The sequence below is a fragment of the Chionomys nivalis genome, chromosome 2 (assembly GCF_950005125.1).
Source record: "Chionomys nivalis chromosome 2, mChiNiv1.1, whole genome shotgun sequence".
NCBI classification, from domain to species: domain Eukaryota; kingdom Metazoa; phylum Chordata; class Mammalia; order Rodentia; family Cricetidae; genus Chionomys; species Chionomys nivalis.
In genome coordinates, this window is record NC_080087.1 from 6,423,984 (window position 1) to 6,565,559 (window position 141,576).

The 141,576-nt window shown below is 48.4% G+C and overlaps 4 protein-coding genes across 11 annotated transcripts; all 4 read left to right on the forward strand.

The window, feature by feature from the left end:
* The first annotated feature begins 18,008 nt into the window (after positions 1-18,008).
* Positions 18,009-33,648, forward strand: Sft2d1 (SFT2 domain containing 1). Of its 3 annotated transcripts, none has more exons than XM_057762409.1 (9): positions 18,026-18,168; positions 22,762-22,781; positions 24,367-24,453; positions 24,940-25,022; positions 26,201-26,282; positions 28,439-28,474; positions 29,650-29,708; positions 31,087-31,116; positions 33,208-33,648. In XM_057762409.1, the coding sequence occupies exons 3-9, from the start codon at positions 24,420-24,422 to the stop codon at positions 33,340-33,342; spliced, it is 459 nt and encodes a 152-aa protein (XP_057618392.1). In that variant the 5' UTR covers positions 18,026-18,168; positions 22,762-22,781; positions 24,367-24,419; the 3' UTR covers positions 33,343-33,648. The 3 variants fall into 3 exon arrangements, with proteins under 3 accessions (XP_057618391.1, XP_057618392.1, XP_057618393.1); XM_057762410.1 differs by having other exon boundaries at positions 22,769-22,781; XM_057762408.1 differs by lacking the exon at positions 22,762-22,781 and having other exon boundaries at positions 18,009-18,168.
* Positions 33,649-40,857: 7,209 nt separating this feature from the next.
* Positions 40,858-44,281, forward strand: Prr18 (proline rich 18). Of its 2 annotated transcripts, none has more exons than XM_057762117.1 (2): positions 40,858-40,955; positions 41,271-44,281. In XM_057762117.1, exon 2 carries the CDS (start codon positions 41,278-41,280, stop codon positions 42,199-42,201), a length of 924 nt encoding a protein of 307 aa, XP_057618100.1. In that variant the 5' UTR covers positions 40,858-40,955; positions 41,271-41,277; the 3' UTR covers positions 42,202-44,281. The 2 variants fall into 2 exon arrangements, with proteins under 2 accessions (XP_057618100.1, XP_057618099.1); XM_057762116.1 differs by lacking the exon at positions 40,858-40,955 and adding an exon at positions 40,969-41,154.
* A 1,519-nt stretch (positions 44,282-45,800) lies between these two features.
* Positions 45,801-112,701, forward strand: LOC130869514 (uncharacterized). 3 transcript variants are annotated; one of them, XM_057761743.1, is made up of 12 exons: positions 45,801-45,855; positions 54,934-55,082; positions 68,905-69,018; positions 80,410-80,484; positions 81,867-82,005; positions 84,216-84,304; positions 103,172-103,255; positions 104,144-104,250; positions 108,137-108,197; positions 108,894-109,090; positions 111,753-111,870; positions 112,242-112,701. In XM_057761743.1, exons 2-12 carry the CDS (start codon positions 54,999-55,001, stop codon positions 112,290-112,292), a joined length of 1,119 nt encoding a protein of 372 aa, XP_057617726.1. In that variant the 5' UTR covers positions 45,801-45,855; positions 54,934-54,998; the 3' UTR covers positions 112,293-112,701. The 3 variants fall into 3 exon arrangements, with proteins under 3 accessions (XP_057617726.1, XP_057617727.1, XP_057617728.1); XM_057761744.1 differs by lacking the exon at positions 45,801-45,855 and adding an exon at positions 52,995-53,118; XM_057761745.1 differs by lacking the exons at positions 45,801-45,855; positions 54,934-55,082 and adding an exon at positions 64,693-64,965.
* Positions 112,702-124,106: 11,405 nt separating this feature from the next.
* Positions 124,107-132,131, forward strand: Tbxt (T-box transcription factor T). 3 transcript variants are annotated; one of them, XM_057762678.1, is made up of 8 exons: positions 124,107-124,312; positions 124,745-125,009; positions 125,681-125,815; positions 126,393-126,454; positions 126,560-126,621; positions 127,898-128,074; positions 129,106-129,235; positions 131,449-132,131. In XM_057762678.1, the coding sequence occupies exons 1-8, from the start codon at positions 124,107-124,109 to the stop codon at positions 131,717-131,719; spliced, it is 1,308 nt and encodes a 435-aa protein (XP_057618661.1). In that variant the 3' UTR covers positions 131,720-132,131. The 3 variants fall into 3 exon arrangements, with proteins under 3 accessions (XP_057618661.1, XP_057618662.1, XP_057618663.1); XM_057762679.1 differs by having other exon boundaries at positions 127,901-128,074; XM_057762680.1 differs by lacking the exon at positions 127,898-128,074.
* Positions 132,132-141,576: the final 9,445 nt, after the last annotated feature.

Below are 141,576 nucleotides of genomic sequence, written 5' to 3' on the forward strand. Positions count from 1 at the left end.
CCTCTGGTGGCCATCACCTCCCATTGTCAAGATCGTATTGAGGCCAAATCTTCTTACTGCATAGAGAAATTAGTCACTCGGGACAGATTGTATCGGACAGTTCCAATTTCTGTAAGAGGCAGCCCAGGGGCGAAAACGGATCAGTCTGTGTCCAACTGTGTGGCTCAAGTCTATTACAGTGCATCTGCTGGAATAACTCTTGGGCCAAAACGGGGCTGCGAAAATTGAATGTCGGGCGTCCCCGGGCGAACAAAATTCACCTCAGCGAAAGTCTCAGCTTTTGCCTCATGGGTCAGGCTTTTGGTGCAGACCGCATCTTCAACAAAAGCCCAAAAATTGACAAAAGTAAACAGGAACGGGTCCCCCAAAACCCTAGTAGCATAGGCAAGAAGATTATAATTTCCAATAACGAAATATACTCAGCTGAGCGGTGGTGGCACATGCCTTTAATCCCAGCACTCAGTAGGCAGAGGCAGGCTGATTTCTGTGGATTCAAGGCCAGCCTGGGCTACAAAGTGAGTTCCAGGACAGTAGGGATACACAGAGAAACTCCATCTTGAAATAAAACAACAGCAACAACAACAACAACAACAAAAAACCCACAAAAAAGGAACTCAGTTGTGACTGACTTCTAAGTGGGCAAAACTCAAGTGCCCTGCTGGCCCCCTTCCAGTGGCAATTTTCTTATTCTAAGTTCTGGGGCACAGATGACCGTTGTGAAACTTCCTGTACAACCAAGAATCTCCAGCCCACACAGTGGGAGTCTGCCCTGGGGGGAATGACCAAGGGAGGAATCAGAAATCAATGGCCTTCTGTTTCGTAATTCTCTGACCTCAGCTGGCCTTGGGTCACACACCTCAGCTTCTTCTGTTGGCTTCTGCCCTCTCTACCCTTCCTCAGGAGGCAGCCGTCAGTCATCAGAGGCTGAAGCCGGACTTGGGCTGTTCTGACTTTCCGCCTCTGCCTGGGATTTCTTAGGTGTGGTCTCGTACAAACAGTAGTGAGAGCATGAACACAGGTTGACACAGTAGCCTCTCCAGTCACGTGCACAGCAGATGCAGACCCCTAGATTGCATCACACGTGAAGGCTGAGCAGCTGTGGCAGGCTGGGCAGGTGAGTGTCCCTGGGGACAGACCACCACAGACTCGCTGGATGTTGTCTTGGTTTGGACGACTGTAACAATGCTGGATTGACTGCTTCTGACCCTTTCATTGTGAGACCTAAGCAGCTCACAGTACCTCAGACACGTTAGCCACCTAGTCCATGGCCTACAGGCACCAAACCTCACTGTCCTTCAGTGCTCTGAGAGGTCCGTCCATCTGGGACACCACAGTCTTCAGACACCCCGAAAGTTCTTGCCTAAACTGCCAGTTCCATTAGGCAGGGAGTGCGTGCCAAGTTTCTAACATAGGGTAGCTTCAAACTCACACAGATCTGCCGGTCTCTGGCCACCCTGCGCTGGGATTAAAGTGAGTGTCCGTACACTCACCACCCCTGTGTGCTTTAATGGCACAGACTCACAAACTTGTAGATGGAATGTATTTCTGTTAACTATGATTATTACATATTTCATAGGGGACACTCAAGTGCCATCCCTTTAGCCTCTGGGAATACCTTAAAAGATAACCTTTCTCCAGGTGGTGGTGCCACAGACCTTAATCCCAGCGCCTGAGATGCAGATGCAGGCAGATCTCTGTGAATCTGAGGCTAGCTTGGTCTACAGAGTGAGTTCGAGGACAGGCTACAAAGCTACACAGGAAACCAGGAAACCCTGCCTCAAAAAAAAAAAAAAAAAAAAGATAAACTTTCACCATAAAACTTGTTCATTTCTGAAGGCTTCCATGTTTTCTGGCACAAGATTCCTCCTGGCTCCTGTCCTTTCCCTGTTCCTGTTCCTGGCATGGAGAGACTGCCAAGGAACTCTGGTTATGAAGGATGATGTTAGAAACCAACAGACTTGACACACGCATGCGAGAGGTGCACTGCTTCTTGCAATCACTAGGTGGCGCCACATTAGACTTTTGTGGGAGGTGCGCATGTGCAGGTTAGAGAGGTCAGGTGTTCCTCAGAGGGCTAGATGGCTGACTGTCTGTCTGTCTGTCTGTCTGTCTGTCTCTCTCTCTCACACACACACACACACACACAGAGAGAGAGAGACAGAGAGAGACAGAGAGAGAGAGGAATTACAAGTACATGGCACCATAGTCAGGCTTTCTTACATGGTCCTCATACTTGGAAGAAAGCCCTAACCCACTGAGCTATTCCCCTACATTTAATAACCACAGGCTCATACTGATGCTTTGTTCCGTTCTGGTATGTACTTTTGTTTACTCTGTTTCCCAATTTTTGCCTCACATGTTAACCCTCAGTTCTATAGTGGCTGTCAGGGTACTGGGATCCTAATTCCTTGGTGTCAGCTAGTGGCAGAACTCTATGATCCAGGCCATCTAAGACCGTTGCCCCTTTGAAAACTCCTTGGAATGCTCATAGCGGCCAAGGCTGCAGTTTCTTGTCTGCACTTCACAACCACCATCGCTGGGCATGCCATTCTGTAACTCAGTTGACCCATTGTCATTGCTGCCCCTGCCTCTGTTGGACCTGTGCTCTGAGGCAGCTTCTGCTGTCCTCCTCTTCTTGTCAGATCTGCCTGCTCTACCAGTGGTGAAGGCCAAAAGCAGGCAAGAAAATACCCTCAAGACAAACTTTCCACTGGGACCAGTTTTACAACATGGGGGCAGTACAGGAGAATGTCCTCAGCTGGCTCACAAAGTGAACAACTGGCCTTTGTAGTCAGAAAGGGGATGGAACACAGGGTGTTTATGCCAACCAATCATGCTGTCTTCCTGTTGAAAGATTGCACAAGCCATAGGCCTGCTGAGCACCAGGGGCCAGGATAGGATTAGCGGCAGGATCATCTGGAGTTCACTAGGGCTAGGGTTTTAGGTCTAGGGTTGGGAACTAAGATGACAGCTCAGTGGTTAAGAGCATTTGCTGCTCTTGTCAAGAACCCAGTTCAGTTTCCCAAACCCATGGAGCGAAGGAGAAGGTGGTAGCTCGTAACTGTCTGTAACTCCAGCTCCACTGTGTCCAGTGTCTTCTCCTGGCCTCTGTGAGCATGTGTGCACTCGTGTGCGCGCGCACACACACACTTCCTCTTACTCTCCCCCACAGTATCACCTGCTCAGGTGACCTAATAATACTCCAGAAGTCAGATATCTCTAAACACGAATTTCCATAAGGGAATCAGAGTTTTTCAGAAAAGGACTGAACTCAGGGCAGGGAGGGCTGCAAAATGTCCTTAGCGTTTGGTGACAGAGATTCATGAAGGAGGCAAGCGGGAAGAGAGCACTAGGGTGAGCCCAAAGAGGCCCCGCTATAGTTTGGGTCTGCAATGTCCTCCAAAGACCATGGCTGGTGACAGTGCTGGGAGGTGGTGCAGCCATCGAGGGGTAGGGCCTCGCGGAAGGAAGAAAGGTTACTGGGAGTGTACCCTTGAAAGGGGTGCTGGGCGTGACATTCTCTTCTCCCAAGCTCCTCATCAGCTGCCACGAAGCAAGCAGCTTTTGCTCCATCCTGCCCTCCCTACCTAATGTTCTACTTGCCACAAGTCCAGAGAACAAGGCCACCCAATCAGATCAGACCCTGAAATCGTGAGCCAAAAAAATCTTCCTTTTCAGTTTTTACCTTCAGTGTTTTTCTATAATCACCAAAAACTAACACAGAACTCAAAGAACCTGTGAAGACATTGTGAGCAAAAACCAGAATAGTATTGGGATAGCAATTACTACTCACCTGCTGGATAAAATAAATACCTGTGAGTGGACAATCACGCGTATGAATAAGTGAATACATGGGTTAATACAGGGAGTAGGAGGAGCAGTTCTTCATTACAGAATTCCAAAAATAAATGCATAATAAATAATATAAATAAAAGACTACCATCAGGTAAGCACTACAGAAATAGTATGGTCGAGACTCATCTATTAAAGGCAGAAATGTGAGGAACAGTAATTGTCCAGCATCCCAGGAAGCACAGGGAGATTCTGTGAAGAACTGGCCATGTCTCTACCACAGACTGGAGGGCACCAAGGAGACATGGGGACTAGGACGGTGTGGGAGTGGGTTTCTGTGGGATTTGGGGATCCAAGGTCTGTGGATCACCCAATAATGGCATGTCACTGCTGCTTCCCTGGTTTCTAGCAGCGTTATTTGCTAAGGCAAGCTGCTACCACTAGGGGAGGTTAAGGAAGGCTAGAAGCCAATGCCACTGGTTTTGCAATTCTAAAATGGTTTTGAAAGGATACCCCATAAGGGACAAAGACAAATAATCAAAAACTCATGACATCAAACTTTCTGGGAACTGGCATGCCCTAATGTTCCCCCTTTGCAGATAAAGAGCCCGAGGCTCAGGGAGGTATAATTCTGTGTCTAAGGTCCATTTTATGGTCATATGGAGTAGTCTGCTCAAACCTGAACCCAGCCCAATCTACTTTCCTTACCCCTAAGCAAGGTCATACGTTAGTCTCCAGTTTTATTTCTGTTATTTAGTTTTTGAGGCAGTCTCTTTACATATCCCTTGGCTGTCCTGGAACTTACTACATAGACCAGGTTGGCCTCAAACTCACAGAGATTCACCTGCCTCAACCTCCTGAGTGCTGGGATTAAAGGTGTGTGCCACCACATCCGGCTAGTTTCCAGTTTTAATTTCATTAAGTTTCGGGAGCAGAACACTCATCCAAGGTAAAAAAGTTCTGAGTTTCTCACAGTCACATCAGCTAAATGGTTTTTTTTTTGTTTGTTTGTTTTGTTTTTTTTTTTTTTTTTTTAACCTGGTTCTTAGCTCAAGTTGTTTAGCTGTGTAGAACTTGCATTTCCTGCCTGGCTGGAGTTTAACAAGAATCCATTCTTACAGACAGTCCAGGGGCACAGGACATCTCTCCAGGCTAGGCATGGTCCCTAATTTTCTCTTTACAGGGACACCTGTACATCAGGCTGTGAGCAGACTCACAAGATCATGGACAAAGATAGCAATGGAGATGGAGAGAGGAAGGAAGGAGAGAAGAGAGGGATGGAGGAAAGGAGGCAGGAATAAGATTAGTGGATTTCCAAAAATTGACCACATACTCGGTAACAAAACATACCTCAACAGATGCAAAAAAAATTGGAATAACCCAATGTACCTTATAAGATAACCATGCTTTAAAACTAGAAGTCAACAGCAATACTAATTCCAGAAAACCCACAAACACATGGAAATTAAAAAATGCTCACCTGAATCATCAATGGGTCAAAAAGAAATAAAGGGGGAAATTAAAGACTCCCTAAAATTCAATGAAAATGACCACACAACATACCCAAATCTATGGAACAAAATGAAAGCAGTGTTAAGAAGCAAGTTCATAGCACTAAACGCCTACATAAAGAAGCTAGAAAATTCCTACACTAGTGAATTAACAGAACATTTGAAAACTTTAGAACCAAACAAAGCAAACTCACCTAAGAGAATTAGACAACAGGAAATTATCAAATTGAGAGCTGAAATCAACAAAATAGAAACAAAGAAAACAATACAAAGAATCAATGAGACAAAGAGTTGGTTCTTCGAGAAAATCAACAAAATAGACGAACCTTTATCCAAACTAACCAAAAGGCAGAGAGAGAATATCAAAATTACAAAATCAGAAATGAAAAGGGGGACATAATAACAGACATGGAGGAAATACAGAGAATTATCAAGTCATATTTCGAAAACCTGTACTCCACAAAATTGGAAAACTTAAAGAAATGGATAACTTTCTGGATAAATATCACTTACAAAAATTAAATCAAGACCAAATAAGCAAATTAAACAGACCTATAACTGCTGGAGAAATAGAAACAGTCATCAAAAGTCTCCCAACCAAAAAAAGCCCAGGACCAGATGGTTTCAGCTCAGAATTCTACAAGACTTTCAAAGAACTAATACCAATACTCCTCAAATTATTCCACAAAATAGAAACAGAAGGAACATTTCCAAACTCTTTTTATGAGGCTACAATTACCGTGATACCCAAACCACAGAAAGACAATACTAAGAAAGAGAATTACAGACCAATCTCACTCATGAACATTGATGCAAAAAATACTAAATAAAATACTAGCAAGAACACATCAGAACCATCATCCACCATGACCAAGTCGGCTTTATCCCACAGATGCAGGGATGGTTCAACATATGAAAATCTGTCAATGTAATCCACCATATAAACAAGCTGAAAAATAAAAACCACATAATCATCTCATTAGATGCCAAAAAGTATTTGACAAAATATAACATCCCTTCATGATAAATGTCTTGGAGAAAGCAGGGATACAAGGAACATACTTGAACATAATTAAGGCAATATACAGCAAGCCAACAGCCAACATCAAACTAAATTGAGAGAAACTCCCAGCGATTGCACTGAAATCATGAACAAGACAAGGTTGTTCACTCTCTCCATATCTATTCAGTATAGTTCTTGAGGTCCTAGATAGAGCAATAAGACACCAAAGGGAGATCAAGGGGATACAAATTGGAAAAGAAAAAGTCAAACTCTCACTGTTTGCTGATGATATGGATTACATAAGCAATCCCAAAAATTCTACCAAAGAACTTCTACAACTCATAAACTCTTTCAGCAATGTAGCAGAATACAAGATTAACTCTAAAAAAATCAGTAGCCCTCCTGTGCACAGATGATAAAAGGGCTGGGGAAGAAATCAGAGAATCAACACACTTCACAATAGCCACAAATAGCATAAAATATCTCAGAGTAACTCTAACCAAACAAGTGGAAGACTTGTATGACAAGAACTTTAAATCTTTGAAGAAAGAAATTGAAGAAGACACCAGAAAGTGAAAAGGCCTCCCATGCTCTTGGGTAGGCAGAATTAATATAGTAAAAATGACAATCTTACTGAAAGCAATCTACAGATTCAATGCAATGCCCATCAAAATCCCAGCAAAATTCTTCAAAGACCTCGAAAGAATGGTACTCCATATGGGAAAGCAAAAAGCCCAGGATAGCCAACACAATCCTGTACAATAAAAGAACTTCTGGAGGCATCACAATCCCTGACTTCAAACTCTACTACAGAGCTACAGTATTGAAAACAGCCTGGTATTTGCATAAGAACAGACAGGAGGACCAATGGAACCGAATAGAAGACCTAGATATCAATCCACACATCTTCGAACACCTGATCTTTGATAATGAAGCAAAAAATATCAAATGGAAAAAAGAAAGCATATTTAACAAGTGGTGCTGGCATAACTGGATACCAACATGCAGAAAAATGAAAATAGACCCATATCTATCACCATGCACAAAACTCAAGTCCAAATGAATCAAAGACCTCAACATAAAGCCAGCCACACTGAAACTTATAGAAGAGAAAGTGGGAAGTACACTTGAACTCATTGGCACAAGAAACCACTTCCTAAATATAACCCCAGCAGCACAGACACTGAGAGAAACAATTAATAATTGGGACCTCCTGACCTGAAAAGCTTCTGTAAAGCAAAGGACATGGTCAACAAGACAAAACGATAACCTACTGATGGAGGAAGGCCATTGGTTAATAAAGACTGCCTTGGCCCATTTGATAGGCCAGCCCTTAGGTGGGTAGAATAGACAGAACAGAATGCTGGGAGGAAGTGAGGCAGACGCCATGCTGCTCCTCTCCAGGGCAGACGCGATGAAGCAAGCCGCCATGTCAGACATGCGAATCTTTCCCGCTAAGCCTCATGGCGCTACACAGATTATTAGAAATGGGTTAGTAGAGGTGTGAGAGTTAGCCAAAGAGGCAAGATATAATGAGCCAGGCAGTGTTTAAAAGAATACAATTTGTGTGTTGTTATTTCGGGGCATAAGCTAGCCAAGCGGCCGGGAGCTGGGTGGCAGGAACGTAGCCCGCAGCTCCTACAACAGCCTATAGAATGGGAAAAGATCTTCACTAACCCCACATCAGACAGGGGTCTGATCTCCAAAATATACAAAGAACTCAAGAAATTGGACACCAAAAGATCACATAATGCAATAAAAAATGGAGTACAAACCTAAACAAAGAACTCTCAACAGAGAAATCTAAAATGGCTGAAAGACACTTAAGGAAAAGTTCAACATCCTTAGTCATCAGAGAAATGCAAATCAAAACAACTCTGAGATTCCATCTTACACCTGTATGAATGGCCAAGATCATAAACACTGATGACAACTTATGCTGGAGAGGTTGTGGGGAAAAGGGAACACTTCTGCACTGGGAGTGCAAGCTGGTACAACCCCTTTTTGGCTGTCAGTGTGGTGATTTCTCAGAAAATTAGGAAACAACCTTCCTCAAGACCCAGCAATACCACTTTTGGGTATATATCCAAAGGATGCTCAATCGTGCCACAAGGACATGTGTTCAACTATGTTCATAACAGCTTTGTTTGCCATAGCCAGAACCTGGAAACAACCTAAATGCCCCTCGATCGAAGAATGGATAAGAAAAGTGTGGTACATTTACACAATGACGTACTACACAGCAGAAAAAATAACAACAGCTTGAATTTTGCAGGCAAATGGATGGAGCTAGAAAACATCATTTTGAGTGAGGTAACCCAGACCAAGAAAGATAATTATGACATATACTCACTCATAGGTAGTTTTTAAACATAAAGCAAAGAAAGCCAGTCTACACACCACAATCCAGAGAATTTAGACTATAATGTGGACACTAAGAGAGACTTACATAGATCTAATGTACTTGGGAAGTAGAAAGTATAAAAAGACAAAATCTCCTGAGTAAGTTGGGAGCATGGGGACCTTGGGGAAGGATTGACAGGGGAAGGGAAGAGGCAGGGAGGGGAGCAGAGAAAAATGTAGAGCTCAATAAATATCAATAATAAAAAGAAAAAAAAGATTAGTGGATTTCTGGCTTAGTATTCTGTGTGTGTGCCTATATGTCTGTCTGTAAGTATATCCTCATGTATGTGTCTATGAGGCTTTTATTTTTGTAGTACTTGGACTTGAGCACACCGCTTCACACATTAGGCAAATACTCTTCCAGCATCCTCAGTCCTCAAAATTTTCAAGACTTTTAGAGTTCTCGGGATGGAAACCAGGACTTTGCTCATGCTTGATAGGGATCTACCACTGAGCACCCAAATCAATTAAATAGTTTAAGTTTGCCATAAAACTCGTACATCAATAAAGCTTGCACTTATTTTTGCAATTGTGCCACTTTGTGGTATCACAAAATTTGAACTCTGATGTGACCAACAATAGATCATTGTTTACTCTGATAGTTGTGGTAAAGAGCATAAAATCTTCTTTTAAGATTCATAAAATCTTATGATCCTTTTAAGAATCATAAAAACACAATCTTTTTCTACAGTGTCTCGTCTACGTGACAGCCTGGGACAAAAGCCTCACCTTTGTCATTGTCCACTTTAGATTCAAGAAAATAAGATAAGAGCAAAGGTGGACAAGCAGGAGACTTTTATTTTTGCTTCCAGTCAGTTCTTCAGCAAGTGATTAACAAGTGTGGGGGCCCAGAAATGTGAGCCTATTTCCACGGTGACCAACGGTCAGAGAATTGGAACTCACCTCTAGTTCCTTCAGGGTTATCCTGCTTCTACCTCAAAGGTCCCACATAGATTTATTCAGAGAGTTCTGCTCTCTCAAGGATATTGTCAACAGGTGTGGCTAATAGCCAGACCTTGTACTCCAGAAATAGATTGTTCCTACCTCAGACAAGAGTCTAAGGATCCAACTAAGTTCCAGCTCCCTTTATGGAGATAACTTGGGGTTCCGCCCTGAGAATGGTTTGCCTACAGAATGTTTTGATCTACTGTGTGAGCATGACTTGTTTCGTTGTAGCAACTATGGATGTTTAACTATGTTTAACTGTGGATTTTGTAGCCTGCGACCTTCAACTGGTCTGTTCATTTCCTTGCATCATGTTAATGCAGTCTTTTGTTTTATTACTACCTTTTGGGGTCAGGGATATTTTAAGCAGTTGGAAATTAAATGCTGGCGAATTCTCAGTACTCACTAGAATTCCTTCCCAATACTATTCTATGTTTCTCTGTTTTATTATTTTCATTCACGTCTTCATATTCTTTACTATATTTCTAATTCCCTAGGCCTCTGCCCTGGTGAGAGGTACTTTTGTTGAGGCTGGTCTCTGACAAACAAATGGCCTCAAATGTTTTTTGTTTTTTTTTTTTGGTTTTTCAAGACAGGGTTTCTCTGTAGCTTTGGTGCCTGTCCCGGAACTAGCTCTTGTAGACCAGGCTGGCCTCGAACTCCCAGAGATCCGCCTGCCTCTGCCTCCCGAGTGCTGGAATTAAAGGCGTGCGCCACCACCACCCGGCACCTCAAATGTTCTTAATGCTTAAGGGAGGGCTGCTCCTGGCCCTCTGTCTCGGTTGGTATTTGTAGTGAGATCTGTGAGTAGTGGGCAGAGACCTTGTATCTTATCCTCAGCTCCCACCCAAGGCTCTGTTTTACAAAGGGATGGTGCTGGCCTCTGAAACAGTTGTACAATCTGGAGAACTTCATTAGCTTGGGCCTTTAGCTTGTTCATGGAAGACAAGGTAATTTTAGTGAACCTTGGGATTATAATTCTTTACTTGTTCATTCACATAAAAAAACATTTGTGGAACATCTACATATGGCTGTGCTAGAGTGTTGTAGGCGGAGGCTGCTTGTTCATTTCCCGGTTGCCCAGATCTGAAATAATCACACAGAAACTATATTAATTACAACAGTGCTTGGCCAGTGGCTCAAGCATATTTCTAGTTAGCTCTTACATCTTAAATTAGCCCATTCCTATTAATCTGCATAGGGCCACAATCTTGTGGCTTACCAGGTAAAGTTCAGAGCATCTGTCTCCTTCAGCAGCTACATGGCATCTCCTTGACTCCACCTACTTTCCCCCAGCATTTAGTTTAGTTTTCCCACCTAGCTTTATTCTGCCCTGCTACAGGCTCGAAGCAGCTTCCTTATTGACCAATGGTAATAAAACATATTCACAGCATACAGAGGGGAATCCCACATCAGGGTGTAGGAAGATACTTGGGCAAGATGCTATCTGAACCAAAGGGGCTTGTTCTGCAGAAGTATGTCCCTCTCCAGGGAAAAGCACCAGGCAAAGCTTCACGACTTTAGCTCACTGCCCAAGCAAAAAAATCTTTGGGTGCAATTAGTTATATTTTAGTTAAAAATAAGATAAAAATTTAAAAATGGCATCTAAGAATTATGAGCAAATAAAAGCACTATGAAAACAGACCTGGCCACAGTGAACACAACTCAGCAAACTCCTGAAAAATCATGTCCTTGAGAAACTAGAGACTGTAAAAACCATGTACCATCAAATGCCATTGGAAATATGGCTGTTAGAATGTTACAAAGACAAATTAAACTAGGTTAAAAATATTAATATCAAATATTACAAAATGAAATAAATATTAATAATACCAAATGAATAAGGAGTGCCAATCTTTTATTAATAAATCAAATTATTGAACATATGGAGAATTATTGCCTCATATCTTTCAATTTAAAAGCACTGCTATTTTAGATCATGCTAATTATATTTTATTCATAGAACTGTGGAAAGCATGCTCAAGTAAAAATTATATCCACGCTTACATTCTAGAAAATAATACACAAAGGGTGTCCAATGACATTGTAGACAGTGGGACAACCAGGTAGGCCCTGGGAAGATGACGTCTGTGTCCACGCTGCGATTTCCTTGAGAAAAACTTAGAAAACAGGCCAGTCATATTCAGAAGCTGTAGAGGGTCACTGGGCAGGCAGTCTGGGAAACTACACACAGCCCTGGCTTCCTCCTGGCTTTCAGTTACCACAAACTACCCTGTATTAAAGGTGACATTCATGTGCCCCGAGTTCATGGCTTCCTTTAAACTTTAAAAACAAGTATGTATGTCTGTGTGTTTATGAGGGTGTGGGCACACACATGCAACTGTGCGTGTGTGCGTGTTGGATATCATCTTCCACCTTGTGTGAGAAGTGTCTCTTAGTGTTCACTACTGACTGCCTAAGTCATGCCAGTAAGCCTGTAACATTCCAAGGGTTCTCCTGTCCACACCTCCCATTTTGCCATAGGAGTGAAGCTACTGTGCCTTCTTGGTTTTATGGAGGTCCTGTCTTAGCTTCTTCTGCTTAAAATAAGGGTCTTCTCAGTGAAAGACGCTTGCGGAGGGGAGGGAAGATCAGAAGGCATAGGTGAGTCTCTGAAACTTGGCAGTCATGCCCTACTTCTTGCTAATGTGCCCCGAGATTACCTGGAATAAAAAGAGGTTCTTTCACCTTCTTCTATCTCTCTGTGAACACCCTGAAACTTCAGCTGGGACCTCTGGTCCTTTGTTGAGATTACGACCCAGTGGGTTAGCAGGACCTGTGGCTGCATGGCTAGCTAGGCTCCAGGGAGGTTGGTGGTCTGCAGGCCGCTGTCAAGAGTGGGGTGTTGTATGCAGAAGCAGGCTGGCTTTTATTCATCTTTCATCAGGTCTTCAAAGTCAATCAATAAACTCTTGAAGAGCCTGACATCTTTTTCTTTTCTTGGTGTGGGAAGTCCTTTGTCTATGTATTGCATTTATTGGTTAATGATTAAAGCTGCCTTCAGCCAATGGCTTAACAGAGTAAAGTCAGGCAGGAAATTTGAACAGAAGTATATATAGAGAGTAGGCAGAGTCAGGGAGATGCCATGTAGCTGCCAGAGGAGAAAGACGGTGAGCTGCCAGCTGGAACTTTGCCAGTAGGCCATGAGCCTCATGGTAAAATATAAAATAATAGAAATGGATTAAGATGTAAGAGCTAGCTGGAAATATGCATAAGTTAATAGACAAAGCAGTGTTTTAATTAGTACAGTTTCTGTGTGGTTATTTTGTGTCTGGGCAGCCAGGAACAAATGAGCAGCCCACGGATATTTTCTGGATTCAGTGCTGAATATGCAAGTACATGTCAATCAATTATCTCTGAAAGACAAGACCCTGTTATTCTTTTACACATATGTGAGGATGCCAGGTCCCTGGAACTGGAGTTGCAGGCAGTTGTAAACTGCCATGTGGGCTGGAAAGTGAACCTAGGTCCTTGGGAAGAGCTGTCAGTGCTCTTAACCCCTGAGCTATCTCTCCAGCCCCCACCCCGTTATTCGTTTTATTGTTGTTTGTGTGTGTGATCCTAGATCTCAAGCTGGTCTTGAACTCACTATATTTAAAGCCAAGGGATGACCTCAAACGCCCAATCCTCCTGCCTCTGTGTTCTGAGTACTGGGATCATAAGCGTGCGTCGCTGTGCTTGGGCTAGCTATGCAGTGCTAGAGTCTGAGCCCAGGGTCCAGTGCACACTAGGCAAGCCCTCTATTAACTGTGATACACCCGGCGTGAGATTCTGTTACTTTTAATTGGATCAAATTCAGTTGCTCTGACACACTGGCTGTTACCATTTCCCTAGGAATCTGTGGTTGTTGAAAGCCCGCATGAGGGCGTTTTTATTCATCTGTGCAATGTTGGCCACATCTCCATGAACTGATTACAATGTGACTATAACCACAGGATCCAGGAAATCACAGAAATAAATTTACCTTTGCTCTTAAGCAAGCCACACCCAAAAACTTGGTAGTTGGCTTAAGAGTTTAAAGTATCAATTAATGAAGATTAATTTGTCTTCAAGGACTAGAAAATGAGTTTCACACAGGCCTCAGTTGGACATTCATAGAGGGGCATCAGCTTCAGGGCACAGCATGGCTGTGATTGCCACAGCTGCCACCACTTGCTGCCATCAGAACGGAAAAGGAAGAAAGTTTGTCATGAAGGCACTGGTGCGTCCCGCTGGCTTTTCAGAGATGGTTTAGGGAAGGCATTTTCTCTTATGGTGGGTTTTGAGATGTGGAAATTGTAAAGGTCACAGGCACGCCTACAAATCACCCTGAGCCTTATTTGGGTGGCTGTGCATCGGTACAGTGCCTGAGCTGATATTTTCTCTAAGAGCCAATCCCACTTTTCTTCAGCAGTTCATGTGCTCAGAAATCATGAGGGGAAGTTCATCTCGGGCATGCAGCACCACACACAGCCAGCTGCCAGGGCTTCCGGCGGCATAGCGACGAGCCGCAGGCAGGCACCGTTAAACACCTGCTGTCTTTGAGCCCTGTCAAAATTCAGCTGTACTTTTTGAGGTCTCCCTGGCCTTTGGGAAGCAGACCCACCTGAGAGAGACAAGATCAGGGTCACTCAGGCCACAGGGTCACCGGCCACATCCCTCTTTCTCCTCTCTCACCCCTGTTCCCATTTTTATGTCAGAACACTAAAGTCCCCTTCTCTGCACTCACAGCCTCTTGGGAATTCCTTCACTTCCAGGCCTCTCGCCAGATTGCTTTTCAAGTTTCCGTCACACGGTCTGTGTGTGGATGCTGCATGCAACGGCAAACCCCATGACTCATTGCAACAAAAGCCCTACCCTTCCCTCTGTGCCCTCATCACCACCACCCCCACAGGGCCGAAGTGCCCAATCCCATGTGCAGAATCTGCTGGTTTCTTCTGCAGGCTAATCCCATTGGAGCTTCTGTGGCCTCCTCTGGTCTCCCACCAGCACCTCTGATAGGCCACAGTACGACCATTTCTGGGCCTAGGACCTACCTTCCCATGCCCAAGCTGAAGTGAGCTTCCCAGAATGCAAATTCACTTCTATCCTAAGGCATAGCTCAGTGGTCCCCTGTGCCTTCTAGAGGACACGGTTCAGAACCTGAAACAGGTCCCCACGGCTCCCCCAGCCACCTGACTCTTCCCGCGCTCCTCCTCACTCACCCTTGTTCTCTTAGTGCCAACAAAAGCCATGCACTTTGTCCTTCCACTCCAGTGCCCACTCCTCTCTTTCGGCCCTCTTCCACAGCTGCTCTCTCCTGGAGTGCCCTCCCCAGCTCTCCTGTCCCAGGGCCCTGAGGCTCGACTGTTGGCTTTCCCGTAGTGGGGTTCCCAAGTGAGATGGACACACCCATAAGCAATCATATTTCATATCCACAGCTCCACTTCTTGAGAAGTTTGAAGCCTAAAAAGGCAGAAGACAGAAGGGCCCCTCATACGTCCCCTCCCCCCTGCCTCCCCTCTATAACCTCACCCTAACTCTGATGGTGGTGTTCCACTCCTGATAGCCGACTGTTTTTCTGTTTCTGTTATAGTCTGTCATCTACTATAGGAGTCACATTGGATGCTGTGCACGAGGGCGGGGATAAGCACATATTGCCACGTGCCCATCATTATCATACCCAGAAGCTCTTCCATTGCCCAGGGGTCCTCTGTGTTCCTTTGATTCATCCACACACAGCCCACTCCAATCTTAGAAACCAGTGCCTCATTTTACCTTTTTGGAATGTCGCATCATGCAGTGTGGAGTCTTTAAAGAGGGTGCCACTGCCTTGTCTATGTGCAGGGTCCCGTCCTTTTCATGCCTAGATAGCTCCTCCCTTCCTAGGATTGACGCTGAAGTCACAGACCCGTATCCCCCCTCCAAAGTGCTGGGAATGAAACCATAAAGCTGGCTTAATCGACAGGAGCTCATTTAAGAGCCTAGACAGGGCTTGTTTCCCGGTGGTCAGGCCTCTCTGCATGTTGAACTTAATTCTGCACCTGGGCATCTCGGGCTTGGAAAGCAAGGACTTCACTGCTACTGGAAAACCCTGTGTCTGGGAGCAGAAGGGAAATCCAGTCAAACAGGAGGAGAGCGTCTGCGATGAACCGGTGCCATGACGATCAACCCCGGCATGAGTGCAGCAGCTAGTGAGTGCCAGCCCTGTTCTGTTTCCAGACACAGTTCCTGCGGTTTGGGTCCCTCATGTTCAAGAAAGTCAGCACAAACACTGAATTAGGAAATCCCGAGCTTTTGCTCTCGAGCAGAACCAGTTTGAGAAACTCTGGTCTCATTTTGTCAGCTGATCACGATGTAATCGATTGTTAAGGCTGAACGCACAGCTACAGCAATCATGCCTGTGTCAGTTCTCTCTCTGTCTTCCAGCACGTACCAGAGCCTGTGCATAGGAGGCCTAGATCGGACAGATGGTCCTTGGCTCATCAAATAGTGAAATCACCAACAGCAACCATACCTGAAAACCGGGGCACTGAATAGGCTTAGAAGGGAAGGTCTGTTTGCAGTCTGAACAAACAGCCTCGTCCTACTGGATCTCAGCCAGCATACTGAGGTATTCTAAACTTTTCACCACTCTGACCCTGTCCTTGAATGATCTGCAGGGTGCAGCAAAGACCGATGGGTGTAGAACATTAGCAAACCCAGACCCCATAAGTAATGGGGTGATTTTGGGGTTTCCCCCTCAGTCCCACTAACAGCCCTGCAAGGCAGGAATAAACATTACTTTTACCTATTAAGTTTTATTTTTATTTATTTGGCAAGCCAGGGTCTCACTATATGGCTCTGGCTGTCCTGGAACTCACTCTGTAGACCAGGCTGGCCTCGAACTCCTGGAGATCCGCCTGCCTCTGCCTCCCAAGCGCTGCGATTAAAGGCGTGCGCCACTAGGCCTGGCCTTTAGTTTCACTTTTGAAGCCAATGTTTACGGTGGCATGTCACAAACTCTACAGCTACAGAAGGGGTGGGGGGCAAGATTCTAACTCGGCAGCTTCTCTCCAGAGTCTAGGTTCTTACTCATTTTATTGCACCCCTTGGTGGTCTAATAAATTTTGTGTAGTAGAGGACAAGTTGTCTTCTGGGTACCAGAAGCAACAAAGCCTCCAACCAGTCTTGGGTTTTCAATCGTTACCTTTTATTCCACATCATTAAATTTGCCAGGCCATATACACTTAAATACACGCGTCTGGTCTATTCTACATAAGCTCTCGTGCGTAAGTGAACTTCTCAGTCTTATGAATGACAGAGGGGCTGGAGAGACGGCGCAGGAGTTAAGAACACTGGCTACTTTTCCAGAGGATTTCCAGTTTCCCAGCATCCACTTGGCAGCTCACAACCTTCCCTAACTCTAGTTCCAGGGGATTCTGATGCTTCCTTCTGGCCTCTAAAGGCAGTGCATGAATGTGGCGCACAGCAAGATAGACAAGTAAGACAAACATAAACTTTAAAAAAGACAGAAAAGGGGACACACATGCATTAAACCAGAACTTTAGGGTACGTTTTCAGGTAAAACTGGGTTGTTAGGTGGCTCTCTCACTTCTGTGACACATCCCAGGACCCAGCTGCTTATTCTTATTATAATTAACACCTATCATTTGTACAAACTGATGGGTTTCACTGTGACAGTTCCACACATCTACGTCACCAAGGTTCTTGAACCGCCACCAATTATTTCAAGTACAGACTGACTCCTTGAAATCGGGGTTTCAGGTACATTTTGGGTGCTGGCAACTCCACCTATCTTGGAAAGCAGACTTTCCCTCACTACATTATCAGTTTCGTTTTTTAAACATGAAAATGTTACTAAACTTCTAAAGGAAAACGTACAGACACATTCAGGGACGATTCTGTTGTACATTCGTTATCATTGTTATGGCCTTTCAAAGGGCAGAAGGATGGGGTTTTGCACTTTAGTTAGTACGGGTCCGACTCCTTAAAAAATGCTGGCGCGGTTTCATACGTCCATGACTTCCTTTTCTAGAGTTCCTGTAATGACTGCATTTTGAAAGGCAGTACGATAGACAATTAACCCTTTTTTCCTGGTCCTATTTTAGGGAGGAAGCTGTTCGTGAAGTAGTTAAACAAAAGACATTTCATTACCAAATCTTAACCAAAACAATCGGGACGGGAGGCATGCAACCGGACACTACGTGTTTCTCGGCACCTCGCTGCACAGACAGCCCTGACGAAGGATTCCAGATCAGAGAGACGAAACCCCCGCGAGCGAACACCCGCCCTCCGCGGTGCCCGGGGTTCGCGCGGAAGTGACGCGCAGGTCCCCACGACCCCTCCCCCACCCCTCCCCCAGCCGCTCAAGGGCGAGGAGGTGCGCATGCCTGAAGGAAGCGGAAGCCCGGATTTCCGGTTAGCACTTGAAAAGTGCGGGTTCCTGGCTTCCGGGTGGGCGTGCGAGGCAGGCTGCCCGAGGAGCGGGCCATGGAGAAGCTGCGGCGCGTCCTGAGCGGCCAGGACGACGAGGAGCAGGGCCTGACGGCGCAGGTACCGTCCCCGACCGCGGGGACGGCGGGAGGGGGGCGGGTTGCGACCCGTCTAGGGGTTGCCACCGAGCGCCCGGGGCTGTCGGTCCCTGCAGCGAGTGCTGAGGCCTCGGGGGCCCGGCTGCCTGTGGCCAACCCAGGGATTCCTGGTGTCAGTTTCCCCTCTTTTGTCTCTGAAGTTGTGGTGAATGAAATCAGGGCTGGAACCTAGGCTAGAGAATGGGAAGTCGAGCACAGACGTGAAGCTACACCGGGCTAAACGTTGCCTTTGGAGACCGCCCGCCTTAGCGATGCGTGGTTTTTATAAACGGAACCCTTGTGTTTACATGTGATCCAGACATAAGACTTGATAAAAGGCTTACTTCCTCCCTAAGAGTTTAAAATAGGCAAACAGGAACTGCTTCGTGTTTTGTATGCTAGCACATTTTGGTGTGCCCTGGCACAGAGACGGAGGTCTTGAATTGTACTGCATGAAGATCTTTTGCTTGTTCCTTTTTCGTTTCCCACTTCCTTCCTTGTTGGTAGGACTGTGAACTAGTCTGTTAAGACAAGTGAAATCTATGTTGTGGTGGTGTGCTTTTTTGAGCCGGGAACTACAGAGCCGCCCCTCCCCCCCCCGAACTGAAATCTGTATTGTAATTGCAATACAAGAGCTTATACCTAGTCACTTCAGAAATGGCTGTATATATGACTTCTCCAAGTTGCTTGGTAGTAAGAACTGCCTCATGTTTCGCTCCTTGCTCTAAATCTGATAAAGCGATGGCCGCAGGAAGCCATTTAAATTGGAACAGATTAAAAGTGAAAATGTATTTCCTTAGATGCACAGCCCACCTTTAGAGGTTGAGTAGCATGTGGTCAGTGGCTTCTGTTCAAGCATAGTCCAGAAGGTTTCCACTGCAGAAATGGACAGTGTTGAACAGTGCTCTTTTGTGGGCCCAAGGACGTGATCTTGTTCCTTGAAGCTGTTTCTGGAGGAGAAAAAAAGGGTGTAGAGAAATTGGGCAAAGGTCAAAGGGACTGGAGGTGATCGGCGGTAAGTTTGGTTATTCACTCCAGCAAATCCTCAGGTTCCCAAGAAGTTGGCACTCTCTGTGTGACCAATAGAGGCCTCCAGCGTACAGAATTCACATCTCAAACAAGGGAGCCGTAGCAAACAAGCATTCAGTGCAGACGTCTCCTGTGCTGGAAGGGGAGCGTGTGGGAGACAAAGGCTGCAGGCAGGAAGGGGCATCCTGGATCCCATTGCGTCTCCTGAGCCGTGGAGCCATGAGATGCTGTCACCACAGGGCCTGACAGAAACTGCTCAGGGAAGGTACGGTGTGGCTCGCATTTTCAGAGGTTTCGGTCCGTCAGGATGGGGAAGGTGTGGTGGACGTTCAGTTCTTGGTAGCAGGGATGTATGGTGGAGGACATTCACGTCACAGCTCCGGGAAGGAGAGGCAGAAGTCCCTCAAAGGGACCGTGCCTTAGTGAGTGACTTCTGCCAACTAGGCCTTACCATCTCAAGTTTCCAGACACTTCCAAAATAGCGCCACCGCCTGAGAACAGGATGAAAGCATGGGCCTGTTCACGAGGGAGATCTCAGCTATGCTGATTCAGTTCTGCGTTTTTTTTTTTTCCTTTTCCAGTACACATATAAATGCTTTGCTCTGGAAGAGCAACCGGGATGGTCTACCTAAGAGAGAGGCTTGGGTCATTGGAGAAGAGTTCAGAATTTGGAAGGGTTGTTTGCTCCAGTAGTGAAGCCATTAGGTCAAGACTTGGGGTGAGAAGGCAACCATGACTCTCTAAGGAGGAGAAGTGTAACAAAGTGATGATGGACAGGGGTGCCGGGTCCTGGTGGTCTCCAGGGAGGAGCGTGGGCCCGGAGGGAAGAGTGCATACCCCACTGCTTGTCCTGCAGGATGTGTGCGGAGAACACAGGCCCCTGGGAGGGTGTAGCGGAAGGTGGGGGAGCTTACGAGACGGTGAGGACCAGGAGGTTTGTGTGTCGCGTTCAGGTAGTCTCAGATTGTCGGTGTCCATGACGGGTGTCCTGGGTCGTGGTGAACTCCTAGTGCTGTGGATGGAACGCGCCTCTAAGTAGATGCTTCTCTGCCTGTGTGGGGGCTGAGCTGCTCTATCCTGCTGTTGATGGATGTGAGGCCCAGGGTTGACTAGAAGCTAGGGTTCTGGACCCTCCTTAGGAGGTGCCTGGAAGAGCTAGTGAAAGGCTGGAACCAGGCCTCAGAGCAACCCCATCCTGCTCTATAACCACTGTGGCTCCCAGAGTTAAACTCAGATTAGCTTCTCAGACCTGCACTGACCTGGTCCACCTCCTCATCCCCCACCTGTCAGGACTCACTGTGCTTCCGGTGGGCATTGCTCTGGAGCAGTAGCTGAGAGCCCACACCTTGAGACACAACCACAAGGCAGAGAGAGCCAACTGGGAATGCCTGGACTTTTGAAACCTCAGAGCCATCCCCAGTGACCCTTCTAGCAAGGCCGTACCTCCTGATCCCGTCAACAGTTCTCTTGAGTATTCAGAACCCCTGAGCCTCTGGGGCTGTTCTGCTGGATGAGAACACCATGGCAGTTGTGAGGAGCTCCCTCTGCCACCTTTAGTTTTCTCTCTTGTCAGTAGGTGGAGTTGTCTGCTCAGAGGGAAGGGTTGAGGCTTGAGATAGTCAGCTGTAATAGGAAGAAAGCAGGTTGAGAGAGGGTGTGGGAAGAAGAGAGACGAGAGAGCCATTAGAGGCCAAGCAGCCTTCTGGCAGCCAGGAAAGTTGGTGACACACTGGTGTACCTCTGTGCTCGCCTATGTTCAACCCAGGGAGCTCAGGAGAGCAGGCTGGGTGCAGAGTAGGCGTTCCAAAGTGGAACTGTGGGGCAGCAAGGTAGCTGCTAGGAGGATATGTTTTGTTGTTGTTAAGATTGATTTGTTTTTTTCCTACATACATGTAAGCTCATCGTGTGCAACTCTGATGACCACTGAGGCCAGAGAGTGCATCAAATACCCTGGAACTTGAGCTAGGAATGGTGGCTACATGTGGGTGCGGGGTGGGGGTGAACCCGGGTCCAGTGCAAGAGCATCTGAGAGTGCTCCTGGCTGCTGAGCCTTTGCTCCAGCCCCAGGATTGGGGTTTCTGAGCAGGAATTCCAGAGATGGCATGATGGCAAGGAGGAAGAGGGTCCTGTCAGTGGTGGAATGACAGAAGAACCCCTGGAGATAGGTTAAGAACAGAAAGGATTAGCTGCCCTGTTGAATATGGAGATCATGCAAGACCCACCATGTGGCCTGGGGTTGGCCCTGTGAACAGGAGTCCTGAAGAAGAGGACAGATTATGGGGCAGAGTGCTCTGTGTCCCATGACCCCAGCCGGCCTCCAGCTTCTGCTGACTGCTGTCTTTATGTGCCAGTTACTTGGGGAGGGGAACGGAAGGGAATGCAGAAACGGAAGCTCGTGCAATTGAAAGTTTCAGCATATGTTCTCCTCCCGAGGACTGGCCTGGCCTTGTCCTCTGCAGCTCTTCCTGCAGCGCAGGTGCTGTGGCCCTAAGCCTGTGCATCTGGTCCAGGTGCAGAGGTGGCTTCGGCTGGGTGGTGGGCATGTTCGTTTTCAGTGCCTGTACTGCTAGGAGTCAGCCTCCGTGGTTCATCTTTTGGTCCTGATTCCTTCCTGTGTCTTATTAGTGGGCACCTGGTCAGAGGAGTTGAGTGGGTGGCGAGAAATCCTCAGAGAACGTGGCTCTTGCTTCACGGGGACGTTTTTTGTTCCTTCGGATGACAAGTAAAACAGTTGGCTGTTGTGATGTGCGAGTGTTCCTGAGACTGAGAGAGCTGACAGATGGTGGGTCGCTCCCTTTGGCTGTAAGGAAGTTTGTGGGCACAGATACTGCAGGGGTGCAAGGTTGGGTCTGAGGCTCCCTGCAAACCTGGGTCGTGTTGCCTGTGAGGTTTCTGTCCCTGCTACACATTGCTGGCTTGTGGACCCCATGTTTCTAACGGCACTAGTTGGTCCTTACGTTGCATTTCTGAGGTCACCACGTGGAGATGTAGTAAGAGAGGGACGCATACTACTGCACAAATAATTCCACGTGCCTGTTGATGGCTCTTGAGGGGGAGCTAGTATTTGAGCTTAGAAACAATGGAATGACTTAAACACCTAGAGAAAAATAAAAACGTGTATTTTTCTTTTCTCCATAAATTCTAATATCCCTGCCAGATCACACCAACTTTTAGAAGTCATGACTAGCGACCGTTACCACGCTTAACTGATAGTGAGACTTGGATGCACGTATGACAGAGCATGTTATTCTAGTGTATGTGACAGCAGAATCTAAAGAACGTACCATTAGGGTATTAGTTAAGTAACATTTGGGGGTTTTTATTCTGCGGTCAACACGCACAGTGTATGCGTCCCTGGTAAGGAGGGCTTTGGGTGTCTGTAGGCTTTCTTCTCTGTTTGCAGCCACGCGTCCGGTTGGGCTGGGAATGAGTGGGGTTGCTTAGACGAGCGTGCCTGAGCTACAGTGCATCGCAGGGACGCTAAGGTGGGTGCGGTGTGTTGTGTGACAGACTCTTACTGTCCTACCTGCTTTTCATGCTGCGTGAGGATGCAGATGGTCTGCTGAGGTAAGGAGTGGTAACCGGGGAGTTGTAAGATGGTGCACACGATCGAGTTCCTGTTCCACCACTAAAAACATCCCGACTGGAGTGTAGATGGTAGTGCCGTCTAGAAACTTAAATTTTGGAGTAGAAATTCCTGTGAATTTCTAGTTTTCTAGCTTTGAACTGCCATACATTTGATTTTGGCTTTGAACACCTGGCCCTCCTGTGTCTTCTTCCCAAGTACTAGGATTATAATGTGCAGTACCATGCCTGGCCAGGTCTCTGGTTTCTTAAAACACCTACTGACGGCTCACTGGGAAGGTAAGCTTTAATAGTGGGCTGGGCAGTCTCGAAGTAGTCATTTAATCATGACTATGTGCTAGATTGTCATATTGTCCAAAGAATATATAGTTCTCGTTTTGTTTTGTTGTTACTTCCTACAAAATTGGAGTAGAGGGACTGGGAGATGGTTCAGTGGTTAAAGCACTGGCTGCTCTTCCAGAGGTCCTGGATTCAATTCCCAGCATCCACATGGTGGCTCACAGCCATCTGTAATGAGATCTGCTGCCCTCTTCTGGCCTAACGTTGCACATGCAGATAGAGCACTCATACATAAAACAAGTAAATAAATCTTTTTTAAAAATTGGAATAGAATTTGCGTGACATATAGAAATATTGGCCTATAATAAAATTTCATTTAAAAAATTTGTCTGCAAAGTTGAGGAGCTGTGCAGCGTTTGCTCTCAGAAGTTGGCTTTCAGTGAGCCTGTTTGTAGTGGGGGTCGCCAGGTGTGCGCATGTTGTGGGTCCGTGCGGCTGTTGTCCAGGATCCTTCCTCACGTCTCCAGCCCAGAGTTCATCGCTGTTTCTCTGCAAGTTGTCCACAGTTACCTCTACTGTACCCCTAGCCTACACACAGTCCGGCATCACCTGAGGCAAAGGCCCCAGGAGCCAGCCCCCTCCTTAGTGTGGACATCATTGCAGCGCAGCTCTGGGTGAACACACCCTTGCTGGGCGCCTTCCTTGTTCCTTTCCAGCTTCCCCCATTTCCTTAAAGGTTTCTGCTGAGAGCATCCCTATCTCACTTCCCAGGATGGGTAGAAGGTGAGAGGTATAGGAAGAAACTGTGCCAAGCTCAGCCCAGCATTTTCCAACATGCTGCTCACCTGGGATAACCTGGCGTGAAGATGCATATTCTGCATTGTGTTGTTCTGCCTGGGCAAGCATGCATGCACTGCCCAGCAGGGAAGGACTTTGAGACAGACAGTGCTGTGATTGTACCTGCGGGTTGTTTCCCAGCATCATGCGGTTAGTGTCCTTAGAACACGGAGGTGACTGCATTACTTAGAGTGACGCAGAGTCAGGTCCATGTTCAAATGAATTTGCTGCCAGGCATGGTAGCACACTCTTTAATCTCAGCACCCGGGAGGCAGATCTCTCTGAATTCAAGGCCAGCCTGGTGTTCAGAGAGACTTCAGGACAACCAGAGCTATATAGAGAGATCCTGTCTCAAAAACAAAACAAAACAGAAAGAAAAAAGCTTGCTTGGTGTATATAGTGTAGATCAGAGTCCTGCATGCTGATCTAACGTTGTCTCCTCTTTCCTCAGGTCTTGGATGCCTCATCCCTCAGTTTCAACACCAGACTGAAGTGGTTTGTCATATGCTTTGTGGCTGGCATTGTCTGTTCAATCCTCGTGAGTTAAAGCTGTGTGTTGTTTAGTAGTCTTATATTGTGCTAAATGAATAATTTAATTTAGAACCAACAAAGGTAGCCGCTTTAACTAAATGCTTCTTAGATTATTTTGATGGAACACAGTGACCTTAAATAAATATGTAGGGATTGATTAAAAATATACAGAAATTAATGTTCTGGTGATTTGAGGAAAATGTTAAAATTGTATTTATGATACCAATTTGTATTGAAAACTGGACACTCAGTAATTTGGATGTGTTTTACTAAGCCTGTTTTAACTTGATATTCAAGTGAATAGTTCATTTCAGACCATTTACTGACGTGTGGAGGCAGTTCTGCTCCAGCACATTTATCTACCCTGACTCGAGACCGCACAGCCTCACTGTGTTTAAGCGTGCATTGTATAGTACTTAGTATCAACTGCGGTAGAAGCACTTTCAAGTTTTAAGATCACATTGTAAGTAACTAACTGTAATTTCTACCTTAGGGAACTGGTTTGCTGTGGCTTCCCAATGGCATAAAACTCTTTGCGGTGTTTTACACGCTTGGAAACCTTGCTGCACTGGCCAGGTGTGTGTGCTTTGGCTTCTCAAAATGCCTGGTTTGTGGTCGGTACCAGATTTCCTTTCTAATAAGTTCTTTGTAAGTAGCATGTTTCTGTTGACCCCCTCCCCCCAGACAGGGTTTCTTTGTGTAGCCTTGGCTGACCCAGAACTTGTTTTATAAAGCAGAATGGCCTTGAACTCACAGAGATCCGCCTGCCTTGTTTATAAATGTCTGTTCATCCTGTAATTCTGCTGTGGGATAACTGAGTACCAGGGGTACCAAGTGGCCAGTGGTGCACTGGGGAGCACAGAGGGCGGCCCTCACACGTTGTTCTCCAGAGCTGCCCTCCGGTGCTGGCTCTTATAGAGCGGAGGGTCTGGGGAGTAGCGCTCACGCAGGAAGCTGTTGGTGCATTGCAGAGACCCGAAGGTGGTGGACTGTTGGGGCGGGCTCTGGCTTCCCTGAGACCATTGCTGTGTTGGGATGAGTGGAATGTCATGGTCCAGTCCATCTGTGCTGCTTTAACAATACCACAGATGTGAACAGATGTGGGTCTCTGTACAGGCTGCAAAGTCCAAGACCGGGGCCTGAGTTGTCCTCTGAGGGGTGTTCCCTATGTCCCTGAGGGTTGCCTGCATCCCTGTGTTTAAAGGGTCGCCTCAGGGCCTTGCTTCCACCCAAGTGGGGAGGGAGGCAGTCCATGGTCTCTTCACTCTTCACACTGTCAGATTAAGATTACATTAAGGCCATTGTGTGTCGTGACGTGACCTTTCAAAGTTAAGGGGAACACCATACATGTGAACATGCAGTAACGCCCATACTCTGGAGGGGAAAGCGGAACAGTCCCAAGTCAGCCACCCTGGGCTATGTGCTAGACCTTGTCTCAAAGTGAAAATAAATACCCAGCACTCGGAAGACTGAGGCAGGAGAATTGTGAGTTTATGGCCAGCTTGGGCTACATAGAAAGACCCTGTCTCCAGATAACAACAGAAATGAAGTTAGGACGGAAAGTCCCCAGCATAGGAGGCTGAGGCAGGAGTGTGAGGTGGTTAAGGCCAGCCTAGTTCTTGTCCCAAACAGCAACAAAAGCAGCAAACCCACGGAAAAGTAAGGAAGAAATAAAACAGCTCATACAGTTCATTTTATAGCAATTTTGTGTTTGCGCAGCCAGACTAGACCCTCTCTTACTCTGTCTCCAACAGTACGTGCTTCCTGATGGGGCCTGTGAAGCAGCTGAAGAAAATGTTCGAGACAACAAGATTGCTTGCCACAGTTATCATGCTTGTAAGTGAATAATGTTCATTTTATAAACTTTCTGAAGTATTTTCTGCATTGTTGCTGTGAGTGAGTACGTGTGTGTGTGTATGTATGTGTGTACGAGTGTTTCTCTTAAGTAGTGTTCTTGAGGCTGTGAGATTAGAGTTTGACTTACACAGTGTTATCTGATATGATTGGCTGGGTGGCACCTGCTTCCTGTTGCATATGTGCTATGTAGGTGGAGAAGTTAGGAAATCAGAGCTGGTTATTTTCATTTTTAAGCCTACACCTGTGGGATGTCTGCTCTTTAGAGGGAGAAGAGAAGGAGGGATTCTCAGTCCATTGGGTCTTCTCAGGAAGAATTGGAATTATAATTGCTGCCTTGCCTCCTCCTGTTTGCTGAGTTGCCTGTTGTAACGGTGTAGCACTGACCGTGACTATTGCTCAGTGCCCTTAGTGTTCACTTTAGCTTGAGTTTAGGGGCGAACAGAAAGCTTACACTGCACTCATGGCGAGAGTCTTGGGATGTACTGTAGGAGGAGGCCACTTGTTCGTCCTGGCCAACCAGAACCGAACTAACGACACAGAAACTAACTGTATTATTTAAATCACTGCTTGGCCCATTAGCTCTAGCTTTTTATTAGCTAACTCTTACATATTAGTTTAACCCATCTCCATTAATCTTGTATCACCACGAGGTCATGGCCTACCAGTGGCAGCTCCATGGCTTCCCCTGACTCCACCTCCTTTCTCCCAGCATTCAGCTTAGTTTTCCCCGCCTAGCTCTGTTCCCCCATAGCTCTGCTATAGGCCCAAAGCAGTTCCTTTATCAATGGTATTCAAGCATACAGTTTGTGTAGAATGGTTAGGGAACCCAGGCTCTCATCTTTCCTTCCTTGTCCACTTGTTCTGATGTGGAATTCTCTTTTTTTTTTTTTTTTTTTTGATTTTTCAAGATAGGGTTTCTCCGTAGCTTTTGGTTCCTGTCCTGGAACTAGCTCTTGTAGACCGGCTGGCCTCAAACTCACAGAGATCCGCCTGCCTCTGCCTCCCGAGTGCTGGGATTAAAGGCGTGCACCACCACCACCCGGCTTGATGTGGAATTCTTAAAACATTTATGATGCTTACAGAAATTAAGAGTTCCAGCCTTCGTTTGTCCCTTTTCCTCTCCTTTAAGAGTAGCTTTTCAACACAAGCAGCCTCTGTAAGTTTCTAGACAGAGAATGTTTAACTGTAGTTTGTCATTCTTTCAACTCAAACTCAATTTGGGTTACTTTTATTTTCTGTGTCTTTATTCAACTCGAGTTTGATTTTCATCTTTATAGCTTAGGTGATTGAGTGTCGTAGGTTCACCTGTGTCAGCTCGTGTCTGTACATTTAACTTCACCCCCTCTAGGAAATACCTCACTCTTCTTACTTGTCTTTCTCGTACTGTGTTTAGGGATGTTTTATTGGTGATATCTTCTCAGTTAGGATTAACCTTCTTAGTAGTGCACCGTGCACACGTGTGTTCAGCTGGTAATGTTAGAATGCTGGCATCATAAAGCATCTCTTTGGGGACGCTCGCTGTTTACATGGCCACCCTGGTGGAGCTGTTTCCGGGTGTTGAATCTGAGCTGAGATTCTGCCTCACAGTAACGGTGAAGACAGCCCGCTGCCCCAGTGCAGACCAACGGCCACCCTTGCAGCCCCCTATCTTGTTAGAGGAAAGCTGAGCCCAAGACAGGCCGCTTGTACGAGCTCTGGCCTCTGAGCTGACGGGGCAGCCTGGGATCCCATCAGGCCTTCCTGACGTGGACTCCCATGTCTGTGCTCCCTAGCCTCGGTGACATGGCAGGTTGTGTGTGCAGTCTCCTGTGTGAGGAAGCGGTGTCCATCACTGTAAAGTGAGCGTGTGGAGCATGCTGAAGCAGCTGACACTGCCAGTTCCTGCTGTTGGCACTGTTGTGGGCATCAACGCAAGAGTCAAAGGAACGACCTCTTTGCTCTAAACTTTACTCTCCAGAGTACTTCCCTTTGCTGGAGCAGGGGATACCGCTGCGACAGGCTTTAAGGTGACAGCAGAGTCCCCATCTCATTTGTTCTCTAATACGATGCCCAGGCAAACAGATGCTGAGAGTTTGTGCATTTTTGTTGGCCCTGCAGAACCTCAGGTTTCTCACTAACTCTTTCCTTCCTTGTAGCTGTGCTTCGTGTTCACCCTGTGTGCTGCGCTGTGGGTAAGTGACGTCAGCCGTGCTGGCTTTGCCGACAGTCCCGGCTCCACCATTCTCTTACACTCCAGTGTCATAAGCCTTCCAGAGTAGTCGGTGTCCCTGAAACAAGGCCAGAGACATCCTGCTGGCTAGATGTGAGGTGGTCTGCTGTCTGCAGCCCACAGAGGTTATGTTATGTGTAGGTCCCTGTGAGAACACCCGAGCTCTGACAGCAGCCAGACGGGGAACTCAGTCCCAGTGTCAGTCCTCAGCTTTGCCTGCTGCAGACTCTGATCTGCGAGCCTCGAGGTGAAGCAGCCACGGTGCTGTAGGCCAGACCATCAGGGCCGGGTGTGCTGGTGATGTCTTTAGTCACACCTAGGAGGCAGAAGCAGACAGACCTGAGTTTGAGGCCAGCTAAGGGTTCCATATGTGTATAGGTGTGCCACAACACACAGACGGAAGTTGGAGGACAACTTGCAAGAGTCAGTTTCTCTCTCCAAAGTGTGGGTGCCAGAGGTTAAACTCAGGTTGTCAGGCTTGGCAACAAGTGCCTTTACCCACTGATTGATCTTGCTGCCCCTCCCCCTGTAAAGGGCAGGGCATAGGCATGTTTAGCTCAGGGCAGAGCACAGGCCCAGCTGGAGGCAGGTCCTGGATTTGATCCTTACTGCCCACCCTCTTCCCCCAAAGACTAGGAGTTCTCAAGTCAATTACATAGAGCATTGTAGGGACTTCAGATAGCCCGGGAAACTGCAGTAGTGCATTTGTCCTTTAAAAACACCGCGGGAAGCCAGGCATGGTGCTGCATGCCTTGTTCCCAGTACGTGTGAGGCTGAGGCAGGAGGATTGCTGAAGGTTCAAGGTCAGCCTTGGCTGTGTAGCAAAAACATCTGCAAAAACCAAAAAATCTTGAGAAGGAGCAGGGAGGCATAAGTAAATTTTATTTGGGATTTTAAATGTTTTCCCAAAGGTTCTGTCAGTTTATGGTAGAGTTCTTATTTCCAGCCTCTGCGTTTGATGCTGTGTCTCTCATAGCATTTAAGATAATAGAGATGGCATTGGAAAGGAAACACACTTTCATGGATGATGTTTAAGGTTCTTAAATACATAGGGATAAAGTTTAATAAATAGGGCTATCCATTTTAAAGGGAATACTTGCCTGATCATAACTATTCCCGTGTGTTGTTTGTTGCTAGTGGCGGAAGAAGGGGCTGGCCTTACTCTTTTGCATACTGCAGTTCCTGTCGATGACCTGGTAAGTCCTCTATACCAGCTCCCAATGAAAGGGGTCTCTAGGACATTAGAAGCGTTGTTTGGGTCCTGGCGAGGCCTAGAAAAGGGGGCCAAAGACCCATTCTGGACAGTGTGTCACTGGTACTTTTGGGTGCACTAGCTGTGGGGCGGGCTACTGTGGGAAGAGAACTGGTCAGTTCTCATAAGAGGAAAAGTGCAGGGTGAGCCCAGGGCTGTCAGGTGCCCCGGGCATTCTGCTCTCTGTTGCTGTGTGACTCCTTCCAGTCCGACATCCTCTTCACAGCCGTGTGTCTTACTCTGCCTCTGCCTGCCTGCCTGGAAAGCCGCTCCTCATCCCACTTGATGTCAGTGCATGCCCCCCTTGCCTGCCTCCTTCCCAGTTGTGTTGTTTTGAGTTTCCCATTGTCTGTCCCCAGCTGGGCTCAGCTCTTCTGGCTCTGTTCCTGCCTTTCCACTGTATTCCTGACTCACCATGGAATGTCACTTGACTCTTTGATTGACATGTGAAGAACCTAAGCTAAGAGCACTGGCTACTCTCTAAGATTTTGGCTTTTGTTTAATGTGTGCTTGGTTTGCTTTTCTCCAGGAAGTTGTCACCCTTTCTTAGAAGTGTCTGCATCTGCAGGAAGACAGGAGTGTAGTTAATTCTTAGAGGTGTTAGCGTCTGCTGGGAGCACAGAAAGACAGTTCTTAGAGATGTTATCATCCATGGGAGGACAGGAGGGTAACTTCTGCAGAAAACTTTGGCATCAGCATCACTGCATTTTAAAACATTATCTGTTGAGGGTGAGGGTGAAGCTCAGTGGGAGAGTATAGTAGGAGGCCACTTGGTTACCGGCTGCTCAGCCCCAAAATAACCACACAGAAACTGTATTAATTAAATCACTGCTTGGCCCATTAGCTCTAGCTTCTTATTGGCTAACTCTTACATCTTAATTTAACACATGTCCCTATTAATCTATTAATGTGTATTGCCATGAGGCTGTGGCTTACTGGGTAAAGTTCCAACATCTGTTTTCCAGCTGGGCTACATGGCTTCTCACTGACTCCATCTTCTTTCTCCCAGAATTCAGTTTAGTTTCACCCACCTAGCTCTGCTCTGCCCTATCACAGGCCCAAAACAGCTTCTTTATTAACCAGTGGTATTCACAGCATGCAGAGGGGAATCCCACGTCAGGAGAGGACCTGGGTTCCATCCCCAGCACAGCAAAGCAGAACCCTACAATTAATGGTTGACTCTGTTGCCTGAGACTGGAGTCACAGTTTGAAAACCACTGTCCTATATTCTGCTGCTGAGCGGGCTGTGTGGTAGATGTGGCCAGCGGGAATAGGGGCTGCGGTGTAGAAGGAGTGTCACCGTGCTTGGCTCTCTCTTGCAGGTACAGCCTGTCCTACATCCCGTACGCAAGGTGAGCATCTCTGCATTTCATCTTACTCCTGGTCAAGAGTTGAAATGAACTTCCACACTGAGGTGTTTATGGCTGGGCATAGTGGCTCATACCTTAATCCCACTTTGTGAGTTCAAGGCCCATCTGGTCTACATAGTGAGCACCAGGCCAGTGAGGACTACATGCTGAGACCCTGTCACAACAGCAAAATATGTAGGAGGCTTTTAAATTGACTTTGACTTTGTTTCTTTAAGAAAGCTAGTTTAAGCAAGACTTCTAAAAGCTTGACATATGAACTACTTCATATGAGCATCCTGATACATGTCACAGGTGGAGCGGTGCTTGCTCCTGCCTTGGTATGTGAACACCGACAGGCTTTGGAATCTGGATCTTTCTGTTAAGGAACTAAGAGGCAGAGACTACAGCAAGGCCAATTCTACTTTGGAAAATCATGGGGAGTCAAGGCGCAGTGTGTTAATGTTCTCAGCGAGCAGGACGCTCACTCTTCTACGGGTTGTGGTCAGGTGTGATAGCAAAAGCCTTTGGATTCTACTGTCGGGGTCCAGCCCAGACATGAAACGTTTCTCGTGGGGCCGAATTATGCAGGCCCATATTCCTACATCCTTCCTTGCTGGCTCCAAGTGCTCTTCTAGAAGAGCCTAGTGATTAGTTGGGGAAGAAAAGCATGACTTAATTCCAGCCTTAAACCTGATAGATTTTGAAAAAATGATTCTAGTGTGGTAAGGCTGTCTCTGGAATTTGAAGACACCTTATATATTTAAAAAACAGTAGAATTAGATTCCTAGTATGAACAGTTACATACTTAGGAAGAAAATCTGTCTTTATTCTATTTCTCATTATGATTATTTTTGATAAACACTTAAAAGGAAGAAAAACCAAGCAGTGTGAATTGCAGGAAGGAGGCTCAGGGGCAGCAGCGGAGGTGACGGCTGAGCTGGAGTCACAGGGGCTGGCTGAGGAGAATTGGAGTGTTTTCAGTGTGGAGGAAACAGTGTCAGTGAGATGCATGCTCTCTCGTGTCCAGGTCACGGCTCTTCAGGTGGCATAGCTGCTAGAAAGTGACCGTGTTCCCCAGAATTTAAGGCTCCTGAATGGAGAGCTGCAGGCAGCATGAAGAATACATTTCAAATTATATTAGTGGCCCTTTTTTAACAGGAAGATTTTTTTTTAAAGCACGTTGTGTAATGGCGCAGACACTGGGAGAAGATGTGAAAGCTGAAGTTTATCGCATTCTTTCGGGGTTGCTTAGAATGCAGGGGTAAACATTTTCCCGTAAAAATGTCTGCTTTCTGTACTCTGTAGCAAATAACGTTGCTCAACCTTTCCCCACTATGATGCCCTGCTGCTATCTGGCCAGATCCGAACCTGGGAAGGTCCAGAGAAAGAATCTGTGTAATCTGGTAAATAACCAGAGCAAAGACTGAAAAGCCAGATTGCACATAGAAGAGGGGACAGGGACTCTGGCTGTCCTTAACAGTGTATACACTGTAAAAACACCAGCGAAAGCAGCCTAGGAAGGAAAGACTCATTTGGCTTCCATGTCCAGGTCTCAGCTCATCATAGAAGTCAGAGCAGGCACTCAGGCAGCAGGGATGGTGGAGGATTCCTGATTGCTGTCTTGCTCGGGGACTTAGGTTTAGCCAGCTTTCTTAGAAGACTCAGGACTGCTTCCCAGGGATCGGAACTGTCCACAGTGGACTGAGCCCTCTTCTCTCAATTAATAATCAAAACAGTCTCCCCAGAGACTTACCCACAGGCCGGTCTGATGGGAGCACCCCTCAGCTAAGAGTTCCTAGATGATTCTAGAATGTGTTGATTTACAGTTAAGCTGAATAGGACAGTGAATCTCTCCAGTTCAACCCAGCTTGTTTTCCAACAAGCGGCAGGATTCTTCTGTGCTTCTCTATGGCTGAATAAAACCACATTGTGAGGGCGGGGAGATGGTTCAGGGGTGCTAGTACAAACCCCTGTGGTAAATACGTTTTCCAAGATTAGCAAGAATACTCTCAAAGCCCTGGCAGATATTTCAAGTGATTCCCGCAGAGCTTTGGTTCCTCGGGATGTGCACATCACTGCTGCCTCTCTCCTCAGGGACGCGGTGCTCAAGTGCTGCTCCTCGCTCTTCAGCTGAACGGCCGATCTGCTGTCACGTGCGCCTTCACAGCCATCACTCCGGAGACGGCAGCAGCCTCAGACCCTGCGTGTGCTGGTGCGCTGCACCTCTAGCCTCCCTTTGCTGCCATTAACCTCCTCTTCCAGGGACAAGGAGATCGTGACCCTCGCCACTTGTAAATAATTTTACTCAGATGTTAATCTTTCCAGACAGCTTTTGAAATGTGAATATTTAAGGTGTAAACCTGTGTTGTAAGATATATCCAACTTATTTGGCTTTTAAATATTCTACAATTTTAAAAAACTTTTTTAACTTTAAAAATGTGAAGCTTTATATACTTTAAGCTTAAAATTACTTATTACATGTAATGAAAAGTAATATATGAATCTTACAGTTTTGAAATAAACCTCCTGGAAATACACTGTTTTCTGGATCAACTTTATAATACTTTAAGTAGCTTAGTTCATTGAAGTTCAGCTTCCAGTGGTGGGATTGGGACTAACCCAGCCTCAAAACCTTCATCCTGCCTGCAGGATGTGCTGGAGCAGCGGAGGTGCAGAACTTATGGGAGTGGCCGGCCAGTGACTGGTCTAATTTGAGGTCCGTGCCACAAGAGGGAGCCCATGTAGGACAGTGTCTGGATAGCCCAGAGACCTAGGATTTAAAAAAAAAAAATCAATGAAATGATTGTTAATGATATTCTGCAATACTCATAGATCGGTGCCTACCCCAGTTGTCATCAGAAAAACCTACAGCCGCACACAAGGCGGAGTTCTGCATCAGGTCCTTCCCCTTGTCACCCTTGTCGCCCTTGGGGCATCCAGTGTAGCATAGCTGTCAGGACCTGGGGACTGGTGCTATGGCAGCTTCGGTTTCCAGCAGTCAGCAGAGCTGGACTGGCAGGATGCTACAGAGAGACCAGGCCCAGGCTAAGCCGTTTGCAAGCTGCTTTGTCTTCACGCACACTGGTGTGGCCTAAGAAAGCACAGGCTTGGGGTGGAGAGATGGCTCAGTGGTTAAGAGCACTGCTTGCTCTTCCAAAGGTCCTGAGTTCAATTCCCAGCAACCACATGGTGGTTCACAACCATCTGTAATAAGATCTGGTGCCCTCTTATGTCTTGCAGACATACATGTAGACCGAATACTGAGAATACTGTGTACATAATTAATAAATAAATTTTTAAAAAAAAAGAAGAAAAAGAAAGCACAGGCTTGGCTCTGCTCTTCCCTGAAAGCTGCCCTCGCCAACTCCTGAGGGATAAGACTGTCAGGAAGGTTGTGAGCCATTTGGAGGAGTAGTGCTTGCATAAAGCACCAAGGCTGGTGCTCCTTTTCCTGGCTCCACGAAGGGAGACGGCTTAAAGAGACTGCCGTCTATAATGAGATCTGGGCCCTCCTCTGGCATGTGTATACATAATAAATAAATTTAAATAAAAAAACTGGGGTTAAGGAGGCAGGTTAAACTCCCAACCTGTGAGGAAAATATTAGCATTGAATTTTATACAACACAATGAGTGAAAATTGCCTGAGAGTGGTGCAGTTGAATGCGTTTTACCTGTCTTAAAGTTCAGTGCTGGTTTAGGTGAGATTTTTGACTGCTTACCGCTACAATGAGTTTGATGATTTAAATTAAAATACAGAAATGGGGCTGGAGAGATGGCTCAGTGGGTAGAGGAGCCTGTGCTGTGCAAGGACTGGAGTTTGACCCCCGGCACCCACATAGCCAGTGCTCCCAGAGGCAGGCTCGCTGGGGCAAGCTAGCCAGTAGACTAGCCAATAGACTAACTCAAGGTTCTCTACTAGATTCTGCCTCAGTGAAGAGAGCAATCGAGGACGATGCCCGATGCCAATCTCTGGCCTACACGTGCACACGGAAGTGTGCCACACACATGCAAGCATGCATGCACACATACATGGGAAAAGTGAAGTCTGAAGAAGACAATTGAAGTGTAGTGTCTGGGATAGCTAGGAAACCCATAGGATGTTCTGAACTTTTCCAGACATCCGTTCAAGTGCAATGTGCCTTGGTAAAGCCAAGAAATTGTGAGAGTGATGAAATGCTTAGAATCATGGTGTTGCTTCCTGGTGTTGCCATCTGATTACTGCCCAGCTTTTCCCCCTGCTGACTCTGTGGAGGTGTGGCCTGGCAGGTGTGTGCACATCTGTGGCTCATCTGGGGGTTGGTCTGTTACCGCAGCTGGGGTGCCTTTCTTCAGGCAGTGTTGGAGGACCCACTTGTTCGCCCCAGCTGCCCAGAACCTAAATAATCACACAAACCATATTATTTAAATCACTGCTTGGCCCATTAGCCCCAGCTTATTGGCTAACTCCTACATCTTAATTTAACCCATTTCTATTAATCTGTATATCACCACGAGGTCGTGGCCTACCAGTAAAGAATCAGCATGTCTACCTCTGGCCACGGATCCATGGCATCTCTCTGACTCTGCCTTCTTCCTCCCGCCTAGCTCTGTCTCCCTATAGCTCTGCTATAGACCCAAAGCAGTTCCTTTATCAACACATGACAGAAGGACCTCCCACACCAAGGCAGTTCATGGTTGTAGATTATTTTAAGACGTGTTACATTTGTTTGTGCTGTGGAACATTGGTTTAATGATGCAAAGATGTGTTGCATTCCTTTATGTTGCATTTGTGTAACTCCGAAGCAGTGTTGCTTTGCATGTCTAAAACACTTGATTGGTCTATAAAGAGCTGAACAGCCAATAGCAAGGCAGGAGAAAGGATAGATGGGACTGGCAGGCAGAGAGAATAGGAGGAGAAAAAGAGAATCAAGGAATGAGATGGGGGAGGAAAATGCTAGGAGCCAGCCACCCAGCCTCCCGCCCATCTACAGAGTAAGTGGAAAAACCCAGAGGTAAAAGGTAGACAGGATAATTTAAGAAAAGCTGACTGGGAACAAGCCAAGCTAAGGCTGAGCATTTATAAAAAACAAAAACAAAAACAACATAATATCTGTGTGTTTGATTATTTGACAGCTGGGTGGCGGGCTCCCTTAAAGAGCCAGAAGATAACTAAATAATAATAAACAGTAAAATAACTACAGTTCTCGCCTTTGAGAGCCTCCTGCTATGTCAGTGTTCTGAAAGTATCTTTAAGGCTGTGGTGATTGTTGTGTATATTTGGGCTTGCATGCTTGAGCTGTTTCGTCATCTTATTGATTCAGGACAGTAAGTTCAGTGGCTACTGTGTGGGTCACTTTCCATGACTGAAGCAACTTATAAACGAAAGCCTGTGGTTCCAGAAAGTTCCATAGCGTGGCAGCAGGAACAGCTGAGAGCTCACATCTCAAACCATAGCACGGGGCAGAGGGCACTAACTCAGAAATGATGTGAGCCTTTTGAAATCTCAAAGTTCCCACCTAGTGACATCATCCAACAAGACCACACCTCCAGACCCTCCCCAGACTGGCTGGGGGACAAGTAGTCAAAAATATGAGCCTATGGGCTCATTTTCATTCAGACCACCACGTGTGGGGAGCATTGTCAGCCCTTTCTCCTCTGTGTGCTGTGTGTGTGTGTACGCGCGTGTGCGCATGTGTGTGATATGGGGAGGTGGGGTGTCTTCCTCCCCACATTGTATGAAATTCCAGGCAAATCTGAATGTTTATCGAAGGAAGGCGACAGAAGCCGTAGACTCTCTCAGGAAATCCAAATGACTTCGGAACAGGAAGTAGACGGGAATGTGACTGTAGCTCCCGGGAAGATGTCTGTGGCCGGGAGTTTAAGCTGCTCTTCCTGTCAGGATACTGGAGCATCATGGCGTCCCTTCGGCTTCCAGGCCATCAGAACACAACCTGCACTTGGCTCTTGTGGTTGTGTCCCTTCTCTCGCTTCTCTGGTGGAGCTGATGCAGAGAACCTCTTACTTTGCGACCAGACCCATGCTGTCATATTGGGAGCTAACGTTTTTCCTGTGCAGATGCTGTCTTAAGTTTGTTTCAGCACATATGCACATTACATACGGATTTTAACAAGCCATTCTTGACAGACTCAAAGCTAAGTTTAATACATAAAATGTCCTGTTCACTTAAAAGAAAAAAAAAGTCTGCTTTTTAAATGGACACTATTTTTTTTTTTAAATGGTTGACTTTTTTGTTTGTTATAAGTGACCTTTGTCTGGAATGTCTGAGTAGTTAATACTGTGCTGTTGCAGTGGTGGGTCAGGAAGGCCCGCAGAGTGTTGCTGTAGAAGGGCTCTACAGTACTGACTATTTTTATAAGCTACTGGCGAGGGATGTTTCCAGTTACTTGATACATGCTTTCAGTTCTCTTTGGGGCCATGGCCTACATCTGCATGGATGGATGCATGCATTGCCTAGTCAGCTCCTGCACTGGTGTCCATCTTGACCTCTGCACCACTTGTAGAGCTGCGCCTTTGCTTACTGTCTTCTTCTGCAGCGGCTTGCCTGGAGGGGGATAATTGTCAGTCCATTTGTCCTCCGGTTTCGCAGGCACAAGAGACTGTAGAGTCCATTGATGTAGGGTTCAGGTACACTGGCCAAGACAGAACCCCAAATCCAAGTCAGACTTCTGGTAAGCAGTCATGAGGCTGACTTGTCAGGAAAGTCCATTGAAGAAAATGTGCCCTGAAAGCCGTTTGATCATTTCTGGGGGCTGAGCCGAGCCAAGCCTTTGAATTCCACTTTTGAGCTCCCGTGATAACTGACAGAAGCTTTAGTTTCGAGCTCCCGCAGTAACTCTGAACAGAAACTTTAGATTTGTTTGCACTCTGTTTCGAGCTTGTAACTGGAAGTGTCTTGCACTGTCCAACCTTCTGCGTGGTCACCTTCACACTCTCCAAATTGTGTAACGTGGTTCTCTCCTCTGCTGTACATTTTTGAAACATTCAACAATCACCGTCCTATTTCTATCTTAATGTACTGGATTATGTAGTTTTGTTCTTTTACCCATCTGTTGCTTTGGGCTCCGGTTATTTATAGTAATTTAGGTGTGAGATCGTGAGAACTATCCCCTTCCAGGTGAAAGTTGACACCTGTGGAAAGCTAAGGTTTGGTAATCCCACAGTGGGAGGAGAGCACAGGGTTGACATCCGTCCAACACGATGTGTTGTGCGGCCTTTAGGTTACTTTTACCAAGTGACACTTCCTACCCATTCTTAGTGTTGTCCCTTGGGTTTTGTTCATGTCTGTCAGGCTTTGAAGGTCCGTTTACGACGTGGTGTGTTTTAATGAGAAACTGTAACATGGCCTCCAAGAGTCTTGTGGTTTGTTGGGAAGGTAATTTTAAAGTTTCCTAAAAAGAAAAAAAATTCAATGTTTATAAAATTGTGTAAAAAATAAACTTGTTAACTAATCAATGCATATGCACCCCCCCCCCGTTTTAACTACTTTAGGTTGCTTTTGAGTTTATTTCCTTTTGTAAGTGTTTGCCTGTGCCCCACCTACAGTGCCTGTGGAGAGCTCAAAGAACAACTTACCGGAGTCTTCCTCCATCGTGTGGGTCTCAGGGATCGAACCCAGGTCATCAAATGGCAGCAAGGGCCTCTATCAGCTGAGCCACCTTGCCAACTCCTGCATCTCCACTTTGAAAGTCAAGTTTGATCCCCTTCGCTGTGGGTGATCTCCCTTGCTCCAACTGCCACCCATTCCCACCAAATGGAATGTGTAACGGATTCTGCAACAGTCAGTGTGGCTGACTGAGTCAGCTGTAGACACCCCCAGGCCTTAGGTGCCCTCCTCTTCCTGACTTCTAAGAGTCAGAGGGAGGCGGGCAGGTGGACAAGTCTGTTCGTGTGTAGATGCTGTTCTCGGTGCCAGAAGATTCGGAGGATCCTGTCAGAAGTGAACAAGCTCCTGCTAGGGCAGCCCACATGAGGTACAGGAGTATATATAGTCCCTTCCCTGAGGTCAGGGCTGCACTGGGGCTTCCTGCTTCCTCTCCTCCTGGACCTGGGGGACAGGCATGCTTGCAGCTTCCCAGGTTGCAGGCTGCTGAGATGACATGGAACATGCCACCCAGTTCCTGGTTTGGGCCACTTTGGCTGTCACCCTGGCAACCGCTCACCTGCTTCCCTGGGCTCTTACATGCTAGTCTCTACCATTGGAGGTGGGGTTCTCTTCTGCTACCTCCCCAGCCAACAGACTCTTCCTTGTCTTCTGTGTGATAGCTCCTTCTGACTTCAGACTCTCATCTGGGGCTGAGCCTTGTTTTGTCTCCCGTTGCATTTTGGAGCTTCTAGAAGCTCCACTTTCCCAGTAGATTGGACGAGCAGTGCTTGGCACAGACTTATGTTAGTGTATGTCAGCTCTTAAAATTATGAGACTGCCCTGTCACCCCCACCTCTGACCTCCAACTCAAATTACTTCTGACACTCTGAAGCCTCAGGGAGCAATCTGAGCACACAGGAAGCAGCTGATTCCAGATGCTGCACGTTCTCACTAGCATCCAGGACATCTGGGCATCCAGCTGTTCTTTGGGTTTCTTCTAAAGCTGACCTCCCCAGTTGTCCCTACAGAAATAGCTGCTGACCCTTACCCCTAGCTTCAATCTGTGGCCACCGCTCGCATATCTATCCCCACAACTACCTAAAAAAAACTAGAGTCTGGAATAACACAAGCATGCCTTCAATATCTTGGGGGCTAAGCTGCCCCGTGTCCTAGTGGCCTGAACTCAGAGACAGAGGCCTTGGGTTCCCTGGCAGGGGCAGGAGGCTCTTGGGAGTAGAAGAGCTCTCTGGAAGCTAGCTGCTGTTATAGAGGGAACACGGTGTGTTGGAGATGCCTATGGTGGTTGTGGGACCCACGCCAGCTCCCCCACCACTAATGAGAAATGCTTCCGCCACCCAAGTTTCCTTGGCTACCCTGGGCTCTGAGTTACTGCTGCAGGACAAACAGAAGAGGAGGGGTGGGGTGTCTGCTGGCACAGAGCACACAGGCTTACTCACTTTCCCATGTGCTGCGCGATCTTGCCTGGGTCAGCTATTCACTGTGATGGGGACTAGTTTTGAACTCTAGATGTTTGATGCTCACCTGTAAGTGAAATGGGTCCTGGGGCTGCCCTGTGAAACCCTTGACTTTGGGGTACATTGCTTTAAAGGTTGGATTGCCGACTTATGGTCCTTTCAGTATTGTGGGTATGCTTCCAAGTACTAACAACCAGAATATGAGTTGAGGTAAAGATTGGCTGTGGTTTTGAATCCTTCCACGGTGGTAACACATCACCTTGCCTGCAGTCACTCCTTAAAACAAAACAATGTCTAATATTTCCTATGTTGCTATTGTATAACAACTCACCTTGCCTACGCATAGATAACAACTGGTTTTAATGTGCAAACAACTCCTAAGGAGTGGCATCAACAATGTCAGTGAAACCTAGGTAGCGTTGAAACGCCCCACCCGGTTCCGGGTACTTCCCTGCGATTCCAGATTTCTCTCCCTTATCATCTGAAAGGGTTTTCTGTCTAACATGCAGGGCTCCAGCAGTGACTTGGTGGTGTCACCGGCTCCCTTGAGACCTAGCTCCCAGCTTCTGATGGACTAAGCCTTCGCTTCGCAGGCCATGGAAGAACGGGAGAGCTTGGGTCTCCGGGTGCCAGCTCCCGCCCCTGCTGCTCTTGGGCACTTTGTCTCCAGTATTCATCAGTCGGCGGCGACAGCAGCCCCGCGCAGCCCAGCCCGGGACTTGGCAAGCCCATGCTAGCGCGCGCTCCTCCTCCCGCGGCCCGACCCAACCCTGCGCGTCTCGGAGGTGCGAGCCGGGCGACATCGAGATTCGCCTGCAGTTGGGCGGCTGTGGCGGTGCCCGCAGGACCCAGCCCGAAGCACCCAGTTAGAGGGAGCTCCCGGGAGTTGCCGTAGCGAGGAAGGGGCGGGAGGAGCTTTCTTTTGAAGCCGCGGAGCATAGGCCGGGGCTGGGAGGGAGCGGGAGATGCTGCGGCTGCTCGCAGGTGGGTGTGGGGGGAGCGCGCGCGGCGATCTGCAACAGATGGGGAGACGCAGAGGGTCGCTGGGCCTGTGGGGCGGCTCCGCGCGCGGTGACTGAGACCCGCCCCTCTCCTTCCAGGACACTGATGATCCGCTTGCTCGGCGGCGTCATGTCATTCCCGCCTATGCCTCCGCCGCCTCCGCCGCCGCCCGCCCGGACCCCGGGGGGGCCCGCCGCGCGCCAGCTCTCCCGGAGGCCCTGTGCGCCGCCGGTACCCTCGCCGCCTGCCGCCGCCGCCGCCGCCGCCGCCGGGGAGAAGAAGAAGAGGCCGCCCGAGATGCTGCTCTCCAGCTCTTGGCCCTCCGCCACCTTGAAGAGGCCGCCGGGCCGCCGCGGCCCCGGCCTGGGTCCTGGCACCCCGCAGCCGCCGACCTCAGCACGCGTTCCGCCCCAGCCCTCTCCGGGCCGTGCGGGAACCTCTACCACGTGCTCCGCGCCCCGGCGGGTCGCCTGCAGTCACAGCCCAGCGGGAGCCACTGCCTCGGGGACTTCTGTGGGGGCGGGGGCAGGGCCAGACGACGCCACGCGCTTCTCCTTGAGCCTCACGCCCGAAGCCATCCTGGTCATCCAGAGGCGCCACCTGGAGAAGCAGTTGATGGCTCGGTCCCGCAGGCCCTTCCCCACGCCCTCGGCCGACCCTCGGCGCCCACTGGTCCCCTGTCCCCGGACCAGGACCTCGACCCTAAGGAGGGGCGGACCCACCAGTGTCCCCGACGCGCCTCTGGCCGTGGCTGTCAGCAGCCGCTCTCCCAGTGCCTCGTTAATGCCAGGAGGTCTGCAGGCCACTATGCCCAGCTCGCGCCCCTCCAGCCTGCGCCCGGTGCTCAAGGTGTCGCTGCTCAATGAGAAGCACAAGTACGACGATGAGGAGTACGAGGAGGAGGTGGAGGTGGTGGACGAGGGCCTGGTGCGCAAATGCACCGAGTGGCTGCGTGGGGTGGAGTCGGCAGCCGCCGCGAGGGGCCGTACAGGGCCTCTGGACGCTCTGCCTCACCTGAGCACACTGTGAGCCAGGTGAGCCTGGTGTGACTCACCACTGCCTCCTCCGCCCCTTGCCCACCTGGGCTCTTGTGAACCAGGTAGGCCAGCAAGGGACAGGACCACAGCCTGGAACTTTTCTCTGGTGCACTTAGTCATGGGTGACCCACAGCCCCCTCTAATGCCCACCGCCCACCTGTGCACCGTGCACCGGGAGCCCAGTAGGTCAGCGTGGGACACAGCAGACTTGCCTGACTCCGATGGCTGTCCTCTGCTCTTCCTGCTCCCCCGTGGGGAGGAAGGATCTGTGAAATGCCTTCTAACCTCTCATCCTAAGGAGTGGCCCCAGTGTCCCTCTGCCCCAGGTGGTATCCCACCTCATGGGGACTCTGCAAGCCTGTGACCACCGAGGGTCGGGGGGTCTCCTTTTGTGGAGCCGGAACGTGGTGCTACATTTTATGATTTGTTTCCTTCCAAAATCAGAAAGATGTTGGGTGTTGGAAAAGCCTAGAAAGTCTGGTTAACTTGTAACTTGTACGCCCTGTGAGTGAGCTCTTGTTGCCACAGGATGACCCTGGTGGATTTGTGCTCTGTCTGCCAGCCGTGTAGTCAGCCACCCCACACCCCTGCACTTTCACACACATGCACACGAGAACACTTCCCTCCAGTAGGCACAGGCACACTCATGCCCATAGGCTACACATGCACGGCCCCGCTAGCAGTCATGTGTGCACGCACACATACACAATCACCCGCACATGCCCACGGTAACACATACATCGCCACTCTCACATATATGTGCATTCACGTACATACACCAGTCTCACTCATGGTCACACACGTGTCCCCAGGAGCACAGAACTGTTTTCAAGAGCTGCATCCAGGAAGGAAAACAGGGGTCACAGTTGGCATTTGCTAAGAATGCAGCCTTTATTTGAGGGCACAGCAATGTCTCCCACACTGGCTGAGGAAGGGGTACCGGGGAGGGGAGGTGCATGTGTGAAAGCAAGGCAGGGCAAGTCTGCCCACTGTGGCAGTTAGTCGAGGGGGAAGGAGGAAGTACCTGTGGATGGGGGCAGCTGGCTTTCATCACTGTGAAGACAGGCGGCACAGGGTCTGTAAGCTGTAAATAGCGACTTTTTAAATTTTATTTATTATTTGAATGAAGGGTAAAACTCCTGTCTCTTGGTAGCCACGCCCTCCCCACTAACTAGAGGGTGATTCTTTCTTATTTCTTCTGTGCCTGCGTGGATTTAACCCCAAGGATAAGAAGGAAGTGTTTGTTCTAATCAGATAAGGTTGGTTGTGGGATGCAGTACCTCAGTTTGCTTGTCTGTTACTTATCTTATGCAAGTCAATAACTGGTTTAATGTTTTCGTTAGATTTAATGTGTCGACTCTTAATTGTATTTTAAATCGAAGCCTTACATTTTTAAGAACCAACAACATATTTTCCTTGTGGAGATCCTTGCTCTCTCCGTCTCTGTCTTGTTTCTCTTTCCTTGGCACAAACTTTGTCTAACATGAAGCCTTAGTTTAGCGGGAGCTACGCCAGCCACCAGATGAGTTTAAAAACAAGCCACTTATTAATTCGTCTTTCCTGACCCGAGGTTGAAATCTGAGAAGTAGATTTTCATTGATTTTAAATGATTAGTGCCAAAGGGACAAAATAAGCAATCCTGGCATGAGCAGAAGGGCTCTTGCTCTAGGTAGGACAGCGGAGAGGGTACTGCCTCTGCACCCTAGCCTGGCACAGCGTGGCTTCGTCTCATCGGCACCCAGGGCAGACAACAGTACTGCCCTCGTTCTCTGTCCATCTTCTGGTCTTCGTACCACGCTGTCCATCCCTGCCTGTGTCTGCTCTGACTTCTTTCCTCACCGTCGTCTCCAGACGCCCCTCCCTGATTCCCTTTCCAACCGGCCTCAGTGCAGTGCTAAGCACATTTTCCCTGATTGGTTACTCATAGGGCCTTGTGCGCCTGGTCCTCCACTTTAGAGATGGGGGAGTGTTTGTGTTGGACAGCCGATGACTCTCCCCGTAAGGAAAGGAAGGTCTGTGCTCGCGGGGTCTCTTCATCATTGCTGACGTTCTGAGGACATTTCTATCACTGTGCTACGATTTCATGTTTAAATAAAAGAGTGATTGGATGTGTGTTCTGCTTCTTGGAGAATATAACTGATAACCGTCCACAAAGGAACCTGTGAACACTTGTTAGTCCTCTAAGGTGGTTTCTTCACTGCCTGCCCTCCTTAGGCCCAGGGACTTCTGGGGTCACCAAAGGTCACTACTAGAAATTGCCTGGATTTCTAAGAATTTTAAAAACAAATGCTTTCTAAGCTATTGAACGATGGCAAACTTGTGACAGATCACAAATTCCCACGAGAGCTTATACACTCCTAAAGCTGTTACACAGAACAAGAATGGTCTGCAGGCAGTGAACGTATATTCCAGGAAGACTGTGAAGTCTGGACAGACACCTCCCCTATACATTCAGCAAAACGTTTGCTTCTGCCTATCTGACTTGTAGGCTTTCCCAGCTAGATGTAAGTGGTCCATTTGAGTAATGGCCAGGGTTGCTACCATATCACATAATAAGTGCGGTGTGATATTAGTTCTTGAGTCCATGTGGAAAAGAATAGTGACAGTAAGCTTAAGAGCCGTTCCCTCTTTCTGTCTTATATGTACATGGGAGAGGTTGATGTTCATCCTAGAGGGTAACCGTGTGTGTGGAATGAGAGCGACAATTGTGCGCCAGGCCTGTGGTGTGTACCTGTGAGTTCCAGGGTCGGACTCGATGTGACTTCATCTCCACACCTCGTGTGACACTTAGGGGGTACCTGGCACTTTCACATGGGTTTTGTAAACTAGCAACGGATGCCACAATGCCAGGACCTTTAGTTTTCTGGTTTCCTCTGAAATGATCCCGTTCAGCGTAGGGTGGTTGATCTGTGGGGTCCAAGCATGTTAAGCCTACCATTTGGACCCTTTGCTTTTTGCATGAGAACTTTGTAGTATGCCGTTCAAAGAAAGTGCTGAAGTCAGTCTTCCATCAACGCAAGCAGCACACCGCGTTGGCCTCCGTGCATAGGCTGTTGTGGCTGTGAGAAATCCATCTGCTGGTTACTTAGTCCCTCCCTGTGACAAGGATCTGGCTCTGATAAAGGGGCTTAGAGAAGAACGGGTTCGTTTTAGCTCACAGTCTGAGGGGATGAGGTCCCTCGTGGAAAGAAAGGCACATGTCAATCAAGAGAACAATGCAACCAGTCACACTGCATCTGCCCTCAGGAAGCAGCGAGAGGTAAACACGGCCTGATTTCTCCTTTATTATTATTATTATTATTATTATTATTATTATTATTACATTTTACTTCACCTGAAGTGCCATCCTATGGGATAACACTGCCTGTGTTCCCAGAAGGTGTCCCTTCTCAGCTGAACCTCTCTGGAACCACCTTCACAGACATGCCTCTTAGGTGTCTCCTAGGTGATTCCAAGTTGACAGCTAAACCATCACAACTCCACCCCTTAGCAACCTGACATGGAGATACACACTTCTAAAGGGAACATTCCACCCCTTCCCATAAAGGCTCATTCCATCTAGTAAAATACATATCATGCAAAATCTCCATAGCATCTTCCAGTCCCTACATTGCTCAAAAGTCCAAAGTCTCTTCTGTGACTCAAGGTAAGTCTTAATTTTGAACCTCTATAAAAGACAGTAAAAAAAAGAAAAAAAAAGACAGTAAACAAGTTACATGATTTGATATACAGTGGCACAGAATAAATCTTGTTATTCCAAATGGGAGGGACGGGAGCAAGGCAAAGAAGGATTGGGCCAGAGCAAGACCAAAATCCAGGTGGGCAGACGCTGAGCCCTGCAGTGACGTGCCTGGGATCTGGGCTCAGCTGCCTTGGGTAGTCCTTTCCTCCGGCTCTTCCCACCTGCACTCGGCCCCTCTCTTGCTCTGTCTCCACTCTGTGTGAAGCTTTCCATGGGCATCTCCTATATCCCAGGGTCTCCACTGCAATTTAGACTTCCTCCTCCCTGTGTCACTCAGTGGCTTCTCTGGGCCTCCCTTTAGAGACTCCAATCCTCTTGCACCTTGCCAAGTCTTGGCAGCTTTCTGGAGCCTGGGAGTGAGCGTCTATGGTCCTGTAACTCTTGTGTTTTCCAGGTAGCTGCTGCTAAGATCCATTGCCAGCTAACACGCTGTTATCTTCCTATCACAGCTGGATTGGCCTCTATGCACCTTAGCAAATGACCTGGGAAAACATTTCCTTGGATAGATGTTTTTGAGTCAGAAGACCTTCCAGCAATGACATCAGCTCAGTCTCTCTGTTTAAATAAGCTCGCATTTACACAGCTGGAGTCTACAGGAGTGAGGGCTTTGCCCTCGCTTTCCCTATGGTCCCAGTAGCAGAGCTCCCATCACTCTGGTTTTAATGTTTACTTTTGTGTTTTATTTAATATTTATTTTTACATGTTTTTCTGGCATATGCACCTGTACACTGTGTGTCTGGTGCCTGTGGAGGCTGGAAGAGGGCGTTGGATTTTCTAGACCTGGAGTTACAGTGTGAGCCATCACGTGAGTTCTGGGACTTGAACCTGGGTCCTCTGGAAGAGCAGCCAGTCTTCTTCTTAAGCACTGAGCCATCTCTCCAGTGCTTCCAGTTTCTCTTCAGCACCTGTTTTGTCCATACCCTTCTTGCCAGCATCTTCAAGCTCACCCACTCTTTATTTTCCAAACAGCACATTTTATTAAATCTTTCTGCTGTCTCTCACCAGAGATCTAAGAGTAGTGAGCAATAAGCATTCCACAGCTTGAATGTTATTCTGTCTTAGGAGTCCCCTCCCCACCGAATAACTAAGTCCATTACTTTTTCTCACACCCCCTCTCCAGATAAGATTTCTCTATGTAGCTCTGGCTGTCCTGGAACTCACTTTGTAGACCAGGCTGGCCTTGAACTCCCAGTGCTGGGATTAAAGGCTGTGCCATCCCTTGACGCCCAGCTTCATTACTTTCGAATTCAGCCTCACTCAGTTTTTTTTCAGGTTCAAGGAAAACTACAGTCGGATTCTCTGCCAGAATATAATGTAAATGTCCTCTAATATATTTGAAAAGAATGTTATTATTCTCCTGAAGCCTTATAAACTGGGCCTGCACAGTCTGCATTTCTCTCAGTGCCCTGATCACTGGGCCTCTCACCCAAATGGTTCATTAAACTTTGCCTACAGCAACTGAGGGCTTCTCCAGCCCTTGGCTTCAAACTTACCTTTTCCATTTTCTGTTCTGAAAAAGACAGCATCAGGAAGGGAGGATTTAAGATCACAGTTCAGGGGGCTGGAGAGATGGCTCAGAGGTTAAGAGCATTGCCTGCTCTTCCAAAGGTCCTGAGTTCAATTCCCAGCAACCACATGGTGGCTCACAACCATCTGTAATGGGGTCTAGTGCCCTCTTCTGGCCTGCATGTATTACACACAGACAGAATATTGTATACATAATAAATAAATATTTTTTTTTAAAAAAAGATCACAGTTCAGGTGACAGCAGAAATGGCTTCAGCTGTGGCAGCAGCAGGAATGTGAGTGGCTGGCCAGTCGGGAAGTGGCCGGTCACGTCCCACCAGTCGGGAAGTGGCAGGTCAGTCGGGAAGTGGCCGGTCACGTCCCGCCAGTCGGGAAGTGGCCGGTCAGTCGGGAAGTGGCCGGTCACGTCCCGCCAGTCGGGAAGTGGCCGGTAGTCGGGAAGTGGCCGGTCACGTCCTACCAGTCGGGAAGTGGCCGGTAGTCGGGAAGTGGCCGGTCACGTCCCGCCAGTCGGGAAGTGGCCGGTCACGTCCCGCCAGTCGGGAAGTGGCCGGTCACGTCCCGCCAGTCGGGAAGTGGCCGGTAGTCGGGAAGTGGCCGGTCACGTCCCGCCAGTCGGGAAGTGGCCGGTCACATTGCATCGGTTGGGAAGCAAGTAAGAGAAGGGAGCTGATTCCTGCTCACGGGATAGTGCCACCCACATCCGGGAAGGGCTTTCCCTCAGTTAATCCTCTCTGGAAGTGAGTCTCCTGTGTGTAGCCCACTCCAGCCAGTGACACATATCCCCAGACTTTAGGACGATGTCCACAGATGACTTACCTTCATCAGGACAGCCCCCAGCAGGGCAGAACCCTCCAGCGAGTCCTTTGAAAAGAATGTTATTTCTGCGGGATCCTGTTCCCTACAAACCTAAGGGCTTGGCCTGCCATGGAAATTAACTAATCGACCCCTTACCAAAGCCATTGCTCAGTGTCAGCCGTAGCCAAGTACAAAGACCCGGGAGCTCAGAGGACAAGGCTTCACCAGTGGGGAACATTCACACCCTTAAGCCCAAAGCTCAGGAGGCAGAGGCAGCAAGGTTTCTATGAGTTTGGGCTAGCCTGGGCAACAAAGTGAGATGCTGTCCAGGACCCTGTCTGACAGTTCCAGCAGTCAGCAGAGGGTCATGTGTGGCATCCCTGGGCATCCGCTGTCTGCCTTCTCCCACCCTATGTTGGAGTCCATCCACATGGAGTTAGATTTGGGTCTTGGTGAATCTTTCCACCCCAGAACCCAATACCAAGGGACAGGTCACCACAACCTCCTCATGACACAGCCAAGGGACAAGGCTCAATTTCCGAGCTATGACCTTTGCCCTCAATTTGCAGGCAATTCCTTGGCCCAACTAATAGCTCAGGGGAATGCTATGGGCAAGGTGGCCATTCAGTCATGGCCTCCTTCTGCAACCGTCCTGTCCCTTCTATAAAGCACATGCCCAGAGGGACGCTGAAGTCGTCCCACGAATGCACCCTCAGCAAGCTCCCCACATGTCCTTGTCACCCCATCACTTTACAGCAGAGGGCCAGTCTCATCCGAATTCAGACAGTACAGCCAATGACGACTTCCTTACCTATTGTCGTAAGAGAGCACAGTGAGGGAGCCACTTAGCTATGATCACAAAGGCATGAGCCCCTTACTCCCAGGAACTGCTAACAGATACACCTGGATGAAACCAGCCATCTGAGGAAAAGACACGCAATGCAGGAGGACGCTGGGCAACCATGGTGGAGGTAGTATCCCCAGGTGGACTTCACTCTGTAAGGCAGTGCCTGGGCCCCCACCTGGCTCATTGCTTGGTGCCTTCCAGTCAGGCACATAACCTCCCGCAGTGCCCGCTGCCTCCCAGCTGTGGCGGCCAGGCCGGGCTGGCTCACAATAGGATGATCCTTGCCATGCCCAGTCCTCTGGCACTGCCCCAGGTCGCGGGCCTCGCTGACCACAGCATGTGCAGCTCTGCGACAATGAAGCTAAAGAGCTCTGAGACAATCGCCCCTGTCTGAGTTCTCTTACAGAGCGGTCACACTCGGGAACAATACACACCCGAGGCGCTGAAGGGACAGGGACTTCAGACAAAGATCTTTATCATCAGGGCCGCTTCTGTGTCAGCCCGGGGTCTGTGGAGAAGCAGCCAGAGCAGAAGTGTCATCTAAAGAGACCCCTAGATGTGGTCTCCTCATCCGAGTTCACACGTACGAATGCCGGCTGCCACAGGAAGGTGGGTCCTGAGGACGACGGCATCCACCACACTGTTCTCAGATTTCCTGACCTGGAGGCTCCTAGCGAGTGTCTTCTCTGCAGGGAGAACCCTGTTGACCTTTTAGGGTCTAGGCTGAGGCATCAGCAGCCTCTTAGCTGCATCATGTTTCTGCCCCACAAATGATGGGAACCCTCTCGGGATTTGAGAAAACAGCATCTAGCACATTCTAATTGATGACGGGGACATGGGCTCTCACACCATCGGGGAAGAATACACGCACGGGTGCCCAGGGGAGGCAGATGTCACCCTGTCTGTCACACTTTGTTGTGTGTAGATATCTGGACCAACAAGTGAGGAGCTGAGGGAAGACAAAGGTGTGAACCGCAAGACGACAGGCAGAAAGCCACAGTGCGGGCCAGTTTTCTGTCCGCTTGACGCAAGCTAGAATCATCGGAGAGAAGGGAGCCTCTGAGAATTGAGAAAATGCCTCCGTGAGATTGGGCTAGAAGGCACTTTCTTAATTAGTGTTGGATATAGGAGGGCCCAGCCCACGGTGGGAGGAGCCCCCCTCCATGCGCTCTGCATCAGCTCCGGTTCCAGGTTCCTGCCCAGTTTGAGTTCCTGTCCTGACTTTAATGATGAACAGCGATGTGGAAGAATAAGCCAAGTAAACACTGTCCTCCCCAGCTTGCTTTTTGGTCATGGTGTTTTATCAAAGCAATGGTAACCCTAACTAAGAGGAGCTGGTACCAGGACAGCGGGGTGCTGCTGTGACAGATCTGGCCATGTTGTTTTTGGGAGGCCTATGCAAGGACTTTGGGACTTTGGACTAGAAAAGCCATGGAGCGTTGAGAGCTCAGAGAGCTCTGCTCTGTAAGAGCCTGGAAGATGAGTGTGTTGAAAACTCTGCAGATGATGGAGCCTACACTACTCCAGGTGTGGAGGGTCACATCTGTAATCACAGCACTACTCCAGGTGTGGAGGCACACACCTGTGATCACAGCACTAGGCCAGGTGTGGAGGTGCAGGGCAGGAATCTGGAGGCAGGAGCTGATGCAGACAGAGACCATGGAGGGGGAGGGGCTGCTTACTGACTTGCTCCGCCTGCTTTAAAAAAAAGATTTGTTTGTTTGTTTATGTATTTATCTGATGTATGCGAGTGCTCTATCTACATGTTTGACTCTATACCAGAAGAGGGCATCAGATCCCACTATAGATGGTTATGAGCCACCATGTGGTTGCTGGTAATCAAACTCAGGATCTCTGGAAGAGCAGCCAGTGCTCCTAACCACGGAGCCATCTCTCCAGCCTGTTCAGCCTGCTTTTTATAGAACCCAGGACCACCAGCCCAGAAATGGCCTCACCCAGAATGGGCTGGGCTTTCTCCCTTCCATCAACAACTAAGAAAATGCCCGACAGGATTGTCTATTTATGGTCTGATCTGTGGAGACATTTTCTCCACTGAGGTTCCTTCCTCTTCAAGTGACTCTAGCTAGTGCCAAATGGACACAAAGCTAGCCTGCACAGCAGCTTCTCCAGATCTGGTCTGACGGCGCTCACAGAGATTCTCAGGGGTATGTAGCAAGCCTCCGCAGGCAGTCTCTGTGCTCTGTGGTGAGTGGCTGGTGCTTTGAGGGCAGAGGGAAGGGATGGGGAGGAACTGGGTAGCAGCACAAGGTAACAGAAGGAGCAGTGGGGTAACTGTTTTCCTACCCAATGACTGTCAGTCAGGCGTAAAGGGGGCCCTGGTTGGAGAGCTGGACATCTCCCTGCTGCAGGAGCCCTTCAGGGCTTATGTGCCTGTGGAGAAGGCGGCAAATAGTAAACAATGTGGAAAAATGGTTTAAGATTAGAAGACGTGGGCAGTGGGGGGAGAAAAAGCAGATCAAGTTCCCTTAGGGCCAGGGGAGGGCGGGGCAGGATTAAATTAGGAGCTCCAAGTATTGAGTCACTGGGAAGGTGACCGAGCAAAGATGTTTAACCAGTAACCAACCAAACACCAGGGGAGAGTGGCCAGGCAGAGGACAAGGGGTCAGAGGGCCTGAGCCACAAGCCAGTCTGTAAGAGAGCCTGGGAGGTAAGAGGAGGCAAATCAGAGTCCTGCAGGACCCCACCTGCTAGAAGACAAAGAAGAAAGTCAGGGGGTCACTTGTCCTTGCTGGGGTGTACACCTTGTTAGGAGGCAGAGCCAGAGGGTCAGGGTGCGACTCAGTGGTGAGCACCAAACCAGCACAGGTCTGCCCAGCAGAGTAGCTTGAGATGACCCTGGGGCCCTCACCAGGCAGCAGAGTGTGTGAGTGTGTATTTTAATATTTATTTATTTTATATGCATGGATGTTTTGCCTATGTGTATGCATGTACACCATGTGCATGCCTGGTACCTGGAGGGACACAAGGAGGCACTGGAACTGGAGTTTCAGGCAGTTGTGAGACACCCCTACAGGGGCAACAAGTGCTTGGCTGAGCCATCTCTTCAGCCCCACCCCCCCCCCCGCAACACACACACACATACAGGGTTTCTCTGTATAGTCTGCCCTGGAACTCACTCTGTAGACCAGGCTGGCCTTAATCTCCCAGAGATCCGCCTGCCTCTTCCTCCCGAGTGAGTGTGCCACCACAGCCCATCCCCGGGAGTGTTCTTAATGGCATGGACCAGCTGGAGTGTCTGGGGGACCCCGAGGGGCCATCTTCTCAGCACTTGGCTGGGACAATGCTGGAGTGAGAAGAGGCTCTTCAGAGGCTGAGGGAGCTGGGGTCACGGCAAGCACAGCTCACTGAAGACGTCCTGGAAGGGTAGGGCCCAGGAACATGGCTGTGACCCTCTGCCTGCCACAGGGCTGAGCTCAAAAGTGGTTGCTTCCTCTGTGTTTCCAGATAGAAGAGTAGATACCGCATCACTCGTATTCCACGGTTAGTCTAACCAGGGGAGGAAGGGTTGCTAGCGCAGGCAGTGTGGCGGCTTTCCATGGTTCGCCTGGGTTAGCTTAATGCAATGGATAGCCAGAGCCCAGTGCCAATACCGGGAGGCACTTAGGAGGAAAGATTCCCCCAAAGAGCAAGAGACCTGTAGCTGGGACAACTCAAGTCTCTCTCCAGCCAGACAGCCTGTCCACAGGCCCAGAGGGCGAGCAGGACACACGGAGTTTCCTGCACTCGTTACCAGGGCCACCTTGTTGTGACAACAGAGTGGCCTGGAGATCGTGGAAAGTCTGCCTGGACCTGACTGTGGAAACCTGAAAGGTCCCATCCTGATTGGGTGGGCACAGCTGGTGCCCTGGAGGGGAGATGGTGGAGGGCAGTGGAGGAAGGAGAGGAAGAAGGAGCTGGGCACAGGCCTGCTCTCTCAGGGCACCTGGACACCAGTTGTGTGGACCCAGAAAGGACCTCTGGCCTGAGGACGGCAGGTGAGGGCAGATACAGTGTAGCCCTGACTTAGTGAGATGTGAGTAGTTGGGTACCTGATGGGAGAGGCATCTCTTGCAAAGTTAAATCTAGCTGCTCATGGCAGATTACTGTTCCCCTTTAAATTTCATGAAGATTTGATTAAAGAAAAGTCAGGGGCTGGGGTTGTAGCCCTGTTGACAGAGTAGCGTCCTTAACAGGCACGAAGTCCTTGATTTGATCCCGGGACAGCATAAACTCTGTGATGTCCCACACGTCCTCCCAGCACTGGGAAGGTGAGGCAGGAGAATCAGGAGTTTAAGGTCATTCTAGGCTATAAGACAAATTAGAGGCCAGCCTGGGCTATATAAAACTCTATCAGAAATATTTCTATTACATTTCCTAAGTACTCTTGGTAATTATGTGAACTCCCACCCCCACTATAATGACAATAAAGAGCAACAATGTCAAACCACTTCCCTTTCTTCCCATCAGTGTTCTCTGTGAGGCATTGATATCCACACTCAGTCCTGGCTGGTTAGAAACCAACCAACCAGGGCTGCAGGCAGTGCACCTGGTTCTGAAAGAACAGCCAGGGCTGCAGGCTGCACACCTGGCTCAGGGAGGATGGACTGAGGCAGTGCACCTGGCTCAGGGAGGACAGCCAGGACTGCAGGCAGTGTACCTGGCTTTGGGAGGACAGCCAGGACTGCAGGCAGTGCACCTGGCTCTGTGAGGACGGCCAGGGCTGCAGGCAGTGCACCTGGCTCCAGAAGGACAGACTGCAGGCAGTGCACCTGACTCTGGGAGGACAGCCAGGGCTGCAGGCAGTGCACCTGACTCTGGGAGGACAGCCAGGGCTGCAGGCAGTGCACTTGGCTCTGGGAGGACAGCCAGGGCTGCAGGCAGTGCACCTGACTCCAGGAGGACAGCCAGGGCTGCAGGCGGTGCACCTGGCTCCAGAAGGACAGCCAGGGCTGCAGGCAGTGCACCTGACTCTGGGAGGACAGCCAGGGCTGCAGGCAGTGCACCTGATTCCGGGAGGACAGTCAGGGCTGCAGGCAGTGCACCTGGCTCTGGGAGGACGGCCAGAGCTGCAGGCAGTGCACCTGACTCCAGGAGGACAGCCAGGGCTGCAGGCAGTGCACCTGGCTCTGGGAGGACAGCCAGGGCTGCAGGCGGTGCACCTGGCTCTGGGAGGACAGCCAGGGCTGCAGGCGGTGCACCTGGCTCTGGGAGGACAGCCAGGGCTGCAGGCGGTGCACCTGGCTCTGGGAGGACAGCCAGGGCCTGTCACCAGCTCCTCGGAGTCCTAGTCCATGTACTTTCTCCCTCTTCCTCCTCCTCCCCATCCTATCATGACGATGTTGGAGGAGAACGATGTTGGAGTATAAGGGAGGGGTCAGAGAGTTCCAGAGAAAATTCAGTTCCCAATAAATCCAAAGAAAGCTGCCTTCTGCCTTTCTCATAGCTGAAGCGTCCCTAAGCAGTGCTGAGAGTCAGGTACCTGAGGCTCACGTGGGGTCTGCACAGGATCCACCCCTTCCTATTCTAGATTGGGGGCCCTAGGACGACAGAGCCTTCAACTATTGACTCAAGGAGGCTCCTTTCAATTTCATTGGCTAATGAGGCTGGTGGAATCTACAGGGAGAGAGTGACCCTAAGACGCTGTGTTCATCTGGGAAGAACTTTGTAGTCAGGAGGCCTTGGGGATCAGAAACTAAAAGCCACAAGGCCATGGTTGGGGTGCTTGAGAGCCGGGGCTGTTGCTCTGAGAGTCCTCCCCTTCGCCTGTGGATCTCTCTCTTCAGCCTGCTGACTTCATTCCCTCCCCACAGCCACAGGCCTGTCTCCAGGCCTGCCCTGAGCTGAGTGCGTCCTCTGTCTTCAAAGACCTCAGAACATGGCCACGGACCCCCACGCTTACCACAGGGCCTTGGATCTGCCTCTCCTGAGCAGCCACCGAGCACAAGGCCCTCACCAGCAGGTAATGGCTTTGGGGAGAGGCCATGGAGGATTTCAGAAACTGCATTAAGCTGGAAGGGACAGGTTGCCCGTGACTGAAGCTTGCATGGAGCACATTCTACATACATGTTGCTTTTGGTCATAGAGGTGAATTGCGCACATCAATGTCAAAACAGCTAAAACTCCTTACAGTTGAACATTTCATGTGTGTGTGTAAAATACCAAACCCAACTCCATGGCACCTACAAAGGTCCCAGCAAAACTGAGAAATCCAGTTCTGTTCTGGTCATGATCAGGGTGTGGCTGAACTGGAAGGGGCTTGCTGGCTCCCCTAGAGGAAAGCCCATGTGGCGCCTGCCTCTTGAGTCTCTCGTTCTTAGGGCTCTGTCCAAGGTTCCTTGTTAGGTGACTGCTGAGCCCCTGGGGCCCAGAACACCCATCACTGGGTCATGTGACCGCTTTCTCCCTCTCTTCTGGAGTATTCTTATCTGAGAGTACACAGACCCAGAGACTGTGGCACCTGTGGCCCTGTAGCAGGAGCTGTAACCTGAACTCAGTCCCGGCGAATCAGTCTTCACGGAGACACCCAGACTCAGGAAAGGGGTCTTTAAGACCGAGGGATAAGCTTGGCCAGTTGCGTGTTTGGAGGCATTTGGGGTTCTGTGAATCCTGGGTGGGGTGGAGTTGACATTTCCCTCTCATCCCAGTTTCTAGTAAAGTCCCAGAGGGGTGTGTCTTGGTTCCCTTGTCAGTCTGGTTCCTACACAGACACCCAGTAGGTGAGATACTGAGGCCGTCTTCCCTAGGTGGTAGATGGAAGCTCAGGAGATATGCTATGGCTGAGGATGTGTGTTGTGTGTATCACGTGTGGTTTGTATGTGTTCAGAGCATTCTCTGGAAGGGTGCTGCCTGCCACTGCCCCCACCCCAGGCCTTGATGTGTGAGGCTGGGAACAGGGTACAGAGAACAATCAGGATACAGGGACACAGAACACTCACACCACACTACAGCGCATCCTTGCAAGGGAGTCACCCTAGGAGCCGTAAAGTCCCCTCAGGGAAGAGCCTGTCTGTGCTATTCAAGGGAATCTAAGAGGACTGGAGAGCAGGCTCAGCAGCTAAAAGCACTGGCCACTCTTCCAGAGGACCTGGGTTTGATCCTGTCGCCTACATGGTGGCTCACAACCATCTATCATTCCAGTCTTTCTCGTCTGGTCTCAGGTACCGGGCATGCAGGTCATATACAGACATATACGACAGACAAACGCTCATACACAAACAATAATCAAGTTTAAGAAGAAGAGACCCAAGGAGGTGGCAAAAGGGCAACTGGCATATGCTCATGGTTGCTGATGTCTGTCACCGAAGGAACCTCACCGAAAGGCACCCAGGAGAGCAGCCCGCACTGGCTTTTGCAGCACCTTCCGTGGTGCAGGAGTCCGAGCCTAAGAGGCATGGTGGAACACATATTCTCAGAGGCAATGAAGAAGCAAATGGTGTCTGTCCAGGAAGCTTGTTCTCTGACCTCCGTGTGGCCTCAAGGCTAACTGGACAGAAAGACAGCCTTGGATTTCCCAGGCAGAGTAGGCAGGAGACTTTAATGGCAATCTAAACCCATAGCCTAACTGTGGACAGGTGGGAGACTCAGACATTCCTCAGATTTGGGAGGTGTGTTGGTCTGGTTTTTCAGTCTGGTTCCAAGAGCCCCATAGTTCTTGGTCCCCGTAGAGGCCACTATGCCAGCTACCTCATGGTTCCACGGTCACAGCACCAAGGATGGACCATTGTTCCCAGCAGATGCTGCTCTTGTCCGCCCTTACTCTGTCTTTCCCTGGGGCTCTACCAGGTAAACCCAGCACCAGGGTCCCGGTCTCCAGGGCTGTTGTGACTGGCCAACTTGTTCGCACATTTCTGAAGACAGAAATAGAAAGGAGACAGAAGATAGGGGCTTCCAGTGAATACGGTATACGGTAACAACCCTAAGTCAAGCATCCTGTTGTCTGGTCTTTGAGTAGCAAGACATCCAGTAGCCACACCTCTGCCCAAACGTCCTGTTATTGGTTCTCCAAGAGGTCAAGGACTGGAGAGAACCAGGCTGAGATGTTAAAGGAGCCCAGAGCAAATCTGATTCCTATACCCAGATATCCGTGGGTATTGATGTTATCGCTTGCGTTTGTTTTATTTCTGTTGTGTTTTCAATTTTTTTACTTATTTGTGTGTGGTGTGTGTGTGAGATCACGAGCCTAGGGGTCCTAGACAATCCCTGCACCCCGTCAAATGGAACACATTCTGTGTCTTTGTGGCCTGCCTGTCAAATTTACCATCTTCACTGCCATTGCCCCACTGCCCCATTTTAGCTCCCTCAACAGTTCTTATCTTGCTACTATATTATTTTCTCAGTCTTCCAGCCCTCATCCGGGGACCTCCATCTTGCCCACTGGGGTCTCTTGGAGAGCTCTCAGGAAATGCCCACAATGGGGACCTTACTTTAGACTTAAGTCAGAATATCTAGGAATGGTGCCTTGGGCTTCAGTGCTTTTAACTGTTTCTCAAATACTAATTGGTATTAATAATAAAGAATCGCAGTCAGCTATCAGGGATGAATGCTGAAGGCCAGAGAAGCAGAGCAGCCAGTCACTGGAGCGTTCTTACCTCTACAAAGCTCCCTCTGCTATTGACCGAGCAGCTCCAACCATCATGCGTGGCTGCCACGACGGGCCCCTCTGAATCCTGAGCCAAAAGAATGTGCTTCAGTCGGGTACCTGGTCACGGCAAGGAGAAGAGTTGTGCTGCGTTTGGTCCCGCGTGCTTCCCAGACTCGTTAACCTGGCATGTGACTGGCCACTCACGCTTCCTTCCCAGTCTGTGTCCATGATGGCAACTCTGATGCTGGCACCCTTGTCATGGGCTTGTGGGTCATCTTCAGGAGCTGCTATGAAGACTCATTGCTGAGTGTCCCCTGTCTCCTCCTTCCTGTCTCAAGCTGCAGACTCCCAGAATCCCTCTGTTGGGAAGCCTCTCTGGCCCACGGACAGCCCCACCTCTGTACGACCTCAAATGTCTGATTGCTACTGGCTTTTAAACCCAACCATGGATTCTTGAGCAGGGGATCACCCCCTTTCCTCCCACTTGCAGTGTCTCATGAGCTGAGGTGGCCAGCATGCTGCTGTCCATGCCTCCAGGTATCCAGTTCTCATCCTGCACAGACAGCCCAGCCCCTAGGTAGGTTGTGCCTTCTGCTTCAGGAGAGGCCCTGGGCTGTGTTTGGAGGGCACTGGCAGTTGAATGCAGGACTGTATGCAGGCTCTTCCACTGAGTTTATCCCCAGCCCTGCTAAGTCTTTTATATGCTATTTCACATAGTATTTATATGACAAAAATACTTTTATTTTAAACCACATTTTAAATTTAGGTGGAACAAGAGACTTCTCAAACACATGTATTCAGTTTTCCCTAGTATTAGCTGTAGCAGACAGTTTCTCTATTCAGTTTTCTATGAACATTCCCAGCAGCCACATTTGTTGAGACACACAGAACAGAATAGCATCTAAGTGAAGCTAGGTCAGTCTTTCAGTGTGAGTGAGTGAGTGTGTGTGTGTATGTGTGTGTGATCCTGATTCTTTCACTTTCTTACCTTTAAGAACAGGAAAACCAGCTTCTCTGTTTGATTTTTAGGTTTAACTGTGTGTCAGTGTGTGGATTGGTGCACATGAGTGCAGTGCCTGAGGAGGCCAGACGAGGGCATCGGATCCCCTGGAGGTGGAGTTACAAGGGAATGGGAACAGAACTTGGATCCTTTTTGCAAGAGTATGACGCACTCTTAACTGCCGAGCCCTCTCTCCAGCCCCGAACCCTGCTTCTGATAAATGGAAATTTAATTTAATTACTTAAAGACGTCTACTCTAAAGACCAGGTGTTTCGGGAAGTCCGTATTTAGAAACCAGTCACTGGGAAGCCATCAGACCAGGAGGGATCTTCCTGAGAGCAGGGCCCAGATCCTTGTAAGAGGAGGCTTCATCAGTGTCCTCTGCTCCCTGTTCTCCATTCAAGGATGTGGCTGTGACCATCACCACACACCTGTTGCTCAGAACTGTAAGGAGGCAGACTTCTGTCCTTTGAGGACTAGCCAGAGCGTGTGACTCTGTTGTTGCCATCATCCTGAGACTTCATCTTCCTTTCAGCATTTAACCCCACCCGTCTTGTTTTTCCTTTGTAATTTTCCCGTTGAAATGATTAGTTTTCAAGCTGGATGTGGTAGCATACACCTTTAATCCCAGTGCTCGAGGCAGAGGCAGTTGATTGTCTGAGATTGAGGCCAGCCTGGTGTTCAGAGTGAGTTCCAGGACAGCCAGGGCTACACAGAGAAACTCTGTTTTGAAAATCAAAACAAAACAAAAATTTGTTTTCAACAGTGCCCCTTTGTTCCCTCCGGACCACAAACACTGAGGCTAACATGTGCAAGTGTAGGCTTGCCTGCTTTGGTTCCTGTTGCACGACCCAGGCTTCAGTGAGGCTCCCTGCTTCCATGCAGTCTCTGATCTGTTTGGGAACACACTCCGCTTGCTTAGGAAGAGATTACCACACCGTCCTTGCTGCCCCACCCATGACCCGGCAGCACCTCTGAACATTCACATTTGCCTGGTGTGTACACTTGGATCCTTCTGTTTTCCTTCTTGATAAATTTATTCAGCAAACTGTGTTCTTTCCAGTGCCGACCACGTGAAGCAATCCAGGCTATGCCAGTTCCACCGTTTGTCTATAAATGTAGTGATAACTTCTGGATAAAACTTAAAGCAAAAAATACCCACCAGTCAATTAGAAGGCTATTCTAATTGAAGGCTGCTGGGTGTGGAGAAATGGCCAGAGTCATACAAATCCCACACTGTACCACTGTGCACTGGGGATGGGTTGAAGATGATAGTGGCCAAGATAAAGGACAGTGGTGGACCTGGAGAGGAAGTGGTTTTGAAACTACCCACTGGGCAGCATGCATAAGCACTGGAGGACTGGTCAGGCTGGTGGTGGTGCACCTGTTTCACCCCAGCTCTCAGGAGGCAGAGGCATGTGGAGCTCTGAGTTTGAGGCCAGCCTGGTCTACAGAGTAAGTTCCCCGACATCCAGAGCTACACAGTGAACCCTGTCTCGGGAAAACAGACAAGCAGCCCTGGAAACAGGGATAGAAGGGTCAGATGGCCCTCAATTTCTATCATGGTGAAGGGGAGGCATTTGGGGAAGATCCTGAGTTCAGACTTGATTGGACTTCGGGAGGGGACAGAACCCCCCCGCGCCCCCCCCCCCCCCGGTGCTTATAAGTCTGAGTGAGATGGTATTTGGGGATTGACATGGGTGTGGAATTGTGAGCACCCTGGAGAACAGAAGAGAAGGAGCACCAAGACCCAAGGGAGAGGGAGCTAGGGTTGGTAAAGCCTGAGATAACTTGCAGGAAGCAGACTGAGGATGACACAGAGGAAGAGACGGAAAAGGCGGGACTCACTGGGGCAGGAGGATTATCCCTGTGTGAGCAAAGATGACATAAAATGAAAGGGAGGAAGCGATGCCCCAGTGTGGCACAAGAGAGCCAGTGGACTTGGCATGCTGTGTCAACCGTGATATGGCAGGAGTCGGTCCCATGGGTCGTTCGGTAGAAACCGGAGCACAGTGGGGCTCAGAGGGAATGGGAGATATCGAGAGAGTGAGGGAGAGGGCAGTTGACAGCGGTGTGGAGCCTGCATAAGCAAAGAGGGACTTTTGTTGATTTTAATAGTCTTTCTAGACTGCCACATCATACAAAAATTGTGCACCCCAGGCCTGGAGTGTGACACATTTTAACAGGGGGGTGCCCCCATGCTGAAACGGTGAGCACACCTCCACCCGCATCCCCAGGTCCCTCTAGGTCCCTTCCTGCTTCTTTCAGTCCCACCCTAGAGCAACCTCCACGTGACTTTTTTCTCACTGTAGATTAATTTGCATTGTCTCGAGTTCTCTATATGAAAAACCCTCCCATTTGGATGCCCTGTCACCTTGGTCTTGGAGAGCTGATGTCGTCGGAGCGTGTGGTGTCCGGCTTCATCTCTGAGCAGTCTGTGTGGATGGAAGTTTCAGTTCCGTCCAGTCCCTCAGAGCTGAGGTTTGGTTGTCAGGTCACACCATGACAGATGTGTGGATGTTTCCAGTCAGGGCTGTTCAAATGGAGTGAGTGTGCTCACTGGTCCAGGCGCTGTGCACGTGGGATACCACTTGGACAAGTCCCTTGAGTGAAAGAGGGATCTCACCATAAGCCAACTATTAAGGAGACTGTGGTGTGGTCACATGGATGAGTGGTCACACCCATGGCATTCCCGTTAGCAAGTGAAAGGTAGACCATGGCCGCCCAGCTGCCACTAGTGCCACAGTTTGGTCCTTGCTGTTTCTTTTTAAGATGGGGTCTCACTATGAAGCCTAGCTGCCTGGAACTTATTATGTAGAGCAAGCTGCCCTTGAACACACAAAGATCTGCCTGTCTGTTTCCTGAGTGCTGGCATTAAAGGTGTGTGCCACCACACCCAGCAGTCTTAGCTCTGTGTGTGTGTGTGTGTGTGTGTGTGTGTATGAGTGGCTTCCCTGCATGTATGTGCACCATGTGCATGCAATGCGTTTGAAGACCAGAAGAGGGTGCCTAAACCCATGAAACTGGAGTTGCAGACTGCTGAGTGCAGCCATGTAGGTGCCGAAATTGAATGTAGGTCCTTTGCAAGAGCAGCAGGTGCGCTCCACTGCTGAACCCCATTCTTCCAGCCCCGTTTTAGCTCTTCTTAAAGGTCTGCAGTAGAATCTTGCTGTTATTTTCCTTTTCAGTTTATGAATACAAACTGCTGGCTACCGTTTTTATCTTCTCAATAACAGCTTATTTTGCCGTGTGTGTGTGTGTGTGTGTGTGTGTGTGTACGCATGCATCGCCATATGTATATGGGTATATGTGGCTGTCAGATGACAATCTCCAACACTGTTCATTCAACTTGTTTTTGCTGTTATTTTGAAAGTCTCCTTCTCATTGGCCTGATGCTTGCTGAGGAGAGCAGGTTGGCTGAACACTGCTGTTCTGGGATCTGCCTATCCCTGCCTTCCCAGTTGTGGGATTATAGTCCATACCTCTGCATCCAGTCGTTGTAACGTGGGTTCTGGGGCTCGAACTCAGGTCCTGGCGCTTGTGCTGTGAGCCCTTTGCCCTCTGTGCTATCTCCCGGCCCCTTTTCTGATTGCTAGTCTGACGCCTGTCGTGAAGAGTCCCTGGCCTCCAGGGATCCACAGAAGGCAGCCTTGCTTTCTGGCAGTCACATACGGGTAAGAGGACCCCAGCAAGGAAAACCCATGTGAGCTGGCAGAGCAGTCTCTTGGTGAGTTCCACGCAGAAGCCTTGAGCTTATCCCAGGGGAAGACACTGCAAACTGGGAGCCACTTTCCCAGTGAGCTCCACACAGACAGGGAGTACAAGAGCTATATCCCAAACACTGTGTAATTAGCTCAGAAGCCGTACACTTCACTTAGAAACCCTTCTCCTGCACAGGAGAACTGGACTAGGCCTTGAGGGCACAGAGTCTGGGTGAGTACATTCTCTGTAATTTTAGCGCATGTGGATTTTGTTGTTGTTGTTTGTTTTCCAAGATAGGGTTTCTCTGTTTCTGCCCTGGCTGTCTTGGAGCTCACTCTGTAGACCAGGCTGGCCTCACACTCAGAGGTCTGCCTGCCTCTGCCTCCTGAGTGCTGGGAATAAAGCTGTGTGCCACCACCACCTGACTTAGCTCAGATTTTTTTTTTTTTTTTTTTTTTGTGCCTGTCCCGGAACTAGCTCTTGTAGACCAGGCTGGCCTGGAACTCCTCGAGATCCGCCTGCCTCTGCCTCCCGAGTGCTGGGATTAAAGGCGTGTGCCACCACGCCCGGCTTTAGCTCAGATTTTTTAAAAGGCCCAGATTCACCCAGATAGCGCTGACCCGGCCTCAGCCTGTCAGCCCGCACTCTCCTCACGTCCTGACTCCTCCTCCCTCTCGAAACTTCTTGGTAGGACTTTCCTGAGCCCTGGGTGCTCCTACTTCATCATTCTCCTATCCAGACACGTGCACAGGGCAGTTCATTTCTCCAGCCTCCTCCCTTGTAGGGACCTGCTGCTCTGCCTCAGAACACTTCTGCTGGATCTTCTACTATTCTTGCTCATCGAACTGGCCTTGAACTCACAGAGACCTGCCTGCTTTGTCGCCCGAGTTTTGGGGTTAAAAGCCACCACATCCAGCAGTCTTAGGTATTCTTTTTTTGAAAAAAAATATTTTTATGCGTATCAGTATTTTCCCTGCATGTATGTGTGCCATTCAGTGCACATCATGAGGTGACCACCCTGGATCAGCGTGACTTGGGCAGCCATCGCCTTTCCAGGGCCCTAGTTCCTTGCGTTCAGCCCACCTGAGCCGAGAAACAAGCTGCCACACTCAAAGACCCTGCAACAGAAGGGTCAGTATTCAGTGGGAGGAAGGTGTAATGGATGCAGCACCCACGCACGGGCCTGGCGCCTGGCGCAGCGCGGCTGCGGCCCTTGCTTTCCTTAGACATTTTCATTTGCTGCTTTTGCTTTAAGAGTATAAGTTTCTCTCCCCGGCGACTGGACGCATCAGCATGCACGTTCGTCATGGAGATGAAGCAGGGAACGGATGAAAGCCAGACCCGGCTCCGAAAGCCAGACCTGGCTCCAAGAGCCAGACCCTTTCGCTGTTCTAGTGTCCCCAGCTGAATCCGGGGTGCTGGGTGGCCTTTGTTCTTTTTGCTGCCCTTAAGTCAAAGAAGAGCGGTCCTCTTCCTTTGTCTCGTTTCCCCATCACTGAGTCGCGGAGATCTGGTTTGAATCTACTGCTGGGCCCCGATCCAAGTTCCTGCTGTCCCTGAGGAAGCAGGATTGTGTCTGCCTTGCCTCCTCCTGGGTCTCTGGACCACTCTCTTTGATACAAGGGGAAAGAAGACCTACAGGTCGTTAGGCCCTTGTAGCCATGCCCGGATCCTTTCTGCCCTGTGGAGGCGGTGGTGACAACTGAAGGTTTGCAGGGGCCCTGCCTGGCAACCAGTTTTCACAGCCAAAGGAAGCGGCATGATGAGATAATAGTGACAGGGCCATGGCAGGGAAGATGTTGCTATGGCAACACAGCAGCAGGCCTCTCCTGGGAGGCTGCATCCTAGTACAGCACACTACAGATGACGTTGATACTGCCTTGGCCTCTGCAGGGCTGGCACTTCCCCTCCTGCTCAGGGTCGCCAGAGACACTGGATTCAAGAGAAAATGGGGCCAGACGTCTGGGGCCTGCCCCTTCCTTGGTATGGCTGTCTCCTCATCAGCTCACCCTCATGGTGTCACCTGACACAGCCTCTGCTCAGCCCTGCAGGCTCTTTCTGCTCCCCGCCCCTGTGCTTGCTTTGTTTCCAAAGCTAATTAACACCAGGCTACACTAATGCGCTGTGAAGTTGGGGGTCCCCCACCACCTGCTCATCCATGCTTCCACTTCTCTTCCTGGTTTTCTTCCTTTCCCCCTAGCAGGATGCCGATCTGATCTTGTCGGTGACCACCCAACCCCCAGGACAAAATGTATGTACATGGTGATCCTGTGTGTGTGTGTGAGTGTGAGTGTGTGTGTGTGTGTGTGTGCACGCACGCACGCGCATCTAAAGCAAAAGCTCAACGAGACAATGCTTACTCTCACTATGTAAATGCGACCTTTCCATATTATACAGAACATAGCACATTATTTTCTCTTCGATTATATAAAATATTCTGCTGGCCGTGCCCGCTTGATCACATGACCCCAGTGGTTTCACAGTTTGGGATGGCCATTCATGTTCCTGTACCTGACAAGGGATGGCTCAGCCCCTCTCCCCTCCTTCCCAACCCCAAAGGTGAGGAAGTGTTAGCTGGTGTCATGCTTCTAGGAGCACCAAAATGAGGCAGGTGTGATGTCCTTCCTTCAGTCCCACAGCCACAGGCTCACAGCTGCTTGCCTTCCTCAGTGATGGGCCGACACCCCAAGGAGGAGCATTTTGTAGATCTTAATAACATTGAAAAGAGAACAACCAAGCTCCAGTTGGCTAACACAGATCCATCACGTTCCCTTCCTCCCTTCCCGTCAGGGTCCAACATTCCAGGGCAGGGGCGTGGGGGTTAGAAATGTTAGTCAGGAAAAAACAAAACAAAACAGGCACAAAAGAAATAGACAGACGTTGGAAGCTGCAGATCCCTGGCCCCTTGACTTTTTTTGCCTGCAGCTGCTCTGAGCATGAGACCCTGATGGCGGGCTGAGGAGACCTACAGCTGAAAGATCCCGAGAGCTGGACGTGGTTAAGGATCCCTATATAAGCTTCCCCTGAGCACAATAAACTGGGCATTGGCGTTCTTGTATCAAGGATGACCCTTGTCTGTGTCTCTGTCTCTCTGTCTGTCTCTGTCCACGTGTTTTTAAGTCTCAAGCCTGGCTCCCGGCTCGCGTACCATCTTGTAGCAGCATGGGTGCTACAGACAGTAACAAGACCTTTCGGGGTTTGCAGACAGAGACACAGGGTAGCTTTAGGAGGGGCTCCAGGCAATACTGAAGGAAGCCTCGAGTTTATTTTTCCACCGTCCTTTTATACCCCAACCAGGAGGGGAGGGCGAAAGAGGTCTTTACCAATGATACAAGAACAAGCAAGCGTGACTTCCTCCCAACATCACAAAGACACCTGGTAACCACCTAAGTAAGGACTCCTGCAGAGCCACACCTTTGATGGAGGCATCTTTTTGTTTGGGCAAGACGTCCTGTTAGCCACGCCCTAGGTCAAGCACCCTGTTGTATTAGCCTAGCGCAACGGTGAGCTAGAACCCTCTGACCTTTAGTCAGGATAAAAGTGGAATCACTTCCGTGGGTCACCACACACACACATACCCCTCCCGCTCCTCCTTTTCTCTCCTCGCCTCTTTGTTAGAGGAGAAATGGGTGCCCAGAAATGGGCTCGTGCCTGCAAAGCAGGGGCACTACCACAGCCTGGCATGAAGTCTTGGAAGAGATTAAGGATAAAGAGTGTGGGGAAAGAATTGGGACGTAGTTACTTCTGACTCTTAAGTTAAATCCTGTTTGAGGCCAGGACACTAAGTCAACCCGTTTTCCTGAGTCCCACTAAGACATCAGACTTTATGGACAAGATTGAGAGAGAGCTGCATACAGCAGTGCACACTTAGAATCCTGGCATTCAGTTCAGGAGACTTGTTTAAGTTCAAGGACGACATAGTAAAACCCTGTCCCAAACAAACAAAGGACAAAGATTTAGGGGTGACCGAAGCGAATCAAGAAGTTCACATAAAAGTTAGAGAAAGTTAAAGAAACTACACTCTAGAGAGAATCACAAAATTTGATTTTGAGTTTGACTGTGAACTTGTCATTGGCGTGAGTTAGGAGTTAGGAGTGAGGGCACAGTTGGCATGGCTACAGTCTTGACTCTGCTGTGAGACACACAGATAGTCTACCGTCGGGCACATGCAGTGCACAGACGTGTGCAGACAAACACTCACACGCATAAAGTAAATCTAGTATTTTTGGTTGTGAGCCTAATCTTTAGTGACTGAGCTATCTCTCCAGTCCCAAATAAATGAACCTAAGGAAAGAAACTTTAGTTGAGTGTTTCTGCTATTGTTTACTTAGGGTTTCTATTGCTGCAATGAAACACCGTGGCCAAAAAGCAATTTGGGGAAGGAAGGGTTTTCTCGGCTTATCCTTCCATATTGTGGTTCATCGTTGAAGGAAGTCAGGGAGGAACCCGAACAGGGCAGGAGCTGGAGGTCTGTTTTCTAATAGAACGCAGGCCCACCAGCCCAGGGATGGTACCACCCACAATGCACCGGGTCTTCCTGCATCCATCATTAATTAAGAAAATGCTTTATAGCCGGATCTTATGGAGGCATGTTCTCAATTAAAGTTCCCTCCTTCTAGATAACTCCAACTGTGTCAGGCTGACAGAAGACACGCCAACGCACTTCCCCTTCCGTGTGCAATACCTCAGCCTTTGTCGCTCATCTTGCAGGTGCCCATCTTCCGTGTGGCATTTTGGAGTTACAGAAGAGTTCTGACTTTGCTTATCTTAGTCTCCCAGTGATTCCGAGAGACAGGTAGTGCCTTAAGGTTTCACTGCTACGACAAAGTACCCAAGGAGATAAGACAGCACAGATTTATTTGGGTGAAGCTCAGTTTATGGTCAGCTGCACCCCTGCTGAGTGAGAGAGAGCAGAAGGGCACGGAGGATGGAGGCCTCTCCCTTCATCTGATACCATGCTGCCCGTTGCTCCCCGGCCGCTCCCTTTGCCGTTGGCCCATGCCCCATGGCATCCTCACCTGATCATCCTCACACGTTACCTTGTGAAGCCCGGTTTCCTCTCACGAGGGCATAGGGTTAGATCAGGGCTCACTCTGTGAACTCGCTTAGCTCAGTCACTTCTTCCAAGGCCTCCAAATGTAGTCATATTCTGAGGTGCTGAGGAAGGTGGGGGCTTTAACTTGTGACTATTGGGGATCATGACTGAACTTGGAACTCTAGAGCCTGAGAGTGGATGAGGCTGCAGGTGTTGGAGAAGGGGGGCGGTGTGACTGCTGACGAACACGGTTCTTCCTGGGGCGATGAAAACCTTCAGAACTCGACTACAGTGACCACTGCACAGCTCTGCAGAGCCCCCACTGAGGCCCAGTGAATCATAGGCTTTAAAGGGGTGCGCTTTGAGTATAGGAAGTAAATGCCTCAACTTAAAAACTATTTTCAACTTATTTTATGTGCACTGGTGTTTTGCCTGAATATAAGTCTGTGTGAGGGTGTCAGATCCTGGAGTTACAGACAGTTGTAAGCTGCTATGTGCGTGCTGGTAATTGAACCCAAGTCCTCTGGAAGAGCAGTCAGTTCTTAACCACTGAACCATCTCTCCAGCCCCTAAAAACTATTTTTAAATATGTGTATACGTGTAACTCTGTGTGTGGTATATTCATGTGCACGTAGACAGAGGTCAAAAGTCATCGGATAACTCTGGAGCTGGAGTTACAGGTGGTTGTCAGCTGCCCTCCATGGGTGCTGGGTCCTCTGAATGAGCATACCCGCTCTTAACCTCTGAGCCTTCTAACCAGCTCCTACTCCAGCTTGTTCATCAGAGAACATCCTTCAAGACCATGTGATATAGGTGGTTGTGGAGAAAGAGAGGAGGGGTAAGGATGAATCATCAAGACTGTCTTTCTGGGGCCCTGTGATAGCTGTCTGTGATGGTTGCTGGTCTCCTACAGAAGCCCCAACTCAGAATGCTCTGCCTCCATCGCCAGGGTCTTTGACAAACCACCTGCCAGGACTTCCTCCCACCATCCGGCACCCCTTAGTCCCGTTGCTGGGCTACAAAAATCAGAGCATCGCTTGCTGCTAGGACCACAAAGCCAAGAAACAGAAGGAGCATGCTTAGAAGGAGGGGGCTGGGCTGGAGGCATCAGCCAGAGCCAGGCCGCTTCTGTTGCTGTTGTGCTTAGAAAAGCAATTCCCTTTCCAGCGGCACTCAGGAAGCTCGGAGTTGTCTTGCCCACTTCCTCACCTTCTTTAACAGCTCCTGTTGTGTGCCCATCCTGTGCCTGAGCCAGCACGGGAAGACGGCCAGTTTGCAGCATCAAGGAGCTGCTGTTCCCATGTTCCTAACTGCTTCCAGAATTGTTCCTGCATCTTTTTCTCTGGGGGCGCATGTAGGCACGGGCAAGCTAAGTGTCCAGAACGCCACAGTATAAAACAATGTCTAGCTGTATGAAAAGAAGTTCTAATCCAAAATTTAATACGAATTCTTTTGTGACTCAGAGCGTCCCAGATCTTGAGAGACCATTCAAAAAAGCCAAAGGAAAGAAAAGCAGAGACAATCGCGCCCAAATTGAGGACACAGGGAAGGCAGCGCAGCAGATCTTGCCGGAACAGGTAACCACTGTTTGTGTTATTGTGAACAAAGAGAGTCAGTGTCGTCACTGATCTTCCTCTGTTTAATGTCTCGGTTCATATTCCGGTTCTGTAACCACGAGCGGCAGGACAGAGCGCTGTGCGATCGGAACACCAGCGAGAAGCTCTAGAGGATTAGAACTGCGAGAACATAAAACTGTAACAAAGTTTTGTTTTGTTTTAAGTCACTCCCATTCCGTCATCCAGGGTCGCATGGTGAATTAAAATGCACCCAACGGAATTATATGGCAAGTCCATGAACAAAGGCTCCTTGTTCTAGGCGCCCTCTGGTGGAGCACAGAGGAAGTAGCGTATCTGAAGGGAGAGAAAACACTTGACTCCAACCAGGACCCAAAAGCTTCCCTCACCTCCACTCCAGCAACCTCGACACCAAGGAAAAAACGACGAAAATCTTCCTGTGTACTGTGAATTCACCCTCGAGTTCCAAAATGCAGAAACTTGAGATGTGTAGGAGAGAGATTTTGTCTACCTCAGGTGCACACCGAGGCCGGGGTTCTGAGTAGGAGGACCCTTCCCACACCTCAGGATCCCCGCTAATGAGGGAGAGCTGGCCAGGCAGGCAGTTTGGGAAGACTTTGTAGAAGGAAGTTAATTTCTTTGAAGGAGGCTGGCGGCCACTGAGGCGAGGATACAGTGTAACATTAGTAGAGGCTGCTGGAGATGTCGGGCAGCACCCCAGCTGGAGGACACAGGGATACTGATAGGCATGCGGGGTTGCGGGGTTGGGGAGTCTCTCCATTAGGCCCGGGAAGTACTGCTTCCCTCCTCTGCTGGGCTGGTGATACACCCGTGAAGCAGTACTTCCTGGGTGCCCGCTCTGAGCTCCCTTAGTCGAAACACTTGGGGACCCAGGCGCCGGTGTAGCCAGAAGAATGAGGCTGGGAAAGACAGAAAGAAATGGAAACATTAATTTCAGCACTCGGGAGGCAGAGGCAGGCAGATCTCTGTGAGTTCGAGACCAGCCTGGTCTACAGAGCTAGTTCCAGGACAGGCTCCAAAGCCACAGAGAAACCCTGTCTCGAAAAACCAAAAAAAAAAAAAAAAAAAAAAAGAAAGAACGAAAGAAAGAAAGAAATGGAAACATTGAGCCATCCCAGGAGCCTTAGGAACTGCACTGGTGTTACTGGCAGGGAAAGATATCACACAGGAAGGAAGGAAACCATTTGATCCTCTTGGTACCTGAAACATTTGGAACCTCTGGGCACAGTCACCGGAGGTTCCAGTTTTCTGTATTTCACAGCTAACTAGATTTCTAATTAAGTATAATGAAGAAAATGCCCACTTTGTTTTTTATTCACAGATTAAAGAATTCTAAAGAGAGATTTAAAAACAAACCATAAAGCCTCCTAGTGTTGGTACTATAAAGATTATAGATTTGGTCTCCAGCACTACATGCCCAACTCACAGCTCCTGGAAGCCCCACACATGAGCACACACACAAAGACCAAGAAGACATTTTTAAAAATTGCCAGACAGAAGCCAAGCTTCCATAGTGGATATGGTGAACTATGCATGTGAGCTTTAAAATAAAGTAGCCCTCTATTTTAAAAATTTACTCTTTAGGCTGTGGGGATAGCTCGGGGTAGAGCATGGTCTTCGCAAGTGTAAGAATGTGGGGTCTGGGGGCTAGAGAGATGGCCCAGCAGTTAAGAGCACTGGCTGCTCTTCCAGAGAACCCAAGTTCAATTCCAAGCACCCACATGGCAGCTTACAACTGTCTATACACTCATTCTACCTCTGGCCCCCACATATATGCATGCATACCATTGAATTGCATGCACACAAACATGAACACATGCATTTAATATTTAATAAAGAGAAGCAGGGCTAGAGCGATGGCTCAGCAGTTAAGAGGACTTGCTGCTCTTCCAGAGGACTTGGGCTTGAGTCCCAGCACCCACATGGTGCCTCACAACCATCTTTAACTCCAGTTCCAGGGGCTCTGGCACCCTCTCTTTTTGTCTCTGCTACCTCCAGCAATGCAGGTGGGCACACAGATATATATGCAGGCAAAACACCTTTTCAGGGGGTTCTTATTGCTGTGGCCCAAACATCTCGGGGAGGAACGGGGTTCATTTCATCTTGCACTCCATCATGTAGGGAAGTCGCCGCAGGAAATCAAAGCCGGAACCTAGATGCAGAAACTAGAGCAAATGTCACAGAGCGGTGCTGCTTAGGGCCTCGAGTCCCACGACTTGTTCACCCTTTCTTATAGCGCCCGGGACCACCAGCCCAGCGGTGGCACTGCCTCCATCAGTCATCAATCAAGAAAACGCACTCGAGTCTTGCCCACAGGCCAATCTGATGGGGACGTTTTCTCGGTTAAGATTTCTTCCCAAAACGAGCCTAGTTTGTGTCAAATTGACGTAAAAGTCAGAATGACACTCATATGCATAACATTTTTAAAAATGAAAATACAGGAGGAACAATTTAAAGACCTGGCCCAGGGTGGAAAACTGTACAGCTTGCCCCATCTCACCCAGGAGGTCCCTCTGAGGGATGCTCAGGCTGGGGACAGGACTGCAGTCTAATGAGCCACAGGAATAAAACAACAGCCACCATAGCCTCCAGCCCAGCAACCTCACTGCTACAGTTGCTGTTGGCACAGGGACAAAATGACCTCGAGACAGGGTTGCTAATGATGGCATTCTCTGTAAGGGCACAGGATGGACGGTCACTAAAGTGTCATCCCTTGCAGGCTGGATGGTGAAACCGCGAGCAGACATGAGGGCTTCTCTAGAGCCTGGGGTTGCCACTCTAGGTGGCAGTGTGAGCCTGGGAGAGTGGGGCCTAGAAATGAGGCGGACTAAAGTCTCATGCAATAGCCTTTATTCAGAGCATCAGTCAGTTTATCCTCCAAGGGAGAAGAAGAGTCCCCCGAGCAAAGGGGACAATCACGAGGACAGGCTGCATGCGGAAAAACACGTTCTTCCGTGGTGACATCTGAACAGATGAGAATAGCCAGTTGTCATGAACTCACTCCCGTCTGCTACACCTGGGAGGGGCATGAAAGCACATTCTGAGAATAAGCTTGTGTTTTGAAGAAAATGAGGTCACAAGACTCTTGTCTTCTCAGAGCTTACACCTAAGCACTCATAATCCTCCTCATAATTCTCTCCATTCTTGGACTGTGCTCAGCCAGCCTTGTGTCCGGGGAGAGCAGGGTACAGCAGCCCGGACAATATCCGTGGAGAAACAGGAATATACTCACGTGTATTTGAGAGAGGACTCTGACTGGGGTGATCTGAGTGGGAAACCGTGTGTTTGAAGGTGTGGAGCCCAGGTGGTGGTGGCGTCTGAGGAGGCTATGAGGGGCGCAGCCTTGCTGGAGAAAGCACATCATCCCGAAGATAAAATTTGAGAGTACATACCTTTGCCCTACTTCTGGTTTTCTCTCTGTCTCATGTTGTGAAGATGTGACCTCTCAGTTTCTAGCTCTGACCATGATGCCTGCCGCTGTTGCTGTGCCTCCCCACCATGCTGGACTCTCCCTCTGGAACTGTCGGCCCAAATGAACCCTTCATGATGTGTGCTCATGGCCACAGAAAAAGAAGCAACAAAGAAAGAAACCGGGAACTCATGAAAACAGGAACCTGCAGGAAGCATGGTGGAGGAGAAGGGGCTCGGCTAAAGGAAGACACAGTATTTCCCAAGTATGGAAAGGAAAGAACTCTATAGCCAGATTCCCGAACCCCGTGGGAATGCCCTCTGGAAAGGAGTGGGAAATTAAGACAGAAGGGAGGTCATAATCTCCTTTTTATAAGATTTATTTTTATTTTCTGTTTCTGGGTGTTGTGTCTATGTGCATGTCTGTACACCACCTGCATGTCTGGTGCCCAAAGAGGAGGCAGGGGGATTTCTGTGAGTTCGAGGCCAGCCTGGTCTACACAGTAAGTTCCAAGACAGCCTATCTTTCTTTTTTTAAAATTTATTTATTATGTATATAGTGTTCTGTCATTATAGATGGTTGTGAGCCATCATGTGGTTGCTGGAATTGAACTCAGGACCTCTGGAACAGCAGTCGGTTCTCTTAATCTCTGAGCCATCTCTCCATCCCGACAACCTATCTTTCAACCTCTTATGAAGACCCTGTCTCAACACCCTCCTCCCCCAAAAAAGAATTTTACATTGATGGTCAAGGCCTAAGTGTGTTTCCTCAAATGTTGCGAACGGAGCACAAATGCCCATTCTCATCATTCTTATTCAGTGGATCACTAGCTCAATCAATAAAGCACAGAACCAAAAGCCACAGAGACTGAAGAATAAAAATGTTTCATCTGCAACTTACAAACAAAATCCTTAGTTACAAACCCAGAAAAAGTGCACAGGATCCTGTGTGCTGAAAGCTACAGGAGGCGAATGGGAGAAACCAAAGTCCGAGCAAAAGGGAAGAGATGCCGCAGTAATCAGAAGGATAGCCAAGTTCATCGGCGGAAGCTTACTTGCTGGGTCAGAGTATTCAGTAAGAGTCGGGCATGTAAGAAGTTGCTTAATTGACAGCTCTGGCCTGGAAAATGAGATTGACAACTTTATAAAGGGCTTGAGGGGGTGAGGGTGCTCTTCCCCCCCTGTTACCATGGACACAGCTCCTGAGAGGGCATAACACCAAGAAACCATCTTGGAAGCAGAGGGCAGTTTTCCTTAGGTTCACACCTTGACTTTGGGCCAAGGTGTAAGCAATACAAATAAGTTTGTGTCTGGTCTGTGGAGATTCATCACAGCAGCACCACCAGGCCGACACCAAAGCTAAGGTAGAGAAGATGTCTGCTCTGCCTAGACAGGCGCGATGCCAGCCAGCCATTCTGTAGGTGGAATTAGAGAGTATTCCAAAATGTACAGGGCTAACGAGACCAAGCCCGTTTTGAAGAGGAAGTCTGAGGCAGCAGGAGGTGGTCTGCCTGCTTTCAACACGGAAATTATTATAAAGCTTCACAGTGAAGACTGCACAGCGCTGAGGGAGAGGAGAACACAGACAGGGGCAGGAAGAAAGGACTTGGCAGTGAGCTAGCGTGGGCAGCGTTGAAAGCGAACCTGGAAAAAATGTATTCTAGGTTAGCGCTCTACCACCACTGAGCCACACTCCCAGATCTGCCCAATCAACTGTTCCCACAGTTATAGACAGTTGTGAGCTGCCACATGGGTTCTGGGAATTGAACCCAGGTCCTCTCGGAGGAGCAGCCAGTGTTCTTAACCTCCGAGCCATCTCTCCAGCCCCAGATTGCTAATGAGATGTTGAGTCCTATGTTCTGGAAATTAGCCCTTGATCACGTGGAAGGTGTACAGCTGTCTGCTGATTCCTTGTGTGGGACCAAGGGCCCCAGTAGCAGCTCCAGTCTGGGCTCCCTGTTAGGAACAATGAAGACCCTGCACGTCTGAGAGAACAGTAGGCTTGGGCACCCCGTCTCCACTGTGGCTCTTTCCTAGCAGGGACCCCTGCTGCTGCCGGGTCCCAGGCTGAATCCCTCAAGCTCACCCTTAGGAGCACACTCGAGTTTGTGAACCCCTACTGGGGCAGGGTGGGCAAGTAAATACAGTTCCCCGGAGGCTTCAGAAAGTTTACACCTTCCCAAAAGGCCATTGATGTGGATAGCATCCCTCAGAACCCCTGGCTCTGGAGGCCGGAGGCAGTCCCCAGACTCCAACTCCTTTCCCTCCTCTGGGCTCTCCCAGCTGCCTCCCACCCCTGCCACCGCCCCCACCTTGATGGGATTAAAATACCCCCATACCTTTCTGTTGAGAAGACTCGGTGTCAAATGCCACCATCCTTGCAGGAGGCTGATTAACATTTGATTAATATGCACATAAAATGTTGTCTGAGCCCAAATACACAAGTTGAGAAATCAAAGAGTACCCTTCACACCCCTTTCTGGCTTCATCCTGAACGTTTATTTTGTTTGAAACAACTTCCTTGATTTCCTTCCTAAAAGAAAGGGAGATCTCCATTTTAAAGTGAAGCCCCCCCAACACACACACACACACACACACACACACACACACACACACCTCCAGCCGGTTCCGCCCCCATAAGCTTGGAGGCTCAATCAGCCTCCACAGCTCTGGGTGAGAGCTGTATATCTTATCCAGGAAATTTAGAAGCTAGGAAGAGCTTGTGTTTGACTGGGAGCTACAGTAAAACCTAAGTGATGCTTATGGGTTTGGGCTGTGTTATGTGTGTGAAATAATTACTAAAATACAGTATGCTTCCAATTATGTTCCCTTAAGTAAATGTTAAAGATCTTTAACAAAACGCTTGTGGCTATTAAAGCGTAGGTCGCCTACTGGGAGCTCCATCTATGACTGTTTGAAAACGCCAGCCACAGAGAGTATGGGGAAAGAGGGGCTCGAGGGGCTCCTGTTTCCAGAGCTTGATCACACTAGCAGACCCCATTGACAGATAGCCGGCGAATGCTTCCAAGGCGGCAGAACGATTTGTTTGGGTGACAGGTTGCTTCTGAGACAGCCCTATTGGAGACTTAAAGTTAGAACAACTTGTTGAGGGATTTGATTTTTCTCCACTCCTGACCAAAACAGTGAAAATAGTAAAGACAAAGTAAAGCAAAAACAAAACACTTTTGAAACCCAACAAACTTTGAAAATATTTCCCCTCCACTTCTTACTATCCAACAAAGCCAGGGAGAGTCTAGGAGTGGCTGTGGGCTGAGGAGGTGAGAGCCCAGCCCAGATATTCTGCGTGGTAGGCTTCAGAGATGAGGACTTTCTGGAAGAGTGCTTAATTCTTTCACTAAATCCATCTGTTGTTTTGCAAATGAGCGGTGAGTGGAAGGCACTTTCACGGGGTGTGTTTACCCCAATCTGGTGGAGACTTCTCATCCCTCGCTGGTCTAATTAGGCCCTGCTGGAATTTGTTCGTTTGTCTTTGAGACGGGGTCTGGCTGTGCAGCCCTGGCTAGCCTGGAACTCTTCATTCTCCTGCTTCCTGCCTTCTGTGCCGGGACCACAGGCATTAGCCACCTAGTCTATGTCAGTGACATTCTCAATCTTTCTCCCTCTTCATTTTCCTCATTGAGATGCATCATGTAAGGAGGAGGTGTGCTGGGGTACTAGGGGAGATGTGGACCATGGAGTCTATGGGGCTCTCTCTCTCACTCCACACTTTAGCAATGGGACCAGAAGGTCAGCTTTTCCTGGCTCTTCCCAGATACTAAGGAGTGATGGTGGGCGCTGCCCCCAAAGACATCCTTAAACTTGACTTTTGAGCGACAGACTTCAGGCCGTCATTTCACAGGGGACACAATTAGTGGGAAAGTCCCAGTTGAGTTGACAGATGAACAGGGTTTGAGGGCCCTGGTGTCCCGCCTGGCTGGAGAAGGAAGGACAGAAGTAGATCCCAGAGCTGTATACGGATGCAAGAAGAAGGAGGGTTTGTGTTTTGTTTTGCTTTCCACTCTAATATTTCAAATTTGGTTTTAATTTTCGGAGAGATGATACTAGGAGTAAAACTATAAGACCTTCTGCACAGGCTCACATGCTCTGCTGAGCTCAGTCCTTGGCTTGGGGCTTTCATCTTAGACAGGAGAGCTAAGTCTAATAAAGATTTATTTTTATATGTGCATGAGTGTTTTGCCTGTATACACACACACATATATGTACACACACATTCTCTCTCTCTCTCTCTCTCTCTCTCTCTCTCTCTCACAGTGGAGGTCAGAGGAAAATTTAGGGGATTGGGCTGTCTCTTTTCACCATGTGTATCCCAGGAGTTAAATTCAGTCAGACTCGACAGCAAACACTTACTGAGCCATCTTGCAAGCTCCCCCAAAGTACATGTTTTTGTGTGTGTGTGTGTTGTTTTGTTTTGCTTTTGAGACAGGATTTCTCTGCCCTGGCTGTCCTGGAACTCGCTCTGTAGACCAGGCTGGCCTGGAACTCACAAAGATCTGCCTGCCTCTGCCTCCCAAGTGCTGGGATTAAAGGTATGCACCACCACAGCACAGGTAATTTGCTCATTTAAATGATGGAAGGGATGTTAATTTTTGCCTGTTTGAGGAACACGGTTTCAGGCTTCCCCAAAGACCATTAGAAAGATTTTGGCCTATAATGAAAACAACTTTCCTACTTTTAGGAAAGCCAGTGAAATGTAAAAGCGGTAAATGTGAAAAATTTCTTGCAACTGAATTGATACTAGTGTACAGACAGAACTATTCCAGTTTGTTCTCAGCAATAGCACCATATACATTGTTACACAGCAGCAGGCTATGATAAGCTTCGGAGCCTGGGCGGCAGAGGGCAGGTGTCAATCTGCTTTCTCCAGAGCCACCAGCTTCAGAAAACCCTGGAGCGAGAAAGTGGAACTGGCAAACAGAGGCATGAAAACTCTGCAGTCCCAGGACCTCTAATTGACACTACTCACAAAGCTGAAAACAGTTCCCACACAAATAAAAAATAAACATGGCAGGGCCTGGAGAGGCGGCTCAGAGGTGAAGAGCACATGCTGCTCTCGCCGAGGACCTGGCTTTGGTTCCCAGCATTTGTATGGTGGCTCACAACCGTCTGTAACCGAAGTTCTAGGAGATCCAAGAGACATACACGTGGTACATACATACATGCATGCAAGCAAAACAAAGTAAAATAAATAACTCTAAAAACTCTATACATGGCAAAGATTTAATAACTCAAATTGGTTCTTGGACCCACAAACACTACAGGCTATGCCAGTGTTCTTGTACCCACAGATTATGGGCCATGCTAGTGATCTCGGACCCACAAACACTTCGGGCTATGCCAGTACCGTAGAAGGAGCTGCGGGCTGTGTTCCTGCCGCCCGGCTCCTGGCCGCCTGGCTAGCTTATGCCCCAAAATAACAACACACAAACTGTATTCATATAAACACTGCTTGGCCCATTTCTGTTAATGTATGTAGCACCATGAGGTGTGCTTACCAGGAAGATTCTAGCCTACGTCCATCCTAGGTCAGAGCTTCATCGTGTCTGCCCTGGAGAGCAGTGGCCTGGCATCTGTCTGAGGCATCTTTACCTTACTTCCTCTTCCTCCCAGCATTCTGTTCTGTTTACTCCACCCACCTATGTTCTAACCTATCAGGGCCAAGCAGTTCCTTTATTAATTAACCAATGACCTTCCTCTATCACAGTACTCTCCGTCATCTTCCAGATTGAGACAGTAAGACCCTATTCTTAAGACACCAACCACATACTGAGTTATAGAACATAGAGAGAGGCTGGAGAAACAGGTCCATGGTTAAGAGCACCCCATTTGGGGGGCTGAAGAGATGGTTCAGCGGTTAAGAGCACTGACTGTTCTTCCAGAGGTCCTGAGTTCAATTACCAGTAACCACATGGTGGCTCATAACTGTCTATGAGATTTGATGCCCTCTTCTGGCCTACAGACAATACAAGCAGGCAGAACACTGTATACATAATAAACAAATCTTTAAGAAAAAAAAACTTTTTTAAAAAAATTTTTTTAAAGATTTATTATTTATTATGTATACAACTTTCTGCCTCCATTTATACCCACACGCCAGAGGAGGGCGCCAGAACTCTTTACAGATGGTTTGGAGCCACCATGTGGTTGCTGGGAATTGAACTCAGGACCTCTGGAAGAGCAGACAGTGCTCTTAACCACAGAGCCATCTCTCCAGCCCCAAAACTTTTTTTAAAAAATAAAAAGTACCCCGCTCTTCCAGTTAGCACTCACACCACTGTAACTCCAGCTTCAGGGAATGAGGCAGTCTCTCTGACATCCACAGGTCTGCACACATGTGGTCACTGCACACATGTGGTCCACAGACATACATGCAAGCAAAAACTCATAAAATACATCTTAAAAAACCATGGAGAAATCATGCTGGTACTAACTTGGAAGGTTCATCCCTCCTGGCTGTCACGGAGGGGAGGTGCTATTCATACCGACAGGAGAAAAGCAACCACTCATCTCAGGCAGCTGAGAACCCTGTGGGCTATAGTAAGGACTGCCCTGGCAAGACAAGACCACGGGCGCAATCTTGGAACAGATGTGATGTTCGGGAGTGACCAACCATTTTCTGATTGGATTTAAGGTCTACTCCACCAACTGAAACCCGTATCTTGGAGCCATTGTTAAATTCCTGTGTTTTAGGTTTGAGTTCAGTTAGAGTCAGTGTATCAGGAATTCCGTTACAAATTGGTAGTAATGTTGAGTGAACGGCACATGAAATATGCAAATGAAAATATACTCGAATTTGTTTTTATTGAGCAAAATGAGCTGCCAGGACCATGAAAGTGGAGGCAAGTGTGCACACACTCACCCTGGGACCCCAGGGGGCAACAGACTTGATTAGCAGGAAGAAACACCCTTTACCACAGGTCCTACTGGAGTTGTTTAAAGGGATTTGTGGTCTTCAAATTTGACTAAAGTATTTATGACGATCTCTCTACTTAGATGACACCTCCTCCTAACAAGTTCCAGGTAGTGCTAAGAGAACATCTGCACAAACATCTAAGAGCGGCCTGAAACGTATCCTCAGCTGGCTCTCCCACGTACTTTCGGAGCTATCTAGGAAAGGGGAATTAATTCCTAAGCCCCCCTCTGTGTGTGGTCTGGGGAAATGACTTGGAGAACGACCTGTAAGGTTGCGCTGGGTACCAGGGATGGCCACTGGGTGTCGCTGCTGCGGGGATCAGAAGGTACGAGGACCAGCAGCTCTCAGGATGCTTGGAACGTGGGCAGGTGCCCCCCCCCCCCCCCCCCCCCCGGCACGTCCTCGCCCCAGAACCTGCAGGAAGCCGGGACGCACCCCTGCCGTAGAACGCCAGCCCAACGCCCAGGAGTAGATGATATGAAATTTCAGACAAGCCAGTGGTCCTTTGAGCAGCTTGGAAGCACGTTTTACAACTTGCGGAACATTTGGGAAGTCAAATGACTTCCTTTAAAACGAGAAACAATTTCAGCAGACTCTGGAAGGTGGGCCCAACACCCCTGGTCTCCCACCGTGGCCAGCCAAGGTTGAGGGTGGGAGGCAGGCCGGTAGCCCTTTACCTTGAAGTTGGGAGCCCATCTGCCCCCAGCAACTGCGGGTCCCGAGAATAGATCACAGCATCCCAGGGCCCTTCTTGTCATCCCTAGCGACACAAACTTGAAGGCGGAATCTAAAGGGGGAACCGGTGGAGACTACAAACGGGTTTATGGCCTGCCAGCAGGGCTCTGGGATCCAAATTGCCGGGAGAGGCAGTCCCTGGTGGTTTTGGCCGGGCGGGTGCGCAGGGCCCTGCGGTGCGCTCATTAGCGCCCACTCTGCTTAATGGCTTCCTGTGGCTGCTTGTTTACTTCTGTGCCCGCGGCTTTGTTCCTGGACCTTGCTTGCCCTGCTCACCACTTTTCTTCGCTTGTTTGCAGGCACAGCCCGAAGCCCCTCCAGCATTCCCGCCCAAGGCCTCAACCCGGTTCCCTCCAAGGTCCAACACCTACCTGGTAAGACAGGACCCCCGGTGTGCGCTTCTCTGAGCAGGAGCAACACACCGTGCATCCCAAAGGCCCAGGAGAGCGGTACCAGGTCCCCTGCCGCTCCAGGTGGACCTTTGCCACAAGGCTCTCCAGCAGAGACAACCGCCTGTCACCTACCTGCTCAGGAGCGGGGCGGGGGGGGGGGGGGGGGAGGACGACGACGACAGGAAACCCGAACCCTATACATTCCTCTGAGCCTGGCTCTAAGACTTGAGTTGGCAGGGATTCCCTTAGCCCTGGGTCTTTAAGTATTTTCTGCAGAGGGGTAAGAGGTCTTCCCTTAAAGAGTCACTGCCTGAATCTGAGATTGTCCAGTCTCCACAGAAAACCAGATTAGCTGACCTCCTATTTCTGCATCAGAAGTGAGACCCGGGTGGGGACGGTGTCCGTGGAACAAGCTGCATTTTGATGAACCAGAACAATCCCCTAGCTAGAGGGCAATGAGTGGCCGATTTTATTTTACTCTTGGGTTTGTGAAATCCCAGGACACATTGTTTTGCACGAGGGCCTGCGCTGGTCCCCTGCAGGGCATCTCTTATGCAGGTATCATGAACTCAGGCTAAACTCTGTGTCTGCCAGGTACCAGGAGAGACTCACTTACTTAAGGCTACTCAGGAAGTGCAGGGCTTAATCTCTGGGTGCAGAGAGACTTCGGAGGAATGACCTTTCCCTCAGGATCACATACAAAAACCTCTTACAACTAAGTGCACGAGTGCTTTCGCCTATCCCAAACTGGGTCTCTGAGACCCTGGGAGGCCTCTCCTCAGCCAAGTGTTAGAGGCAGCTGTTCCTCTATATGTCAGATCTGGCCAGAGACAGATCCTTGTATCTATGTAGCAAAATTATATTTGAGAGAGGGTGAGTCCTGAGGCCGCCTTTCTGCTAAATTGGCAAGTGTATTGTGCCTTACGGCAAACAGCGTATTCCTGTGTGGCAATTAGGATAGAGGATGGTGGTCACACAGGACAGCAATGACCTTCCTCCCGATGCCCAGACCGGCCCTCCTCCCACGCAAGAATCTGCTAGGGTCAACTTCTGGCTACTACTAATTAACCTTTAAAAAAAAGAAAGAAATTGGACCGCCTGCCTTCTGATTGTTCCCTTTAACTGTGGAAATGCAAATGAATGCACAGAGTTTTCGGACAGAAAACTTCAAACATGGGATGGGTGGTATTAATTCTGTGTCAGTCGTGACAGGGACTCTGAGCTCCGAGGTAAGCCAAAGTCACCCAGAAGGTACTCTGGTGTTTAGAAATGGGATGCCATTTTCACTCATCCTAGGGTTTGCCTTTAGAAACATCAGTGTGCAGTACGTGTTTATTTATATACCCATTCTCTTTGAAAATAAGATTACAGGGTTGCAAAATGAGCTGAGCAAAAGTGGGATTCTGAAGAACATGAGTGACCATGAGGATTTCTGGAAGCTGGTTCAGGAGGAAGCTCTTGGCGTGGGAATTAAAGAAAAACTCCAGAAGATAAGATTTAAGTGTTTGTATATTTCTTTTCTCTCCACACTGGGAATGTTTGTTACCTTTAGCAGATGGCTCTAGGAAGTGACTTGTGGTCTAGGTTTCAGCTGTGATCAAAGATTTAAAAGCTGTATTGATTTCTAATAACGTTAGTAACAAGACAAAGGTTTTGGTGATAAAATAAGCACCAGGAAGGAAAAGTGGTTAAGGTGGGTAATGTTTTCCTTTCTGTCGAGTCAGCAGAGCTGGCACTGCCTGGAACCCGGCCCCGGGGAAGGAGAATTACTGAGTTTTTTCCCCTGGATCTTGCCAGGGCTTCCCACCTCTCTCACCAAAGTGAAGAAATTCGTTTTGATAACTATTCACTGTTTACGTCTTGCTAAGAACCGAGTGTGCGGTTATGTGACAGACGGGTGGAGTGCCGGAGGGGAGGATGCTTTGCCCGTGTCTGTGTGCGCAGTGCCTGGGAGGGAGAGACTTGCTGAGGGTGGACCAACTGACGCAGGGTGGTACAGCTTTCAATAGTGAGCTGTCTGTCCGTCTGTCATCAGGACTGAGGTCTGGTGAAACCCATAGGCTGTAAGTCTTTCTGGATGAGCACAGAAAGCCATGTGGCTTGGGCAAGCAGTTTAAACAGTTCACAGGAGTTAGAGTTCACAAACGGTTTTCACTGTTGAAAATGCCTTTGGGTGAAGGTAAAAAATGCATTTCCAAGGTCAATTTAGAAGTGTGACTGCTGTCAAAGCTGTTCCTGGCCCTTAATGATTTCCATATTTCATAAATCCATATTTTATAAAAGAGATGTGTGGGGCTGGGGGCTGGGAAGTTGACTCAGCTGTACAAGCAAGGGGGCCTGATTCAGCCTCCAGACTAGGTCATGTAAAAGCCAAGGGTGGAAATAGCACAGAATCCCAGCCCCAAGGAGATGGAGACCAACGGTCCACAGGGATCAATGCCCAGTCAGGCTGGCTGAGCTGGTGAGCTCCCGGGCACTGAGAGACCTATCTTAAAAATAAGGTGTGTGTGGGGGGGGTGGTAGAGAGAGCACTAATTGTTCTTCCAGAGAACGGGATTTCAATTCCCAGCACCCACATGGCAGCTCACAACTGTCTGTAACTCCAGTTCCAGTGGATCTGATACCATGGAGGACAGAAATGCTTATGAACAAAACAAAGCAAGGTGGGGAATGTTTGAGGCAGATCTGCGGCCTTCACATTGCCTGTACACATGCATGCACTCACACACACATGCACGTATGGGTGCACGTACACACACACACACGCATGCGCGCACACACACACATACAGAGAGAGAGAGAGAGAGAGAGAGAGAGAGAGAGAGCGCACACTGGCATCTTTTCAATGCATCTGGAGCTTTCTGTTGAGCTCAGGTCTGCAAGCCTGCTGGGCAAGCCTACCACTGAACGACAGCCTCAGCTCTCTATTTAAAACAACGACAAAATGAAACAACAGCAATAAAAACCATTTTGAGGCCGAGTCTCGTTAGGTTGTCTTGACGCACCCCCAGCTCGGAGTCTGTACCACCCCGGCACTAGACTTCAAGCAGTTTTCAAAGGCAAGGTCTCTCTGTGGAACGAAGGCCCTTCCTAAGTTTCCCGAGTGCCAGGGATTCTACTAGGTGTAGAGTGCCACCCCGAGTTCAATAAATAAAGATACCTATTATCACTTACATACACTGACTCTATAAATGAATGCTGAAATTCAAAGATGAGTCTTACATAGATGAAAAGTCTGTAAATTTTAGTTTTATACCCAAAGGAACAGTCTGTTCCAACACTGAGCTGGATCTTTTCTTTCTTTCTTTCTTTCTTTCTTTCTTTCTTTCTTTCTTTCTTTCTTTCTTTCTTCCTTCCTTCCTTCCTTCCTTCCTTCCTTCCTTCCTTCCTTCATTTCCTTTTTTCCTTTTTCTTTGTTTTTTGTTTTTTTGGTAAGGAGAGATTTGAGACAGAGTTTCTCTGTGTAGCTTTGGAGCCTGTCATAGAATTCACTCTGTAGAACAGACTGGCCTCAAATTCACAGAAATCTACTTGCCTCTGCCTCCCGAGTGCTGGGATTAAAGGTTTGCACCACCATTGCCCGGCAGAGCTGTATTTTCAACATTAAGCAGCCAATCTCAACATGAAGTCATACTTTTCCTGCATATAGGGTAATGAACATTTATACAATTACAAATTTGACTTGTTGATAACGCTCCAATCTCTCTCTGCAGTGATGAACCCCAGGCCCTGGCCACCAGATGCAGAAACCAGGAGGCTAGCCAGCACTGATCAAGACCGTGGGGGCCGCCAGGGGGCTCAGGTAAGAGTCCCTCTGGGGATGGAAAATGCGTCTTCTGATGCAATGGGTTTTTGGGTTTTTAATTTTTTTTCATATTCAAAAATGTTTCACATCTACATTTCAACATATTTTTGTTATTTAGCAGTAAAATACCCATTTGAACAAGTAGTTGGCGTGGCATGCAATTTTAGATTCTTATTACATGAAAAGTAGTGTTTTTATATCCCTATCTAACTTCATTGAAGAAGGTACAACAAAATAGCATACTTGATTCCCACATTCCTGGTGATCTCAGGAGAAGAACCAGGGGACTGAACAACTTGGGGAGAGGGCTGGGTTACCAAGACAACCAGTTACTGCTTGCATCACTGTGACCAAAGCAATGAACACAATGGAACAGAAGGTGTGTTTTCTGTGACTCAGTCCACTGTGGCAGTGAGGGCATGGCACTCATGCCTGTGGGAGCATGTTCTGAGATGGCTCCATCATGGCAGAACAGGAAGACCACATCAGCTGGACCCGTCATGCCTAGGGGACCGTACTTCCAATAGCCAGATATCACTTTCCCAAATGGTCCAAAGCCTCCCCAGCGATGCCACCAGCCAGGGAATGAGTACCTAAGATGCGAGACTCTATTCAAACTGCAACCACTGGAAGCAATGTTTTGGCGAGAAAGAAAATGACTCATTTTTTTATTCTATAAAGTCACAGTGTAATCAATTCAGGAAGGCTTCCTATCAGAGCATGGTTGTTGGGGTTGGAGGAACACTCAGTGGTTAAGAGAACTTGCTGTTCTTCCTGAGGCTCACAACTGCCTGTAACTCCCACTTCAGGGGATCTGATAACCTCTGGCCTCCATGGGTACTGCACACACACACGCACATGTGCACACACATACATGCACACACGCGCGCACATGCGCACACACACGTGCAAATGCACACACATGTGCACGCACACCCATGCACCCATGAACACACACACATGCACACATATACATGCACACATTCACACATATACATGCACGCGTTCACACACACAAATCTTAAAGGAAACTGAAAGTAGGCTTTTTGTGATCTCACAGGGTCTGTGTTTTGATGAGGAAGGGCTGTTCTTTGGAGTTCAGGCTGCTCACATGAGCTGGACTGAGTCCTTGCCTTAGTGAGACATTTGGCTCTGTGATGTGGGATTCTCCTCTGAATGCTATGAACACCATTGGTTAATAAAGAATCTGCTTTGGGCCTATAGCAGGGCAGCATATGGCAAGGGAAATTCGAACAGAGATAGAGAGTAGGCAGAGTCAAGGAGATGCCATGTAGCTGCCAAAGGAGAAAGCCTCCAGTTGCCAGCCAGAACCTTACCTATAGGCCACAACCTTGTGGTGATACACAGATTAATAGAAATGGATTAATTTAAGATCTAAGATTACCCAGGAATATGCCTAAGCTATTGGCTAAACAGTGTTAGAAGGAATATAGCTTCTGTGTGATTATTTGGGTCTGTCCAGTCCTCAGCTCCACGGCAGGACACGAGGCTGCCAATCTGATCCACCACAGCCTTCCAGTCCCCCACCCCCCTGCTATTCTGTGTATCTCCATCCCTTCCAGCTAGGTGATTCCGTGATAAGGAGTCTCCCCATCCAGGCAGAGGGCCATAGCTTGGAAATTAAAGCCTGAAGGCTCTCAGGAATCAGTGCGGACCATGTATGCATGTCCAGGCTGTGCTGTTTTTTTTTTGTTTGTTTGTTTGTTTTGTTTTGTTTTTTGAGACAGGGTTTCTCTGTATAGCTTTGGAGCCTGTCCTAAAACTTGCTCTGTAGACCAGGCTGGCCTCAAACTCACATGGATCTACCTGCCTCTGTCTCCTGAGTGCTGGGATTAAAGGTGTGCGCCACCACTGCCTGGGTTTTAATTTATACACTTATCATGGTGATGACAGAGAAGCCCAGTCCTGGGGAAGGAAACCTGAGTTTGACTTTTGACCTTGCTCCCTAACAGGTAGTTTGGGCAGGCTTCAACCTCTTTCAGCTTCTTCCTCTAGAGAGGCACACTGTCTATGTCTATTTTAGAGGTCCTCATAAGTGGGCCCACAGGGAAAGGTCCAAGTACTGATTGCTCCGAGGGTAAACTTGAAGCCTGAGTGCTGCTGAGAACATTTTTTTCCACCACAGATAGTTGTGTCAACTTCTATTTTTCTTTCTGAGATAGAGGCTTGGTGCACAGCCTAAATTGACCTCAAACTTGCAATCCTTCCATCCCAGGCACTCAAACGCTGGGACTATAGATGTGTGCCACCATGCTCAGCATGAAGAGTCTTACAAACTCTACGTGTTGTGTTTTGAGCTTCTCTACTGGGAAGCTACTTCTGCCCGAGTGGGAGCCAACATACTTAGAGACATTCTTTCCCCGGTGCCCAGCCTGCAGGCGGTGCTGAACCACGCTCTTGTGGGAAGACTGCCTCACACACAGGTGCAAGGAGCACCTCATTTTCGGTTTGCTACACAGACCATCTCTGGCAGGGAGGACAGTCCGTCAGATGGCTGAACTTGGCTGAGAGTTTAATTTACAGTCAACGGTTTAATTTACTTACTGACTGCATTCACCAGGGAGGACAGAGGGCCCTTCACTGTAGATTCCAGATCTGTCCAGCAGTTTTGAAACAAATTAAGCCTTATACACAGTTCAGGAAAGGCACTTTTCTTGATTGGGGGTAGAAATGGGCAGCTGTCGAAGGCAATCTTCATCTTTATTGTCTTTGTAGAAATGTCAATATGATGGGGTTTGGGTAGGTGTGGGGGAGGGGACTGGGTTTAGGTGAGATCAGGATTAATGTCCTCATAAAAGGGTCTGGGGGGTGCTGTCCCTCCTACATGTGAGCACTTACTAGGGGAGGTGACTGTCTCCATTCCTAGGACCTGCTATGCTGGCTCTGAGTATCTCACTTCCTCCTTTTGGATCATGAGAAAAGAGATTCTTGTTATTTCAACAACCCAAACTGTGATATTCTGTGATAGCAACCCGAGCTAGCCCGAACTAAAACAATATTCCAGTATATACATTGCACGGTTTCTTCTTTATCTTGGGTAGCTTCAGAGACCAGAGCGAGGATCCATGGGAAGACATCAGAAAAGTAAAGTTCAGATCAATGTGAGTGATGTTGGTCTGACCCACAAATATGGGTCAAACAACCAATATGACCCAGGAAGAGTCACAATGCTTCCGCTAACTGAAAATGTGTAAGAACTAAGAGCAACTAGAAAAGTGAACCTATAATGAGAAATAGAAGTGGCCTACATCCCTCTCTTGACAGCTATCAGTCACCTTTAGCTGTAGGAGCGGGGCCTCCCGAGATGGCATGTCAACTGGTGTCATTGTGCAGGTCTTGAATGGGTACCATATTGTTGAGATGTCATGGGTGTAGCCTCCCTGTCGTATACAGAAGACAGACTTGCAGCAGACACCCTAGGCTTCTGCCTCTTCCAAGCTTCCCACGTCCCCTCCTGCCATGTTCCCTGAACCTCCAGTGTAGGGCTTGTGTTGTAGATATACCAGCTGGTGCTGGCCAGTTATTATTTCAGCCAGTTGTGGGTTTCTGGGTTGGTCTTCATCTGATGCAAAAAGAAGCTTCATTTTTTAATAAGATATATTTTTAAATGCTATATAATTAATGAATCAGTTTTTTAGATTTTTAAAAGTAATTTACATGTGTGAGTGTTTTACCTGCATGTATGTCTCTGCACCAGGCGTTTGCCTGCTGCTCACAAAGGCCAGAAGATGTGTTGGGTCCCTTGGAACTGAAGTAGGATGCGGGTTGTTAGCTGCCATGCGGGTGCTGGGAATCAAACCCCATGTCCACTGGAAGAGCAGTTAGAGGGTTTTTTTTTTAAATTTAATTTGTTTATTTTACATCCTGACCACAGTTTTTCCTCGCTTCTCTCCTCCTAGTCCCTCTCCTGAGCTCCCCTCTGCCCCAACCCCACCCATCCACTCCTTCTCTGTTTCTGTTCAGAAAGGGAAGGCCTCCCATGGATATCTACAGACTGTGACCTGTCAAGTTGCAATAAGACTAAGCACCTTCCCTCTGTATCAAGGCTGAGCAAGGCAACCCAGTATGAGGGATAGGTTCCCAAAAGCCAGCCAAAGTGTTCGGGGCAGCCTCTGCTTCCATTGTTGGGAGTCCCACACGTAGATGATGCTACACAGTGTCACACATATGTAGAGGGTCTAGGTCAGTTCCTTGAGGGCTCCCTGGCTGTCAGCTCAGACTCTGTGAGCTCCTATGAGCCCAGGTTAGTTGATTCTGTGGATTTTCTTACAATGTTCTTGACCCCTCTGGTTCCTCAGTTTGACCTAATGTTTGGCTGTGGGTATCTGCATCTGTTTCCCTCAGTTACTGGATGAAGACTTTCGATGACAATTGGGGTAGGCACCAATCTATGAGTATAGCAGGATGTTATTAGGCATTGTTCCTTGGGCTTTCTTTTTCTCTGATCATGTGTGGTGCTGTCCTAGGTCTCCGGGTCGTCCAGCCTCTAGGTCCTGGCCCTCCAGGCAGTGTCAGGGATGAGCTTCCTCTTACAGTATGGGTCTCAGACTGGACCAGTCACTGGCTGGCCACTCCCTCAATCTCTGTGCCACCCTTACCCACAACATATCCCACAGGCAGGACAGATATGTAGGTAGAAGGTTATATGGCTGGGCTGGTTTCCCATCCCCTCCCTTGGAAATCTTGCCTGATCACAGGAGACAGCCAGTTCAGGCTACGTATCCCATATTGCTAGGCGTCTTAGCTGGGTCATCTTGTAGATTTCTGGGAGTTTTTCTTGCACCAGGTTTCTACTTGACCCCCAAATGCCCCCCTTTTCCAGTCATCTCTTTTAGTACTCTCCCCGCCACCCTCCCAGGGAGACCTAAGCATCCACCCTTGAGCCTTCCTTGTGACCTAGCCTTTCTGAATCTGTGGGCTGTGCCTGGTTATCCTTTCCATATAATATCCACTTATAAGTGAGTACATACCGTGCTTGTCTTTCTGAATAGGGTTACCTCACTCAGTATGATTTTTTTCCTAGTTCCATCCATTTGCCTTCAAATTTCATGATGTCATTGTTTTTAAGACCTGAGTAATATTCCATTGTGTAAATGTACCACACTTTTTTTTTTAATCCATTCTTCAGTTGAGGGTAGGTTGTTTCTGTGTTGTGTCTATTACAAATAAAGCTGCTATGGACATAGCTGAGTAAGTGTCCTTGTGATATGTTTGAGCATCCTTTGGGTCTATTGACTTTCAATTTTCTAAGAAACTACCATATTGATTTCCAGTGTTCTCCCCTTGCTCCACATCCTCTCCAGGATAGGCTGTCACTTGAATTTTAGATCTGATAGGTGTAAGAGGGACTCTCAGAGTTCTTAATTTCTAAGCCATCTTCTTAATGATTTATTTATCTTTATGTTATGTGCATTGGTGTGTTTTTTTGCCTGCCTGCATGTCTGTGTGAAGGTAGCAGATCCCCTGGAACTGGAACTGCAGATAGTTGTGGACTACCATGTAGGTGCTGGGAATTGAACCCTGGTCCTCTGGAAGAGCAGCCAGTGCTCTTAACCACTAAGCCATTTCTCCAGCCCTCTGGCCCCAGAGAATTTTTTAAATGAGTGTTTTGCGTGCATGTATGTAAGAACACCAGTTACATGCAGTGCCTGCTGAAGCCAGAAGAGGGTGTGAGGTCCTCTGGAAATGGATGCCCAGATATTTCTGAACCTGCGAGTGGGTTCTGGGAACCAAACTCAACCCTGGAGTCGGCTAACTCTTGATCCTCCTGTCTTAGTAACATGTGATAACTAAAGGGCGGTGGGAGAAGACTCTGGAGAATAAACCACAAGGAATTAGTGTCCTGGGTAAGTGGTTGACACGAGGAAGCCTGGTCCCCATGGGAGGCGGTGAGATTAGGCCTGGCGGGTGACCAACAACCGCACTTGACACCATCTTGGTTAATCCGAGCCCTCAGTCTGGGCAGGGTGTGCCTGAAACTTTTAGCAGACTCACTCTAGAGGTGAGGAAAGGGTTCACGGAAAAAGATACCAGATAACCACTGGTACAGAGCTGGCCCTAGATCCAAACCCATCCTATCCCTAAAACCCATAGGCCTGCCTGGCTCTGTGCCATCCCCCTGAGCTGGGGATTACAAGGTTCACAGGGCAGTGCATGCAGGAAATGTCCCATGAACAACAACTGTGAGTTTATGGATTCCAACAATTTACTGTTTATTTTTAAGGGTACATTTTATTATTTTAAGTGTATGTTCAGAAACAGGTGGGTGCGGAGGAGGATGTCAGCTCTGCTGGAGCTAGAGTCACTGTGACTCTGGTCCTCTGTGAGAGTAGCAAGCACTCCTAGCCTCTGAGCCATCTCTCCAACCTCCAATGTCAAAATCCAGGAGTAAATCAGACAGTGGCTTCTAAGCCTGGCTGGCTCTCCTTCCATTGCCTTTGCTCTGTGACTCCTTGTCTCCCTGCCTGAGGAAAGTCAGGTGAATTTGAAATTAGTTTCAATACAGAGGCTGATGCAGCTCACACCAAACTGTGAGAAAGCCTCGGCCTTTAATCTGGCCTGGCCCACAGGGAGGCCAAGCTCCTGTTTGGTCTGAAGGAGCAAGGCACACACACATCTGGGCTCCTGGTGGTGACTCAGGAGCTGTCGGGAGGAGGGGACGGTTCACAGCAAGGCGAGAAAAAATAAAACCCGAAATGAGTTAAGACTCTTTCAAACATGAAAAGGGGGAGAGGTGCCACTGAAATTAAATTCAAAATGAATCTGAGGTAATGGCCCTAGCATTGTCAACAAGCATAGACACTGGCAGCTGTGGAGGATGGCCCAGATAAGGGGAGAGAAAGACAGGGCTGCACCAGCCTGACTCCGGTCCACACGCCGTGCACTTCCACGGCTTCTGTGTGTGTGTGGGCTCATGGGTTGTCTAACCGCCTGGCATGAGATACAGCATCCGTTAGAGACGAGATTCAGGTTGGTGTGTGTGTCATGAAGTTGGTACCGGATGAGGCGTAACCACTTTTGAATCAGGGTTACCGCGGTACCGCTGATAGGATATGTTCAGGCCTGACTGTGTGGCCAGGAGCAACTCCTTGTAGGCTTTGTCTCATGGGGATGCCGTGTCTCCTCCCACCCACAGAGATGTAGGCAAGATGCCAACGGTGCTGTCAAAGAGAGCCCAACCGGATCCCACCTTCCTCCTGTGCCTGCCTGCTCCACTGGGAGGGCACCTCCCATTGCTCCCTGGATGATCACAGCCACCTCCTTGGTATTGTTTTGCTTTCAAACAGTGTGCACCCAAGGATGGAAGCTACGCTTTGCCCATTGAGGCATCTGTCTGATGGTGTAAGAGAAGAAGGCTGGTAATGTTGCAGCCACCTGAGATTGCTATCAGCGTGGTTGATGATCAGATTCAGGCCAACTCCTGGGCTTCCTCTTTATTTCCCTGTCCTGGAGCAGGTGACCTTGTTGCAGGAAAATGGCTCAGGGGTTACTGTTTACACACATGGAGCAGTAGCCCCAAACCCGTCAATCCTGTAAGGCATACCAGATCTATGGCTGAGTGATTCTGCGTCAATGACCTCGGGATACGTTAGAATGTAAGTCTCCAGGCCTTCTTCACTTCCAGAATCTGAAACTCTGGGCTTGGGCCAATCCTCCAGGGACTTCCTGCGTAGAGACCAGTCTGAGATCCAGGTGCTAGACACCAGTTCAGCTCAGGTGTTCATGTATCCATGCCGAGTTGGCTGCACTGGATCTGTGAGTGACAGGCTGCCTGAGTGTGGGTCTCCAGTGGAAAGCTGGCTTTTCAGTGTTGCTTCTGTGCCTTGGCCCAGTCCTGTGTGGTGCCTCTCAGGCTCGCCACACTTCCCCAGCCTTGCCGTAGACATGATGGCAGAATACCTACATCTGAGATACGTGTTCACTAGTGGATTTGCCCTGGCCTGGAACCTAGGGATAACGCAGCATACTTGGGAATGGTTCATCCATTGTTGCTTTGGGTTTGGAGACAGAGGTCTCACTAAACAGTCTCTCCCAGACTGGCCTTGGTGTCTCAGCCTCCTAAGTAGCTGGGAATGTGGGGTGCTCACCACAGCCAACTCTGCTAAGGACTCTGCAAGGCTGGTTGGTAGTTGGGATTTTCAACGCTGGGACTGGAACATAGGCCCCCACCTTTACTAACCAGATGCTCAGGGACTGAGCAAATACAACAGATACCAGCCCCTAAGTAACTAAATACACCTTCCCCCCAAATTCCCTGGGAGACCAAGTTGCTCTATAGTGCTGACGCTAAGTCTGTGGGATCATATGGAATGCGTGAGAGCCTGCGACCACAAGGTGACATGCCGGAGGCCCTGATGGCCTACTGTGGAAAGCTGAGGGGGACCGAGCTCTGTGTGTGTGAGATCGCTCACTCTCAGTCTACTTGGTGCTGCGTAAGGGAATGTCTGAGGCCCATCTCTTACTTCTAACCTTAACTAAATATCACCCTCCCACCTATCCACACACTTAGCCACCCTCATAACCATCTACCCACTGACTCACCTGTACCCGTATATCTATCTATCTTATCTATCTATCATCTATCTATTATCTATCTATCTATCTATCTATCTATCTATCTATCTATCTATCTATCATCTATCTATCAATCATCTATCTATTATCTATCTCTCTGTCTATCTTTCTATCTTCCTATCTATCATCTATCTATCTATCTATCTATCTATCTATCTATCATCTATCTATCTATCTATCTATCTATCTATCATCTATCTATATCTATCTATCATCTATATCTATCTCTCATCTATCTATCTCTCATCTATCTATCTGTTGTCCATCTACCCTTCTAGCCATCTGTACACCTATTCTTCTCTTCTCCATTCACGCACACACTATTTACCTACCTGTCCATCAGTTTGCCCATACACTCATCCATTCATTAAAAGTCTTTCAATTAAGGCCAGGGAAATTGCTCAGTGGTTTGAAAAACAAATGCTGGTCTTGTAACCCTGGCAGGATCTGATGTGGGATACCCCTCTGTATGTTGTGAATGTTTTATTACCATTAGTTAATAAAGGAGGTGATTTGGCCTATAGCCAGGCAGAACAAAGTCAGGCTAGAAATCAAAACAGAGAGACAGGGAGAAAGAAGGCAGAGCCAGGGAGATGCCGGCAGCTGCCCGAGAAGCAAAATGTGAAGTTGTAAGAGCTAGTTAATAACAGCCTGAGCTAATATGCCAAACAATATGCAATTAATATTAAGCCTCTGAGTGTTTATTTGGTAATTGGCAGGCAGGAGAGAAACCCCCAGTTAAGATGATCAGAGATCAAACACTGGAACTCACATCAAAAGCAATATTCGATGACACACATCTGCAATCCCAGCGCTCTGGAAGCGGAGACAGAATTGCATGCATGTGGTATGTATACACACATGCATGCACACACACACATACGTACACACTCAATGCATAAATACACACTAAACATTTTAAAAACAGTATTTTTAGATCTGCCATTTAAAACAGATGTGGTATTGTATACTTGTAATCCTAGCACTGGGGAAGTAGAGGCAAGAGGGCAAGGGGGCTAGGATTCAAGGTCATCCTAGTAACATGAATTTGACATCAGTGTGGACAATCTAAATCCCTGTCTCAAAAGCCAAAAACCCCAAACAACCCCAAACAAACAAATTCCTCATTTGATTTGGCTTCAGAATAGACTGTGAGAAGCAGGTAGATGAACCAGCTTGGTCAGGACTAATGTTTTAATCGTTTTTAAAGCACCTGTGTGCCAGGTGGTGGTGGTGCACGGCTTTAATCCCAGCACTCAGCAGGCAGATGCAGGCGGGTCTCTGAGTTCTGGGCCAGCCTGGTCTACAGAGTGAGTTCCGGGACAGCTGGAGCTACACTGGAAAACTCTGACTTGAAAAACCAAACCCTTGTGTTGCAATGTGGTGACTTTAGAAGGGACTGAAGGATCTAAAGGAGTCAGAGTAAGTGCTAATGGGAAAATTTCGCAGAAATGTCTCTCTTTTGTTTTCTTCCGAGTTCCTGTTAGCAGGAACTCGAAATTCTGTTTTCTTTTCCCTTTCCTATAAGCATGCTTCTGGGGTGAGGACTGAGTACGAGCACCTTCACAAACTGTGGAGAAAGCGGCTAGAAGGACAGCTGAGCAAAGGCATTCCTGAGAGATAGGGGATGTCTAACTATTCTCTGGGGACTCCAGTGACTGGGCTTAAAAGGACTTGTGGACCCATCCCCGCCTTCCCACCGTACCCTTCCTGGGACTGGTGGCCTGCAACCAGGGAAGAGCATGCAGTGGTTGCTCCTCTTGGGGTCTCTGCCCTGCACGTTCACATACTCGCACATGCAACCCCAAGCACACCTACACTAACAAGTAAATAAAACATGCATACACATACTCAACACCACACAAGAAGTTCCCCAATACAAAACAGTTAAGAATCTGTCCCAAAGGTAGAGTTCTTGTCTAGCATGGTTGAGGCCCTGGGGTCAATCCCTAGTAACAAAAGAGGCATTAATAGTTTAATATGCATTTTAACTTAAAGAGTAGTTCTATTATACTTTGAATTATTGCTAATCATTTTACATGAGGCACTAAATGTGTTGTCCAGATTTCTGGCCTTGTGACAAAATGCACGTGATAATTAAGTTCTAAGGAAGAAAGCTGAATTTGAGTCTTGGTGGCAGAGGTTTGGTTCCTTCCACCCTGATGCGGACCTTCACATTGGAGCAGTATGGGTGCCTGGGAGGGAAACAGAGAAGAGGAGGGGCTAAGGGTTCAATATTGACTTTAAGGCTTTACCACAAAAGACCTAACTTTCTCTTACCAAGCTCCAGATTTTAAAGGATCGAGAGCCCTCCAACGGTAGGACAAACTACTATTGAAACACCCAGTGAACACACACAACATTAACTTCTGAAGGTGTCGCAATTGCGTGTCCCATCTTGAGACATGAACTTAAACTGAGGCTCCTCAGAGATAAGCATTTCTACATGAATGTACATAGACCTGCCACTCTGGGGGATGGAGTCCCCTTGTTGCTTTAGTTTTCTTTTCAGCATGTATCACTATCTAATATCACTTATATTTTATTATATTTTCATCATTTTTCTTTTTATTGCTGTATTACCAGCATGTGGAAAAGTGGCTGGCCTCCAGCATTTGATACATTGCTGGGTAGATTGGCGAGAGTGTACGAAACTTTCCTTGATGATGCTTTTCATTTTACATACACACCACGTCGGCACGTGTACGGAAGATAAATGAATACCGTTTAAGGACACAGACGAGCTCAGCATTCGGGCAAGGCCTTCTGCCACCTGCCACCTCAGCAGTTGTCCCCTGCCCTCTGCTCCCTGCCTGCCGCTGCCCCTCCTCCGTCCCTGCAGATGTCCTCCGGTCATGTCCACGCTTTATCACTTCTGCAAACCTCACATTGGCTCCAGCCCAAGGACACTCTGTCTCCCATTAAGGTTTTTTTGGTCCCTTTGCTGGTGTGTTCCCCTTGGTTTCAAGTGGGTCTTCTGCTGCATTGCCCTGGAGTAGCCAGAGCAGGGCCCAAACACACTTCTTGGTTGGGGCTCGTGCCTGGACTTCTGCTGTAGAACACCCATGCTCCTGACGCCTGACCCTGGTTCTCCTGAATTCAGGCTGGTTTTTCTGCTTCTTTTCTGTCCCTTGTCGCCTGTGCAGGGTCTTCCTTTCTACCCACATGACTATTCATTGTCAACCCATATCACCTGATTTAGACTTAAAATGTCTCCAGGGCAGAAGGTTCTTCATACTGGGACACCACTAAGTGTGTCTCAGGAGTGATTATTGAGAAGTGGGTGACCAAGGCCAATGACACTGACTCTTCCTTTCCCTGGCCTTGGCAAGCTTCCCCCACCCAGTCACATTCGCCCATGGTGAGCTCAGAAGGGACTAAGGACACGCTGGCTTAAGTCTTTGTCAAATGGACAGTGTCCCTCACAGATGCACTCTGATGCTGATGTACTCACAGATGCAGTGTCCCTCACAGACGCACTGCTGATGCTGATATACTCACAGATGCTCAAAGTGGCCTCCATTGCTTTAGCTCTTCTGTTCTTCATTGGGGATGTGTCTTCCTTTGCCGTGACGGCAGTGACTTAACCCTGGCTTCTACCAAGCACAGGCCACAGACCGGTAACACGTTAACCCACAGTGTCTATGGTTGTGAAGCACAGAGGAAAGGGAAGTCCAGGAAGGGAAGCCAACTGCTTTATCCGCTGACCCTTGCTCTTCCACTTATTTCCCTCAGACCTTGGGCAAACTCCATGTCTCCGTATTTCACTTTTCTTATTTCTAACTCAGGAACTACTGGCCCTTGGAGGGTCTCAGCTTTGTGGACTGAAGTTTCTGTCCCACCGGGCCCTGCAGCTGTTCAGTTCCAAAGAAACACACAGAGGCCCGTCCAGCAATGTTGTGAGCAAACAGTCCCTGAGTCTGGAAGCATATCTCCTCCCAAATCCTGCAACCCAACAGTCCCACTGGGACTGTAAAGATTTGTCCCAGTAAGTTCTGTGCCAAGGGACAGGAAACATCAGCCTTGCGGAGACGCAGGGCAGTTGTCGCCTTAAGATCTGCTCACAGTGACTCCAACTTGTAGCCAGCTGTCTGCCCTCCCTCCCTCCCTTCCAGCTGCAGTGGGGTTTTACAGGCAATCACCTAATTGTAGCAAAGTGCCCAGACTCAGACCCTGTATTGTGCATCTCCATGCTGGTCCCTGTTGGGTCCCAGGATGCGGAGATGCCCCCTAGCTCTCCATAGTACAAATGGCACTAATGACCCCAAAAGACAGAGCCAAATGGGACTGTGGTTTTTAGGCACCGTCGGTTGTTCTGTTTACAGCCAGGACCGTGCTTCATCTGGTCTCAGGGAACTATGTTTTTGTTATGTTTGTATTCAGTGATGACACGATCCATAAAACCCGGAAGAGCAGGGGCTGGGGAGATGACTCAGTGGTTAAGAGCATTGGCTGCTCTTCCAGAGGTCCTGAGTTCAACTGGTGGCTGACAGCCGTCTAGTGGCTGATGCCCTCTTCTGGTGTGGAGGTGTACATGCAGATAGAGCACTCACACACATGAAACAAATCTAAAAAAGAAACAGAAACAACAACAGCAAAAGCAGGATGTGCCCCAAATAAATTCCTTCTTGTTTGGTTTTCTTTCCTTTTAGATTCTCTGCTTTTCCATACAGAAATAGAGACTTAATTTCACAAAAATGTGTGACTTTCCAGCCACTCCCTAGGTGCTTCAAGTTAAGGTAAAACGTACAAACGGAAAATTCTCAGAGCCAATGGCCATTCGTCCCCAAATGATGAAAGGCTGAAAGCCTGGAGCGCAGGTGTCTCAGCTGAAATCACTGCTCCTGGCAGGTGATGATGGAATTTGAAATTCTGCGCCGGGGGCTGGAGAGATGGCTCAGTGGTTAAGAGCATTGCCTGCTCTTCCAAAGGTCCTGACTTCAATTCCCGGCAGCCACATGGTGGCTCACAACCATCTGTAATGAGGTGCCCTCTTCTGGCCTGCAGACATACACACAGACAGAATATTGTATACATAATAAATAAATAAATAAATAAATATTTTTAAAAAAAGAAGAAATTCTACGTAAGCCGTGCAGGTGTGATGAATAAGCCATGCCCAAGTTCTAGTGTCAAATGGACATGTCTTCAGTTATTGCTAGAAAGTGGCTTGTCCCCAAGGAAAACTGGCCTTGTGGCTCCCTGCAGTTAGAAACCATGGGCCTTAAGAATTCAGATGATTAGGGTTGGAGAGATGGCTCAATGTTTAAGAGCGCTGGCTGTTCTTTCAGAGGACCAGAGTTCAATTCCCAGCACCCACATGGCAGCTCACAACTGTCTGTAGCTCCCAGATCAGACACCCTCACATAGGCATGCATGTAGGCAAAACACCAATGCACATAAAATAAATATAAATTAATTAAAATAAAAAATTCAGATGACTCACAAGCATGGTGGCACATGCCTTTAATCCCAGCACTCAAGAGGCAGAGATAGGCAGATCTCTGAGTTCAAGACCAGCCTGGTCTACAGAGCAGGGGTGTGAGGGGATGGGAGGTGGGGTGGGATTCAGATGATCGGGAGTGTGTTTGTTCTGACTATGTGAGGTGTCTGGGTAAGAATTAGAACCCTGGCAGAGTAGTCAACAGACTGTTTTTTTCATTAAAAAAAAGTCATGTGTCTGACAAAATGACGCTGCACGTCAAGGAGCTGGGCAGCAGCTCACGTCATAAAGCATTTGCTGTGGGATAAAGTATGTGGCCATAACTCAGAGCTCCAGAACCCACACAGAAGTGTGTACGTGCGCATGCGTAACAAAAGTTAATTATAAAATAAGAGGCCATCAGGCAACCGAGCGGGAGAGAACAGTTAGGGGAGGGAGAGAGCAGGGTGGAAATAATGCACACTGCATTCTTGTGAAATTTGCAAAGAAATGAAAAATTAATAAAAAAGTAAGCATGTTTGTTTCTTGACCCGCCTAATAAAACCAATGTGAATCCTTTACGGTTGCGTTAAATAAATCTGTTTCCCCTCCCCCACCCCCTTTGCTTCAAGACATTGGAACAAATGAGTAAGACGTAGCAGTCAGGAATTCAGACAGGTTTCCTATCAGCAGCCTGCTGGGCATTCCGTAATTACCAGTTTCTCTTTACTGGGAAAAAAAAAAAAGAAACGGCAAAGTGTTTTATGTTTTTACGTGACTGGCAAAAAAATCCTGATGTCTTGGGAAAACGAACATTTGATTTTTAACAGCCCCTCCCCCATGCCATCTCTGTCACTATGTAGCCCAGGCTGTCTTGGAACCCGCGGTCTTCTTTTTGGCCTCCCAAGTGCTGGGCTTCCTGACATGTATCATGGCCCTCAGCTCCCTTCTCTTTGGTGAGGAATGCAAGCAACACATTTGTACCCATGCTCGCTCTGCATGACACCCTGAACTGGGTCGTGAAGCATCCAAGGCATGCTCTGGCGGCTGCTCTGCTTCCAGTGGTCTTTGGCTCAGAGGGCTTGCACACACAGGGTTTCTACTGGGAGGCACACACAGGGCCTGCTGTGCTGGGGTGTGTGTGTGTGTGTGTGTGTCAGGGGGTGGAAAACCCTTCACCTCATTCCAGCTGTGGCACAAGGTGTGCAGTGTGTGCCTGGCACCTCTCCAGCCTCCCTTGTCCTGGCCCTTTGCCTCGAGCAGCTTCCAGAGGTGTTGGGGACATCGCTAGGACACGCCCTTCCTTCCACACCTGTACCCACTTCCCTGCTGTAGTTTTATGGGCCCAGGAGGAGGCAGGTTTGACACAGGGACCCAGTCTCTGCCGACAGCTGCAGACGAGTCAGCTCCCCAGACAGTAAAATGTAAAGAGGGGGGAGGGGCAACCTTTGAAGTTTGCAAAAAAGCATGACTTTGACACTTCCTTTTCCTCTTCACTGGGTGTCCCAGGTATTATGCTGAGAGCAACTGCTGGCTAACTTTACAAGGAAGGATGCATTTCCGTCCCCAGGGTCTGTGTCCTTAGAGTTTAATATGGCTCTGAATGGCTGTGCACGTCACAGGAGGCCCAGGCTGAGCATATGGGAAGAGTTGGCTGGACGTTCTAGAGCAAGGACCCAGGGACATCCATGCACTATGAATGTACATACATGTGTGTAGAGAACCCTCTGGGTTCAAAGTTTAAACTCAGATGACATCTCTAGACTTTTTTCCTGTGTGTTTCTCTGTGTTTGGCCTCTTCCCTAAACTCAGAGCGATGACATCATGAGGTGAACAGACACTATGTTGCTGGATCTCTCCTCTTAATATCACAGCTGAGTTTCTTCGGTTGATGCCTTTTCCTATTGCTCTGTTAGCAGATTTCCTGTTTATAGAAGAATTCCAGGAGTTTAGTTTTCTGAAAGTTTACTATAAGATGTCCCAGAAGAGAGAGAGAGGGAGATAGAGACAGATAGACAGACAGACAGATAGATGAGAGAGAGATAGATATAGATAGATGAGAGGTAGATGAGAGATAGATATATAGATATTTGATAGATGATAGATAGATAAGATAGATGATAGATAGACAGATGATAGATAGATGACAGATAGACGAGACAAATATAGATAAATAATAGATAAATAGATGAGAGATAGATATATAGCTAGATAATAGATATAGACAGATGATAGATGATAGATAGATAGAGAGATAGACAGACAGGTAGCTGGAGGGAGGGATAGGGAGAGAGAGAACGCGCCTGATCAAACAACTTACTTCTGGCGAAACCGCTAACGTCAAGGACCTGTGGGTTAAACCCGTGTACCTGGCAGGTTATGTGGCATTAGGAGGTGCTGAGCCCCTCATTGTCTGTCTCACCCTGTGCCAAATAAGGCCAAGGGATGGGATGCTGAGCATTACATATGGAAACATAAGGGGAATGATCTGCAAGCCCAAAGCCTGGGGTGCCCCCTCTATTAGCCTCTCCCTCACCCCCCAGTCTGCCTCCACACCCCCTTGGTGACACCCGCAGTGTAGGTCACCTCCCTGTCACTGGGGCACAATACCCTGGCTAGAGCAACTGAAGAGAAGACTTACCTTGGCTTGTGGCGTGAGGATTTGGTTCATTATGGTGGACGACATGAGAACAGGAGCTGTTAGGATTGGCTGTGACCTGGGGATCCTGCTCACCTCTGGGCAGTCTTCTAGTGTGCTCAGGACTTTTGCTTGTTTGTTTCTGTTCATCTCAACCGTTGGGGTGGATGCTCACTTTGCTCAAGCCCAGTTAGTGGGGAAGGATGTTGCTTTTGTGCCTTTGTTAGCACTTGGGCGTATCACACAGGTGCATTCTGGGTGCTCTAGCGTCTTCTGCTGTTTTTCCTGCGTGCATCTCCGCTGCCAGTGTCACACAGACTTCATTAGCGTAAGCCGTTCTGTCGGGAAGGGTCATGCCTGTCATGCCTGTCATTTTTACTCTCTTCCAACCTCCCTCCCCTTTTCTGACTTTTACTTTTCCATATAGATGTTAGAGTACATCGGACTACATTTATAAAGATTTGGCAGAATCTTTAACAATTATTTGTGTATTTATTGTATGTGTGTGCAAACATGTGTGCACGTGCCCCAGAATGCATGTGAAGCTAACAGGACAACCGTCAGGAGTTGCCCTGATTTGAGACTGCATCTCCCTTGTCTTTCTTTCTGCTGCTGGGCTGTGTATTCCAAGCTCCTGGGCTCACACCTCTGTCTTCCTGTCTCCGCTTCCTATTTTCCTGAGGAGTGACCCGCTGACATGGGCACTGCTGACATGTGACCCGCTGACATGTGACCTGCTGACATGTGACCCGCTGACATGTGACCCCCTGACATGTGACCCGCTGGCATGAGACCTGCTGACATGTGCACCTCTGACATGTGACCCGCTGACATGTGACCCGCTGGCATGAGACCTGCTGACATGTGTACTGCTGATGTGTGCACTGCTGACATGTGACCCGCTGACATGGACACTGCTGACATGGGCACCGCTGACATGTGACCCGCTGACATGTGACCCGCTGACATGGGCACTGCTGACATGAGACCTGCTGACATGTGCACCTCTGACATGTGACCCGCTGACATGTGATCCGCTGACATGGGCACTGCTGGCATGACCTCCTTGTCTTGGTTTTGGTCCTAACGGAAAGTCTCGTGTAGTTCAGTTACGTGTGATGTTGGCTGTGGACTTCCTGGGACGACCCTTGTGAAGTTGAGAAGGTTCCCTCCTATTCTCAGTCATGAGTGCGTGTAGAATTTTCCAAATGATTTTTGGGTATCAGTTCACGTCCGTGTCTATTGAGACAGTGGAGTCCGCTGACTGACACTTGGATATTGGGCCACCTTTGTCTTCTTGGGAAAACTGCTCATTGTTGGCTTGGGTGTGTGTGTGTGTGTGTGTGTGCGTGTGTTCACACCTTTGAGTGTAGTAGTGAAGTTATTTCCTTGAAGTCTGACGTGGCTTATCATGATGCCGAGTTCCTGTGACAGCCTGCAGAGGCCCTTGGTCTGGGACACACGTCAGATACACACAGGACGTTCCTGACACCTGCATTTGCAGTGGTGGAGATGGGGCTCAAGGATGTGGGGAGGAGTCTCTCCTCTTCCATCTTCTGCAGTGTGTAACATCCTGTGTCAAAATTTCCTTAAGGCCTGGGCACAGTTGTTCCATGACACCACCCGTATTGGAGGCTTCCACTTGTTCGTCTCTTTAATTATGCCTGTGTTCCTCATCTTGGGTGAATTGTGAAAGCTGTGGACGCTGAGGAATCGGCCATTTCCCCCAGGTCACCACATTCGTTCAAGCTGGGCTCTGCTCCTGTTGCTTTAGGTTTTTCTGTGCTTTTCGTCCCCAGCCCCAGCCCCAGTGTGCCAGCGGTGTTCATGTGTGTCTTGGTGTGGTCCACGGAGCCTAAGATGCTCTTCCCTCCTCCATCCCTCATCCCTCACTCACTGCATCCTGCTTTCCTTCGGATGTTCCTGGAGGCTGTACCTCAGCCTGTACGACTGGTTCCGGCCATGTCACCGACTTTCACTGAGTGAGGTGACAGACACCATGTTCACAGTGGGAACAGTTAGCACAAAGGTTCCTGGCCATGTGAGGCTGCCATACCCAGAGGGCGGAACCCCAGCCCGGAGTCCTGCACTGAGGACAGGGCTGTCATGAGGTGACAGAGGTGGAGGGGCCAGGGCATGGCTTCAAGGTTTGACGAAAAGGATCCATTGGAGAACATTTGCAACAAGATCTTCTTTGTTTTCTTCCAAGAGCCTTCTCTCTCGACTTACGGAATGGAGGAAACGGTGCCAACAGCGTGCAGTGGCTCCGAGACTGCCCCATGAACAGGGGGAGGTGAGTGTGTGGAAATCAGCCTCACCTTTGGTGACCTCTGTCCTGTTGGCCCTTCCAAACAACTTTAGCCCTGGCCAAGGGTCCAGGTTTCAGTGAGGAATCACAGTGGGTAGATAAATGGTTTCCTATCTCAGGCCTGGGGGCTGGCATATTCCCTCCAGCTTGGGCAGTCCCCCTTCCCATCCTTCCTTCCTCTTTGGCTTCAGGCTTTACCATTTCTAGATCTATTTTCTTCTTTTTGGATCACCTTTCTCCCATCTAGCAGTCTATGCTTTGGGATGGAATTGTATATAGTTTTTGTTACTGTTAATTGTTTCTTAAGCAATTTCTGGCATGGGGTGTAGCCCACTGTTTGTATATGGGTTTAGCATGCTTGAAGTCCTGGGTTTGACTCCCAGCACTGAAGGGGGGAACTATTTAGATAAATATAAATATTTCCCACACTGTTTAAAGAGTGGTGCAATTCATAACAGTATTTTGGGGTTTTTAAAATACTACACAGCATACTGGATGCTCCTTTTAGCTGTTATTAAAATGACATGTTTAGTCTTTAAATGTCAGGCTGGTGCAGGGCTCTTGGTGTTGTCGTTTGAGAGGAAGGCTGAACAGCCTAAGTAGTGATATCACACCTACAGGAATGTGGCCCAGGAAAGGCCAGGGTGGGATGTCCACCCATCACAGGCATGAGAGAGTAGGTGTTACTACTTAACCGTCATGGAACATAGGACAGTGCTCAGCTCCTGCACGTGGCATCCTTGCCCGTCTGTACCAGAGTGGTACAAAGGGGTTTGTATCTCCATGCTTGAGAAACTCAAACGCTAGCTAGCTACAAGATGCGTAGCTAAAGTGAGCAGAAGAGATGTGTTGATGGCGAAATGCATCTTACAGAGCAAGATTGTGTCTAAGACAAGGACAGATTCCCAGAGCAAGAGATATCTCAGTCAGTTGGATCAAATGCATTCCGCCTCCCTGGCTAACATGGAATTTTCCAGAAGGTAAGCCCCGCCCCGTGCAGGCACCGTCTTGGGGGCTCACTCTGAGTCCAAACTCAAAATCACTCTGCCTTGACTTCCCAAAGGCTGGGTTTATGGTGTGAACCACCATACTCATGGGTTATTTTCCTCTTCCCTTTCCTTCCCTTCCCTTCCCTCCCCGCCCTTCTCTCAGGGACTTCCCTCCCTCCCAATCTCCCTCCTTCCCCCCTTCTTTTCTGACCCTCCCCACAGCCTGGCTAAGCTAGGCCCACTGAGCTAGGGCCAGCCCTGGCTCTCTGCTTCTACATCTGATGCCCGCCGCCATCACCTTATTTCTCTTCACGCAGACACGGAGGAATCGTGGCTACCAGTTGTCTGCAGGCTGCCTCCTAGACAGGGGAGAGCATAGAACCCAGTCATGAGGGGAGAACCCGGTGTAGTATCAGATGGGAATGATGGCTCTGCCACCCTGTGAGGCCATGAAGGAGCCCCCACCCAGGACTGGGGCCACTGAAGCTCCTTGGTGTGAGCTTGAGTCTCGTTCCCACTCCCGCAATGAGTAGGATGTTAGCAGACTTCCCTGGGTGCCACCATGGTCTCAGTGTGTGCCATTCCCTAGTGACCATGCTGCTTAGTGGAGTGGGGATATGTGAGATCAAAATGGACATAGGTTGTAAGCTGACAGACAAGGCAGGAATAAGTGTATGTGTGTGTGTACGTGTGTGTATGTGTGTTTAAGTATGTATACCATTGTAATGATGGCAAAACAGTTTCTGCATGTGTTGTATGTACTTTTCTGAAACAGCATGGAGATGTGGGCATTGCCCTCATTCCTCCTCACCCCCAAAACTGACGAAGGACACAGTGACCCCCAGTGTATGGGTCCAGGACCTGGCCTGAGGTTGCCACCTAGGAGTTGAACTTGGGCCATCTGACTGTGGCCTGCCCTGTGAGCTCAAGGTGGATAGAGAGGGTCCAGGCTGTGCTGGTGTCCTAACAGATAGGGAGTTGGGTCCTAGAGAGCCGAGAAACCAGTCAGGCCCTCCACTCAGAGTCCACCCATGAGTGGGCTTCCAGAAACTGGGATTGAGGGAGACAGTGGTAGTTCTCAAGGTATTCAAAAGATGCATCCAGTCTGTCAAAACATCCCAAAGTCACAACATGGGAGGAGGTTCTACAGGAGACCAAGTTCTTTTCCAGCAGAGGCTTGTGTGAGTGGAGGCATCCTCCTGCCCCCACCTCTGGGAACTCTATTCTCTCACCACTAGGGTGTTTCCCATGACATTTAACAGAACATACACCTGGGAGAATTCTGGCGGCAAAGAAGCCGCTTGTTGGTCATTTGCCGGGTGGTGGGTGGTGTCAGGGGAGTGTTTCCCTCATTTAGGAACCAATTCTGGCCCCGCTGTTAGCATCTGAATCGGGCAGCCCAGTTGTTTTGATTGAATAGAGAGGACAAGCCTTTGTTGTTGCAATTTAAGGAGTAAGTTGTTCTCTGGTCCCCTTTAATCAGCTGGAAGGGGGGAAATGGCAATGGCTGCCTGTCTGGGCTGGGGATGCAACAAGGCCCACCTCTAAAGCTCCTTCCGTGGGAGCCCCAGCCCCGCAGCACTGGGCATCACGGCCCTGCCCACTGCTGTCCTTTCCCGCAGAATTTCTTTCAGCCCCTTCAGAACATTCTCTTTGTCTGGATGAAGCCAATTCATGTAATGATAGAAACACAGCAGGTCCAGGTGGTAGAGCCGACCACATACAAGAACCAAGGACAGGCGGTCACTTCGGGGACCACTGCGCAGTGGGTGAAAGGCCCCTTCAAGGCCGCTGAACTGTATGTACAGCCTTTGGCAGTATTTAATTTACACGACCTGGAAGGGTAAATTATTTTTATTTCTCTAGTAAGTAGCAAAAGCTTCAAGTTTTAGGGTAAAAAGACAGAAGGCTAAGCTTTCAAAAATCCTCCATTTTCTTCCTTTTATCCGAAACGTTTCTGAGACAGGGTTTCTCTGTGGATTCCTGGAACTCACTCTGTAGACCAGGCTGTCCCGGAACTCAGAGACCCGCCTGCCTCTGCCTCCAGAGTGCTGGGATCAAAGGCGTGCACCATCACTGAACACACAGTGGCATAAAGACCGGTGGTTCCCAAAAATGGAGGTGACTCGGGGTATCCCGCTGAGGGAAAACCTTGTAGGAAGCTGCTGTCTGTGGCGCGCACAGCTTACTTTGCAGAAGATCTGTTCTGTCCCTGGGCCTGCCTTCAGGAAATCACTCTGCTCTTCCTCCTTGGCCTGCTCCCCCGGAAACGGGAGATGGCCACCCTCCGAGACTGGCTTCAGCCACACCTCTCTGGGAGGCCTTGTGTGAGAAGGGAGCACGCAACCCTTCCTGGAGTAGCGTTCTCCAGCTGTTGGGGTTCCCTCAGAGACTCAAAGCAACCACCCAGGGTCCTAATTAGTGAACATCCTCCCACGTGCGGGCTTCTCTAGGGAAAGCAATTTGTCAAACAGCTGTTTGGGCCGATAAAAGACTGTTTGCTGTGTCCTGCCTACAAAGACAAAGGTCACCTGCCCTGTCGTAGTGCAGCAGAATCCAGCCCAGACTGGCTTGCCTTTGCTCCCTGGTGACCCCCAGCTGTTGTGTGAACTCAGCTGAGTCCCTTGGGCGTGGGTGGCCCACTCCTTTGCCTCAGACATTCTGGGCACGCCAGGAGTAGCACAGGAGGCAATGAAATCATCCACAGGGCCTTATTTATCACCTTACTCCTCACTCAAGGCACACAGTGTGATTCTTTATTGATTCTAGAGCCTATGACCTCAAACACAGCCCCAGGGCCTGGCAGAGGGACAGACAGGCCATTAAACTCAGCACTCTAGAGGCAGAAACAGGCAGAACTCTGTGAGTTTGAGGCCAGCCTGGTCTATATAGCTAGTGCCAGGCCGGTTTATAAGACCTGTTGTGAGAACCAGTAAGAGCCCCCAGGGAGACTGTTAATTGAAGGGTGATCCCGAGGCTACGCAATGATGTCATTTATACTTTAACCTGGGACAGGGCCACAGTTTATTCACAGTCTACTGTTTTGGGGGGCTAACTGAAGATATTAAGGAAATTTCCTACCATGCATATGTGTACACACATGTATACACACATATGTGTGCTCTTCACGCATGTGTTTACACTCACACACCTACATATACACACATGCATACACTCATGCACACATACATACACACAGGCATATACATGCACACACTCATACACACATATATACACACATGCACACACACTCATACATGCACACATATACACACACGCACACACACTCATACACACATGCATACACATGCACACACGCACGTGCACACAGACACACAGTGTCCCAAGCACCTGTGCTCAGCACACAGGTGAGGTCCATCGAGTGCCGGGTGCACCTTCATGATGAGAAGTGTGTACAGGGCACACGTAAGTGTGTGAGCATCTTCATGAGGGCCGGTAGCCCTCACAACTAGCTGCAGAGCCAAAACGAGGCTCAGAGAAGCTAGTAGGGTTCACTAAAGAATACAGTGAACCAGCCTTCAGTGGGCACTGTCCCACAAGCCTGTTCCAGGAGGCTTCCCTCCAGCATAGTGCGCTCCTTCAGCTGCAGGCTCTCTGGGAGCAGGCCCATTTCTAGGCCAAGCTTTATTTTGTACACATGGTAAGAGTCTCCTCTGAAAGTCATACCACTTGTCTGGCCTAACCATACTGTGTGAGAGCTGTCCCGTCCCTGTGGCCTCCTGCAGGATGACCCAGCCGAAGGTGTCCAGCGTGAGGACACGGAGGGCCTGTGGCTGCAGCCTTGTGTACTCAAAGGGTGCCAGGCCTGACAGCTTCTTCTGTGTTTGCTTTTCTCTGTTTGGTGCCATCCGGGCAGACTGCTGGAGAGAGACAGCCGCTTTGCAGACCTGCTCGCTGAGCACAGAGCTAGAAGCCTGGTCAGTGTCTTGTGGGCCCAGAGACAGCACCAAAGGCATTTTGTCTTGCTGGGACATAGACTTGGGAGGTGCAGAAGGACCTGGGAAGGGATGTGCACCGTCTCCTGGCTGCAAGATCCAGTCCATTCTCATTTAACTGGGGTTCAAATTGGGACCTTAGGTGGTGGTGGCCAGGGACAAAAAGGTGAAGTAAAGTCTTCAGTCTGGGCTGGAGAGATAGCTGAGTTAGCCAAGTGTTTGCCTAGCCTGCAGGAAGCCTTGGGCTCAAAGCCCTGCATCACATACACAGGCCATGGTGGCGCATACCTGTAATCTTAGCACTTGAGAGGTAGGGGCAGGAAAACTGAGTTTCGAGTTTGAGGCCAGCCTGGGCTATCTGAGGACTCTGTCTCAAAAGAAAGCTACCATCCAACTTAAAAACAGGACAAAGCCCAAACCACCCCACCTTCCTTTGCTCCTTCCCTCCTGGGTGTGAGGCAGTGACCGGAGGAACGGTGACAGGGTGACAGAGCAGGCCTGCAGGGGGACCCCAGCAGTAGTTCCGGGTAACAAGAGAGGATTTTCTAAGGTGGCACAGTTTGGGCAGTGGCATTTAAATTTAAAATATGAGTAGATACCTTCATGCTCATTGTTCTCTGTCCCCAATTCTGATCTATAACCTGTTTCACAAAATGACAATGTTCTTTCTTTCTCAAGCTGGATTACATGGTCCCACGCAGGCACACGCAGGCAGATGCTCCACCCAGAGAAATGGGGGTGGAGGACCCCCCGGTCCCTGGCCAGCAACTTCAAGCACCACCTGCCCTCCGATTCCTCAAGTCCCACAGCCCAGAAAGTCTGCAGAGAAGTTCCCACTTGAAGACAGGAAGACAGCAAGTGACCCTGTGTGGCATGTGAGTTATCAAAGCCCTGAGGACAGGGCCAGTGAGATGGCTCAGCGGGCAGAGAGGGGCTGGTTGCCAAGCTTGACCACCTGAGATCTCTGGGGCCTACACAGTGGAAGAAGAGAACCAGGTCCTACACGTTTCCCCCTGACTTCCACATGTATGGGTGCACACACGCGCGCGCGCGCACACACACACACACACAATGTGAGAAAATGATAGGTTAGAAGCAACTCGCCTAAAGCAAACAAGGAAACAGCAGAACTATACCACGGCCTTAGAAGACTTTGGCGGTAGAAGGGTGAAAACAGAGAAGTAATTGGAATTTCACCCCCAGGATCCCCCTGTGGGTCTCAGCCAATCCCAGACCACTTTCTTCACAGTCCTTCTTAAGGCCCCTGGGTGGAGCAGGTGTCTGCCTCTGCTCCCTTCAAACTCCATCATCCCCGGAGTCAGAGGTGCGAGCTTCCGTCTTCTGCCCGCCACCCTCTGCTCCCGTGGGACACGCCTGTGGTGTTCTTTTAGTTAGTTTTATTTTATTTAAAATATTTTTAAATGCTGGAGGTTGAACCTAGGCTCTTGTGCATGTCAGACAAATGCTGTACCATGGGGGCTCTACCCCCAGCCTACAGTTTATCTTCTGTACGGGCTCCTTACTCCCTGCTCTCCACTGTGAGACTTGGTGGCAGGGCGGGTACTGCATATTGACACAGGTGGGCCCAGCTAAGCTCCCTTCCCTGACCTCAGTGGAGCTCAGAGTGTTTCGTCATCTCGTTCCCTGTACACGATGGCACCTGCTTCTTGGGCTGCTGCTGGACTCAGCCGAGTGACGTGAGCAGGGTACTCTCCGTCACATTTCTCTGGGGCACCAGCTCTTGGGATGTCCTGTCCATTTGTGATCATCTAGCCCATACCCACTGTCTCATTCCCCTGACAGTAATTTCATAAGAGGGAAATGGAAGGCTGCTGTTGACCGGTCCTCGATGGTCACGCTGGGTTAGATCTTCCTAGGTGTGGACACTTGTGTAAGGCAGCAGATCACAGGGAGCTTCAGGCTTAGGGCTATTCATTGAGTGAACGCTGTCTGACCAATGCATCTTGTGTTGGTGAGCCTGCCTCTAATAAGAAGTCCAGTCTCCGCCCAGCCCCCGATGCCCTCTGATGCCCTCTGACGCCTGTGATGCTGTGGACAGCCACTTTTGATTGCACTCCAGCTTGGTGAGGCTTGGTAAGGCCTTCCATCAGCGCATTCCCTTCAGGCGTCTGTCTCTTTGGTAATAAATGTCCATTTTTCTGTTTGGAATTCTTCTAGATTGAGTGCAATGAAGTGAGTTGACATTTTCAGCAAAGCACCTTGTCTTCTAGAATGAAGCTGTCATTCACCCTCCCATCCTTACGAAGCAGCCTGCTAGGGCTGGAGAGATGGTTCACTGGTTAAGAGCACTTATTGCGGATGAACCAAGTTTAACTCCCAGCACTCACAGTTATCCATAACCCCTGTTTCAGAGTATCAGACGCCAGCCGTGTTCTGACCTCTGAGGACACTAAGCACACACGGTAGACAAAACATTCATATACATATAATAAGTCTAAAAAAAAAATCAATGCAGCTTCCTGGCTTTATGATTTCAGACAGCCCAGGAGAGCATTGGATGCTGCCAAGACCCTGGTACAATGTAAGTGCTGATGGGTGAGGCCAGTGCTCCTGTCCAGTCTGGAGCCACCCTGATTCCTGTCCTCCAAAGTGATGCAGATACCGCTCTCGTGGGCTCCTTTGCAGCACTATGGCTGAAGAAAGGCAGGAGCAGAGTCACCTGACTCAGCTGCCTGGATTTGCTAATGAGTCATCCTCAAGTAACAGGCTCTAGAAGATCCCGGGATGCCACCTGTACAAAGTGACATTAAGTTTAAGCCAACATAGATGGCAGGGAAAATTCTTCTCTAATTTCTATGCATTTTCATGCAAGTTCCAGGACACTTGATATTTTCACACACACACACACACACACACACACACACACACACACACACAGACATTCACATAGATACATATACAGTCATGAAGAGACCCAGACACAGACATATAAGACACACACAGACACACATGCACACACACAAACACAATACACACACGCACAGACGTTCACACAGACACACACATGCAGACACAACACAGTCACAAGAGACCCAGACACAAACACATGAGACAAACATAAACACATATGCAGACATATATACAGATACACACACACACATCAACAAACATTTATCAGACACATACATACACAGACCTGCACTGACTGCTCTTTCAGAGGACCTGGGTTCAATCCCCAGCAACCACATGGTGGCTCATATCCAGCTATAGTTGGATCTGGTGCCCTCTTCTGGCCTGCAGGTATACATGCAGGCAGAACACACCTAAAATAACAAACAAATAAATAAATGTTACATAGAGAAACACTGTCTTGGAAAACAACAAAAACATTTTAAATTACATTGAGGAAGTCTATGATCCAAAAAAGGTTAATGTCATGGAGATGAATGAAATGGAAAAGCTGTACTTGCAGGAAAAAGTCCTGTCCTGGGGTCAAGACCGTAGGAGCTCACGCAGAGAAGCAGTCTGAAGCAGTCTGAATGCCGTCTGTAAGAGAGTCTCCTCTCTGTCCTTTAGGAGCAAGCTTTCAGATCATGTGAGGGGCAAGCTTGCTCCTGCCGGGATAACCACAACAGACCCCAGGCCGACAGCACCCCTGACCCTGGAACACGTGATCCAGACCCATCCTGTGGTGGTAGGGTGATCCAGACCCATCCTTGCTCCTGTTTGCTCTCTGCCTGTGCGGGGTGGAGGCTGTGGCTCTCCAGGAGATCAAAGGAGGAGGACTGGGAGGTGGGGCAGAGCAGGAGGCCGGCAAGTGTGAGATTTCTGAGATTTCCGGGCTGGAGACTAGATGGGCCTGCAGCCCAGAGACGAAGTGTGGGAGACGGCAGGGTAATGGCGGGCACTGGAGGGGGTGAAGAGTTTTCTAGCTCCCTGGAGTTGGAGCTATAACTGTGGGCTAAGACAGTCAGTGCCTGGTAGAGCACTCAGCGTGTATCTATTTTGTGAACAGTGAACGAGGCCATGCCAGTATGTGTTATTTTGTTCTTTCATTCATTGTAGGAGGCTAAGACCGCACGTCGATACTGGGTGAACTATGTGGACGAAGAATAAGATTTTATACGGTTACTAGATGTAAAGAAAATCCAAACAGGAAATGATATCTTTCTTTTCCTTTGGTTCAGCATGATGATAAGCAACGAGGCTGACATCCAGTAAAGATGTAAATCCCTGACATGAGACACCTGGCACAGATTGTTCTTTCCTTATAAAGGTGACGTCACCATGCAGAGCCCAGAGCCATGAATTCAGATGATAGGAATGGCCAACACGGACAGGACAGTAGTCCTTGCCAGTCTGCTGAGCAGACTTAGGAATGGGACTTAAACTGGGGGCTCTTCCGTTCCGCTGGCTCAGCGTCCTTCTGCCTGCTACTGTGTTCGCAGTGCCTTAAGGAAAATATGCCTCTTTTCTTTCTTAAAAAATAAGTCTTTTTAAAAAACTTTTAAATTATGAGTGAGCATAAAAAGGCAGGAAAACTGTGAGTTCGAGGCCAACCTGGTCTACAAGAGCTAGTTCCAGGACAGGAACCAAAAGCTACGGAGAAACCCTGTCTCAAAAAAAAAAAAAAAGCAGGAAAATGGATCAAAGGCATTTGGTGAGATGAAATTAGCTTCATAAGGTAGAAAAATATAATTAATGGAGGTAGTATCCAACACATGGTTGGATTAGGCACACCTGAAGACAGCATGCAGGAACTGGATAAGCCAAAGACTTGGTCTAATGCTTAGCACTGACCAACAGCTGGCCTTCCTAGGCCAATGGGGTTTAATCTCAGGTCCAGCAGCAATGATGGAGAGGCACAGGAAGGTACAGCACCAGAAAAGAAAGGTATTTCTAGAATTGGGGAAAAATATCAACCTTTAGATTTAAGGAGTCCAAAGAATAATAAACAATAGTGAAAAAACAAAAAATGGTGCCAGCTGGGGATGTGGCTCAGTGGGAGAGGGCTTGACTTGCATTCTCAAGTTCCTGGGTTCAATCCCCAGCACTTCAGAATAAGATATAGTAATAATAATAATAATAATAATAAGACTAACAAAATAAAAACAAATTAATAATAATAATCATAGGGGATGTAGAGATGGCTTAGTGTTTAGTGTTTAAGAGCATGTCTGCTCTAGCAGAAGATTTGGGCTCAATTCCCAGAACTTACACGGTGGTTCACAGTTGTCGGTGACTGGCAGTGTCAGGGGACCCGAGGCCCACTTCTGGCTTCTGCAGACACATACAGCACATGGTGCACAGACGTACATGCAGGCAAAACACTCACACATGTAAAAATATGAAAAGAAGATTTTAAAAAGACTAGCTAAAAAAAAAAATAAAGTTCAGCCAGGCATAGGATGCACACCTTTAATCCCTGCACTCAGACTCGGGAGGCAGAGGCAGGAGGATCTCTGTGAGTTTGGGATGAGCCTGGTCTACATTCAGAATGGCAGTGGAGATCCTTAAAGGAGCCAAAGAAAGAGGCTGATCTCACCGAGGAATAGCATCCAAAGGCAAGCAGCTCCCTTGTGGGGATGGCAGGTAGAATCTTAGAGAATCTTTTTTTTAAACTCACTTTTTATTGATTTTTATTGAGCTCTACATTTTTCTCTGCTCCCTTCCCTGCCTCTCCCCTCCTCTTCAACCTTCTCCAAAGGTCCCCATGCTCCCAATTTACTCAGGAGATCTTGTCTTTTTCTACTTCCCATGTAGATTAGATCCACGTATGTCTCTCTTAGGGTCCTCATTGTTGTTTAGATTCTCTGGGATTGTGATTTATAGGCTGGTTTTCTTTGATTTATTTCTAAAAGTCACTTATGAACGACTACATATGATATTTGTCTTTCTGGGTCTGGATTACCTCACTCAAAATGATGTTTTCTAGATCCATCCATTTGCCTGAAAATTTCAAGATGTCATCATTTTTTTCTGCAGTGTAGTACTCCATTGTGTAAATGTACCACATTTTCCTTATCCATTCTTTGGTCGAAGGGCATTTAGGTTGTTTCCAGGTTCTGGCTATGACAAACAATGCTGCTATGAACATAGTTGAGCACATGTCCTTGTGGCACGATTGAGCATCCTTTGGATATATACCTAAAACTCGTATTGCTGGGTCTTGAGGAAGGTTGTTTCCTAATTTTCTGAGAAATTGCCACATAAGGGCCTGTACCAGCTTGCACTCCCACCAGTAATGCAGGAGTGTTCCATTTATCCCACATTCTTTCCAGCATAAGTTGTCATCAGTGTTTTTGATCTTGGCCATTCTTACAGGTGTAAGATGGAATCTCAAGGTTGTTTTGATTTGCATTTCTCTGATGGCTAAGGATGTTGAGCATTTCCTTAAATGTCTTTCAGCCACTTTAGATTCCTCTGTTGAGAATTTTCTGTTTAGGTCTGTACTCTGTTTTTTTAAAATTGGATTATGTGATCATTTGATGACCAATTTCTTGAGTTCTTTGTATATTTTGGAGATCAGACCTCTGTCTGATGTGGGGGTAGGTGAAGATCTTTTTCCATTCTGTAGGCTGTCTTGTTGACCATGTCCTTTGCTTTACAGAAGCTTTTCAGTTTCAGGAGGTCCCATTTATTAATTGTTTTTTAGAGAATCTTTTTAACAAGAAGTAGAACCAGGTGGTGGTAGCGCACACCTTCAATCCCAGCACTTGGGAGGCAGAGGCAGGCTGATCTCTGTGAGTTCAAGGCCAGCCTGTCCTACAAAGTGTTTCAGGACAGCTTGGGGTACACAGAAACCCTGTCTCAAAAAACAAAACAACAAGTAATTAACAGTTAGCTAAGGCAAGTCCACCACCTATAAGCCTCCCCCAAAGTAAGAAAACGTCAGGCACATTGGTTCTGCTGGCGAATTCTGTGGGTGTGTCAGGAGGAATCAGCATAGAATGAAACCCGCATGTTCTTCTCGGTAACTACTTCTCCCAATAAAAACAATAGCAAATCACAAAAAGGAGGAGGATCCTCGAGCTAATCAAATGTTTAACTACACATGTGTGCAGTGGTGTGTGTAACAATGAGGTAGCGCAGCCTCATCTTTGAGGTGGGAACAGCACAAGGGCCCTATCATTTCTACTCCGGTGTGAAACTATACCAGAAGCTTGACCCACACAAGGGTGAAAAATGTATAATGCTATCATCTTTTGTAAGTTTTTGCTTTCATTTTATTTCATGTGTATATATGTTTGTGTACACGTGCACACAGTGCCCCAGGAGGCCAGAAGGGAGTGCTGGATCCCCTGGAACTGTAGTTGCAGAGACTTGTGAGCTGGCCGTGTAGGGCAGAGAGTTGAACCTGGGTCCTCTGGAAGAGCAACCAGTGTTCTTACCCTCTGAGCCATTTCTCCAGCCCCATCTTATATGGTTTAAATGCTACAAGAAAATTTAGCTGTTTTATTTTATTTTATTTTATTTTGTTTATTTGGTTTTTGTTTCAGATTTTCGAGATTCCACTGCCTCTGCCTCCTGAGTGCTGGGATTAAAGGTGTGTGCTACACACCCAGCTGATTTAGCTGTGTTTAATTATGCAAACATTTCTCCTCTGAGTAAACAGAATTTTAAAAGAAGATCTAACTTTTTTTTTTTTTGTGTGTGTGTGTGAGAGAGAGAGAGAGAGAGAGAGAGAGAGGGAGGGAGGGAGGGAGGGAGGGAGGGAGGGAGGGAGAGAGAGAGAGAGAGAGAGAGAGAGAGAGAGAGAGAGAGAGAGAGAGAGGAGAATATATCTCAGCTTTTAGGGTAGTTGAGATGGGAGAATCTTTTGAGCCCATGAGTTCAAGACCAGCCTCATCAGCGTAGTGATACTGAGGGAAAGAAAGACGGAAGGAAGGGACCGTGGCAGAACAGCAGGAGGAAGGAGAAATGGAGGGGTGGAAGGAAAGGAAGGCAGGCTGCCACTTTCCTTCCTCATCCACAGAGAGCAAGAAAAAGAAGTGGTCTAAGTAAGCGCTGTCCGCTAGCAGCTAGCACTATATCCTAAACCCCGAGATCTGTGTGCACAGGAGGGTCTCAGAAGGCTGAAGACAAGCTGGACCTCCTTATGCACGCCAAGGATCCCTTAGCTGAAATGTTTGTGACCAGGAGTGTTTAAGACTTGAGAGTCTTTCAGATTTTGGAATATTTGTACAGACTTTAAACATCTCTCAAGCCCCAACATCTGTCTTTTAAATACCTCGTAACTGGGGCTGGAGCCAGGTAGTAAGACTGTCTCAGTGACTAAGAGCATTTATTTCTGTTGTCAAGGACCCAGGGTGAATTCTCAGCACCCACATGATGGCTCACAACCATCCATGACATTCATTCCAGGGGGTGTGATGCCCTTTTCTGACCTCTGTGGGCAGTGCACATGTGATACGCTTACATACATGCAGGCAGAGTACCCAAACACTAAATGAAAATAATCTAAAAACAACCACAGAAAACTCACCTTACAGCTCAGCCAGAGACGCTGAGTGGCAGCCACACACAGGAGTGGTAGCTGGACGGGAGAGCCGTGCTGATCCTGCCCTGACTCCAGTGGGCTTGCCTAGCCCTGCTTCTGAAGAACTCTGGGTCCCTAGTTGGTGTACTGTTGTGATTCACTGGGAGGGTGACCCAATGTTCTCTGTGAACTTTTATCCATTTGTTGTGTGGTCGTCAACTCAGGGACCGACTCCCGAAAGGCTTTCCAAACTGGATTAAAGATGCAGCCGTAGGGCTGGACTGGATGGCTCAGAGGTTAAGAACACCACACTGGCTGCTGTTCCAGAGGACTGGCTTTGATTCCCAGCACCGACATGGCAGGGCATAACTGTCTATAACTTTAGTTTTAGGAGATCCAAAGCCCTTCTCTGGGGCATGAGTTTGATTTCTGGAGTTCACATGCCAGAAGGAGAGAACTGACTCCCACAAATGGTCCTCCCACCTCTTTGTGAGCACTGCCGAACATGTGTGCCCATACACATAAATACATGCTTGCACACACATGTGCATGTAATGTAATACATGTAATGTCATATATACGTGTGTGTGTGTGTGTGTATTAGGGGTTTGATTATGTAGCTCTGGCTGGTTGGAATTAGTTATGTACACCAGACTTAGCCTCCTCTGTGCCGCCATGTGTACCACCATGACTGGCAATAAAATAAAGTAAAATAAAAAACAAAAAGCATTTTTTTGAAATAAAATCTTGGGGTACTGGAGAGGTTGCCCCGTGACTGCACTCCCCGAGAACCTGTACTGGACACCCAGACTGTCACGGTAGCTCAAAGCTGTCTGTATATCCAGTTCCAGGGGATCTGTTGACCTTTTCTGGCCTCTACAGGCACCAGGCAGGCAAGCGGCACAAGAACAATATTCAGGAGAAACGCTCACACACATAAAATAATACATTTTTTTCTTTTTCAAAAATGAAGTCTTGCCAGGCGATGGTGGCGCACGCCTTTAATCCCAGCACTCGGGAGGCAGAGGCAGGCGGATCTCAGTGAGTTCGAGACCAGCCAGGTCTACAAGAGCTAGTTCCAGGACAGGCTCCAAAACCACAGAGAAACCCTGTCTCGAAACCCCCCCCCCCAAAAAAAAAATGAAGTCTTAGGCCATCGTACCTATGCCGTTTGTGTGATTGAGGAGGGCAAGCTAGCTCAGTGGGTAAGGGATCTTGATGCCAAGTTTGATGATCTGTATTTGATCCCTGGAGTCCACCAGGGAGAAAGAGTGTACTCTGTTGTCCTCTGCACACCGCTTTCCTAGAGGGCCCGAGTTCAGTTCCCAATATCCATGTCAGACAGCCCAAAACTGCCTGCAACTCCAACGCCAGGGAAAGCTGATGCCTCTGGCTTCTGTAGGTACCTACACACATACACACACGCACGCACGTATTCACATGCACGCACATACATGCACACACACATGTACACATGCACGCACACACGCACGCATGCACACACACTCATGCACACGCACACATGCACGTGCACACACACAATTAAAGAATAAAGAATCAGTAGGAGAGAAGGCAGATTTTCCTGCTGAGGTCCTCGTCTGGGATATGTGCTCTTAATTTTTTGTCAACTTTTGACACAAGTTAGAGTCGTCTAGGGGGAGGGAACCTCAATTGAGAAAAGGCTTCTGTAAGACTGGACTGCATTGCCTTGATTAATGGTTGATGTGGGAGGTGGTGCCCACCCTGGGCTGGTGGTCCTGGGCTGACTGAGCAGAAGCATACAGGAGCAGGAAGAAGCCACTGAAGAGAATTCCTCCAAGGTCACTACTTCAGTCCCTGCCCCGAGTTAGTTCCTGAACTGACCTACCGGGTGATAGAGTACAAGCTGTCAGTCAAATAAACCCTCTTCCCAGTTTGCTTTCTGCCCTGGTGATTTATCCTCAATAGAAACCCTAACAGAGAGAAATTGGTACCGAGCAGGGTATTGCCGCGTGTGACAGACCCGACCATGCGTTTTGGGGAGGATCATGGTGGCATGGACTCTGGGCTAGAAACACCACTGAGTGCTCAGACGGCAGCGGCTGGCTGCTCTCTGGGATCTCAGGAGTGATGCAGGTGATGGCAGAGTGGCTTGTGCAGTTTCACAGGGATGTTTAGGCTAATTATGTGGTATTTTGAATGAAGATTCTGTGGTTCAGGTCAGCTGGGCTGAAGGACCAGTTGTGATTAAAAAGAAGCCAGCAGCCTTGTGGTAGATAGATGTCCTGGAAACTGTTTCCTTGGGGATGGCACAGACCATGGCTCTTTTTTTTTTTTTTTTTTTAAATTTAAGAAAAAGTCATTGGGCAAGACGGGAAATACCTTTAATTGTAGCATTCAGGAGGCAGTGGCTCTCCAAGGCCAGCCTGGTCTACATAGTGAGTTTCAGGCTAGCCCAGTGTTCAAACAAACAAACAAACAAACAAACAAACAAACAAACAAACAGTCAAGCTGATCAGCTTTGCCTTCTCCAGGTCTAATTCCTTTTGTAACCAGTTAAGAGAATATGGTGAGGTGGGCAGCAGAGAAAACCCCTTGTTTCGACTTTCTGTATACTTAACTATTTAGTGGAAAAAAGACAAATCAGAAGTCAAAACCTCCTCTCACTCTCCCACTTCTCTGGGAGTTTTAGTGGCCTTATCTGTAGAAGACTGTGGGCACCTTGCAGGGTTGTGTGTCTACATGATGTGTGTACACAATCCCCTGCATACAATAGGCCTTCTTGTATTCTGAGGCAGGACTGGGGTCTGGAAACCAGAGTGTGGGTCATTGAAGGCGCTAATTCTGACTTCTCTTCAGCGGACTAGGTATGTTGGTGGGAGCCACGGATTGGGAATCTGTTCTCAGAAGTGTGTGAAGAGTACCCGTCCCCATTTTTTTATCAGCCTTGCCCTTGATCTGTGGGGAGATTTATCTTAACTCTCCTCCAGTCCTTCACGCAGCCAAGTTCCCCCAGGGCATTCATCCCCTTTCCACCTTTGTGGTCTTTCCTGTGGGCTTGGAGTCAGCAGGTGGGCGCAGCCTCCTCCCTCACACCCACTCCTCCTGGAAGCTGCCTGCGGTTGTCCCCTGCTGGTCACCCTCCTGGGATATTCTCACACTTCCATCATTCTGCTCCTGACCTGTTACTGTTTTTGTCTCCAATGCCCCTTGACATTCCTATAAAATGCTTCTAAATCAGTGCTCTTCCCTTCCAGGACTTTTGTGGGACTTCAGTTCCTCCTACCAGGACTCTGGAGACCACCAAAGCTCCCCCATGTAAGAAGTTTGGCAGGCACCCTCCCTTTCAGAGTCCCCCTTTGGACTTAGCCCTCTGTTTTCCCTTTCTCCATCAGCTCCAAAGCTTCTCACCATAATATCTGCAGCTTTGACTCTCTGACCCCTCTCTTTTTTTTTTTTCCCATGACTGTGGAGTCTCCACTGTGATTCAAATGAGGCCCCATCTCAGTTTACCATTCTCCTGTGGAAACTGGGAACTAGGAAGCTAGGAAGGCCGCCCCGAACTCAGTGGTAGCGACCTTTAGAACACTGGCAGGGCTGCCAGGCCCATGTCAGCTGTAGTTAAAACACCATTTGTGGGTGGGTTTCAGTGCGGTGGCTGCTGTTCCTCCTGGACACAGTGACATCTTTGGGCACAGGGACATCTGCATTCCGTGGCCATCCCTGAGCTCAGGAGGACTACAGATGAGGAAAGGCATCTGCATGGGGCCATCTGTGCAAAGATCCATTTATCTCAGATTTGGCTCAGGTCAAGCGGAGGAACGAAGGAGAAATATGGAATCCCCCCAAAAGGGCTAATGAAGAGGTCAGGAGAATAGCCCAGCACTAAAGAGAAACACCCCACCGTGGTCACCCCAAAACAGCTGTCAGGCCTGAGTCTAAGGCAGAGCCCTGTGGTCTATAGGAGCCACAAACAGCCCCTGAAGGGGCAAAAGGAGCCATAGAAGACAGTGGAATAAATAGCATGTCAGAGAACCGGGACTGCCAGAAACTCAAAGGGGTAGCAAAGACATAAAATCTGCATGGGAGGCAGTAAAACCCCAAGAGTGACATAGAGACAAATTGACAGGGTGGTGTGGCACAAATACTTCACACATCATCCATACATGCAGAAGGACCCAGATGAAACAGCTCAGGGGAGAGGCAGGAGAAACAGAAAATAGGCAGGGGCAGTCATTCCCAGGCATGGATGACCTCTGAGGCTTGATCGCCTCACCAAGACAAAGCGCTCCCCCTGATTTACTCGTGAAGAAACCTGGACCCACTGGGCATGGAGCGCTTAGGTAAGGAGGCTGAAGAGACTCAAGCTGTCTGCTCTTTAGCCCTGGATTCAAAGGTCAGAGAGGTTAGGGAGAAACGTTAGCTGCTTTATTTGTTTTCAGTGTATCGACTCCTGTCCCTAAACCCACCAGGACACTGGTGTGGCTCAGGAAGACAGCTAGGAGAGGAGCTGACTGGAAGACACCTTCTCCAGCTACCTCTCACCCAGCTCTGCACTTGCTCAGTGGGGTGACCCGCTTCCCACAGTCACAGTGACCAGTGAGTGACAGGTGAGCCCTGCTGGTCCACTTTATTCTTTTCTACAAAACCAATCATCGCAAATAATCCAATGTCCTTAAACGAGACGTTCAATGTCTAAAGAACTGTGCGGTTTTAAAATCAACCACCAAAGTCACCGTTTTCTTTCCCCACTTGGTGACAATTATTCTCATTGAAGGGGGTCTCTGTGCACTAACTTAGGATTCGGGAGTGCTCTGTCTGCTTGGTCAGCTTGGGGGAACAAGAAGCAGCGAAGGACTAGCTTGGTACCCTGAATCTGAGCAACTAATTGGGCTCATGTGTCTGTGTTCTGCAGTATGGATTTCTATTATTCCTAGCCTCACAAAGGACCCCCCCCCCCACTTTTCTTTCAATAAAGAAGACCCTGGAGGTGAGGCCAGGACCCAGGATGTCTCCTCTCTTTAGTCCCAGCTCCCAAGGACAGGGGCTTTGTTGTCTGAGAAGGGATGTGATCAGGGGAACCTACCCCTCCGGGAACTGCGTTGGGCATACATTTATGGTTCCTGGGCTTTCCCCTTTGTTTATTCTTTGTGGGAAGACTGACTGCGGGTGCAGAGGCCCAGGCATGAAGTTTCTCTACTTTTTCTGGGAAGGCTGAGGCTTCCCAAGGACGGGCCAAACCCGGAGAAAAGTAGAAGAATTGCAAGTAGGGCGAAGGCCACTCCTCTCCCAGAGAAGCGCAGGTTATTAACTGGGAATTTTTTATAGCTGGCCCGAAGGCAGTTTTCGACTGTAAACTGTCATGCACGCAGCCCTTCTTAAAAAAGGCTATGGACGAGGTTCTGGGCACAAAGATCAGAAAACAACCACAGAAGAGGGTAGGGCCGAAATAGCTAAGCCTTGGAAGAGTTGCTTTTAGCCTGGAGTGTAGAGATATCACTGTTCACGGTAGAAAATGTAATATTATTTATTTGCCTCCTCTCGTTTGGAGAATGGATCCAAAGCAATCTTCCATGAGCTTCGTGGACGATGGAGAAAAAAATCATCTGTGAAGAACCACATAGCCAGGCCGGATTTACCGTCACGCCAGAGGTTAGAGACCTCCAGCCTCTTTTGGATCCACCCTTCATCTTCATGTCCCCTCTGCCTAAAGCCTTTATTCCCAGTGCAGGGACTTAGAGAGTCTCAGGCCTTAGGTCTTTTGCATCTCTTCCGCAAACTCCTGCAAACCCATCACACAAGCTGGCTGGTGGGCGTTGCGGGAGGGCTAGGGCTGGGTGCAAATGAGGGCCTTTTGGTGTGCCTGCAGAAGGAACCGTTTCCCTAGGGTCGGGCCAGACCGAAATTTCTTTACGTCCTGGACTACAAAAGAGCAATAAGCATGATAGCTAGCTAATCCCTGTGCCCAGTAGTCAGTTGGAAAAAGGAAAGTAGCCCAGGATGAGTTCCCATCCCACTCCGGGAGTGCCTTCCCGCGATTGGCTCCCAGAAAACCCCCTCTCGCAGAAGCAAGAGGCAGGCAGAATCCGAAGACCGGGTCTGCCTTACCCAGGAACCCCGACCCCAAAGACTTCCCAGGGAGACTAGGAGAGGCACAGGATTTTCAAAAGTGGGTGCCCCACCTGATGCAGGGGCCTTTTCCAAGGAGCTTCCAGGGTCGGGTGCCCGTGTGGAAGACGGGGAAAGGGAGGCTAGAACCCAGACCCTCGTTAAAGAACTGGGAGCGATCTCTGGCTTCCTTCCCGCTTCCTGGGCTCCCATTTTTAGAGGAATGTTATTGTTTAAAGAGACCCCATTGAACTATTTCCTGCTCTTTGTCACCTTCCTCTCGCTCTCCGGCAGAGGTTCTCACCGAGAGGTAATAAACCAACTGCTGCCCACACCGCTTGGCGCGGAGGCGGATAGGGAAACGCGCCCAGCGTGCGTTCCAATAATCCCCGGGGCAAAGAGGCCGGGGACTCCCGGGGCCACATTCGGTGCAGGCGCAGCCACCATCACCAAAGTCCAACTTTTATGTGGGATGCGAGGACACCTCCTACTAGGGTCGCTATCTGGACAGATCCGCACTGGCCTTCCCTCTCCACGCAGGTGAAGGTCGTGGGGAACCCGGACGGCCGAGGTGGGAGTTAGTGGCAGTCCACGGGGCGAGGGGATGTGTCCCGAAGCTGCTGCACCTCTGTGGGCTGAGGCTTCGGAGTGGTCAGGGAGACGCAGATCCGCCGTAGTCCCTCGCAGGTGCGCGCAGCGTGGACACTCTAAGGGCCACTGCCGCAGGTGCTAGGGTGCGCTTGCCGAGCGCGATGTGATCGAGTGTGGGAGTGGAGAGTTTAGCAGTTGTTCTGGGAGCAGGGGCCTGGGTGGCTTCAGCCCTGCTCCTTGCCCTCCCCCCAGGGTCCGCCCCGCCGCTTTGATGGAGGTGCAAACATTTGGGGGAGGGCGGGGGTGTCGGGACTGAGCCCGACGCTTTCCTTACAGGAAGCGCGCGCGGAACCCATTGTTGGCCCCCGGCCTCCGGGCCCGCCCGGCCGGTCTGATATGGCCGCACACCGCCAATGGGCAGTGGCTCGGTACTTCAAAGGGTGTCCCGCCCAATCCGCCGCGCCCCCTGCGAGGCCACTTGGGCTGTATTTATGGGGAGGGGACCCATTTTCTCTTCCCCAGAGACTTACTCTTGTCGCGCCTTGCGGGAGTTCAAGTGGAACCACGGCTCCCCAGCCCCTCTCCCCCCTCTCCCCGCCCCCTTCCCCCCACGTCCCGGTCCTGGCCCTCCTTTGGCGAATGTGCTGGGACCCAGGTGTGGTCTTTGGGTTCCGCGAGTGACCCTTTTTCTTGGAAAAGGGGAGTGAGAGAAGTGAAGGTGGCTCTTGGGTAGGCAGTCAAGACTCCGGGGCGGTGGAGAGGGCGGCAGGAGGATGAGCTCCCCAGGCACAGAGAGCGCAGGGAAAAGCCTGCAGTACCGAGTGGATCACCTGCTCAGCGCCGTGGAGAGCGAGCTGCAGGCGGGCAGTGAGAAGGGCGACCCCACGGAGCGCGAGCTGCGAGTGGGCTTAGAGGAGAGCGAACTGTGGCTGCGCTTCAAGGAGCTAACTAACGAGATGATTGTGACCAAGAACGGCAGGTAGGTGCGTGCTGCAAGACTGTGGTCTGGGGCCCGGAGAATGCCTCCCGGGTGTAGAGGTGTAGAGCACCGTTTTCTGTTTTAAGGCCGACTTTCTGTTTCTTCCCGCTGCGTTAACTGCCCCGAGGGGTTTCCTAACACCATTTTCTCCAGAACTTTCACTGACGAAACTCTAGGATTTTCCCAGGTCTACACTGGTGTGGCCAGGCTTGCCTGCGTCCTCTAAAGCCTTGATCGGTTTGTCCCTTTTCTGTCGGTAGAGACTGTGGGCTTAGTGGGGAGATGGATTTAGTCCCAGGGCTAACTAAGCTCAGGCAAAGAATCTTGTGAGACCGGCCGCAGGGGTGCTTCTTTGACCATAATAAACACTTGGTGCCAGGCTTCCTCACTCCAGTCGGATGGGGTCCTCCTGCTGTGCCCTGTCTTTTCCAGGAGGATGTTCCCGGTGCTGAAGGTGAACGTTTCGGGTTTGGACCCCAATGCCATGTATTCCTTCTTGCTGGACTTCGTCGCGGCTGACAATCACCGCTGGAAGTATGTGAATGGGGAGTGGGTACCTGGGGGCAAGCCAGAGCCTCAGGCGCCCAGCTGCGTCTACATCCACCCAGATTCGCCCAACTTCGGGGCCCACTGGATGAAGGCTCCGGTGTCTTTCAGCAAAGTCAAACTCACCAACAAACTCAACGGAGGAGGCCAGGTAGGGTGTGCGGGAGACGGAGACAGCCGCAGGGCGCAGCCTAGAGAGTAGAGGGCTGCACCTCCCCCAGCTGGGAGCCTAGAAGGGCTCCCTCAGCTTCTGTCAGACTCACAGAAGCCTCCACAGGTCTCCCCAATTAAATCTTTAGTACTGTTTATAATTAAACTGATAAGGGTCACACCGAGGCCCACGGCTGGAAGTCCTCTCACCCTGGAAGGCTGGGGTGAGGGGTGGAACAGGCTGGCTGTCCTGCCTCTTGGGAAACCTGCTCAGGCCTCATCACTCTGAGGGACCCAGCCCGGTGGACTTTGATTATGAATCCTCAGTCATATCGAAGTCGGAAGGGAACACCGCCGGACGTCTGCAAACGCTGACACTCCACTCTTCTCGAAAGCCTTTAATTGGAGCCTGTTGCTAGAAAACTCAACTCCCAATCGCCATCAAGCCAGGCATTTAAAGTTGTCTGTGGCCTTATTCTGTCAGGGTTCAATAGTGTGTAGCGCCTCATAGCCTAGTTCCAGACCAGCTGTGAGTGCTGTGTGGGGTGCACACTGCGGGCAGTTTCCCCGGAGACTTTGTAGCTGGATCCGTTTCTCACCAAGCAGTTGCTGTGGAGGCTATGGCACTGAGGTGAGCGCCATCTCCACGTTTCCCCCTTTTCTCTCCTGCAGATCATGTTGAATTCCTTGCACAAGTATGAGCCTCGCATTCACATTGTGAGAGTGGGGGGCCCACAACGTATGATCACCAGCCACTGCTTTCCTGAGACCCAGTTCATAGCTGTGACCGCCTACCAGAACGAGGAGGTGAGACTTTGGAAGGGAGAAAGAGGGTCCTTTCCGTGTGTGCTCACTCGCTGTGCCTAGGTCAGGGACTTCATGCTTTGTAAAAATCTCCTGGAAAGGGCTAGGTGACAGTCCCTGCTCTCAGCAATGTGAAGTCCTGGCAAATGCAGCCAAGGGGCCTTAACAGTGCTGCTGTTGGCTATTAATAACACCTCGGGAAACCTGGGGTATGTCTGAACATAGATAAGATAGAGACCAAATTTATTGGGAATCTCACTCGAATTGCTTTTTTTTAATTTCCCAACATATCAGACCCAGATAGAAAAATTTTCTGATTTAACCTGAATATTTCGACTTGTTTCTGTTCTTTCTCAGTTTCTTTTTTCTTTCTTTGGTAGTGTCCCCCGCCCCCACTTCCACCTTCATTTGATTCAGGGTTTTGCTATGTAGTCCTGGCTATCCTTATATTCAAAGCAGTCCTCCTGCCTCAGCACTCTGAACCTTGGACTGACAGACCCGTGAACTTCTCATGGTTCCCCCCATTCAATCAAGTCTGGTAACAGCACTGAATTAGTAAATACTCTTCCTTGTTTTTCAGATCACAGCCCTGAAAATTAAATACAATCCGTTTGCGAAGGCCTTCCTTGATGCCAAAGAAAGGTGAGAATTCCAACCCCACCCCGGGACGAAGGACCACATAGAAAGACGTTTCTCTTTCCGGGCAATTCTTACTCGGACTACTCCGATTTTTTTTTCTTTTTTCAGAAACGACCACAAAGATGTGCTGGAGGAACCTGGGGACGGCCAGCAGCCGGGGTATTCCCAATGTACGTTTGTTGGTCCTCCATTCTCCGTGGCCCTCTGGCTTGTTTTGAGTTCTAAGATTCCCCAAAACCAGAACCCACAGGGAAGCTGAGGGCTTTCTGGAAACAATGCGGGGCATAGCAGGATGGCCCTTTGTGACCAACGCACATGCCCTTTGGTTTGGGGGCTGCTGCCTGATCTTCTTGGGCTTTGGACACTGGCAGGCCAAAGAACTCTGGATTTGTGTGTTTGTTCTATAGTAGCCAGAGGTAGAGTGGACTCCTGGGAGTTTAGACTTGGTTATGATGGGAATTCTGCTCAGCCCCCTCCCTTGGAGATGACCTCCACTCTCGTTAGTGGCTGAACACTGAATGGCTGTCTTTGGAGACACACATGAACAACCATCCTGCTTAGTCCCCTTTGACTCCTGACTTCTGTGGCTTGGAAGGAAGGGGGCTAGTCCTTTTAGAATTCCTTTGGGAGTTCTCTTAGCCAGAATGAGGGGTGCAGATAGATCAAGATCAGCTATTCTCAGTTGGTATTTTAACACCATCTCTTATAAATTTGACAAATGAATTTAAGAAACAGGTCCCCCGCTATGACTCAAAGGTACTCATTTGAGAGCAGATTGGGGAGAAATGGGCAAGAGATGGCCTGTGTACGGGGCCACACAGGACGGCATGGGTGTGTGTGTGTATGTGTGCCTGTGTGCGTGCACGCCTCTATCTTTTAAGTATTGTCTGAAGAACTGTCTTGCTTGGACATTGTCTTGTGGATCATTCATTTTGCTTAACTAAAAAAAATTAGTTTAGTTCATGTGGCTGTCTTGGAGAGGAGATGATGTGGGGAGAATGAGGAGGCCTGGGGGAGTCAAAACAGAAGGGACCAAATAGGAAATGGATTCACTAGCTATTTCTGAGGCAGGAGCATGACTGAGGAGGAGCAGTCCTGAGCCTACCTGTGGCCCACTGTGTTCCTCCTGTCTTCATGCTCCTTCCTGAACACGCCTCTCATCCTTGCTGAGAGAACGCTTCTTGCCACAAAGACATGCCTCAAAGGCTGGGGGAGGTCTCAGGCTTGGTCCTCTAGGACAGAGCAATGGGCTCAGTTCAGGCCACTCGAGAGCTGGGCATCTCAGGCTTACAGAGTGGAGTTCCACACTCTGATGTTTGAGATAAGTTAGCACCGAGGGGTGGGTCATTGGGTGTTCCTGACTTCCAGAGAGAGACTCCTGGGTTGGAGCTAGGGCAGTTGTGAGTCTCAAGCAAGGGCCTCTTACTCAGCATGCTTTTCTCACAGCAGGGGGGTGGCTTGTTCCTGGCACCAGCACCCTCTGTCCACCTGCCAGCTCCCACCCTCAGTTTGGAGGCTCGCTGTCTCTCCCCTCCACACATGGCTGCGAGAGGTACCCTGCTCTGAGGAGCCACCGCTCATCCCCTTACCCCAGCCCGTACGCTCATCGGAACAACTCTCCCAGTAGGTTCTGTGTCTTGGTTCATCAGAGGCTGGGGTGGTCGGGGGACATCAGTGGAGAGGTGTTCCTACAGGGGTGCGGGGTGGAGAGCCCAGCTCCCGGTGGCTCCTGAAGAGACTTGGTCAGGATGGTGTTTACCAGAGGTCTCTATGGAGGCTTTCGGTATCCATGTCCCTCAGAACACCCTCCAGGTTTTAAAAATGACAGCTGTCTGGTCCTTTTCACTGATCTCTAGTTTAGATGTTCGATGAGGTGACCTCTCTCTAAGGTAATCAATCATTGGATTAGCCAGGTGCAAGCATTTCCGACTAGAACAAAGATTCTCCAGGTGTAGAACCCAGGCCCTCAGTGTCATTGAGAACCAGTCACAGTGCAGGTCCTCCCAGACCCAGAAGCTGGAGGGTGTGGTGGCCCTCCTGACCAACTTCCCCGATGGGGACTTCCAGAGACCTCCTCTCTCACACTGTCTGCTCCAGGAGGAGGGGGAAATGGCTAAGGAACACCATAAAACAATTAAGTAATTACAGCTGATTCCCAATGAGAGGCAACAGCTCTGGAGACCTGTTCAACGAGAGGCTAGCCTCTGAGGCGGGGAGGTCATATTTTTAATTCGAGGCCCTGGTTTCCAAAGCCTACTCAACCCTTATAGCATAACCCCCTGTGGAAAAGTGGCAAGTGTTATTTATTTACTTAGCACTTACTTGACTAGCATTTGAAAGGCTCTGAATCTGATCCCCAATGTCACAAAATATAAATAAATAGCATAAAAATAAAAAGATAAGCAATACCAGTGTCTGCAGGGCATCTGGTGGGATGATAAGAGACAGCTTATATTAATTGGGATGTATTTTCAAATAATTCACATAAAACAATAAATATTGCCCTGATGGCCACTTAAGTGGCTTGCTCGCTGCATCTAGTACCCATGCAGCATTTGTTTGCGGTGTTAGATTGGCTCAGCTGTTAGTATCGTTTTTGTTACACTTTCTCCCTTTTCAAAGACCTGCCAGGTAACTCCCCTCTCTGCTCTCAGCCTATGCCGACAATTCATCTGCGTGTTTGTCCATGCTGCAACCCCACGACAACTGGTCTAGCCTAGGAGTGCCTGGCCACACCAGCATGCTACCCATGAGTCACAGCACCAGCCCGCCTACCGGCTCTAGGTACGTATGGTCTGTTTGTGTGTGTGTGTGCGCACGCGTGTGTGTGCGTGTGTGCATGTGTGAAAGCAAGTCCGTCCTACAGCTTCTGCTGGTTCCATTTATGGCCTCTGGATCCCACCTATGGGTGGTTGGGTTTGTGTTTATAATTAAACTAAGCTGAACGGGACCAGGGACACAGGTTCCATGTATACTTTTGATGGCCTGCATTTATTTTACTGGTGGTTTGCTCTACTTAACCAAACCAGGGTACAGCCTTACCTTGGGTCCTAGCATCTGCTCTGATGAACAGGCCTCTAATTCATCTGAGTTTCTCCATATGTAAAAGGATACGAAATAGCTCCAGCCTCAGGCTGTTTCTCTCAGCCCGAGAACTCCCACATGCTGATGGGGTTGGCATGTGTGGTTTAAAGTAACCTTTGAATTTTGAATTTGAAATTCATGCCCTGGCAATGCTGAAGCATGCATGGGCAGCCCGCATATGGCGGTTCTGCTGAACTATTGGGTTTCATGGTCTAAGCTGATGAGGACGACTGACCAGGTCTCTTCCTTTAGAGAACCTTTATCAGTTAGGGCAAGGCATTTCTTGACTTTTCTGTGGATAAGGGAGTAAAAGCCCTGAATGGCACACTGGGAAACAGGTAAAGGGTGGGAACTGACTGACCAGCGAGTTCTATAACAGGAAGGCTCAAACACACAGCAACGCTGGTGGCAATGCATCCCCCTCAGGCTTGTTACTCCTCCACAGTACTGGCAGACTAGCAGAATAGCAAAGCTGGAGGCCACCACGGGTTCTCCCGTGGGGAAAGCTGCCCAACGGTATAAATTCTGGGACTGTGGTGTTGAGGAGCCTGCCATCATGTGACCTTGACCTCAGAGTCATCCCTAGTGGTCTAGAGCAGTGGTTTTCAACCGTCCTAATGCAGTTCCTTGTGTCGTGGTGACCCCTACCATAGAATAATTCCATTACCACTTCAAAACTACAATTTTGCTGTTATGAATTGTAATGTAAATATCTGGTATGCAGGATTCGATGTGCAACACCCAAAGGGGTTGCCACCCACAGGTTGTGAACCATTGATCTAGCACATTAAATGTTTTCCTAAGGTCTAAGCTGTTTTTGTTTTGGGTGTAGCTTTTTACTAATAGGAATCTAGTTATCTAGTGTTTTTTTGGACATGGGGTCCCAGTATATGGCCCAGGCTGGCCTTGAGCCCTCTATAGAGTCTAGAGCTCAAGATCTGGCTCAGCTCCCTCAGCTGTTGGCAGGTATTGCTGCAACCACTTTAGTCTGATCTTGAAGCAAACACACCCAAGACATCAGGCTTGTCAATGGCCCTGAGGACATTGTTTCAGAAGCTAGAGGACCTGCTGTCAGCCAAGTGCTGACCAGTTTGGTGTCTCAGTCTGAAACTCACGCCTGGAAAAAAACCAGTAGTCCTTAATTTACCCAGGCTTGCTCCCAAGTTCAAGTGCTTTGAGGTAGGTATAGAGGATGGCATGTTAAATAATGGTCATCACGTCAGATCATGGTATGTGTTTATAAATGAACTCTAAGAAAGGTTTCCCAAACAAAAATTCAGTATAGTTTGATGAAATTTGTTTCTAGGGCGTAGGCCAGAGGGCTTGATACTCATTTTAGTACCCTCATTTTAAAGATGAGGAGACAGCCTGAGGAGCTGTCACTGGGCGAGCCACAGAGCAGAGCTGGTATCAAGCCCAGCTCTGGGGTCCCTTGCTTATTGGCCCATGTCAACCTTGCTAACTAACACACTGTCCGCTGCATGAGATGGACCAGCAATGATGCTATTCTGAGGAACGCTTTCCTCTGTGGATTCAGGGGCTGCTGCAGGACTTTGGCAACATAAGCTAACAAAGCAGGCCCGTAGCTCCAAGCCTTGGAGCTCAGCGCAAATTCTGTGTGTTAACGAACACAGAGCTGCTTGCCCAGAGTCTGTCTTAGCAGACCGTGGCCCACTACTGCCCACTGGGCTTGTGCACGCCTTCCTTTTAGTTTGCTTCCTGTTGACTTTGTGTCCTCACGCAGTCGCTTCTAAATACATGATAACAGAGGAAAGGCCAGCCTGCAAAACCGTGGGATGACCCGATTACCCACAACCACATTCTGAGTACTGGTCCCTCCCCTCCACCTCGCCCCCATGTAGCTGATTTGGAGCCTCTTCCCAGCTCCTTGACATCTGTTTTCTTCATTTCAGCCAATACCCCAGCCTATGGTCTGTGAGCAATGGCACCATCACCCCAGGCTCCCAGACAGCCGGGGTGTCCAACGGGCTAGGAGCTCAGCTCTTTCGGGGCTCCCCTGCACATTACGCACCTCTGACGCACACAGTCTCGGCGACCACGTCCTCTGGCTCCCCTATGTATGAAGGGGCGGCTACCGTCACGGACATTTCTGACAGCCAATATGACACAGCCCAGAGCCTCCTCATAGCCTCGTGGACACCCGTGTCACCTCCATCCATGTGAACTGAACTCTTCCCCACCGTGCGCTAAGACAGCCAGTGTCGACTGGATCCTCTCCTAGGCACCACAGGGCAGGCTCTTGGGACAAGGGAAAGAAATAAAAGCTTGCTACTAACTCCATTGTCAAGTAAGAGGAACTGCGCATGCCCTGTTTATCATGTTCCACGACCCTCTTGCTTGACACCCGCGGTAGTGACGTGTGTCCTACATGTGAAGCCAGGTACAGACGCGAGGCTGGGGTCCGGTCTCCTGTCAAATCCTTTGTCTCTGCTACAACATGTAGGTGACTTTGAAAGGCTGGGCTTTGCCCACCCCTGTCCTACTTTAGTGCGACACAAGGCACACTTCCAATGCCTGTCCTCGTTGCTTTAGAGTAGTTAGCTTTGGGGACAGAGAAATCATAGCCAGCAGACTGTAGCTAAGATGGAAACTCCTCCGCCCTCTAGAAATTCTACCTTAAGCACATGTAGCTTCTTGTGTTGTGAAGTCAACTGCACAATACTTTTCTGTTGACGAACTAGCCAAAGACAATCCGCAGAAAGTTTATTTCTTTTCTGCACAATAAAGGCAATATGCATCAGATGGTCCTTGTGGTTATTGTGTTCAGGTCTCCTTTTGGGAAAGGCTTTCTCTCTGAGATGTGTTTCAGTCCGTTCTGAACTTTAATGTAGCTAAATTGGTTGCAGAACTGGTGGGATTCATTTTATGTACCTGTGCAATCTTAGTGGCTTTAAAAAAGTAAAATGAAGTGATATGGAATCACAGATGAATGTGCATGGCAGTATTGAAGCATGCCGATGTCATAAAGATACAGGGTATCCGCCTGATACAAGGAAGGGCATAAAATGGGCTGATAAAGTCGGTTAATGTATAATTGCCACAGTAATTTGACTGCCGTAGCTTTTGCAATCAAAAATCAATTTTTTTTTTCCATCAGTGGGAAGATGCTGCAGGGGCCTGGGTGTGTGTGGTAATCCCTCCACCATCTAGTGGTAGAATCCATAGTATGACCAAGGTTTTGGTTTAACCCAAATCTCTGCTTTCTTAAAGTTTCAGCTGGTCCAGTTTGGTCACCGGTAAAACAGGAGTCCTGCATGGAGGCTGTACACATTAAGTTTGAAGTAGAAAAGAGCTGAGGGGTAAGGGTTGGGGGTACTTCCTGCAGCACTGCTTTCCTCAGACCCCATATCGAGGATACAAAGTGATTGCTTTCTAGAGCTGTGGTAGAAATGACCGCACTTCTGTTGTAGTCTGCGCCCTATTCTGAGAGGGCTGTGCTTGCCCTCTTCCTGTAGAGCTCCGCACACCTGACCAGATTGATTGACAGGGCTAGGTAAATAGTTTCAGAATTAATCCACGGCCAGGATTGGGAAATAAACCAATTGTTTGACTGTGGGTCCTCACCAGGGCAGGTGCTAAGATTCTGGCCTGGGCTGGGAGGAGATTTGAGGTGGAGACCAGGTGTGAGCAGGTGCCACCCTGAGATCATGCTCTTCACAATGTGTGTGGAGTGTGGCCTTATATGTCAGGGACTTCACTGTCCCTGTGGTGTCTGGGGTTGAAGAACCTGCAGGTCATCACTAGGGATGTTTTCACCCTGTTATTAAGGCTGAGGAGACAGAGCTCTGTATCCCTTCTGTTACGAGCCTGTGTCATAGCGGGGCAAGTTCTACGCAGGGGCAGTGACGATTGACCTGCTTAGCTTTATCAAAGTATTCAGATTTTGAATTAGAGCGGTATTTTAATAATTTAATCTTTGTGGTGTTGAAGTGAAACAGAAGGGGCTGTAAAATGGAAAGGACCTGGATTTGAGCTCTGCAATCTCGCCTCATCTACAGGGGATATGATCTAAGATCTGTTGGAAGACTGAAACCATGGGTGGTGTGTGTGTGTGTACGGTTTTCCCCATCCGACCGTCCATCCACCCATCCATCCATTTACCATCTGTCATCCATCTACCCATTATCCATTCATCCATCCATCCAAGTGACAGCTCTTAATTTATACAATAGGCACTGCAGGAAATTAATAAATATAATAAAATTAAGCAGTTATTACAGTATATTGTGATAAAGTCACCAACACTACATTTGCTTATTGAGTAATAGGTACTTAGTCTCAAGCACCGTGATGCTAAGACAAGCAGCCCTGATGTCTACACAAATGTGTATGTAAGAGGGGTTGGGGTGTAAGAGTGGGTACAGTGGACAGAAGAAAGATTCAACCCAGGCACAATGGAGCAGGCTGTTGTAATTTATTTAACAAGTGGCACAAGAATGACACCATGTGACAGAGCTCACGTGGAGGGGCTTTTTACTGGGGGGAAAGGGAATGGAAAAAGGGAAAAAGTGGGGAGGGGAGAGGGGAGACTGGCCTCGGGACAGGAGCAGAAGAGAGAGAGAGGCAAAGAGGGAGAGAAAGGGAAGAGAGAGGAGGGCGGGGAGAGGGAGAGAGATAGAGACAGACAGGCAGAAAAGCCGAGTGAGGGAGAGAGGAGGCGAGGGAGAGAAGGAGAGGAAGACAGAAGGAGGAGATGGGGGGTGGGCAAGGCCCACCTTTTAAAAGGGACCGTAGGGAATGTGCACAAGGAGGTGCTCTTAGTGGCAGCAGCTGAGGACTTATCAATCCTGTCAGGCCCCCAAGGGTAGTCCAGTACAGATGCCTGCCTACTATTACAGGCTGGTACAAGATTGTTCTTTTCTTTTTTTTCCCCGAGGTTTTTACTTTTTAATTTACTTTTATGAGTGTTTTTTTTCTGCATGTATGTCTGTATAGCATGTGTGTATAGTACCCACAGAGGCCCCCAGAGAGTATGACTACTGGAACTGGAGTTACAGAGAGTTATGAGCCACCTTATGGGTGCTGGGAATTGAATCCAGGTCCTCGCTGTGAAAGCAGCCAGCACTCTAACTGCCGAGTAATCTCTCTGGTCCCTGGTGCAAGATTTAACCCCGTTACTCAAAGCAACGTACAATTTAAACCTATTAAATGGTTTATTTCTGAAAATTCCCACTGAACATTTCGAGCTAGGATTGGCCGGGGCAGGAGCTGCCCTGACTGGGAGGAGGACCGCGCACTCGGCGGAGACGGTAGGTCTCTACTTCCAGAACAGGTTTTTCACTGTGATAGCAGAGGAAGTATTTTGTGTGCCTGAGAGAAACGAAAGGTTTTGGACAGTGGGCAGAAGGCCAGATGAGTGTGGCATTGTAAGATTTTGAGACCAGGATGACTGAGCCCAGCTCTGTTGATGAAGTCTTGGGATAAGGGCTTTCAGACCACCCAAGCCATCTGAAAGAGAGCTACCTAGAAGACACTCAGAGAAGCTGAGCTGCCTGGAAAAGGCTAAGACTCACGAGGTTGCTGGGGACTGAACCTGGGTGGCCTGCAAGAGCAGCAAGTACTCCTAACCACGGAGCTGTCTTTCTAGTCCCCAAACTTGATTCTAAAGCTAAGGAACACAAATTAACAACATTTATTAACACGAATAGGAAAATACCTTAAAAACAACACAGACGGAACCAATGAGGATGCTGTGAGTGGGAGGGGGAGCCGCTTCACCTGTGGGAGGGCGGACGCAGGGCGCAGGGCTGGGTGTGTCCCCTCCGCACAAGGACAAGGGCAGCCGCTTCACCTGGTAGAATGTTTCCTCTCCTAAAAGGTTTAACAGAATTGGTTTTTAGATCCTTATATCCAAACACACTTTTTCTAGGTGGGGTCTTTCCATGCGTCCCCGTTAACACCTCCATGAGAGGGAACAGCCTCCTTTTGGAGACTCCAGGGCACTCTCCCGGGGCAGAATAAACGCTTTCCAACAGCATCCACCCGGATCTTTCAAAATCCTCCTGCCTGTTCGAGAAACAGCTGAGTTGCTGTTTATTAAAGCTGCAGAGTCTGTGGCTGAAGCCCTCAAACGATTCCCATGTGGTGTTTCCAGCAAGGAGCCCTGAAGTCTGTCTGTCTGTCTGTCTGTCTTTCAGCACTCTCCTTTCAAATCTATTTGCACTTTTTTGAGACAAGATTTCTTTGAGTAGTTCTGGAACTCACTCTGTAGACCAGGCTGGCTATGAACTCAGAGAGATCTGCCTGCCTCTGCCTCCAGGAGTGCTGGGATTGAAGGCGTGCACCACCACCCAACTATGAATTTGCATTTTTATACCTTGAGACTTAAAAAAAGATTATTTATATGTGTATGAATGCTCTATCTGCATGTATGAATTTATGCCAGAAAAAGGTATCAGATCCCATTGTAGATGGTTGTGAGCCACCACGTGGTTGCTGGGAATTGAACTCAGGACCTCTGGAAGAGTTTTCTTAAGCACTGATTCATCTCTAGGTCCTACCCTGAGACTTTTGATGGCAACTGTTCCTTTCAATGATATCAATCTTTTTAAAATAATTATAATTACTTTTCTGTAGTCACTTTTTGTTTGTTTGAGACAGGGATTTTTGGTGTAACAGCCCTAGCTGTCCTTCCCGAAGCTCACTTTGTAGACCAGGGTGTCCTTGAACTCACAGGGATCTGCCTGCCTCTGCCTCCCAAGTGCTGGGATAAAAGGCATGCACCACCACTGCCCAGCTCTTTTCTGTACTCTTAATAACAACTGTTTTCAAGTCCTTTGCTCATCTTTTTCCTCCCAATTCTCATTATAAACATGTCTAAAGCAGTCAGCAGCAGCAACACCCAGACTAAATGCTCTGTTATCTTGAAGCTTAATTTTACCACAAATTAATCCATTATTTTGAGCCTCACTTAAATTTTTAGGACACAGGTACAATATATCTGGATTCTGTGTCAGGACATCATGGGAATAGCCTCTAGTACAACTTGCAATAGGGTCTTGTTTTATCTGAAACCCCACAGGCAAACCCTACACATTAATATTGGCCGTCCAGTCACCTGGACTCCCACTAGAATTTGCCATTAAATTTTGCTCAACATTCCATGGCTGTTCTAGCGTGCATCTCCTAAGTCCTGCATCTCCCAAGTTGTCCACCTTCTTCCCACAAGCAGTTCTCAAAGATCTGCAGAACACACTTTTAGGTTTATCACAGCAACACCACCACGTTCACTGGCAAGAACCTCCTGTATTAGTTACTTTTCTTGTTGCCATGGCAAAATAGCTGACAAATTACTTAAGAGCCAGAAGGCTTATTTTGGTTTCTGAGTTCATCACGGTGGGGAAAGCATGGTGGTTTAAGTGTTTCCATGCAAGCTGGTAGGAGTATGAGGCAGAGCTAGTCACGTGACAGTAGGCAGGCTAGACTGCAAACTAGACCCAAGGTGCCTTTAACAGTTAGAAATTCACCCCTACTGGCAGCTGCCTGAAACTTCATTACCCTCCTAGGGACAAGCAGTTAAAACATGAGCAAAATTACAATAGTTGGTAATGGTGTGTATCCCTGTGTGTGTGTGTGTGTGTGTGTGTATGTATGTACATTAGCGTACATATGGGAACCGCAGTTCTAGGTGGTTTGTACTGAACCCACCACAAGCAAGCTCAAAGAGGTTGTAAGAGGCTGAGCAAGCTCAGCGGACATTCCTGAAGCGTCTCTAGCTGGCAGTGCAGCCAAGCTGGCTTCTGGAGTGAGGCTTGTGATTGTTCTCATGTTTGCCTGGTCGCCTGCGACTCCACCACCATAGTGATGATCATCTCTGCTGGTCTCTTCTGTAGATGGTGGTCTTATGTGCTGGCTTCATTCTCAGTCTTTTCTAATTGCCTTGATGTTTTGTCTCATTCTTGATATAAAAATATCTACCTTATTTTTCCTCTTAGCTTTGTTTACTAATGTCTTAGAAGCCAAATAACAGTGATTTGAAAAGTTGTTACATAAAGATAGGGACAGGTTTCTTTAAAATCTTGGTCTCAGGATAATTATTTTCCAGCCCAGATAAGCTATATAATTTTACTTTCTATCCAAATTTCCTTAGAAAACAGCGCACCTAAGCTTTTCTGTCTGCCATGTCATGCTACTTTCCTGTCAGAGACTAAAATCTTAATTTTGTTGGTTTAGACTGCAGGGGTGTGGAAGTCCCAAACAGAGATAAAGATTCCTCTGTGAGTACTGTGGTCTGGCAATGCAGTGAGCACACGCTGTAGTTTGGACCTGGCTTCTTGCCAGGTCTGGGGTGCAGGCGGGGCCCTCCTGAAGCTGTCTCTGTGTGTTCTGTCCTTAGAGGCCGAGTGTGGAAAATGCATGACATTCCTCATCTAGGTAGGAGAATGTCCTCATGGAAGACACAGTTCAGAGGGCCCTGAGGAAAATTCCCCTGTCTGAGTGACTGATGGAAGACAGAATGACGAACAGGAGAGAGTGTGTGTCTTCTACTTCAATGGCACAACAGTGACAGTATTTTTTCATTTATTTCTGAGTGGATAATTAAGTGTGGCTTGAACCGTAGCATGTATTTGGTGGCTTTGTAAATTGTCTCTTTCAGAGGCGGCAAACTAAGATTTGAGTGGCCTGGTTGGATCTCTCGTGTTGGGAGAAGATTTTGAATAGTATATGCACCTTCAAGATGCCCAAAGACCAACATTTCTGTGACTAAAGTGCTCACAACTTAGTTGCATATTGTCATCTGACATATTGAGATGAGAATCAAGAAAGAGCACACTTAAATTATATTTTAATTAGGAATAACCTGACTTTGACTTTTTCCAAGAAAGCTTCTCTATTGAGCATCTAGAAAACGGAAGGAATTGTAGTAAATGAGTTTTCATGATAAACATTTTAAGCACCTGCAGTTTGACATTTTATTGTCTGCCCAGTGATCACCCACTCTGAGGTGCTTAGTTGTTCTGCTCCACTTTGGTGTTGTTGAAACACATCTACTTCATGTGTGAAAATTTTTCAAGAAACGTGTTGGCCTGTGGTCAAGATTGCTGTGAATTGCTTTGTGTTCCTTGCTTCCTTTCTGCACCACTGCAGACAAGGGGTCTGGGGCACATGTGTGTGTTTCGTCTTTGGTAGTCATTCCCATCATGGCTCAAACCTTTTCTTACACTGAAGCATGATTAATAAAAACTCAGAGAGAGAAATTGGGGTTCATCTCGACGATCTGAAAGCAAAACAGTCAGCCACTGGCTCTTATGTCGACCTTAGTCTGAAATGGCGATCCTGCCTCCAGGATCTCAGAATGAGACTGCATCTGAGAGCTGTCTCCTCCCAGTTTATAGTCCTCTCTAGGGTTGGGATTAAAGGCATGCACTACCTTCGTTAAAGGCTTGCACTGCCAAGTTTCTATTGTAACTAGTGTGGCCACTGGGATTAAAGGTGTGTGTTACCATTACCTGGTCTGTAAGTCTGATCGGTGGGACTGCTTTACTCTCTGATCTTCAGGCAGTCTTTATTTATTAAAATACAATTGAAATGCTACTACATTACACAATGTCTTTCCATAATAGATACTCTTCCCTTAACCTCCTTAAAGTTCCAGAATAACAATTCTGTAGCTCAATTTTCTATTTACATTATAGATTTTATATGGAGGGTACTTCTAGTATTTGTTAGGATTTTATGTTAGTTTCTATATATTTTTTGCTTACATAAAATGTGTTTTTCACTAAATTGATCTGTGTTTGTTATTTCTCTACAAAGTGTATATACTTACAGTACCCTGGGTGTTTGTAATTTATTTATTGTAATCTATTCCAGCAGTTCATTTTATCATTCTACATTCAGTTCTTGACAGTACCATTCAGCTTTGAGGAAGATGGTTTCATACTATGTATTGATATCCCGAGGATACATCATCTGACTTTTATTTTCAGTGTCATTCTGGTCTTCCATTTGCACTTCCATTTGACTTTTAGAACTAACTTTTTTATATGGACAAAATAGCTAGAATTTGCCTATTCTCGCTCTCTCATATGTAAAGCTTGGTGTAAAACATTTCTGATGAAATTAGCTGGAGATTTAGGTTAATGAAGGGGAACAGTGAGTATAAAGTAGAATTACTAACATTAACAAAAAGGGGGGGTTGACACCAAGTGCGGGTACAGAGGGGAACAGCAGAAATCTTCACACAAGTTAGAAAATATTTGGTAGTTTTGAAAAATATTGCCAGGTGGAGATGGCGCACACCTTTAATGAAAGCACTTGGGAGGCAGGGGCAGATGAATCTCTGTTTGAGGCCAGTCTGGTCTACAAAGTGAGTTCTAGGACAACCAGGGCTGTTTCATAGAGAAACCCTGTCTTGAAACACAAAAAAACAAAACAAAGCAAAAAAAATAAAATAAAAAAAAGAAAAAGAAAAAAGAAAAGTACGGATAGCTATCTACCTCACGGCTTATTTTTTTTTCTACTCTGAGATATTGTCCTGGCCATTCTGTTTTTTTCTATCAATTTGACACAAGTTAGAGTAATTTGAGAAGAGGGAATCTCAAATGAGAAAATGTGCCTACCAGTCTGGTCTTCCCAAGTGGCTTTGGATCACAGTGCTTTTATTAGCAATAGGAACCATAATTAAGAGGACGTTGCTATGACAGACTTGACTATGGTTTCATTTAAAGGAGCCCACAGTTGAAAGACTGGAATTTTAGATAGACTTTGAACTTTGAAAGACATTTTGGATGTTTTAAAGAGACTGAAGTTTTATTTTCTTTCTTATTTATTTAAAAAATTATTTATTTTTATTTATGTGCATTGGTGTGCATATATGTCGGTGTGAGTGTGTTAGATCTTGGCTATAGACAGTTGTGTGCTGCCATGTGGGTGCTGGGAATTAAATTCAGGTCCTCTAGGAGAACAGCCAGTGCTCTTAACCACTGAGCCATCTCTCCAGCCTCCGAGACTGAAGTTTTAAACAGTTTGAATTTGTGAAACTGTTAAAGCATGAAATTGGGGGTACTTTGTGACCAGTAGGACAGTAATGGTCCATGTGAAGCAAGGAAGGACGTTTGGGCCTGGTGCTAGTGCTGGCACACGCCTTTAATCTCAGTGAGTGCTTGGAGGTGCGGGGTTCACTTTTGACTGCATGTGTCAAATTTGTGAAACTGTGGATTTACTTATTTTTTTTATTGATTTTTATTGAGCTTGACATTTCTCTCTGCTTCCACTTTCAGCCCTCCCCCAAGGTCCCCAAGCTCCCAATTTACTCAGGAGATCTTGTCTTTTTCATTTTCTACTTCCCATGTAGATTAGATCTGTGTAAATCTCTCTTAGTGTCCTCATTATTGTCTAAGTTCTCTGGGATTGTGGTTTGTAGGCTGGCTTTCTTTGCCTTATGTTTAAAAATCACCTATGAGTGAGTACATGTGTTAATTGTCTTTCTCTGTCTGGGTTACCTCACTCAAATTAATATTTTCTAGCTCCATCCATTTGCCTGAAAATTTCAAGATGTCATTATTTTTCTCTGCTATGTAGTACTCTATTGTGTAAATGTACCAGATTTTCCTTATCCATTCTTCAGTTGAGGGGCATTTAGGTTGTTTCCAGTTTCTGGCTACGACAAACAAAGCTGCTATGAACATAGTTGAACACATGTCCTTGTGTAACAATTGAGCATCCTTTGGGTACATACCCAAAAGTGGTATTGCTGAGTCTTGGGGAAGGTTGTTTCCTAATTTTCTGAGAAATCACCACACTGATATCCAAAGGGGCTGTACCAGCTTGCATTCCCACCAGCAATGCAGAAGTGTTCCCTTTTCCCCACAACCTCTCCAGCATAAGTTGTCATCAATGTTTTTGATCTTGGCCATTCTTACAGGTGTAAGATGGAATCTCAGAGTTGTTTTGATTTGCATTTCTCTGATGACTAAGGATGTTGAACATTTCCTTAAGTGTCTTTGAGCCATTTTAGATTTCTCTGTTGAGAGTTCTCTGTTTAGGTTTGTACTCCATTTTTTTATTGGATTATTTGT

Bases quoted from the DNA above. Each gene is read 5' to 3' on its own strand.
- Sft2d1 (XM_057762408.1), top strand. From the start codon at position 18,106: ATGGAGAAGCTGCGGCGCGTCCTGAGCGGCCAGGACGACGAGGAGCAG. The intron at 18,169-24,366 runs GTACCGTCCCCG...CTCTTTCCTCAG, and splicing joins AGCAGGGCCTGACGGCGCAG to GTCTTGGATGCCTCATCCCT. The intron at 26,283-28,438 runs GTAAGTGAATAA...CCTTCCTTGTAG, and splicing joins TTGCCACAGTTATCATGCTT to CTGTGCTTCGTGTTCACCCT.
- LOC130869514 (XM_057761743.1), top strand. From the start codon at position 54,999: ATGGCCACGGACCCCCACGCTTACCACAGGGCCTTGGATCTGCCTCTC. The intron at 55,083-68,904 runs GTAATGGCTTTG...TTTGTGACTCAG, and splicing joins CACAAGGCCCTCACCAGCAG to AGCGTCCCAGATCTTGAGAG. The intron at 111,871-112,241 runs GTAGGGTGATCC...CATTCATTGTAG, and splicing joins TCCAGACCCATCCTGTGGTG to GAGGCTAAGACCGCACGTCG.
- Tbxt (XM_057762678.1), top strand. From the start codon at position 124,107: ATGAGCTCCCCAGGCACAGAGAGCGCAGGGAAAAGCCTGCAGTACCGA. The intron at 128,075-129,105 runs GTAGGTTCTGTG...CTCTGCTCTCAG, and splicing joins TCATCGGAACAACTCTCCCA to CCTATGCCGACAATTCATCT. The intron at 129,236-131,448 runs GTACGTATGGTC...TCTTCATTTCAG, and splicing joins AGCCCGCCTACCGGCTCTAG to CCAATACCCCAGCCTATGGT.
- Prr18 (XM_057762117.1), top strand. From the start codon at position 41,278: ATGATCCGCTTGCTCGGCGGCGTCATGTCATTCCCGCCTATGCCTCCG.